At 56.8% G+C, this 131941-nt stretch overlaps 6 protein-coding genes across 8 annotated transcripts in view; 2 read left to right on the top strand and 4 right to left on the bottom strand.

The window, feature by feature from the left end:
- The window catches only part of UFC1 (ubiquitin-fold modifier conjugating enzyme 1), a 9419-nt gene extending 3333 nt beyond the window's left edge, over window positions 1-6086 (bottom strand). The window contains exons 1-2 of the mRNA XM_075907030.2: window positions 5927-6086; window positions 1839-1906 (exon numbers count right to left, since the gene is read on the bottom strand). Of these exons, the coding sequence (XP_075763145.1) occupies window positions 1839-1906; window positions 5927-6049 (191 nt within the window). The 5' untranslated portion in view covers window positions 6050-6086. The remainder of the gene's footprint in view (window positions 1-1838; window positions 1907-5926) is intronic.
- A 4340-nt stretch (window positions 6087-10426) lies between these two features.
- On the bottom strand, window positions 10427-13735 carry APOA2 (apolipoprotein A2). Its single transcript, XM_006115196.5, has 4 exons — window positions 13609-13735; window positions 11817-11893; window positions 11233-11374; window positions 10427-10699 (listed from the first exon to the last, which is right to left on the bottom strand). The coding sequence occupies exons 2-4, from the start codon at window positions 11866-11868 to the stop codon at window positions 10582-10584; spliced, it is 312 nt and encodes a 103-aa protein (XP_006115258.1). The 5' UTR covers window positions 11869-11893; window positions 13609-13735; the 3' UTR covers window positions 10427-10581.
- Window positions 13736-18887: 5152 nt separating this feature from the next.
- On the top strand, window positions 18888-27183 carry TOMM40L (translocase of outer mitochondrial membrane 40 like). Of its 2 annotated transcripts, XM_075906934.2 has the most exons (10): window positions 19668-19738; window positions 20509-20576; window positions 20789-20918; window positions 21168-21260; window positions 22695-22796; window positions 23805-23910; window positions 24339-24461; window positions 24844-24920; window positions 25007-25109; window positions 26508-27183. In XM_075906934.2, exons 3-10 carry the CDS (start codon window positions 20841-20843, stop codon window positions 26645-26647), a joined length of 822 nt encoding a protein of 273 aa, XP_075763049.2. In that variant the 5' UTR covers window positions 19668-19738; window positions 20509-20576; window positions 20789-20840; the 3' UTR covers window positions 26648-27183. The 2 variants fall into 2 exon arrangements, with proteins under 2 accessions (XP_006115255.3, XP_075763049.2); XM_006115193.4 differs by lacking the exon at window positions 20789-20918 and having other exon boundaries at window positions 18888-19738.
- Window positions 27184-36913: 9730 nt separating this feature from the next.
- On the bottom strand, window positions 36914-56131 carry NR1I3 (nuclear receptor subfamily 1 group I member 3). 2 transcript variants are annotated; one of them, XM_014569640.4, is made up of 9 exons: window positions 56004-56131; window positions 51713-51957; window positions 48319-48449; window positions 46769-46950; window positions 44266-44498; window positions 42871-43016; window positions 42311-42427; window positions 39712-39817; window positions 36914-37171 (listed from the first exon to the last, which is right to left on the bottom strand). In XM_014569640.4, exons 2-9 carry the CDS (start codon window positions 51889-51891, stop codon window positions 37042-37044), a joined length of 1224 nt encoding a protein of 407 aa, XP_014425126.2. In that variant the 5' UTR covers window positions 51892-51957; window positions 56004-56131; the 3' UTR covers window positions 36914-37041. The 2 variants fall into 2 exon arrangements, with proteins under 2 accessions (XP_014425126.2, XP_075763048.2); XM_075906933.2 differs by having other exon boundaries at window positions 51713-51928; window positions 56004-56115.
- A 5171-nt stretch (window positions 56132-61302) lies between these two features.
- Window positions 61303-79206, top strand: PCP4L1 (Purkinje cell protein 4 like 1). The gene is made up of 3 exons (XM_014569624.4): window positions 61303-61447; window positions 74287-74341; window positions 77352-79206. The coding sequence occupies exons 1-3, from the start codon at window positions 61439-61441 to the stop codon at window positions 77492-77494; spliced, it is 207 nt and encodes a 68-aa protein (XP_014425110.1). The 5' UTR covers window positions 61303-61438; the 3' UTR covers window positions 77495-79206.
- Window positions 79207-83332: 4126 nt separating this feature from the next.
- LOC142819525 (uncharacterized) lies at window positions 83333-121675 on the bottom strand. Its single transcript, XM_075907342.2, has 6 exons — window positions 121538-121675; window positions 107182-107272; window positions 106615-106803; window positions 93393-93584; window positions 92836-92937; window positions 83333-86665 (listed from the first exon to the last, which is right to left on the bottom strand). Exons 2-6 carry the CDS (start codon window positions 107207-107209, stop codon window positions 85089-85091), a joined length of 2088 nt encoding a protein of 695 aa, XP_075763457.2. The 5' UTR covers window positions 107210-107272; window positions 121538-121675; the 3' UTR covers window positions 83333-85088.
- Between the last annotated feature and the right edge of the window lie 10266 nt (window positions 121676-131941).

Below are 131941 nucleotides of genomic sequence, written 5' to 3' on the forward strand. Positions count from 1 at the left end.
ACAACACCCAGCTGGAGTCAGCACAGGAGGCATTTCGGTATCTGGAAGAACACTGGCACCTGCAGGGACTGTGAGAAGCTGATCAGATTGCTAGCTCACCCGCTGGATAGGGAAGAAAACAAGCAGCGTAAAGGCTGAGCTGGGGGCAGGAAAGCAGCTGCACGTAACTGTTGCTATGTTGGGGTGTACCCAGGGCACAAAGAACAGTCAAGTTACCTGACAGAGGCACCTGCTAGACCATAATTCCCAAAGAGGGCTCCCCGGCAGGGCTTCCAGGGGCTGATGGTTGGAGAGGAGGAACTGGCTAGCAGGACAGCAAGGGAACGCTCCACGTTGCTGCTGCAGCCTGGTCCCGTTCCTGATGGCACTCACTCGGTCCAGGCTCCATCCTGTCAAACTAAGGAGTCCCTTTGCATGTGGGGCATTGTAGCTGACGGAGCAACACTGCAAGCCAAGGCCTCGCTGATGATGACACAGCCTGGGAGAGGAGGCTCAGGGCTTAGTGGCTGGTAGCAAGAGCGCACAGGGGCAGGGTCTGCAGAATCACTAACAGCTGGGCACCTCTCAGAGCACGCCGGAGTGGCATACAAGGGCACTGATGCTAGGGATGTTAATTAACTATTGGCGGTGTGTGTGTGTGCGTGTGCGCTCTGATCCCGACTCTGACCGTGTTGCATGCTCCAGCCCTGGCCCCACCGCAGGCAGGGTCCAGCTGGTCAGGCCAGTTAACCAGTTACCTTGTAAACAGGCTGATAAGCCACCTGCTTACCAGGTAACCGGTTAACCTCTTACATCCCTAAGTGATGCCCAGCCTATCCCCCCTCCATGAAGCCATTAGCTCCCCAATACCAACTCCAGCAGAACCTAATCCAACTGCTTGACACCACTGGAGCACAATAGGTGCTCTCAACGCTATTCCAGTGGGAGCAGCCAAATGGAGACTACATCTCCCAGCATGCAGTGCTCCATCTTGGCCCATGCAGTCAAGCCACAATGCCCACAGGCCCCTAGCTTCCAAAGGCCCCATTTTCCTGCTATGGAGGAAGGCAGCTGCAGTCTGTTGCCTTTGTATACACATTGCAGGTCGCCCTTGAGCTGCACACAGCCCAGGGATGCATAGGGACTGGAACCAGGGGTGCTACCACACCCCCAGCGTGAAGTGGTTTCAATTCCACACAGGATTTACAGTTTGGGTCAATGTCTCTCAGCGCCTCTGCAGGGGTCGGTGACATTTCAGAGCCTTGTGCTAAAGGAAGCCCAGTGCTGATTGGACCACTCATCACCATGCATTCTCTGTAACTGGAACATGTCCCTTATGCAGAGATCAGAAATGGCCCCAGGGACCAAGAGGGCTGAGATTATTATACTTTATTCCACCCAACGGATAGAACAGGGCACAGCCGAGGGGACCGGCAAAGAGGGAAAAGGGGCTAGTGGCCTTCCCTGCTCCTTGAGAATGGAGGGAGAGTTGGGGGAAGGGCAGGGTTCTGCGTGCTTGGCACAGCAAACCTTCAGGTCTCCTCAACACCAGAGAGGTAGCGTGATTAGGACAAGAAGGATGTGATGGGAGGGGGGTAACTTGTGAAGAATTCCCTTTCTTGTTCACGCCTCTAACTCCAGCAGCTATCAGAAAGCAAGGCCTGTTCGCCAGAGACTCAGCCTCCTCCTCCTCTTTCAGTGACTGGTCACAACAGTGCCTGGTGCAGAACCAAGGGCCTGGGACTTGGTATGCTCACAATTTCTTGAAGCGCAGGGAGCGGGCTGTCGCAGAAGAAGCCCATCAGAGAGACAAGAGGGCCTGGAGTCACACAAACACCTTGCGACCTGCCCATGCCTACCTTGTCCCTTCCTTGTTGGACTCCAGCCTGAACCAGTCGTTGTCAGCGTTTTTGTTGTTTTCCACATACTGGGAATGGAAAGAAAAAGGCAGTGAATGGACCAAGCCAGCTACAACATACGAGACAGAGAACCACATGAAATCAGAACCTGTGTTCTAGGGTTATAAAAGTATATAAAAATAGTAATTCTTCAAAAGTCTATCAGGTACACAGTTAGCCATTTTACCTGGGGATGTATGGGAGGAGGGAGGACATGATAAAAGTGAAGTAATGCACATTGGAAAAAATAATCCCAACTATACATGCAATATGATGTAACTAAATTAGTCTCCAACTACTCATTGTGGATAGTTGTCTAAAAACATCCGCTCAGTGTGCAGCAGCAGGCAAAAAGAATGTTGGGAATCATTGAAAAAGGGAGAGAGAATAAGACAGAGAATATCTTATTGCCGCTATATGAAACCATGGTAACAACCACATTTTGAATACTGCATACAGATGTGGCCGCCTCAGCTGAAAAAAGATATACTGGCATTGGAAAAGGTTCAGAAAAGGGCAACCAAAATTATTAGGTGTTTGGAACGGATCACATATGAAGAGAGATTAAAAAGACTTGGACTTTTCTGCTTAGAAAAGAGGAGACCGGGGAGGGAGGAGAGGGGGCGGGATATGATAGAGGTTTATAAAATCATGACTGGTGTGGAAAAAGTAAATAAGGAAAAGTTATTTACTTATTCCTACAATATAAGGACTAGGGGTCACCAAATGAAATTAATAGGAAGCAGGTTTAAAACAAAAGGAAGTTTTTCTTCATGCAATGCACAGTCAACCTGTGGAACTCCTTGACACAGGATGAGGTGAAGGCTAGGACTTTAACAGGGTTCAAAAAAGAGCTAGATAGATTCACGGAGGATAGATCCATCAATGGCTATTAACCAGCATGGGTTGGAATGGTGTAGTAGCCTCTGTTTGTCTGTAAATGGGTGACAGGAGAGGGATCATGTGAGGATAACCTGTTGTGTTCCCTCTCTCTGGGGTTTCTGATATTGGCCACTGTTGGCAGACAGGATATTGAGCTAGATGGACCTTTGGTCTGACCCCAATATGGCCATTCTAATGTTCTTAAGGATGGTGGAGGAGTGCCCCCACAACCGCTCCTGGAATGCCCCTTGCCAGCCCCATTCCCAGGGTGCTGGCTGCCCCGTGCTGCAGCTCTGCAGCCAGCAGGCTCCTGGCGCATCCCGGCTCTCAGCTGCCGACTCCACCAGCAGCATCCCAGCCGCCAGTCACCCACCTCGGCTTTGCTGCAGTTCGCCTCCTAGATTGCCCTACGTCCTGGCTGCTGCTATGACCTGGGGCTCTGCTGTTACTGGGTGCCATTAATTTACGGTATGCTTGGGAGCCCAGCATTCTTAATGTGGGCCACTGGACCCTACTAGGACTTTACTGTCAGCACTTCCCTAGACTTCCTGCCAAAATATCACCCCCGACCCATACTTTGATACTGTCCTTCAAGGTCTCTTCTACCACGTCTTTGTTTTCCCATGCAAAGTACTTCTCCCTCCCTCATACTATGGTATCCTTCAAGCTACTATCACATGTCCTGGGTAAAATACAGGATTAATACTGTGTCCCACCTGCTTGTGACACTTTGGCAACGTTCTTCACAGTTCAAAAACCATTTTAGGTTTTTAAATTTTTTTTGGTGATTACTGCTTCATAGAGAAGATGAAGCAATCAAAAAAGAGCAGCCTCTTCCCACCCCCACATGTTGCTGCCTCTGATAGGGTATGTCTACGCTTAGCCTCCCTAGTTCGAACTAGGGAGGCTAATGTAGGCATTCGAAGTTGCAAATGAAGCCCGGGATTTAAATATCCCAGGCTTTAATTGCATCTTCCCGTCTGGGCGCCATTTTTAAATCCCCTTAGTCCGAACTAACTGCCCTCAATCCACGAGGGATTTAAAAATGGCGCCCGGACGGGAAGATGCAAATAAAGCCTGGGATATTTAAATCCCGGGCTTCATTTGCAACTTTGAACTAGGGAGGCTAATGTAGGCATTCGAAGTTGCAAATGAAGCCCGGGATTTAAATATCCCAGGCTTTATTTGCATCTTCCCGTCCGGGCGCCATTTTTAAATCCCTCGTGGATTGAGGGCAGTTCGGACTAAGGGGATTTAAAAATGGCGCCCGGACGGGAAGATGCAATTAAAGCCTGGGATATTTAAATCCCGGGCTTCATTTGCAACTTCGAATGCCTACATTAGCCTCCCTAGTTCAAACTAGGGGGCTAGTGTAGACATATCCATACAGAGGTAGCAGTACGGGGGGAGAAAGAGAAGAGGGAGCCAGTACGCATAGGGAGCTTGTGTGTAACTGCTGAAATTTTCAGCAATTACAAGGTTAAACAAACATTTAACATTTCTAGTGGGAACCCCGGGTGATATGCGCAGGGCCAAGCTGGAATGCCGGGTGCACTGGGACGGGATGCTGGGCAGAAACAGTGTCCTAGGCCAGGCAGCAGCAGAGACCCATGCACGGGATCCCCACCCAGACACATCAGGATGCCAAGTGGCAGCAGGGACCCAAGATACATGGCTGACAGCTGGATGGGGATACTGTGGAAAGGGATGTTGGGCAGCATAAAGCCCCAAGTGTAATGGCAGCAGATCTCCGGCCTTGGGGCCACCAGCCCAAAGGAAGAAGGAACCCGGCTGTACTAGGATGCCTTGTGGCAACAGAGCCCCAAATGCGAAAGCAGAGGAACCCCTGGCACAGGGCTGGCAGTGGTACTCAGAGAAAGAGGCTAGTAGCTGGGAGCCAATGTGTACCAGGAGCCCTCCAGCTGCTGAGCCCATACTGTGGGGCCAGTGGCTAGGAAGTGGGGCTGGCACAGCCTGCAGCATAGGGCAGCAGACGGCTCCCAGGAGTGGGACAGAAGCCGGTGTGGGAGCCTAGCCAGCACCTGGAAGAACCCCTGCGATACAGATTGGAGGGACTCTTTCATCAATACCCCAGACAATAGTGACAGCAGAGCCCTGGGCAGCGAGGAGGAGGCCTTGATATGGAGCTGGTAGGTGGGGCCCTAGCAGTGTTTAACTGGTAAAAGAAATTGAAGTGCCTGTTCTCCAGAACTATGCAGATAACGGAGCTCTCTCTGGACACGCTGGCTGTGTAGCCAAGTTCCTCGCGAGGAAGAAAGATCTGTTGGTGCTGTGGTGAATGCCAGGTGCAAAAGCCATGCCACCAGCCCCACAAAACTGACACAGGGCTAGCTCAGAGCCACCAAAAGTGGACGCCATCAAGCCCTGAGGTACTGGCTGTGGGCCAGGCGTAGGGTCCTCGGGTACAGCTGCTGCATATGGGATGCCCCTTAGTACACAAGCCTGGCTGGGCACCGTGTGTGTGTGTGGAGGGAGGGGCAGGTGTGTGTGTGTGTGTGTGTGTGTGTGTGTGTGTGGAGGGAGGGGCAGGTGTGTGTGGAGGGAGGGGCAGGTGTGTGTGTGTGTGTGTGTGGAGGGAGGGGCAGGTGTGTGTGTGGAGGGAGGGGCAGGTGTGTGTGTGTGTGTGTGGAGGGGGGGCTGGTGTGTGTGTGTGGAGGGAGGGGCAGGTGTGTGTGTGTGTGTGTGTGTGTGTGGAGGGAGGGGCAGGTGTGTGTGTGGCTGGTTTCCAGGTGACGTGTCCTTTGAGCGACACTAACTGGGGTGTCAGAGCAGGGCAAATGGCCGGGGCATCCCGATGCACCTCCAGGGGACATGCTTTGCCCTGGGAACCAGATATGGCCCCCACGTCCCTGCGCTGGGGCGGGGGGGGGGCAGTCCCGGGTCCCCTACAGAGGTGGGGAAGGAGGAAGCCCCGGGGGGCCCATTTGGGTGAGACACTCTCTGGCCACCGCCTGGGAACGGCGACGTCAGCCCGAAAGGAGCGCGTGCTCCCCCCGGGGGGGCCCCGCCAGGGTACCAGCTGGCCCAAAGGGGGCCGTTCCCCCCTCCCCCAGCAGAGACCCCAACAGCAGACCGCTAACAGGAAGCGGTTTCCGCCCGGCCCCGTGGCCGGTGTGACACCCTTTCCGGAAGCGGAAGAGCCTGACCTTGATGAGCGCCTGGTATTCCTCCTTCAACCGCTGCACCCACAGCTCCCGGTCCCGGGGCCCCGCGTTCGTCTTCAGCAGCGGCAGCTCCGCCACCACCCGCCGGGTGGCTTCGTCCGCCATCTTTACTGGGGCGGGGCGGGGGAGGGGAGACCGGAAGTGTTCTCACAACGAGGCTCGGTAGAGCCGCCACTGTTTCCTGATAGCACCGGAAGTAACCGCGTGCACAGGCTGGATGGACCTGCCATCTTTGTTGATGGCAAGGATGCGAGGGCGGGGCTAAGGAAATTCTAACCAATCATTGCTGAGCTTGCGGGTGTCCCCACGCTCCATGCGGCTCCTGTGACACGTGGTCACATGGGCCTTGGGAGAAGCTGTTGTGGCATCAAAGTAGCCCCTGTGTCACACACTACACACCAGTGCTATGTCTACACTGGCAGCTTCTTGTGCAAGGGTTCTCGTGCAAGAAAACATCCACACTACCATGGCAGTGTGGACGCTCTCTTGCGCAAGAAAGCTCTGGTGGCCATTTTAGCCATAAGGGTTTCTTGCACAAGAAACCCCTGCCAAGTGTCCACACTGCCTGCTTGCGCAAGAGCTCCTGCACAAGAGGGCTTACACCTGTTAAAAAAGAGCATAGCTCTTGCACAAGAAGCCCTCTCTTACCACGCCGTACTGTAAATTTCCTTGCACAAGAGCGGGCGGGCAGTGTGGACACTGCGGATTCTTGCGCGAGAACAGGCATACTTGCGCAAGAGGCTGTGAGTGTAGACATAGCCCAAGGGTGGGCAACTACAAACAGTGGGTGGCTACATGACTGGCCCTCCTTTACTTCAGTGGGCTGCAGCAACCCAGGGCCCACTGGGGCTCCACCTGTGCCCCCCCAGCTGCCCCCGTCCCCCATGTGCCTTTCACTGGGGCACCGGAGACCTGCACTTACCTGCTCCTCCCCCTCCTTCCCAGCACTAAATTTCCCAGTTAACATCACTCAAAGGACAGGTCACCTGGAAACCAGCAACTTCCCCCTCCCACCCACGGTGCCCAACCAGACCTGTGCACTAAGGGGTACCCCAAAGGCAGCAGCTGTACCTAGGGACCCAGCACCTGCCCCATGGCCAATACCTCAGCTGTTCATGGCCCCTTCTAGGCTCTGGGAGAGAGTGAGGAGCAGGGACAGAGTGTGAATTAGGTGATTTGGGGCTCCTCTGAAAGTGCTGGGAGGGAGGGGCAGGAATAGGAAGTATGGGGCTCCGGTGCCCCAGTCTGTGAGAGGCATGTGGAGGAGGGCAGCAGACACCGGGTCCATGGACCACAGGTTGCCCACCACTGCTACACACTATTGTAGTGATCTTTGTACTGAATGTGCCTTGTGAGGTGCCATTTGAAAACTAAACATCATCTTAGCCAAAAGGCTGAGAAGTGATTATCACACTGATCATCAATATTCTTTAGGGTTGCCTGGTGTCTGATAAAAAAAAAAAACTTTGGTCCCCTGTTTTTTTTCCTCACCATGTTTGATATTTTTTGTGCAACTATCTGGCAACCCTAATTTTCTTGTGTGATGTATGTACGCAGTGGGTAGTAAGAGTTATGGATATATGCTAGAATTATGGCTAAAATGTGTTTAAACCAGGAGAAGTTGGTAATCAGGGCTGCAGTAGACAGAGAAATGTATTGTGCCCACCTGGGAGTTTTTCCTAAGTACTTTCAAAGACAATGACAATGGATTAATGAATAACATAAACAGACCCATCAAGCTGGCAAGAGGGGGAGGGGGAGGAGACAGCATGGTATCTGCACCCAGCAGAAAAGAGACGCTTGTCTAGGTTTTATTTGTCAAAGGATCCATTACAAAAGTTTATGGGTCTATAAAGATGGGGGATGAAGGGAGAGGGTTGAATCTCAAATGATAAGCAATTGGATACGCAATGATACTGTGTTGTAGAAGCATATAGTGCATATAATGAAGTCTTTTCTGAAAGCCAATAACATGCTGGCAATTACTACCATTGTGAAATATCTGTAGTAAACGCCATAGGAGGAAAGACGGATACCTAATGATACTGTGTTTTCAAGTCTGGGGCCAAACCCTGGTTTGGAAGGCTTTGCTGGAAAAGAGGTAGAAATGTAGCCGTGTTAGTCTGGTGCAGCTGAAACAAAAAACAGGACTGTGTAGCACTTTAAAGACTAACAAGATGGTTTAATAGGTGATGAGCTTTCGTGGGTATATATGGTTGTGACAGTTTTCTTCCACTATTTGATCTGAGGAAGTGGGTCTGGCCCACGAAAGCTCATCACCTAATAAACCATCTTGTTAGTCTTTAAAGTGCTACACAGTCTTGTCTTGCTGGAAAAGAGACATTTTTAGGGTGAGTTTATAAAAAGTTTGTGCTGAGGATTTTAGTGTCAGAATTAGCTAAGCCTTTTTTGTTACTTTTAGTTGTAATCTACTTTGCTCTGCCTGTTCTCACTTATTACTACTTAAATCCCACTACTTGTACTTAATAAAATCACTTTTATTTTCTATCAAGCCCAGTGTAAATAATTGTTACCTGAGGTGGCAATCGGTGGGTACATTCCCCCTTTCATTGTTAAAGAGGGCTTATCCAAGTAATTCATTGCGGGTTTTGATCCCGTTTGGAGAGTGGTATCCTGGGAAGCTGGGCCCTAAATTGCCTTTTCCTTGTACAGTGAAAAGATTCAGTGTCTGTACAGCTTCTCAGGGTGGCATTGATCTCAGCTTGGTGTCTTGACTGGGGGAGACCAGGGAGCTGGCCCAGCAGGACAGGATGGTGAGGAGCATCAGAGAGTGGAAAGGCGAGTAGCAGTGGCCGTGTCAGCTCTCCAGGAAGCCCCCACAAGGGTGTTCTATGACCTCACTCTGTCACAGTGGCACGAGGAGACAGGAGGGAATGTCACAACTATTTACCCCTCTCCTATTTTAATTAAACATGGTGGACTCGAAGCAGTGGCACCTTGTTAACATACAGGGGGGCAGGAAGCCAGCATGAGGTCAGCCTGCATCTTGAAACAAGCTCATTGAACTTAGAAAGATGTAAGCAAGGGTGGAAGCCATCTTTGGCATTCATCATTAGATTAAGACAAACAAGGAACTCTTACAAGTGGAGAAAGAGGGGTTCTCCAAGGGGAGTGTTTAAAGTCTCTGGAATCTTAATATTGGTGAGAAACTACTGGGAACCAAGTCTATCTTGCTAGAATAAGTTTTAGACTTTTAGATACTTGTTCATTTTTATTTGCTTGTAACTCCTTATAACTTCACTCCTTTTATTTGGCATCATGTAACCGATGTCCTATTGTTCATATATTTGTTTTATTTTTACTACAAGTTATTGCAGTGCTGAAGATAAAGAGGAAGATGTAGTGACCAGTGTTCCCTGTGCATTGAACATTTGGGCTGCTGCCCAGGAGAAATTCAGATATGTTTCTAATAGTGGTGCACATCTGCACATGCCTCGGTGCACATAACATTTATTCCACACATAGATGAAAAAAATTAGAAGGAACATTGGTAATGAGCCCAGTTAAACTAACATGCAGGTGGGTTTTGTGTCTTTACTAGAACAACGGAGCCATATATTTCTCTGAATGGTCCAGGAGAGGGGAGGACATTACAGAGCACACAGGACTACGGGGGTGTTGGGGTCCCCTTGCTGGGTGTAGCTAGGCTGGCAGAAGCCAGAGTGGGGTTGTAGATAGGCTGCTGGGGTCAGAGGAGCTGATCCAGGGCTGCCTTGCTTACAGATGCTTGCGGGGTGGCCTGCACGCTGCTTGGCTGGCTGTGTGTCCTAGGTTGGGAGCTCCCGCAGCAAAGCAATATGCAGCATCCAGGCTCGCAGAACAAGTGACGACACTGCCCGTCACTGGTCTGAATTGCCCCCAAACTCCATCACAGGTGTTTAAGCAACAGGGTGTTGTATAAGGGGCCAGACCTGAGTGGACAGGGGCCATGTGGTTGCAGCTCTCAGGAGCTGATGGTAGACAGATTTGTGCCCCAGGGTGCGCTCACCCTTGAGGCAGGGGCAGTGCCTGGACTTTGTTCAGCCTGAGAGGTGGGGCTAAAACTTTAGGGACTCAGAGACTGGATCCCTTCACAGTAAACCAGTGAGTGGCCAAGAGGGGACACAGCAACAGCTGTGATGCAGGTGGGGAACCTCTCCATTGTTCTGTATGGGGGAGGGGAGGGGAAGAGAAACGGGGCCCTCCATTGTTCTCTGTGGAGGGGGAAGACTCTCCATTGTTCTCCCTGGGGCCGCTGAGCACTTTGGTCCTTTCCAAGGGTCCTGCCACTAGAAGGCAATATAGCCACACAGCTGAGGAGGCCAGCCCCCTCCAGCGGGAGGCAGTGTCGGACACACCTCTGCCCACACGCTTAGAGCTCCAAACACACCTGCATCGCACACACCTTGCACACCTGCCCAACCAGCCACCTGTTCACACTCACGTTCCGCTCTGGGCTTTGCATCACAGGTGACACCGTGAGAAGTCTCATCAGATTTATTGCTCCTGGGACCCTGGCCCAGCCCGCCAGGAGATTTCACCAGCTCGGTTGTGCCACAATCGGCCCACGCGTCTCCTCTTCTCACTGGTGTGGGGAGTGCCCAGCCCTGCTCGGCTGCTGGGAGCTGGCCACTCACTCACTGCTTTGCAGCCTTTTTCCCAGTCTCTATCAGCTGGTTGATGAGCTCCATGAATTCAGTGTGCATTCGCTTGGCAATAGGGGCAAGCTGCTCGTTGGCCTGATCCAGGTAAGTCCTAGGGGGAAAGACACCCAGTTCCTCAGAGACAAGCGGGACTTGGCTGGGGAAGGGAAGATACAGCAGCCAGAGCCCTCCCTGCCTACTGGGCTCGGCGACTGCACTCTACACCCTATGCGGCAGCTAAGGCCCAGAGCCGGCCTGTGTCCTGCCCAGGCTCATGCAAGACTCCGTGGCTCAGACCAGGCTGTGCATGGTGGATTGGGCTGGAAATGGTCCTCCCTGCAGCCTGGGACTCTGCTCCTGTGACTTTTCTCTCCTTCCAGCCCCACCTGCCCTGCCTTGCTACTAAGGGCTGGGGTCACACGTCAGACGCTCTGCAGCAGGGGCCGGGGCCATCTGATCTCTCATGCACCCGGCACCACAGCACCTACGTTCTGAGGCTCCTCAGCTATATGCGCCCGTGCACCCAGCGGACTCTCCGTTCAGCGCTCCCCACTGCCCTCTCTCCCTCCAGTTCACTCCCCACCCGTGGCAGTACCCTGTCCACATGCACTCCTCCCCCCACACACTCCAGACTGCAGCCCATACTTCGCCTGGTTCTTTATCTCCTCCATCTTCTCCTTCTCCGGCAGCTGCTTTCTCATATACTCAGTCACAGTCTGGTAATACTGGGAGAGGACTTCGGTAAGGGTGGGGCTGGCTTCTTGTGCTTCGCGCTTCACCACAGCACCTGGGGGACCCGGAGAGATGAGTTAGGGCGCTGTCTTGTGCAAAGGCAGAGGGGCTGGGGGGATCCATCAGCCCCATGGAGTCCAGGAGGTGAGCTATTACCCCCATGGGGAATGCGGGAGGGGGTACACCCTGAGCCCCAGGGGGAAGGGGTCCATAGAATGTGCTCATCATCCTGTGCTAGGCCACAGCTCCTCCCCCAACTGGGAACAGAACCCCAGGACTCCCCTGTCTACCCTCTAACCTAGCCCCTCCCTCACTAAAGAGGCTGGCACTGGGTGGCGAGGAGGCATGATCAGGAGTATGCAGGGAACAGCCTCTCCCACCAGCAAATCCGGCTCCTGCCAAGCACAGAATAGCGGGGGGGTACCCCACCATGAACCAGGGTCCAGCGTGGATGGATCATGTTGAGGGGGGCTGGTTGGCCCCAGCAAGACTCTTACCTTCCAGGTGGTACGCGCAGAGCAGCACTACAGCCAAGACTAACACCTTCATCGTGACAAGCACTGCACCCTGGGATCTGCAGGGCAGAGGGGGAATCAGCCACTGCCTCCACCCTTGTGTCCCGGGCTCACCAGCCAGGCCCCCCAGGGAGGTGGCTAGTGACTCCTTGGACAAGGAGATGGGCTAAGGGAGCCCTGGAGGGCTGTGCATGGGGGGAGGCGCATCCCTTCTGGGGAAGGGGCAGGAAGGCAGGCTGACAGCGCAGGTGCTGTGCCGTGCGAGGCGGAGGGGGATGGGGGACGCTGACAGCGGGGTGGTATCTGCAGGAGCAGGCCGTGCACAGGGGGACTCCGCTGCTAAGCGCTGTGGGGCTGGAGATCAAGCTGCTGTGCATGACGCTGCCCCCCCCCCCCCCGGTGGCACTCAGCTCGGCTGGACCTTGGGGGACCCCACACAGCCGATCCCTGCCCCCCCACTCGCCTAGGCTGAGTCCCTGGATCTCCACACAGGCTCAACAGGGAGATGGGGGAGAAAAGATGGGGCAGTCCCAGAGACAAGGGCCCATCCGCCTCCGGGGGCAGGAAATGGTTATGGGCATAGTAGGGGCTGCCTAATAGCCCAGCTCCCCATCTGTACCCAGGGGGGACAGCAGCCTGCCGGGGGGGGGAGCAGGCTGTGACATGGGGGTGCTGGGCCAGAGCCCTAGCCCCGCTGATGCCCCCAAGGGGGACTGGACACATTCCTGGATCCCCCCCCCCACCACGGGGTGCTTCCAGGCAATTGCTCTTTATAAAATAAATTACACCTCCCTCTCCTGCACTGCCATCCTGCCCAGCCATGGTGGGGGGGGGGGTCAGCATAGAGCTGGGGAGCCCCCACAACACGGGTGCTAGACCCAGGGTGCTAAGCAGCCTCCGGGAGAGGGAGGCAAAAGGCTACATGCCCTGAGGTCAGTGCCAGCAGCCCGGGCACAGCATGGAGCTGGTGGGGGGGGGCATGGTGGGGGGGAAATGATTTGGGGTTCAACAGATCAAAAGACACTAGGAAGAGGAAGGAAATAATCCAGGGGTCTGTGAGGTGGAGCGTAGGGCTCCTAGCCCCCTGCTTCCCTGCTCTGTTCTGCCCTGCTACATCCCCAGGCACCCCACCCCTGCACCCTCTGTCCTGCTCAGCCCTGCTGTGCCGTGTTTCTGGCATCCCACACTTGCACCCCATTTCTCAGCTCCCTGCTGTCCCCCTCTCATCCTCCACCAGCCTTTGGAACCCCCCACCCCGTGTTTCCATCTCCCCTTGGCTGCCAGAGGGCAGGGAGGGCTCCCACAGGGGATGTCTCTGACTCGTGGTCCCCTGGGTGCCACCGACAAGATGGGGGAGTTTCCCTGGCATACACCTGGGGAGCCCTTGGCAGCTGTAGCAGTGCGGCTGTGGGTGGCGGGGGCAGAGGATCGGAGTCACCTGGGAGGCCTAGAGAGGGGCACGGGCAGCTCTTGCTGTTGTGGGGCAGAAGTGGCACCGCGAGGCACCGTCCGCCCATCCAATGCAATTCGGGGGCAGGATCAGAGCCCGAGTCCTGGGGCAGACGCCCTCACGCCCATGAGCCAGCTCGGCTGTCCCCAGGAAGACAAGACGGGCGGGGGGGGGGGGAGGGGCAGCTCTTAAACTCCCCCGGGAGGGCAAATCTCAGTTTAAAAAAATCCAGTGTTAATTAGAAATCTCAATCGATCTCCTTGTCTCTGTGCACCACCCTTGCCCTCCCCCCCAGCCCGCAGATAGACCTGGCGGGCTGCTCACCTGAGGCCTGGCTGGAAGCTCGTAAGGAAGAGAGGGTGTCCTGCCCCTGGACTGGGGCTGCGGGTGCTTATATCTCCTGTCCTGTGGGGCCAGCCCGCACTACCCACCCATTGGTCCCATGGCTGGGGGCCTCGCTGCTGGGCTGGGGAGGGGAATGTGCTGATATGGGGCTGTACGATTGCTACCTGGCAAATCCCTGGTAAACAGGCCGAGGCTAAAGGTTGCATCGTGGGCTGAGCTGGCCAGAGCTGGGGTTCGCAGCAGTGCACCGTGCACAAGGCCATCGGGATAAACACCATTGTCACCAGGCAGTGGCTAGGGTCTGCAGGGTGGTCCTGCGATGGGCACTGCAGCAGCGTGCTCTGTCCCTTTAAAGGGCAGTGGCACCTGGGGCCAGTGGCCACTGTCCCACTTAATCCCCCATTTAGGGCAATGTGTGTTTGGGGGAGTGGCTGGGGAACGGGCCAAGGGGGTTAGAACCTGGCTGTGGAGTGACCCTAGGAGAAGGGAGCCTCCAGGAAGCATGGCTGCAGCCTTGGTGTGGGCAGAACTGGGGCAGCAGAGGGACTGTGGAAACCTGGCGCCCCGGAAGGGTTTATGCTGGGAGAGGGCGGGCAAAGGAGGTGGTATCTATAGACTTGAAAAATTGGGCTCCAGCAGGCCTGGGCGGTGGTGACACCATGGCTTGGGGAGGCAAGCCCCCCCCACCCCACTGCCCACCAGAGCCCATGCTGCTCCCGCCCATGTGGCTGTTGGCCCCTGCCCCTTCCCTGCCCCAGGGTAGCGCCCCCAACCACCCCCCGGCCCCAGAGCTCCAGAAAGCCGGTGGGCAGCAGCCCCAGGCACAGAGCTCCAAAGAGTTGGCGGGTGATGCGGCCCCAGTCTCCCCTGGCCCTGGAGCTCCAGAGAGCTGGCCAGCGGGCATAGCACAGGGCTGGGGCTGCATCACCCGCACCTCTGACCAGCCAGGCCCTCCCTGACCCAAGCCACCTGCCCTAGCCCTGAACGGCCAGAGTGGCCCTAGTGCTGGGAAGACAGGCAGCGCGCACCCCCCCAAACTGTCTGCTCCGGCCTCTGATATCACAACAGCAGGCTGGGGGAGTGGTTCTGGGGGACTCCGGTGGAGCACGGGCAGGGCCAAAGGAAGCAGTTTGGGAAGGCAATGCCTTCTCCTGCCTAGGATACCTACCACCTGTGCTGGCAGGGGAATATGCAGGGAAGGGAGCTGCGAAGGAGAGGCAGGGGAGGAGCAAGGCAGGGGCTTGCCAGGCTGTGCCACAAGGGGCGTGCCGTGGGGTGGCCCCCTCTCCCCTGGCCTTGTCCCTTCCCCCTGAGCTCCGACATGAGGAAAGGTTTCCGCTGCAGGGAGTCAGCGTTGAGCACAGCCCTGGACGTGTCTGACCAAGAGTGAGCTCTGACCTCACCGTAAAATGGAGCAAGTGTCAGGCTTCTGGGCAGGTCACTGCGGGAATCAGGAAGGAATCTCCAACCTGCCCCCGGGGGCAGCACTGTACACCTGGCCAGTGTGCGCAGTGCTGGGGGAGGAATTGGCCATCACGGGGAAGAGCCCCACACGCTGGAGCAGATGGGCTGTCCCAGGAAGCAGAAGGGACAGGCTAATGGGTCCCAGGGCTCTGGGCTGAACAGATGGGACTTGCCACTGTCTCCTGTTCCCCTGTGCCTGGTGGGCCTGGACTGGGCAAGTGACTCAGCCTTGCCTGCCATGCGCCCCACAGGTGTAGCATGAACCCCTGCCCGTGTGGGGGTGCACAGGCCAGACAGCCTGCTGGGGCCTCAATCCAGGAAGGAGCTCAGAACCAGCCTCTCTCCCTGCCCCCCACTAGCATCTCTCACCAGAGCCCATGGGGCCTGCCAGCTCCTAGGGCGACTGGCCACTTGCTATCAGAAAGGGTCCCAGTGCTTGGAGGGGGGGGATAGGGCTGGACCCCCCCAGGGAATGTCTGATTTATCGGGCTGTGGCTGCTGGAGGGTGGGGAGAGCTGGAGCTTTGTTAGCTGCCCTGGAGCCCTGCAGGGAAAAGCCAGGGTGTAGGCTGAGGACGGGGGGAAAACCCTCCTGGCTCCCTGCACCCTGCCAACCCCTGCTCTCCCCCAGAGCTGTCTTGTCTGGGCTAGTCCAGCCCACGCTCACCGCCTGTGAGCCCAGGGGCAGTTCTGAGCTGCAGGGTGAAGGCCAGTGTGGTCTAATCTTATCACTCACTGACCGTTAACCTCCAACGTCAGCATGAGTCAACGGTGGGGGGTGGCAAATGGCCCCATGGGACATTCCAGGTTAAGCTGAGCGGTGCGGGGGCCATGCTGTCCTCCGAGGAGCTCAAAGCCTTTCAGCAGCATTTTCTTATCAGTCCCCCTGGGGAAACTGAGGCACGAAGGTGCGGCACAATCTGCCCAAGAGAGCCAGGAGCAGCATTCCCCTTCCTGTGTCTGGCCACTGCACAGAGGCCCCTTTCCTCCCCGGTGCAGTCGGTAGCGAGGGAGAGCAGCTGTAAGGGTTGCCTCTCTCCAACAGAGCTCCTTGGGCAGCAGCAGCAGAAAGTGGTTCTCTGTCTCTCATGTGGCGGGTCCCTGGAGCCGGCCCAGAACTAGGGGCCCTATGGCTTCCCCAGCCTCGGGCCCATGGGGAGACGGGGCTTTGGGGCAGCCAGCAGCGGGGCTAGCAAATCGCTGAGCAGGGCAGCTCTCACTCTCCCATGTGCCAGGGCAGCCCCGAGGGGGAGTGAGCAACCCCCTAGCCAGGGTCGAGGGACTTGGGCTGGGGCAGGGCTCATTTGGTGTGGGGGCTGGGAGGGAATGGCCTAGTCTGTCAGCCCCTCCCTGTGTAGGGCTGGCTGTGCTTCTGCTGCTGGCCTGGCTTGGCGGGCAGCACTAGGGCGCAGGGAGAGCCCGCCATGCCACTGGCAGACAGCCGCACCGCCGCCAACCCAAAGGTGTTTGAACTTGTGATGATCATGTGTTTGAGTGTCTGCCTGGGTTGGCTCCAACGTTGCCAGGACGAGTGGGCACTTTGGGGGGGAGGTGCCCCCCACGCAGATCAGGCGACATCAGTGTGAAGCTGGAGTCACCCTGCTGGTGCTGACACAGCTCCTGGGGGTTCCCCCAGCTGTAACTGAGAGCAGAGGCAGGCCAGGCTCCCGGCCAGGCCCAGAGGACATGTGTAGACAGCCCCCTGGGAGACCCTCGCTGCAGTGTCTGGTGCTCCTCACAGGGCAGCCTGGGATCCTCTGTGGGGGGCCCCATCACGCTCCTCATCCCTCTGCTCCAGCCATTTGTCCAGACTGCTGGAGGGAACGTCCGCTGCGCTCTCGCCTCCATGATGCATCTTCCTTGCTCTGGTTTTAAGGCATTGCCAATGGAAATCATGGGTGGGGGGAAACCTGCAGCTCGCTCCTTGTGTACAGAGGAGTCCCAGTCAAAGAAAGAGAGTGCAGCCGGCCCAGCGAGAGTTCCCCAGATCGTGAGTGCCAGCAATCCCTGATTTAACCCCTGGCCTTTAACCCAAGCATTGCCATGGGGACGGGTTTGGCATCCCATACAGAATGTGGCCACAAACAGCTCTGTTCCATGCTCTGTGTTGGCACAGACCCTCTCCCAGGCCTTTGGGTCAGCGCCACCTTCCAACACAGCCGGGCCTAGCCCACCAAAACGTGGCCCAGACAGGCGTCCCCTAAAGCCCCGAGGTGTCTAGGGCTGAGTTCGGGTTCACCCCGTTTCCCACAGTCCAGCACAAACCAGCCTGATGAGATGCCCCCCCCCCGCCCCCCAAGGGCCGTGTGGGTGCTCCCCTATCTGGCTGCTACACCCCAAGGGCAGCCCCGGGGCAGCCCTTTGCTAGGCTCCTTCCCCACAGCTGGGAACACACCCAGGACACGAGGCCACAGGCACTAAGAGGGTGCAAGGGGGCAGACCCTGCTGGGCTCCTGGCCCCAAGCCAGTTAATGTGAGGGCAGCGCAGAGATCCTCTCCGGCTCCCTCCCCCTCGACTTAGTCGCTGTTTGTTTTACTCTGTTTCCAGGAAAGCCCTGTGTTGACAGCAGGGAGGCAGCTGACAGTGATGCTGGCCAAGGAGGGGGCCCCTCTCCACCTGGGTCACAGGGTGCAGAGGGCTCCTCCTCTTTCAGTGGGATGGGGGCTGGACTCCTCCCACTGGTGGCAGCCAGGCCTCTTTATGCAGGGTGGCAGAGGGAATCAGTAACATGCATGGCCAGGACCTGCAGTGGGAGCACCTAGGCCCTGGGATCGGTGGGTCACGGGAGGGGGTGACTAAAGAGTTGGTGCGGATAGAAAACAGGTCCCCCCCTTTCCCTTGCTGATGTATGTCACCCTACAACCTCCCCTGCACCCCAGTTCATCCACTCGTTCATTCAGCACCCAGCTCCCCAAAATACGGGGCAGGAACCTGCAGCTGCTCAGACCCATCGCTGGGAAGCCCTAACCCCATGGATTCTCTTCTTCCTTGACATCGTTAGCTCATGGTTGGAGGGTATCAGCGACTCCACCAGAGGTTAGAGGTCTAGGCCTGGAGGGGCGGGGTGAGGTTCTGTGGCCTGTAATGTGCAGCAGGCCAGACTAGATGGCCACGATGGACCCTTCTGAGCTATGAGACCACCCCAGTGAGTCCTGCAGAGGGTGACCAACTAGCAGAGGTGAAACATCAGGACAGGGGGCCGGGGGTGATCGGCCCCTATACAGAGCAAAGCCTCGACTATCGGGAGCGTCTCTATAAAATAAGGATTTCTGCTTGCCCTAGTCCTGCAGGCTGTCAATGGCACCTGGGCTGAGGGAGTGGGAGGTGGAAGGAGCCCAGAAAGGCTCCCGGACCCCAGGGCCAGGGCGAGAAAGCCAGGGATGTAGAGTGACCTGCAGCCACTTGGGGCAGGAGGACATTGGCTTGGGAGAGAGAATGTCCTACAGAAAGTGCAGGGGGACGGGGCTCCCTGGGCTGTGGTTTGCCCAGGCCTCCACCCCCCCTAAACTAAAAATGCTGGGGGCGGGTGAGTGATGTCAGACCCCAGCAGCAAGGAGGAGAGGAGAGGAGGGGCCGGTAGCACTGCCCCCCCCCTACAGATGGGGAAACTGAGGCACAGCAGGGCAAAGGGAACTATCCAGAGTCGCCCAGGCAGGATACCAGGGTGAGGGGCGCTTGTCAAGGGCTAATCAACCAGGACAGCAGCGGCTCCGCCCCCAGCAGCGCCCCCTGGACCCGCACGGCCCGACCCCTGCCCGGCAGCACGTGGGTGGGCGGCTGGGGGGGGGGGGGGCGTGCCCGCTTCCAATATGGCGGCCGGGGCGTTGCCCGCGGCCGTGAAGCCACTTCCTGCAGGGGCGGTGCCCGGGCGCAAGATGGCCGCGCCCAGCCAGCTCGGGGAGAGCGGAGCCCAGCGCAGGGGCTCGGCCGCGTGAGCGCGGGGCAGCAGCGCCCAGAGGCACCGTGCGGGGCGGCCGGGGAGCCCCCCCCCGCCGACCTTCCACTTCTGCCCGGGGACCCCCCCAAGTCCTGCCCAGGGACCCCCCCAATTCCTGCCCGGGGGACCCCCCAGCCCCTGCTCGGGGACCCCCCAGCCCGCACCCCTATGCGCCCTGCACCCAGGGAGGCTCCCAGCTAGACTCTGGCCAGGGAGCTGCCTGCAGCCCTTCTGCCCCAGCCTGTCTCCTGCCAGCTACCCCCCGGCCAGGTCCGGCCCCTTCCTCCAGCAACTAGTCTCCCCCCCCCCCCGCGTTCCCTCTGCCTCCCTGGGCACCCCAGTCCCTGTGGTCCGCCAGCCCCGGTCCTGGGCTCCAAGCTGGGCTGTGGGGCGCTGGCACAAAAGGCTGGGGAGCGTGAGACCCTGCTGTGTGTCATGTGCCTGGGGCCCCATCTTCAGCACCAGGCTCTGCTTGGGGAGCCTGAGGGCACCTGCTGATCCCAGACTCTCTGGGTGTTCCCTCCTCCGACAGGGGGTAGGGATTTGAAGGTGGGTGGGAGGGAGGTTGTACCCCTGCATCCCAGGGCCCGGCCTGAGGTGCCATGGGGAACATGCTGGCGCCCATGCCCGCCTTGCACAGACCTCTGCGCCGGGAGCAGCCGCTTACCAACCCGGGCAGCTTCGATGAGCTCCACCGGAAATGCAAAGGTGGGTCTCAGCCAGTATGCCCTCTAATATTTCATGCCCACGTGCAGAATGAATGTTGTTACACGCATCACTATCGCCTCTGTATTGGTGCACCTAATGAAACTCATTCTGCGCATGGATGATCTGTGGCGGGGGTAGGGTCACGGGGGCTAGAGTATGGGAGGAGGTGGGGGCTCTGGACTGGTGCTGGGCGCCTCACGCCAGCAGTGGCAGCTCCATGTGCTGGGTACCTGAGCCCCTGCGCTGGACTTATTAGGCAGCTGTGCAGTTTAGAGGGAACCTCCTGGGACAGAGACATGCTGAGGGGATTGGAGCGTGCTCTTCTACCAGCAGGGGGTGCTGCAAGGACGAGGGCAGGAGCGCTGGCTTTTCGGCAGCTCTGTGCTGCTTCAACCCTGTCCTTTCGTAGCAGGGTGTTGTGGTGCTCTGCTCTCCTGTGTTTCCGGGGTCCTGTTCTGCACTGTGATTGGCAGCGCTTCAAGTGATCAGTTTCTGAATGGGCACCTTTGAATTGTAACTCATGTTAAATGGCTGGGGAAGCCGTGGCCGAAGGGGAGGGAGGAGCGCTCCGGGCTATTTCAGCACAAAGAGCAGTAACGGGTGAGGGAGGATGCGGGGAAAGACTCCAAGGAGTTTTTCCTCCCAAGTTGTTGCCCTTGTTGAGCTCTGCTCCAGCTGTGGGGCCTGGAGCGCAGAGGAGCCGTCTGCCCTGGCTCTGTGGGCATTGTGCTGTGTGTCTAAGTCACTCTCTTTGCCCCGTCTCCTTGTAGAAGTCTTCCCTCAGCAGATGGAAGGGGTAAAGCTGATCATCAACAAAACCCTGAGCAACCACTTCCAGGTCAGTTGCAGCTCTCCTCTCCCACTGATATCCCTGCCGAGGAGCCTCCAAGTCTTAGCTCAGCACCTCTTCCCCTTGTGGGGCGGGCGGGCGCCTTCCAGGGCGTGTCTTGTCCCATCTGCAGGGGCTGGCAGGCAGGGGAGCCTGGGGGGATAGAGATGGCAGATGTGGGCGTGTTCTCTTTCCAAGCTGGGCTCTGTACCCACCAACAGGCTGGGAAACTCCTCCCACTGGCTGGATTGCATCTGGGGTGTCGAGGCGAAGATGCTGCTGGAATCTGGCCCGGGGGTTGGTGTGACGAACAGAGACTTTGTCACCTCCCCCACTCCACTTCTGAACAGTGTAAGAACGCGCCCCCTCTAATGCTTGCTCTGGAGGTGTGGCCTGTGGAGCCTACACATCCCAGGGTGCAGTGCAATCCCTGGATCCCCATGCAGGGCTGGACTTTCTGGGACCTGAAACCTCGGGGAGATAGAAGGGGAGCTGCAGCTGGATGTGGAGAGCACTGTCCACAGTGGCTGGGCTGGAAGGAGCCCTTACAGGTTGCACATAGCATCCCAGCACAGCCTGACTCCCTTGTGTCTGCTCCAGGTCTGTCACACCGTTCACATAAGCACCATCGGCCAGTCCTGCTACCACTTCAACACCACTTATGTGGGAGACCAGCAGTTCAGTCCCACTGAGGTGAGCTGGGACCCAAACATACAGAGGGCTGGGGCTGGCGAGGAGCCAGGCATCTGGGCTTATCTTGCAGCACCAGGATGAATCGGGTCTGAGAGGCCTAGATCTCAGCACCCCACACCTCCCCTTGTTCTCGGGGGGGGGGGGGGTGCAAGGGATCCTCCAGTGTTCTTTGTGGCAGCTGAGCATGCTAGGAAGTCTGCACATGAAATCAGGGGTCTGTGAGTAGAACTCCTTGGTTCTAGTCCCCATCTCTGCAGCAAGTTTGACCCTTCGCTGCCTGAGTGGGCAGAGGGCATATGAAATGTGTCTTTGAATGCTAGTGCCCTGCTCTGGTGCTAGGGAGGCACAGAGCTTGGAGAGGTGCTAGTGGGGCTAAAGGCCTGAGCCTCTTCACAGGGAGCTGAGTGGGTTCCTTGGTAGGCGAGTGAGTTAGCTCCAGGGGAAGATTCCCTCCGCCTGCTGGGTGGGCGTGTCATCTGCCACCAGCAGGCTCTGGGAGCCAGCCCTGCTGCTCACCTCTCATCTGGGTTAGAGTCCCTGGATCCTGCTCATGTGGGCATCTGGCTGGCGCCATCATGCCAGGTGCCTACAGGGAGAGCTGGGCAAACCATAGGAGGGTTTATGGCCAGCAGCAGTGTGCCCCTCCCCCCATTCCCTTCAGGGAGGTCCTCTGGCCACAAGCTGGCTCTGAGCACCCCTCCTTGCCAGAGGGATGTGGCGGAGGGGGAGCACATTACATATGGTGGTGGAGGAGGGCTGGGTGTTGCAGGCCTCCAGCCAAACTGCTTCCAGGGCCTAGTGCTGAATGGGTGTCCAGTCCCTCAGCCAGGGAGAGACCCAGAGGCCCCAGGACCATCAGGTGAGGGAAAGGACCCGGCGTGTCCCTCGTTCTGAACCCTCGCAGTGGGCTTTGGAGCCTGAGTCGGTATTTGAGCACTGAGGATTGGCAGCCACACCCGAGGGGACATGTGTGGGCTGAGGCTCTGGAGGTGGCCTGGGCCATATGAGTCTGCGTGTCGATCCATGGGGGTCATGTTCCTGAGGCTGCTGGAGGGAAGGTGGGAATGAGGGGTGAGGGTGCAGTTTTGGGACTTAGCCCACCTCAGCTCGCTTCTTTTGTAAGCGCTTAGCTTAGGAGTAGCCACCGGGGGGAGCCAGAGAGCCCAGTCTGTGGGCGCACAGGTGTGGTGAGGGAGGGGCACGCAAGGCATGGGATGGGCCAGCGGGTGGAGGGGTGTGGAGGCCCCCAGCACAGCTAGTGCTCCCAGAGGCCAGGCCGGGACCCGGCACTCTTGCTGCTCTCTGTCCCTGGACAGGAGGGAAGGGTCCTTGGCCTGCTGGGGCTGCTGACTGCACGATCCTTGGGGTGCCTGCAGCTGGCGTCGGGGCTCTCCTGAGGGAACCCATCCCAGTGCTGTGCCCCTTCCCCCGCAGGTTTTCCCCATGCTGGTCGGGGACATCGACACTGGCGGGAACCTCAATGCACAGGTGCTGCACCTGTTAGCGGAACGGATCCGCACCAAGGCGGTCTTCCAGGTGAGGCCTCGCCCTGGGCCTGCAGGGAGGTGGCGGAGGGTAGGCATGGGGCAGGGAATGTGGGGGGAATGGTGTATGGGTGTGGCATGGGGAAGCAGGACAGGGTGTGGGAAGAATGGAGGGCTGGGTGTGTGTGTGTGGGGAGTGGGTGGAAAGGGGGGAAGTGGGGGAGAGGTGGCATCCCTGGAGCGGCTGTATGTGTGTGAGGAAGTGGGAGAAATGGAGAGGCTGGGCATATGTGAGGAGAAGCAGGGGCAGGGTATGGGTGAGGAGGCAGGGTTAGAGTTAGAGGGGGCAGGGCGTGTGGGGAGGTGGGAGAGGCAGGGCATGTGCATGGAGGTGGGCGTGTGCGGGGAGGTGGGGTGGAAAGGGCGTGTGCGGGGAGGTGGGGTGGAAAGGGCGTGTGCGGGGAGGTGGGGTGGAAAGGGCGTGTGCGGGGAGGTGGGGTGGAAAGGGCGTGTGCGGGGAGGTGGGGTGGAAAGGGCGTGTGCGGGGAGGTGGGGTGGAAAGGGCGTGTGCGGGGAGGTGGGGTGGAAAGGGCGTGTGCGGGGAGGTGGGGTGGAAAGGGCGTGTGCGGGGAGGTGGGGTGGAAAGGGCGTGTGCGGGGAGGTGGGGTGGAAAGGGCGTGTGCGGGGAGGTGGGGTGGAAAGGGCGTGTGCGGGGAGGTGGGGTGGAAGGGGCGTGTGCGGGGAGGTGGGGTGGATGGGGCGTGTGCGGGGAGGTGCGGTGGATGGGGCGTGTGCGGGGAGGTGGGGTGGATGGGGCGTGTGCGGGGAGGTGGGGTGGATGGGGCGTGTGCGGGGAGGTGGGGTGGATAGGGCGTGTGCGAGGAGGTGGGGGTGGGAGGAAAGGGGGTTGGTGCTGGGCAGGGGACACAGGAGTGGGGTGTGCAGCAGGACTAGTGTGAGGCGCGGCTTTGACTCGGGAGCATGGGGCAGGGGATGCGACTGGAGGGGGGGTGGGCCTGGTGTGCCGGGCCCCCAGCCGAGCCCCTGTCTTTCCCTGCAGACGCAACAGTCCCGGTTCGTGACATGGCAGTTCGACGGGGAGCTCCGTGGTGACGACTTCACAGCCACACTGACACTGGGCAACCCTGACGTGCTCAGCCAATCAGGTGAGCCCGGCCCGTTGGCCCTGTTTTCCTGCCTCACTTCCTGTCCTCAACTTTCCAGCCACTGGCTTCTTCCACTCCCTTCCCACCAGAGCCCTGCGGCCCAGGGCTTGGCACCAAGCGGCCCCCCTGGGCATGGCCATCCTGGTGCCCAGCTCTGCAGCCCCAAGGCATCAGGCTCTGCTGTGTGCTGATGGGCCCACCCCACCCCAGCTACGTTAGAGGGGGAGGGCGGCATGGGCTAGTGTGCAGAGCTGGGGGAGGGCGGGAGTCTGGCACCAAGTTGCTGTGACCTGGGCCGGTGCCCCCTCCCCCCCCCCCACTTGGTGCTTCAGTTTCCCTTCGACTGGCTGCGGGAGGCGGGGCTGGTGCCCATGCGGTGCTGGCGGCTGTCGCGGGGTCCGTTGCTGACGGTCTCCCTCTCCCTGCAGTCATCGTGGTGGCGCATTTCCTGCAGAGTGTGACCTCGCGGCTGGTGCTGGGCGGGGAGATGGTGTATCACCGTCGCCCGGGCGAGGAGGGCGCCATCGTCACCCTGGCAGGGAAGTACACGGGTATGAGCCCAGCTGGGTCAGTGCTCCAGCCCTGCCTGCTGCCTGTGCTGGAACCGAGCCGTGGGGCCTGGGAAGAGCGGGAGGCTGGGGTTGGTGGGGCAGGCCGCTGCAGGCCCAGAGCACGGAAATGTTGTGGGATGGCCTGACTGGAACGCCTGCTTAAAGATCCGGGTGTGGGAGACATCGTGGGGGATGGGTGGGCTGCAGATTGGGGCGGGGGCAGGGCTGGGGGGAGGCACAGCCCTGGGATAGCAAGGGGCTGTGGGCCAGCCCAGAGGGGCATGCATCACAGGTGAAGCCTGTACTGTGCCTACCTGAGCTGTCCCCTCCTTGCCAGGTAGTTCTCAGCCCTTCCCCAGCCTCACTCCCTCTGTCTCTGCAGCTCTCAAGTGGGTGGCGACGCTGAATGTTGGTTATGGCGGGGCCCATGCCAGCTACTACCACAAGGCTAACGAGCAGGTGAGCCAGCCATCCCCCCTGGGGGCTGCCCCCAGCATCCAGGGCAGCCACAGGGTGTTTTTCACCCTTCGCTTCCTCCCCTGCAGGTGCAGGTCGGGGTAGAGTTTGAGGCCAACACCCGATTACAGGACACGAGCTTTGCCTTTGGCTACCAGCTCAGCCTGGCCCCCGCCAACATGGTCTTCCGAGGTGAGTGTGGAGCGGGGCCAGACCCTGCTGGGGCAGGGGGTTGCCCAGGGCTTTGCCAGTCTCACCCAGGGGGCAGGGTCTTCTCCCGGGCCATTGGACCCACAATCTCCCTGCCCTTGCAACACCAAATGATCCCCCAGCACGTCTGAGGATGTTTATATCTGGGATCTTCCCAGCTCTGCTCACGGCTTTAGGCCTCTGATCCCCCCTGCCCATTTGCGGAGAGCTGGCCTGGGCCTGGAGCCCTTCCCACACCTGCTCTCCCCTCGCTTCCCTGTGCTGTGCAGGAACACGCCAGTTTCTCTGTGCAGCTCCCACTGCTATCCGGGCGCTTTGCAGCAGGGAGCATGGAAGCAGCATCCACAGCTATCACAGCACCGACCTAGCTCCCTGAGCTACAGGGGAATCGCCTCATTCATGAGCAGTATAGGGCCTGTGGCACACAGCAATGGTGTTTGCATCCCATCCAGTAGGGGGCTGTTCAGCCCACCTGTTCGTTATGCTTATGGCTGTATTTTTAGTGGAAAGAGCTAGACCAGCCAGCCCCCGCCACTCTGGGCTAGACTGGAACCAGCATCCCTTGGAAGGGAAAGGCCCCATATCCTCCATGTCAGTCCCTTCACCTTTGGGCTGGCACCGCCTAGAGGAGAGAGGCTCCATTCCTGAGCCAGCATGGCTTTCTCCCGCAGGATGCCTGAGGCGGGGCTTGTTCCCCTTCTGCAAGGACGGGGCATCGTTCTGTGTGCAGATGCTGGTCTGACTGCGGGGGCAGGGATGGCAGCCAGCGTGTCCCTGTGACTTGGCCCTGGGATTGGCCTGGGGCAGCAGCTGGTTGGGGCTCAGCCGTGCCCTGGGAGAGCTCTCTGAGTGTGCTGGAGCTGCTCTTCTCACCCCCCCGCCATGCCCAGGTCCTTGCACCTGGGCTGCTGATTCCTGCTCCATCATCAGCTTCTCTAGCCTGGGGCCCCGGTCCTCAGCCCTCCTAGTTCAGCAGCAGGACTGGGGAGGAGCAGCTGGCAACCTGGTCCCCCAGGCTCAGGCAGACAGCATGCTGGGGGCCTGCTCTGGGCCCCAGGCTGAGAGCATGGCCCCAAGACACTTGCTGTGCTGTTGGGGCTCCCAGCAACCTCCCCTTGCCCCAGGGGGACATGCCAGGAGTGCTGGGTACCGAGGGGGACGACGCCCATCACAGAGGGCCACAGCCTCTGGGAGCGGGGCCAGGAGCAGCGCTGCCTTAGGGTGGGGAGGTGAAGCAGCAGGACCTGGAGCCTGGAACCTAATCGGGGCTTCTCCAGCTGGGAATGGGGTGGGAGGGAGGTCTTGAGGTTGGGAGGCTGGGCTGCAGGACATGGTCTCCGGGCTCCCCCGGCTCAATGGCTTCTGTCCCTTCCCCCGCAGGCTTCCTGGACAGCAACTGGTGTGTGGGGGGCATCCTAGAGAAGAAGCTGCCGCCCCTGCCCGTCACCCTGGCCCTGGGTGCCTTCCTCAACCACTGGAAGAACCGCTTCCACTGCGGCTTCAGCGTCATCGTGGGCTGAGGGATCAGTGCCCTTGGGGCTCCCTGCTCTCGCCCCGGTGGGTGGGGGCAGGGCAGAGCCTGGCGCCAGGTGCATTCTGACTGGTTTGTTTTGTGAGAGCAGGATCCCGGCCGTGGGCGTGAGACGGGGCCGCTCGCCACCACCTGCGGGGGCCTGCCCGCTGCCTTCCTGCCTCAGGGAGCCTTTGTGCCATGCAGCCAGCGCCCTGCTGGGACCGGCCTGCAGCCAGGGTGGCTGCTGTTGTGTCCAGGGGAGTGTCTGATACCCCTCCCCCCACAAGCTCCTTCTCTGCACGTGGCCGAGCTGGGGAGGGGATGTCTTGGTGCTCAGCCATGGGCATCTCCCTCTCCTCCCTGTGCAGCGGGACGTGGTGCTGGCCAAGTGCCCCCAGGCTTGGGGTGCAGGTGCTGTATCTGCACCTGCTTTGTGCCCTGGGCAGGGGGCCCTGTGTTGTGGGGGAGGGGGACTCGGGGCTGCCACTTTGTTTGATGCCACATGTTTGGGGGCTTGGAACCCGATTAAAGTGTTTGGATTGACAGGCAGCTCCAGTCAGTGGCTGGGGGGTTGGACTCGGATACTGGCTCTCCCCCCCTCCTCCGCTTCTGCCGGGTCAGAGGGTAGGACTTGCTCTGTCTATCCGGCCCCTGGTCCTGCATCCACTGGGTGTTGGCTGGGCTGGATGTTCCCTGAGATCTTGCCTCCTCGAGGGAGCTCCATAGGGCTGTTGAGAACCTGGGCTGGGAGCTCTCTGCTCCTATAGGATTGGGGAAGTTTCAGGGGGGAAAATACAGATGGGAGGGACTCTTGGGGGACCTTCTCCATGCCCTGGTCTGCCCCATTGCTGAGGATGTTGTTGCACAAAGACCCTTTCAAAGTACCAGGGACTCTCCCTGAGCGGTGAGCAGAGTGGGGTCTTGGACCCACAGCAGGCTGGGCTGAGCCCACCCCTAGAGGGCAGTAGCGCTACTGAGCTCCAGCCCATACAAGATATCTCTGAGCTGGGGCCACACAGTGCTCCTAGGCTGGCAGGGGCCTCTGCCCTCTCCCCCTGAACGTGGCTGCTGCACCCACCTTGATCATAGTGCCAGGAAAAGGGTCTTGAGTCCCTGCAGGGTCTGCCCTCAGCCCCCTTGCCAAGGGTAGGGCTGGGGGCACTGGGATGTGCCCTGCCCATAGGAGGGAACCTAAACAAGTGAGGTGACTTCCCAGAGAGCTGGCACAGCCAGGCAAGCGGGGGGGAGGATGGTGGTACCTGGGGATGGGGCCAACATGCTTGTGTGGAACTGGGCAGGGTGAAGGTGCTCATCTCACACAGGTTGCAGCTGGCATTTCTCTGGTGAGGGCCTAGAATACCCCCTCTGCCTACACATGCTGGCTGCAGCCCCCCTGGGAGGGGGCATGCGTGCAAGGAGGTGTCTTTCCCCAGCTCACTGGACGTGCCTGTTGATTTTGTCCAAAGCCCACCCTGGCTGTGGCTACCACGCTGCCCTCCTTTCCTGCTCACTCGATTTCTGTGCCTTCCAGCCTCCTCCATGCGGGCACCACCCAACCTATGGCCCCCAGTGAACAGCTGCACTGGAGCCCACCGTCGCTTAGGGCCTGTTGAACCCACTCGTAGTATGTTGGGGTTGTAAATCCGCCCCCCCCCCCCGGCCTGGGCCAGGTGGGATCTCTGCCCCTCCCCCCAACTCCCAAGCTGGGCACACCACTTGTGGGGCAGAGGGCCCAGGCCCAGGGCTAATCTTTGAGGGCCCTGGGCTGGATTGGAAAGCTCCTGTAAGACATCCTGGGTAAGAAGCCAGTTGTCCCCATGGGCGGTGGAGGGGTTCCCCAGGTGCAGCCCTTCCTGGCCTCCCAAATCCTGCACCACTGGTGTAACCCTCACACCTGCAGCTGGTCCCCAAAGTGCTGCCAGGTTGCTGGGCCAGGAGGGGGGAGCCTCCCTTCACTGATCCTGGTGGGGGAAGGTCGAGTGGGGAATGTTGCGACCTGTGACTCTTACAGGCTGTTGTTGATCTTCCCTGGCCTGCATGGTCCTGGCCCTTCCCCTGCAGCTGGCTTAAGTCCCCTTAATCTGGCTTGCTGCTCCCCCTCTGGCAGTCCTGGGGGCTCAGGGCTGCCTACTTTTGCCCGGTTCCCGCAGGGATGCTCAATGCAACTGTCTGGTGAGCTAATCTGCATGGTCACAAATAATTTGCATGGAATAAATTTCAGCTTGTCACGTGTGGGTGGCTACAGGGCTGGGGAGGGTTTGGAACCCTGCAGAATGGAGCCCTTGGTGGATCTGTGGGGCCAGCCCTGGTTAATACTCACATGGCTCCACTGGGATGGGGCAGCTCTCCATGGCCAGGGCAGCTGTTGGCTTCTCCGCGTAGTGTGGCTGTCTGCAAAGGAAAGGCGGGAGCTGAGACCCACCCAACTCATGGCATGCTGCAGCCACCAGCCAGCTCTGGGAGAGAAGCCGCTTCAGTCCCTGCTGCGCTGGGCTGGATTTGCACCCAGGACTGTTGGGACGGGCTCTGTGGTACATTAGCAACAGCCTCAGGCCATGTGAGTCCCAGCAGGGCGGTGGCTGGAAAGTAGCAATGGAAATTCCAGCCCATGGGGAGGCAGTAGGGTCCCCCCCCATCCCCTCCAATGACCTGCTCATGCACTGAATGTTCCTGTGTAGCTCCCAGGCCTGTCCCTGCCCTGTCACTGCCACTGTAAGTAGGTTGTTGTCCCCTATGTGGTGTGGCCTGTGGAGGGAAGTGCAGGGCAGGAGGCCCATGGCATACAGCTCAGCTGCAGACCTGGGGGCAGGACTCGGCTGTGGCGCTGTGCGCTTGGGGGAGGCTGCTGCTCTTTGGCCCTGACTGAGCAGAGCTAAACAGGGCAGCTGGACTGTGCCAAAGGGCGGGGTGGGGCGGGGGGCAAGCTGTGTATCTGCTCCTGGCCCTGTAGGGTTGGGAGGGATGATGTATGAACATGCCTGATGCTGGTGTTCATCTCAGGCCTTGGGGTTCTGGGCGGTAGGACACTTGGGTGGGAGTGAAGAGGAGGCTGCCCAGAGAGCAATCCTGGGGAGGCGAGTATGGGCAGAGTTAAGGGGATGTATGTTGTTGTACCTAATGGCTGCAGTGCAGAGGGGGAGAGCTTGGGACTGCCCCCAGGCTATGGCAGCCAGCCAGCGCCAGCACACGCTCCCAGCCAGCCCTACCCCTTCTCCCGTCCTCGCCAGCACTCACCTACCCCAGCAGCACCATTGCCACAGCTGCTGCTCTGTGCCCCATTCAGGGGTATCTGTGTTGACTTTCAGCTGCAGATAAGGGTCTCATGCCAATGATTGGCCAGTTAGCTGTTGTCATTAGCATATGGCCCTGCAGGGCCGTGGCAGACGGTTTCCTCCAAGGGCTGAGTTCTTTGCTAATAAGGGAAAATTCCCCGTGGACTTGACTGAAAGCGGGGATGTGAAACTAGGTCTCCCCTGCCCGAACCATCAGGCCGTAGCATCACCAGCGCCAGGGTTCTCACGTCTCTCTGGAGCCGTTCCACCGTGTATCAATCATTAACTCCTGGGGCAGAGAGAGCATGAGCTTGATGTCATGGCACTCGCCCTGGTTACTACTCGTGTGGCCCTGCCCCGTGGCTCTGCTGGGGGGGGGGGGGGCAGCTCTCTATGGCCTTGGCTGGCTTTGTGTCCCAGGGGCACCACCGGGGTTTGAGAGCAGCTGAGCAGGGGTTTGGAGACAGGCACATAAATTCCTTTATGGATCTGGCCCTCGGCACGCGGCTCGGCCCCATCCCTGCAGGAGGAGCAGGGTTGGGGATGTGCATAGGCAGCCGCAGGTGCAGTGTTGTTCATGGCCATGAGGCTCCCTGCAGAAGGCGGGTCTCCCCACGGTTCCCTGCTGCTCTGGTGCCCTGGAATGAACCCTGAGGAGGATTTGTTACCCGAGTCACTTAGCCAGCACCAGGATTCCAGGTGCTCTACAGCGACAGACCCCACCCCTTCCCCAGAAGCGGCTCTGCTGGCTCCCCTCCCCCGACCTGGGCTCGGCCCCCAGAATCTTGCCTTTCATCTTGTTTAGCCCTCCTTGCCCAGATGCCTTTGGAAAGGTGCCACAAGGGAAATGGCTAGAGAAATGGGCTGTCTGGGTCTGCAGGGAGCCTGAAAGCAGAGCGCTGGGGAAGGAGCAAGCTGCCCTGTTCATGGCAAAGTGGTGTTAACTCTGAAACCTAATGATGGCTACCCAAATACCAGCAGTGCTGTAAACGTTCTTTTTGCTCATTCTGGCAGTACTTCGCTCAGAATTCCAAAAATTCCCTCTCCAGGGACCAGCCTCCCTCCCCCCTTCTTTCTCCCAATACTAACCCCTCACCCCTGAGAGACAGGTTGGGGGGGGAGGAGGTTGTCTCCCATGTTTCCAGTCAAACACCCCCCTACTTTGTGTGACCTGTGGCTGCTACACTGGCATTGCCCCAGTGTGTGCCAGAGCCATCAGCCCTACAGCAGAGTGCTCTGGTCCTTGGATGTTTCCCTGCAAAGGAGCACTAGTGACCAGCAGGGGGCAGAGCTTTGCTGTGCTCCCATGCCTGTAGAGCAGGGCCTGGCTCCTGGGGACCCTGGGGTGTGGCAGATGCTAGGGCTGGGACCTCACTGATAGGCCTCTGTGGGGCTGGGAGAGACTCGGGCCCCAGCTGATTGGGACCCAGTTAAATTTCTTATGAGTTAGCTCATGGGACTGGACTAGCACCCTCCTGGTGATGAGTGAGTGGGGGTCAGGGGTGAACATGTTCCCTCAAGGCCTGCAGTGCATCTCCCAGCTCCACTCGCTGGAGAGGCCTGGAGACCTCAGACGAGGGTGCGGAAACCAACAGGGAAGCCCCAGCTTCCATCTGGGGCCAGTGCCTGCAGCCTAGCCTGGCAGCCTCACCCCAAGGCAGCCACCCATGGGGCGGGAAGGGGTGGGATGTGAGGCTCCAGCCTGGGGGAGAAGGTTCCAGGCCCCATATCCCAATGCCTGTGGGTTGGCAGGAAAATGGCTGAACCCATGTGAGGGGGCAGTGGCCAGGAAGGTTGGTGCCTCTGTGCTCAGGCTGACAAGGAGCCAGCTCTCTGCGGCCAGTACTCACTGGTGACATAGCAGGCACAACAAACAGCGCCACGAGTCAGCAGGCTTGCACACACTGCACGGGGACATGCACCACGCACAGACACCACACATGGTCATGTGACACACGGACACAGGCATCCAACACATCTGGCACAGAGGGACGCTGTATGCACCCAGATTTGCGACACAAACGGCGCGCACACACCGCTCGCTGCAGAGAGACCCAGACACAATCCCCGCAGCAGGCGCTGGCACATCAACACACAACACACGCGCCCAGGAGAGTCATCGGAACAGGGACATGAACTCTTCGCTCCACCTGTGCACCCAGCCCACCAGGCGCCGGCCTCACTGGTGCTCCCTGGCCCAACGACTCTCTAACAAATTATGCAGCGGCACAATGTGGAGAGGTGAGTTTGGGTGCGCACTGAGAGCCTTCGTTAACACCCTTCTCCCCACCAGGCTGGTCCATGCCCCAGGTGAGCCTTCGGCTTTAAGGGAGGTGCTGCCTCCCCCCGGTTGTCACTGACCCCCAGGGAGCAGTGTGACAGCCAACAGCCAGGCTGCCCCGGGATCTAGGTGGCTCCCGCAAGTGGAAGGTGAAATATGAGGAAGGGAGGAGTTTTGGAGGTTCAAGGGGGGGTGGGCATTGTAGATTGGATTAGCTGGACCTGGTTGGTGAGATCATGGCAAATTGCCAGATGGCTTCAGGTCGACTGACACAGCGCTTTTCCGGGAGTCAGCTAGTCAGCTGAAAAATTCACCCCTCTCTGACTAACACAAACAGATATTGACACACGAGCACATCCTGATATTGACAGCTGCATGCGCACATCCTGATACTCGCACACCCTGTCACAAGCACACCCAGCCACTAGCACCCCCTGACACTGACACACCCAGCCACTAGCACCCCCTGACACACCCAGCCACTAGCACACCCTGACACTGACACACCCAGCCACTAGCACACCTAAGAGACTAGTTGACTATCCGATAAGCAGAAGCTTATTGGATAGTTGACTAGTGATGCGACTAGTCACTGCCTCCCCCCTTGTTGCCTTTATCAGGGCTTCCACTTTTGAACCGCAGCAAGAGTTCAAGGGCGCCTCCGCCTTTATAGACCAATCAAATAGCCCATGGAAATCCCACTGACTATTTGATTAGTTAATGAATTTAAATTTAACATCCCTAAGCACACTCAGCCACACACACACACACCCTGCCACTGACACACCCAGCCCCACACCCACCCTGCCACTGACACATACACCCTGCCACACACACACCCTGCCACTGACACACCCAGCCCCACACACACCCTGCCACTGAAACACCCAGCCACACACACACTCTTCCACTGACACATACACCCTGCCACTGACACACCCAGTCACACACACACCCTGCCACTGCTACACAACCGCTAGTACACTCTGCCACTGACACACCCAACCACTAGCAGACACACAGATACCCCACACCTCCCCACTTTGTCATACATACACTTCCACCACCACACACCAACACACCCTACCATTACCACACCTTGCACTGAGGCCACTAGCACACACAGACACTTCCCCATTCTCACAGACACCCCCTGCCACTAACACCCCTCACACACACACTCTGCCACTAGCATATACCCCCTCCCTAACAGACACATGCCTGCTGACAAAGACACACACGCTGCCACACCTCACACCTGCTGTGCACATGAACAGACTCATGTGGACCCCTACTGTTGGTCACTCCCCGGCCATGTGCCCCATCACCCACCTGCACAGCCTCCTGCCTGCTCACAGGCGACCAGGCCAATGCCCTGTCCCCAGTCAATGCCCAGCCTGCATCAGGCCCCTGGCTGAGCTAGCAGGGCTGGCTCCATGTGTCAGGCAGCAGCACTGGCTCCCTCCAGCAAGGGCTACGCCCCAGTGGGAGGGTGTGGGGGTGGGGGTGTAAACACAGGTTTGACGGCCCCATGGCCAGGGACCCAGAGCTTGTCCCCACGGGCACCTGTTGGGCAAGCCACAGCTGTGCACACAGGTGGGGAGGGTGCATCCCAGGGTAGCAGAGGGAGTCAAACCAATGGCTGCTGCCAGCCCGCCCCCCCGGTGGGAGCTGGACTCCGCTCCAGGCAGCATGACTGTGCCCTGGGGAGACGCTGCCACGTGCAGCCGGCCCGTGCCCAGGACGGGAGGGAGCAGGGCATGGCAGGGGAGAGGCCCAGGGCCTGCAGCAGTGCCGGTCCCCGCAGCTACACACCGCCCCTCGCCCATGGCCCCCACTACCCCAGTTGGGCACTACTTAGGCTCCCTTCTTGCCCCTCCGGCTGGCTCAAGAGCTGCCCATGGGCAGCACACACCAGGCTGTGCCTCGGGCTCCCTTCCCATGTGGCCCAAGGTCTGGGACCAGCAACTGGCTGCACCTTAGCAGGGAGCAGTGACCAAGGCCAGAGCCAGTGGGGGCAGGAAGGCTGCTGGGGGGGAACCAAGTGGCACTAACAGATCAGCTGGGCCAGGGAGCCTCGACTCCTGGGTTTTCCTCCCAGTCTCTGCGGGTGCCCTTAGGGTTAGGCAGAGCCTGTCCCTGTGCCTCAGTTTCCTCTGTGTATAATGGGGAGAGCAGCCCTACCCTTGCACTGAGAGGGGGGTGAATGAAGTGTGTCGGGGCAGGTCAAATTTTCAATGTCTGGCCCACCTGTGGCAGGAGTGACACACACACACACACACGCACATGCACACACACACACCTCGCAAGAGTCACACACACACACACACACACCTCGCAGGAGTCACATACACACACCCCCGGCAGGCACCACGTTTGCACCCAGTCACTGCCCCAGAGAAGTGGCTGCCAGCTGTAGCTGGGCCCTGGGAGCAAGGGGAGAGGGTTGCCCCCTCCATTAGAGACACGAGGGAAGTGCATAAATAAATTAGGCTTTAATTTGGCCCCTCAAGTGTGCTAGTGCCAGACACGTCTCCACCCCAGCAGCCCAGGCCTTCAGGAGCCCCCAGGCACAGCTGAGGGGGCTATGAGGGGCGAGCTGGTGTGGGCATAGCCCAAAGCTGGGGGCTATGCTAAGGTGCGGGCCAGGCCCATGGCCAAGGGAGGGGAAAGTGCTTAGGGCAGGGGGGACACCTTCTCCATGCCTGGTGAAGGGGGGGTATGGAGCCCCCTCCCCCACTCTGCACTAGGGTTGTCCACGGCCGCACCAGGGCAGGGTGAGGGGGGGGTGGGCAGGCAGGACACTCGGGTGGGTTCTGTGCCCACTGGCTCTGGCACCGGCCTTCGCTGCCGGCCTCTCAATCCCAGCTCCAGCCCTCAAACTAACACCCTCCCTCTGCCCAGGGCCACTCCGCCACCACCGGGCAGGAGGGGCCCGGTCAGGAAGCCCCTGCCCACCCCGAAAAGGCAGCCGGGAGTCTCCTTGGCCCCTGGCCAGGTCTCTCTTGGCCACGGCGGCAGCACTTCTAGGCTCATGATAGAAAGAGCCATGGTCCTGGGAGCAGAACTCGGCTGAGGAACCAACAGCCAGAGGCCTACGTCTCAGCATTCCTGTGTCCCTATTTGGAAGGGCCAAGCCTGTGGCAGCCAGGAGTTGGGGGGGGCCCTGATCCTTTAGGCAGGACCATGTGGCAGGCCTCGAATTAAGGGCAGGGCTCACAGGGGCACACCCCTTGCTAGAGGGTACGTGGGTGCGTGGCAGGGCCAAGGAGCAAATCCCATTTGGGGGAAGCCCTGTCCCGGGTGGGGCAGAGCTGAGGGACAGGCCCCACACTGGGGTGGGGTCAGGGCTGAGTGGAGTATTCCTTGGGGGATGGGGCAGAGCTGAGGGTCGGGCCCTGCATGGGGGGAGAGGCCCTGTGTTGAACGGGTCGGTTCTGTAGGGCGTGGGACACAGTGCTGGTGTGGGGCAGGGCTAGAGTTGCCAACTGTCTAATCTCACACATCCAGATATCCTTATCCCCCTTCCCTCAGTCCCCACTCTCCCCCACGCTCACTGGGATGGGCAGGGGTTGGGGTGCGGGCTCTGGGCTGGGGCCCAAGGGTTCAGAGTGTGGGAGGAGGCTTTGAGCTGGGGCAGGGGTGGGGCTGCAGGAGGGGTCAGGCCCTGGGAGGGAGTTTGGGTGCAGGAGGGGGTTCGGGTGGGGGTGGGGCTGCAGGAGGGGTCAGGCTCTGGGAGGAGTTTGCATGCGGGAAGGGGCTCAGACTGGGGCAGGGGGCTGGGGTGGGTGCAGGATATGGGCTCCAGCCGGGCAGCGCTTACCTTGGGTGGCTCCTGGCTGGCGTTGCAGTGGGGCTAAGGCAGGCTCCCTGCCTGTCCTGGCTCCACCTTGTTCCCGGAAGCGGCAGCATGTCTGGCCCCTAGGCAGGAGCCAGGTGGCTTTGCTTTGCCCAGGTCCCAGGACCTGTCCCCGCAGCTCCCATTGGTGGCGCGTCCCCGTTCCCGGGCAATGGGAGCTGCCGAGGGGCTGCAGGGATGTGCTCTGCCCGCGTCTGGGAGCAGCGTGGAGCCTGCGCCAGCTGATTGCACTGGCCTAAAATCTCCCGGATTGGCTGCCAGGAGACCCCCAGTGAACCCAGGAGGGTTGGTAACCCCAGGCAGGGCCAAGGTCCAGGCACCCGTACTGTGGGCCCTGTTCTGTGGTGCGGCAGGGCTGAGGTTCAGGTGCTGCAACATGGGCCAAGCCCCACACAGAGACGGGGATCAGGGCTGGAGGGGCTCTGGGAGGGCCTAGGATGGAGAAAGGGTCAAGGGGCAGGGGACAGGGCTGTGGGATGCAGGCCTCATACTGGTGTCTCTTGCCAGACTGGCTCTGGGCACGGTCACATCGCAGGCTGCTGGGCTCTCCTCTCCCAGTGCTGGGCTCCAGTCAGACCCCCAGCCCAGCCGAACGGCCACATGCTCAGTCCCACCCCGCCCAGCTGCACCCTCTCGCATCTGGGTCTGGCTGGGCTTGAGTGCCAGGCTTAGTTTGGTCCAGACGCAGGCTGGTTCTGGCCCGTGTCCCTGGGCTGCTCAGCACAAGCGGTGCTGGCCAGGCAGGGACCCAGCTGTGCTGATGCGGCAATTTGCCTCGGCTGCAGCCGGCCCAGCCCCCTGGAGCTGAGAGCAGGTCGGAGGCGCTGAGCAGGGCCCAGGAGTCGGGAGCCACAAGTCTGGCAGTGGGGTCTGGCCGCAGGCTGAGCCGTGGAGCCCCTGAGCTCCCGGGCAGCCGGTGGGTCTGGAAAGAGGCAGGGTCCCAGCCCCAGCCAGGGGGGCCCCGGGCCAGTGTGTCTCGTCCCCAGGCTCTAGCTGATGATCTCTGAGAGCAGCGGGTTCATGATGGTGAGGTCCTGGATGTGCAGGATCTGCCGCGTGTTCTCCACCTTGAGCGTCCGCAGCTCCGTCAGCAACAAGAGCAGCTTTGCGTAGAGCAACCTAGGGCGGAGGGAGCGGCGCGTCAGCCCTGCCCGTGGCCCAGGCACCCGCCTGCCCCGGCGCTCCCTCGTTCAGCCACACTTCGGAGCTGAGGAGCCCCGCTCCCTGGCGTCAGGTGTCCATCCATCTGGCCAGGCAGCCCAGCGCCTCTCCCCGGGCAAGGCTCAGCTGGCACTGGCTCCCCGGAGGGCTGGGCAGATGCCTCGTGGGCTCTGTAGCCCCATCTGCTACTGGCTGGAAGCTGCACCAGGCACAGCTGCACCATGGCTTGGAGGAGCTTGACAGGCAAAGGGAGGGGGCAGCAAGGCCAGGCTAAGGCTGCAGCTCCCTGGCACTTGTTTGTGGGGCAGGCTCCAGTCAATGGCCCTGAGAGCGGGGCAGAGATGCACTGTGCTATGGCAGGAACTCCCTTCCCCACACCCGGGATGCCACTCCACACAGCTGGGGCAGGAGATGGGGGAAACTGAGGCACGTGAGGAGGACGGGACTTACCTGCAGACAGGGTCAGGGATACTGTTCCCTCTAATTTTTTCCATCCACGTGCAGAGTAAATTTTGTTCTGTGCACCACACATGCTGTGGGTGCCCTGATAATCCACTGGGTGGCAATTGAATCTCTCCTGGGTAGCCACCCAAGCGCTCAGCTTACAGGGAACACTGATCAGTGACTCCCAGCCCCTGTAACTCCACTAGACCCCACTCCCTTCCAGAACTCCCCTGGAACCAGAGCCCAGGAGTCCTGACACGACTCCCATTCTCCCCCCCCCCCCACCCTGGCCCCGTCCGGTTATCTCACAAGAGGTGCATGTGGGTGAAACAGGGCAGGGGCTAGACTGAAACCCTTTGTGCTAAGTGACTGGGTGGGAACTGGCAGGGCCCTGCTGGGGAGAGAGGCTTCAAGGCCGAGCCCCCCTCTTCCCTGGCTAGGGAGAACGACCCCAATGCTACACTGCTCCCCCCACCCCAGACCCCAGACATGGGCCCTTTGGTTTCCAGCCTGGCAAACCAGCCTCCATATCTGGGGCAGAGCTGGGAGACCGTTCCTTCCCTGTGTGCACAGGCATGTGCATGTGGCTGAGAGAGACCATCTAGGTTGTGCACGAGCGGGGTAGGGTGGGGCAGAGTGGAGGAGGGGGCCTCAGAGTAGTGAAATGGCCTTGTGAACTATCACACAGGTGTTTGCGTTGCAGGGTGCATCGTGTGTCATGGATAACCAGGGGACATCCCCTTGGATGGCTGGGTTTTCTCTGTGTGTGTGTGTGTTTGTGTATAGTTGCGCTAGCAGCTGTGCGAGTGCGAGTGTGTGTGTGTGTGTGCGCGCACCAGTGCCAAGCATGGACATGTGGGGGGCCATGGCAGTGTGCAGTGTCTGCAGATGTGGCCATGGGAGCCATCACAGAGCGGTCGAAGTTCTCTCTGTCCTGGGGTCCAGCTGAGAACCGACTCCCATGCTTTGAAGTGACTCAGAGCACAGAAATGGGAAGCCCCAGCTCCCCCAGACTCGGGGCGTGGGGGGGGGGGGCAAGCTGGGGTCTCTCCTGGGTCTGGGTGAGAATAAAGCCACCCTTTGAGTGACAGGCCAAGCACTTCAGAGATGGGCTAGGTACCTGCCTGGGGTCCAGAGAGGGCTCTCACTGGCCTTCCCCTCTGTGAGGCTGTGCAGGCTGGACTATAGGAGTGAGCACCCCCCCACACTCATCTGCTCCTGCAGGGTAGGGTGAAGAATGTGGGAATTTGGGGCAACTCCACTCCGTGCCTCAGTTTCCCTCCAGGTTTGATGTCACTCTGCCCTGCATGTAGAGAGCCGGAGCCAGGAGGTGTTGTGTTAGGAGGCTGGCTGGGACCCTGGAGAGCCAATAGAAACCCCTAGAACTGAGCACTAGAGCCCTGCCAATCCACACATGCGGCTGTCCACGGCTCATTTCCGCAGGTACGGTGGTGGGTCCCAGATTGTGTATCCACGCTGGGCTCTACTGAACGCTCCACACCTGCTTCTCCCAGCGCGGCCAGCGGAGGCCTGATCTCGCAGGAAGGCAGCCGGGAAGAACTGACCCTCGGATCACAGAGGCCCAGGGAGCCAAGCCTGGCGTTAGCCAGCCTGTCTTCCCCTGTGCACCGTGTGCCATGCTCCAGGGCACCAACATACCTGCCCTGGCTGGGAGAGGCTGCAGGTGTCAGCACGGTGCCCGGCAGGAGCAGATGAGAGTTTTGCGGGGCCCAAGGCACGGGGCCTATTGAAGCGCGGGGCCCGGGTCAGCCGCCCCGCTTGCCCTGCCCTGTATCTGCCACTGGTGCCTGGCTCCCCAAGGAAGAGGAAACACGTCTCTGCCCCAGAGCCTGGCTCAGCTGGACGGGCAGGGCAGAGCTCGCTGGGTGGAGCAGAAGGGCAAGGGGCCAGCGGCTCAGTCTCGCAGGCAGTGGGGCCACATGGCTGTGGAAAAGTGAGCCCCTAGGCTGGCACACTGACGGGCACCCCAAGGACTGGTCAAAGCTGGGATGTGGCACCAGCCTGTTACCTGGGACGGGGGGGCCCTTGCTCACCTGCCTTCAGGCAGCGGGTGCCGTTGGTCAATGTAGCTCTTCAGAGTGAGGGCCATCTTCTCCTGCAGCTGGTCGATGGTGTCGTGCTGGGTGATGCCAGGGTGGTCTAGGAAGAGAAGCAGCCCTGGCATAAGCATGCCAGCAGGGCAGGGGCCACACACCCCGGGGGGCTCAGTGCAGGATGCCCAGGGCGGGAGGTGTGCAGACAGAGCAAGCCCCGAGGGACTCAGTGCCCGTTGCTCAGTGTTCCCCTCCTGCTCAGAGGGCACCGCGGGTTCCATTGACGGGGCCATGGATATGCCCTCATGTGCCACCACACTGGTCTGACTGGTCAGTTTCCAGGTGCAGAGGGAAAGGACGTGGGGGGCTGGACAGGGGTCTCAAAGTCGGCATCCTTCCTTGTTAGTGCCCATAGGAGGGGCAGGATCAGAGGCTGAGCATGGGACTCAGGCTGGGTCTAGACTACAAAGATCTGTCAGAAAAAGATAAGCAGATTGTGAACTGCAATTTGTGTATCTTTTTCTGCTTTTCTTCCGGAAGAGGCTTTTCCAGCAATTGGCCCATCTACACGGGGCCAATTGTTGGGAAAAAAGCCACTTTTGGAACATCCCTTCTTCCTCGTAAAACGAGGTTTACAGGGTTGCCGAAAAAAACGCGTCTGCTTTTCTGAAATGTTTTTCGGAAAAGCAGACATGTTCCTTGGGTGCGGCAGAGCTTTTCCGGGATACGTCCAGTATCCTGGAAAAACTCTGTAGTTTAGATGTATCCCCAGTGCCTGCAGGAGAGCTCAATGCCTGGCATGCAAGTCGGGAGGGGAGCTCGGTGCCCGTGGTGGGGGTTGGGCCGGGGGTCAGTGCCTGTGATTGGAGCTGGGGGACCAGGCAGCAGGGGGGCTGAGTGCCCTCGGGGAGGAGGGCTCAGTGCTGTGGAGGGGGTTAGTGCTCAGTGGGGGGTTTGGGGCCCACAATGGGGGCTGGATGGGAGCACCTGTGCCTATTGGGGGGACTGCAAAGGAGGCTCGGTGCCTGCGGTCGGGGCTGGGCAGGGGGTTTGGTTCCCAGCCGGGGAGCTAGAAAGGAGGTTTGGTGCTGGGTGGGAGTTTTTGCGCTCAGCTGGGGAGCTTGGTGCCCATCATGGGGGTTGGGCAGGGGGCTCGGTGCCCATCGCGGGGGTTGGGCAGGGGGCTCGGTGCCCATCGCGGGGGTTGGGCGGGGGGCTCGGTGCCCATCGCGGGGGTTGGGCTGGGGACTCGGTGCCCATCGTGGGGGTTGGGCGGGGGGCTCGGTGCCCATCGCGGGGGTTGGGCTGGGGGCTCGGTGCCCATCGCGGGGGTTGGGCGGGGGGCTCGGTGCCCATCGCGGGGGTTGGGCGGGGGGCTCGGTGCCCATCGCGGGGGTTGGGCGGGGGGCTCGGTGCCATGGTGGGGGTTGGGCGGGGCTCAGTGCCACGGTGGGCCTGGGGGCTCGGTGCCATGGTGGGCCTGCGGGCTCGGTGCCACGGTGGGCCTGGGGGCTCGGTGCCATGGTGGGCCTGCGGGCTCGGTGCCACGGTGGGCCTGGGGGCTCAGTGCCATGGTGGGCCTGCGGGCTCGGTGCCACGGTGGGCCTGGGGGCTCGGTGCCATGGTGGGGGTTGGGTGGGGGGCTCGGTGCCACGGTGGGCCTGCGGGCTCGGTGCCACGGTGGGCCTGGGGGCTCGGTGCCACGGTGGGCCTGCGGGCTCAGTGCCATGGTGGGCCTGGGGGCGCGGTGCCACGGTGGGCCTGGGGGCTCAGTGCCATGGTGGGCCTGGGGGCTCGGTGCCACGGTGGGCCTGCGGGCTCAGTGCCATGGTGGGCCTGGGGGCGCGGTGCCACGGTGGGCCTGGGGGCTCAGTGCCATGGTGGGCCTGGGGGCGCGGTGCCACGGTGGGCCTGGGGGCTCAGTGCCATGGTGGGCCTGGGGGCGCGGTGCCATGGTGGGCCTGCGGGCTCGGTGCCACGGTGGGCCTGCGGGCTCAGTGCCATGGTGGGCCTGGGGGCGCGGTGCCACGGTGGGCCTGGGGGCTCAGTGCCATGGTGGGCCTGGGGGCGCGGTGCCATGGTGGGCCTGCGGGCTCGGTGCCACGGTGGGCCTGCGGGCTCAGTGCCATGGTGGGCCTGGGGGCTCGGTGCCACGGTGGGCCTGCGGGCTCAGTGCCACGGTGGGCCTGGGGGCTCGGTGCCACGGTGGGCCTGGGGGCGCGGTGCCATGGTGGGCCTGGGGGCTCGGTGCCATGGTGGGCCTGGGGGCTCGGTGCTATGGTGGGCCTGGGGGCGCGGTGCCACTGTGGGCCTGGGGGCGCGGTGCCACTGTGGGCCTGGGGGCGCGGTGCCACTGTGGGCCTGGGGGCGCGGTGCCACGGTGGGCCTGGGGGCGCGGTGCCATGGTGGGCCTGCGGGCTCAGTGCCATGGTGGGCCTGGGGGCTCGGTGCCATGGTGGGCCTGGGGGCTCGGTGCTATGGTGGGCCTGGGGGCGCGGTGCCACGGTGGGCCTGCGGGCTCAGTGCCATGGTGGGCCTGGGGGCGCGGTGCCATGGTGGGCCTGGGGGCGCGGTGCCACAGGAGCCCGGAGGCGCTTACCAGGCGAGAACAGGACAATGGCCAGCAGCAGCACGTACTCGGCCTCATGAAGTCTCAGCTTCCTCAGGCTGATGTGGAACTTGAGCAGCGGCTCCAGGTAGATTTGCTGGAACCCAGCTGGGGACAGAGAGGGGGTGACGGGGAAGCTGCACTGGCTGGGCTCAGGGCTCCCCACTCAGCCGCCAGTGTGCCAGGGCCCAGGGAAGTCAAGGTGGCGGAGCCAGTGCCTGTGCAGAGCTGGGGGCGCCCGCAGGCCTAGGAGAGGCAGACGTGTTCCTCATGCCCTGCAGGAAGGGCTGGGGCAGAGAGACGCAGGCATCTCTCCGCTCACCAAGGGGCGTAGAACACAAATCTCCTGCCTGGGAGATTTGCCCTGGTCGATGGTCCTTGTCGGGATTCGGGGCAGGAGGAGGCTATCGGGCCGCCAGCTCCCTTCCAGGGCTCCCCCAACCCAAGCCCTGGGGAGCCCCCATGGGGGATGCTGCGGACGACTGGCTGGGAAGTGGAGTCAGAACCCCGGGGAGTCAGGCCAGCCCAGCCCTGGCCCCGCAGGGACTCACCCAGGGCACCATCTTGGATGGTGTAGCAGTGCTGGCCGCACTCCCAGGCGTTGGTCTCCTCGTTGAAGACCGTGTTGAACTGGATCTGGCAGATCTCCAAAGTGGCGCCTTTGAGAAGCGAGATCTGGTCGTCGATGGGCAAACTCCTTCCCGGAGAGAGCGTGGGAGTGAGGCCAGGCCGGGAGCAGCCGCCCAAAGCAGCACAGAGCCATGGACAGTGTACAAAATGGGGACCCTACCATCTGCAGTAGGGGCTGGGCTGAGCAGGGTTTTGGGGGGGGGGCAGGAGCAGGGGGAGCAGGGAATGGGGGCCCCGGGCATGTGGAAATGCAGGGCTGAAGGGGAGAAGGTGGGAGGGAATCCAGGGACGAGGTCTGGGGGAATGAGGTGGGAGAGTGGGAGGCGGTGAGTGGGGGACCCAAGAATGGGTCAGGGCAGGGCTGAGTGGGGTGTGGGGAAATGGGGGAACATGGGCATGGGTCAGTGATGAAGCAGGGCTGAGGGAGTTGCAGGGGGTGGGGGAGCAGAGTCTCAGGGGACCCAGGGTTGTGGCAGGCAAGGGGCTGAGGGGAGTGCCCAGGGGAGTAGGAATATGACAGAGGACAGCTGAAAAGGGGCGCAGAGGGGGAGGGGGAGAGGGATATGGGGGGGAAGGGATTGAGTGGGCTGCAGAGGAGTGGGGGGAAAGGGATTGAGTGGGGCTGAGGCAGGTGCAGGGGGAGTAGGGATGGGCAGGGCGGGGCTGGAGGGGAGGGGTGGGGGTGGGGCTGGGGGGAGGGAGGGATGTGGCAGGGTGGGGCTGAGGCGAGGGGTGTGACAGGGTGGGACTGGGGGGAGGGGCAGGGATGCAGCAGGGTGGGGCTGGGGGCAGGGGTGTGGCAGGGTGGGGCTGGGGGGAGGGGCAGGGATGCGGCAGGGTGGGGCTGGGGGCAGGGGTGTGGCAGGACGGGGCTGGGGTTCAGGGGTGTGACAAGGTGGGACTGGGGGGAGGGGCAGGGATGCGGCAGGGTGGGGCTGGGGGCAGGGGTGTGGCAGGACGGGGCTGGGGTTCAGGGGTGTGGCAGGGTGGGGCTGGGGGGCAGGGGTGTGGCAGGGCAGGGGTGGGGGGTGGGGAAGGGATGTGGAAGGGTGGGGTTGAGGGGCAGGGATGTGGCAGGGATGTAGCAGGGTGGGGTTGGGGTTGCGGGGAGGTGGGTAGGGATGCAGTGGGTCTGGCCTGGGGGATGGAGGGCCAGGGCAAGGCAGGGCATGGGGGAGGAGTGGGATAATGCAGGTTACTAGTGTGATGAGCTGGGCCTGTCAGATGCTCAGGGTCTCAGCTCCCATTTCCCACTCCCCCCACCCAGGCAATTAGAGCTGCTGCCCCACAGCGGAGGGCAGCCCCACCCTGCTGACCTGAAGGCTGGGATCTCCTTGGCGAATTTGATCACTTGCTGGATGAGGATGGTGCTGAGATCGGCGAAGTGGGGCAGCATGGAGAAGACGTCGGGCAGCATGTCCTCCGGCAGGCTCTGCAAGGGAGCCAGGGGGCTGCCCTCAGGACGGGAGAGCCCCCGCAAGACTTGGGGGACACTGGTCTCCTGGGATCTGTGAGGGCTCAGGTTGTGGATGTACAGTCGCACTGGAGGCTGGGGAGACAGAGACCCCGGTCAGAGCTTTTAATGCCGCTGCTGTGGAGAGGTAGCTGGCTCTGGGGTGTGGCGACCCGGCCCGGTACATTGCCCTGCAATTCAGCTGAGCCTTGGACTGCTGGGTACACCCGCCCACAATCCCACGCCCCATCGGGTGCAGCCCTGCAGTCGCCAGGGTTACGACTCCAGTGTTGTCTCCGAGGCAAGGCTGGGGGATCCTCTGCCAAGGGTTCCCTTAGGGTTGAAGTGGGGTGAGAATCCACGCACAGGATCTGCAAATACAGATGTGGCAGCTGCAGTGAGGCCCGAGCGAGGAGGCTGCAGACACATGGCTGCTCCAACCAGCTTGTAGTAGAAAAAATCCTATTTCTTATTTTGAGTGATATTTTAAGCATTTAAGTTTTAATGTACCAAGTTGTAGTATGCTTTTACATTATTTTAAAGTAGAAATATACTTAGATTTTATAGTTATTTCTAGGGGGCTGGGCCCCTTGCTCACTGCTCCCCAACCCCCCTCTCTCAGGGCTTAGGCAGCCCCAGCGCTTCCCACGGCCACTGGGCAGGGCTGGGGCTGAGACTGCACCAGCCTTGGTTTCCCCCTCCCCGGTCGCTGGGGAGGGATGGGTTGTGTGCCAGCCCCACCAGGCAGCAGGGAGGGCTGGGGTAGAGGCTGCCCCAGCTTCAGCTCTCTGCCCCCCTGCCCCCAGCTGACCCTGGCAGCAGGTACTGGAGCCCCAGCAGGGCCAAGAACACAGGGGAGCTGGGGGCTGCTTCTCTTGACTCTGCAGAGGCTGGGGGAGGTGGGGCGATGCAGAGTAATGTGATGACCACACTGTCATCCTGCAGGAATTTTTTTTTAGGGAGAGAGATTATTATTATCATTTTATTATATAAATGATTTAGAATTATTTGATTAGAATTTTTATCATTGTTATTTTGGCTTTTGTTTCAAAGTAGATATTGTAATACAATCTAGTGAAAGAATGCAATGATCTGCTTTTCTTTAAATGTTATCCATAACCCTCGTTCTTCTTATGTGTGAGCGTAAGGAATGTGTGAGAGAGAAGGGTGAAAGCCATCACAGAACCAGGGATACTGCACGGGGGGATCCACCAGCGCACTCGAAGGCATAACAAAAGAGGGCAGATTGGGACACCGAGGGAAAGGGCGAGCATTTATCAATTGGGACAAGATATTCGTGATCCAAAGCTGCTGAGCGTGGCAGAACAAAGAAGATGGGGAGCAAGAAGAACAACGGGAGATAACAAACACCCCTCAGAAAAACAGCATGACCATGCAAAACCCACTGACCCCGACGGACAAGAACCATTCTAAAAGAGGACGGCTTTCCCGGAAGAGCCAGGTTCCTCCTGCCTTTATCAGACTGGAATGTTGGTCCAGACCAACAGACGTGGGTTCCTTAGCCTATTTAGCCACCAGACTAATGTGAGCAGCCGACCGGCAACTAGACCAGGAGTGGGCAAGAGGCAGCTAGCGGATCGGATCCGGCTCGCCACTGGGAACCTTCAGCACAGCAGCTGCGGATGCTTTAAATGTGGCTGCTCTATGCTGAGACACAGAAGAGAGACTTTGTGCTCTGTCCCGCGCCCCAGCAAAATCTCTCAGCTCCCGTTGGCCAGTTTCCGGCCAATAGGGGCTGAGAAATTTTACTGGGGGCAAGGGCAGCCAATGAAGCTCCCTCACGCCCTCCCTCCTACCACATGGAGCAGCTTGCAACTGCATCCTTCAGGTTCCTGCAGGACTGCTGGCTGGGAGCGCCTAGGTAAGGGCTTCCCAGCCAGAGCCTGCCTCTGACACCCACCCCCTCTCTCCCACAACTACTGGCCCCAGGCCACCACCCAAACCCTCTGTACCCCTTTCCTCCAGGTCACAGCTCCCTCCCAGACCCTGCACCCCCTCCCCAGGCCAGAATCCTCTCTGACTCCCACACCCCCTTCTGGACTTTGCACCCCAAGCCTCTGCCACAGCTGACAACCCCTCCACCTACACTCCCTCTCAGACTCCACCCCCCCCCCTGCACTCCAGTCCCCTACCCCAAGCTCCCTTCTGCACCCTGTCTCTGTCCCAGACCCCACAACCCTTTGGTAGAAATGCAGCCCTTGACCACTTGCCAAAATCTTAGAGTGCCCCCCCCATTAAAAACTATTGCCCAACCCGGGTGTAGAGCGACTGGGGCAAGTCAGGGTGTGGTTCTGGGGGCAGTAGCCCCCCCCCAATGCATGGGGGAGTGGGATTGTGGCTCTCACCCGGCAATGCACGAACTGGGAGAAGCCGGAGTCAAAGTGCCGCTTATGGGCCTCGATGAGGATGCCGATCATCTGCTCCTGCTCCTCCGTCAGCTGCTCCTGCTCCCCAGCCAGCTCCCGCTCCTGCTTCTTCTGCTTCCGCAGTACCCGGCGCATCTGCAGAGCCTCCTCTGACATGATCACTGCCGGGCCACGAGGCAGGGTGAGGGGCTGGGCCCTAGCAATGCAGCTCCCAGCTACCTCTCCCTATGCCCTGTCCAAGAGGCTGGGACGTTGGGCATGGCACTGCCCCGGCCGTGGGCAAGCTGCTGCTGCAGACCTGCAGCCAGTGCTTCACTGTCTGCCATTGAGCATGGCCCTCCTGGCCAACCAGCAGGCAGGAGCAGGGCCACATGCCAGACCAAGCACTGGGCACAGGGCTCCTGTGTTCTACTCCCGCCGCTGGTCCTGGGAGGGGTGGGCAAAGCTGGTGCCTGGCAGCTTTCAATGGGGCTTGCCACTGTCCTTGGGTGAGTCTCTGCCACACCACAGCTGCTTGTGGGCAGCGCCGTGAGTCTTGGAGGAAGGAGTGTGGCCTCGTGGCTCTACAAGGGTGAGTGCTCCTGGCGCTTGCCAGCCCGTGTGTTGAGCCGAGTGCCCAGCAGCGATGGGAGTAGAGACAGGAGAGCAGCTTCCACCACCCCCATCCTCCCGAACGGGGGGACAGGTCTCCAGGTCGCCAGCAGGGTCACTTTGGGGCAAACCTAGAGGAGAGGCCGGGGCACAGAACTGCTCCCCACCCAGCGGAGCCTGCACCTGCCTGTGAGCAGAAGCAGGGGCTGGGTGGGCTCAGGGTTGGGTGGGCAGGCCCTCCAGAGCCACACTGGACTGATAGAGCAGGTGCTCACTGCAAACCAGAGACCTTGGCCATGCCTGCTCCACAGAAGAAGCACAAAACAGCCCATCTAACCCCTCCCCGCCTGCAGTGAGCTGTCGGCCCTCCTCCCCAACAAGCTTCCGCCCAGCCACGCAAGGGCTACTCCTCTGAGACATACAGGGGCTCCACGGTTTCTGGGTGCCCCGGACAATGCTGAAATCTTGAGCCTTTTCCTCCCCTCCCTGCCACCTCTGTTCTCACCAGCAGGGGGTGCTGTTGGGGGAAAGTGAGGAGAGCACTAAGCACCAGTGACCTAAATTCTTTGCATGGCACCAGGCTAGCCCAGCACTTTGCTAACTGGGACCCCTGCTAGTCAGGACACCCCCCAGCCCAGCCCAGCACCCTGCTAGCTGGGACCCCCTGCCCAGCACCAGTCTAGCCCAGCATCCTACTAGCTGGGATCCTCTGCACAGAACCAGCCCAGTCCAGTGCCCCTCTCCTCTGGGATCCCCACACCAGGCATTCACCAATGGAAGGTGCTGAGTCAGCACAGAGTGCACCGTGGTGGCAAGGCTGCAGCCCGGGTATTCCCTTAGTCCCGACATCCTGGGAGAGCAGCCCAGGCACTTCCCTTCCAGCCTCCCCAGGGCCAGGCATGGGGTACGGGCAGGACGGGAGCTGAGCCGGGACTTACTGTCCTTCCTCATGCCGACGGCCAGGCACTTCTGCAGGCGGCAGGCTTGGCACTGCCGGCGCTTGGCTTTGGTGATGGTGCAGCTGCGGGTGAAGGGGCAGGTGAAGCAGATGCCCTTGCTGATGGACCGCCTGCAAAAGAGGGGCAGGGCTAGGGGGCCAGGAGAGAATCACCCGGCCCTAGTAGAAGGCCAGGGAGCCCCCCCCTTCCCCCACATTTGGCTTGGCACCACAAGGCACAAAGCAACTCAGACAGGTGGCCTCTTCCCTTCCCAGATCGGGTGTCCCAGTGACCGTCCACCCTCTCCCAGCCTCCTGCCAGCTTCATCCACACCCCTCGGGTACCACTATCCCTGCCAGGCACAGTGCGCCCGCTGCTCTTGCTCCCCTCCCAGTCAGGCACTGGGCTGCCCAACCGAAGCCCAGCTCCCTAGCTTCTGGCTTCCTTTCCACCGAGCTGCTGAACCTAGGGGCCTGGCACCGGACTCTGTCCCAGGGGGATGCAGGGTCTAGATGCCTGTGGGGGGAGGCACAAGCACTGAGCAACACAGACGTGTAACATGCCAGCACGTTGGGGTGTGCCAGCTCACTCCCCCGCCCCCCACAGGTCTGCCCCACACCCAGATGGGTATGCTCACACCTCCTATGCGCTCTCTCACACACAGATGGTTATTGCTACACAAACACACACAGACAGACAGCTATGCTAGCGCGTGTGTGCACACAGATGGTTATTGATACACAAACACAGACAGACAGACGGACATGCCCGCCCATGTGCACACACAGGGTGGTAATTGGTGCTACACGATGGCCCTTCCCCAAGAGTTCTCTCAGGCATTGGTTGCCCTGGTCAGTTGTCATGCCCCAGACAAACCCATCTGGCTGACCCAGGGTGTTTCTGTCCTTATGGAGGAGCAGCCACAAGCATTAAAACCTGGGTCTTCTCCAGTCAATTCCACAATACAATGCAAGTGCCCCAACACCCTGAAACCCCAATACACGTATCACCAGGAAACCCCAATGCACGTATCACGAGGAAACCCTAGCACACGTAAGTGTCACGAGGAGCCACCAGGGCAGGTGGCTGAGAGACCCAAAGGACCATGCAGCATGCTGCAGGGAAGGGTGTGAATGGCTCAGCCTGGTGCTAGGACAATGGTGCAGCTGGGAGTGGCGCGTGGGAGCAGGAGTCCTGCGCAGCCAGCATTGTCCTGAGTGCCCCGGGCTGGCAGTAGGGGGCACTGTGGAGCAGGGTGGGATGCAGTAGGAGGTGCTGGCAATACTGCAGTGGGTAGTTACTCTGGTGGCCCATGCAGGGCTGGCAGGTGTCTAGGGCTGGCATATATGACTAGAACCTGCCAAATGCACGATGCAGCCTGGCTGGAGCCAAAGCTGGCCTGGGGGAATCGGGGGGACGGAGCAAGCAGACAGCAGCCTGGGGTCCAAACTGACAAAGTGCCAGCTGAGCCCTGCAGGGAGGGGCAGACCTGGACCGTCATGTCCAAAGCGCTGGGATGGGAGCTGTGCCCGGCAGCATGTCCCAGCCTGTCACTGCCTTGGCTGTACTTGCTTGGGCGCAAGGGGTGCCGCTGAGATATACCTGGGGTCAGCAATGCCCCTGGAGACGAGCATGTGGCTGGCTCTGAGCCCCAGGGCAGCTACACCCACAGGGCAGTGGACACAACACACAGAGCCAGGCAGTTGCCTGTGTGCACACAACACACACCGCACCCTACCCACACATACATGCATCCCCTTGAGACACACATGTTATGCACGCATGCACACATCTGCGTTCACACACACGCACACATCTCAGTGTGCACTCCACACACCAGTGCACACACTGCGCACTCCAATCAACAGGCACCCCATGTCCCAATGCCTCTCCATGGTCCCCCCTGCAGACATACCCTAGAAACACCCAAAGCACACGTCATATGCACACCTTCACACCCCATCCACATATACACCTCAATTCACACTCCGTATAGGTACCTCACTCCCCACTCCCATACACATCCCCAGCCTGCACACACTTCCCTTATAGACACCCCAGGTTACACCTACATCTTTACACTAGGGATGTAGTAGGGTAGCTGATTAACCGATAAGCAAAAGCTTATATGTTAATGCTATAAACTACATGCATTCCCCCCCCCCACACACACACACACTTGCCATTTCGTTTTTTAGCAGGCTGGCCAGCAGTCTGGCTCAGACCTGGCTTGAAACGGGTCCAGGCCTTAATTTGCTGCGGCTCTGCATTTAAAGTGTATTAGTAGCCGAGCGGGCAGGCAGCCCAACTCAGTTCCAGCTTGCACTAGGTCTAGGAGCTCAGACCCCCCCCAGACAGGGGCTGCTGCCACCCTGCACTGCTGCCTCTTTATCAGAGGTTTTTAAACTGGCTCCCCTCATGGACCAGCTCCCTCCTGGCACCCTGCAGGGGGCTCCTCAGGAGAGAGGCCGGAGCGTACTGGCTGCTGGCCCCGCCCCAAGGACTATAGAATAGTCGACTAACCGATAAGAATTCATGAGGTTACTCAACTATCCAATTAACCGATATTTAACATCCCTACTTTACTCAATACCCTGGCACAGCCCCCCGGGGCCTCATCACCTCACGTGGGTGGAGTCTCACTTCTCAAGTGGCGCGCTCCAGCTGCAGAGCCCTGGCCTTACGCTGTGACATCCACAGCCAGGCCAGACGGCTAGCGGCCAGCACTGCCTTGTGCTTTGTCCACACGGGCAATACCTGGCCTGTTGCCAGCTCTTCCTCGGCTAGGCATGTTTCTTTGAAGGGGAAACACATCCCAGAGGAAAGGGAGGAAGAGCCATGCCTTGCCTGGCCGCCTTTTTGGGCAAGGTTCGGATCCCAGTCTGTTCAAACTCGGCCTTTGGAATGCAGGTTCGTCCTTTGACCCCTGAGCCTACCCTGGCCTCAACCAACCCCTGCCAATCATCTCTGAGGGGTACCGCTCCAGAGCTGTTTACCATTGGGGGGGGGGGGCTGTAGGAATCACCTCCCCACACACACACTGCAGATCTGTGCTAACCTTCTCCCCACACAGCTGCTACAATCCCTGGCCACATAGACACAACAGCCATTCATAAAGCTGATACAGCCCAGTCCCTGAAGATGCTGCATGTGGCCATAATATAGTCTCACACTCACCCCCCACATTGCACCCTCCCCACATACAAGCACATAAGAATACCATTGTGCACACGTGTACACACCACTGCACCCACACCCCAGTGCTCACCCCCACACCCTAACTCTCAACAGGCACTATCAATTCCCTGCACAGTGCCAGTAGAAGGCAGCAGCCCCGGGGGGTGGAAAGGCCCAGGCCGGGGGGTGGAGGTCGGCAGGGCCAGGGGGTTCTCACCTGAAGAAGCCCTTGCAGCCCTCGCAGGTCATGACGTGGAAGTGGTAGCCGGTGGCTCGGTCGCCGCACACGGCGCAGATCTTCTCCTCTCCCTCTGGCTCTGCGTCTTCCCTGCTGCTGGCCCCCAGGCTCAGCATGCCGGGGCTGCGGCTGCTCTCGGGGTCAGAGGGGCTGAGCATGGCAGCTCCTGGCCGCCAGGCACCCACGGACAGGATGCTGAGAGGAGAGGAGAGCCCGCCACAGGCCTGGGCCCAGCACAGGAACGGCCCAGATCAGACTGCACCCTGTTGCCCTTCCATAGGGGCCAGTCCTGGCCCTGCCCCCAGCTCCGGCTCCCCATCTGTGGGACCCCATTCTTCCCCCCACTCTCTTCCCCAGCCACAGCCCCCACCAAACTCCAGTGGAGCCTCCCACCCCCGCTGTTTGCGCTCCTGCAGGCAGATCACAAGGCAACTGAGCTGTTGCGTGAGCAGCACGTGGCAGGTGTCCAGGCCCCACAGTGATGGGCGGCAGGAGAACCCCCGACATAGGCAGACACACACACACAGGCTCTTGCTTTCCACACCTTGGCCCCTGGGCTTGGGGAGACCCTGTATCAAGCTCTATAGGATGGCCACATCCTGCCTTCACCACGGTATCTGGGAGCTTGACCACAGAGTCCATCTCCCACACCCTGCAGGGCCTTAGGGGGAAGCTTTTCTCTGCATTGCTCGGCTGGGAGTCCCCAGAACTGTGCCAGCACCAGCGAGGGAGGCAGCAGATGGCGGCGGTCAGATGGCTGCACCACCTGTCACCTACCCACAGGGCCACGTAGCACCACGAGGGTGGGGCCCCTGCCAGTAGGGGGCAGCATTCTCAGTTACAAAATGTCTAAGTGTGCTCCAGGTTCAGCAACAAACTCTGCCCCCGGTTACTCCTGGAGAGCTCCAGCACCGGCCCCACATGCTGCCCCCACCTCTGCAGCTCCAGCTGCAAGTGCCACTCAGTTCAGAATGCACTGCTGCTGCTGGTCTGCTCCTGCCAATGCATGAGCCTGGCCAGATGCCAGCTCCCCCTCCCACAGCTGAGCACGTGCTGCCGGGAATTCATCTTTTACCCCCTCCCAGTTACTCCCACCCACATCATCCAACCCCAGAGACCCCATCTACCCTACTATCAGTCCCCATAGACCCCTGTCTACCCCCTCTATCAATCCCTACACCCCCATCATCTATCCCTATATATCCCAGCTACCTTATCTATCCCCATCTACCCCATTCACCCCCATACACCCACTATCAATTCCCCAGACAACCCCAGTTAGCCCCAAACATCCCCTCTATCCCATAAACCCCATTTATCCCCATATACCCCATCTCACCACAGTCATCTATAGCCATACACCCTCAACTATCCACACTCATCTATACCATTACAACCTCTATCTAACCCCATACACTCCCTATCTAGCACCATATACCCCTTATCCATCCCAGTATATCCCATCTTCATATACCCCATCTATCCCCATAAACCCCAACTATCCACACCTATCTACGCACATACATGCCTATTTATCCACATATCTATTTAACCTCACACTCCCCATTTATCTTTATACACTCACTATCAAATCCCATACACACCCTATCTAATCCCATACACCCCTATTTATCCCTATCCACCCCCTGTCTATCCCCATAAATCCCTTTTTTATCCATCCCCATCTACCCCATCTCTCCCAAATCCCCCCCCTGCCCCAGCTAGCTAGCTGTCTAGCTCTCAGGCTACGTCTACACTGTGGCAGTTTTTCGGAAGAGGAGCCCTCATTTGCAAATCTCGCACTCTCGTTTGCATATTCTCTTCCAATACTTTTTGCAGAAGAGGTTTTTGCGATAAAAAGCCCTGTGTAGACGGGGCCATTTGTCGGAAAAATCGCGTTTTGCGCAAGGTCCCTTATTCCTCCAAAAATGAGGTTTACAGGATCTTGCGCAAAACGGGGTTTTTCCGACAAATGGCCCCGTCTACACAGGGCTTTTTAGCGCAAAAACCTCTTCCGTAAAAAGATCGGAAGAGAATATGCAAATGAGAGTGCGAGATTTGCAAATGAGCGCTCCGTTTGCATTTCCTCTTCTGAAAAACGGCCGCAGTGTAGACATAGCCTCTGTGTCTATGTGCCCCTGGCATGTCCAAGGCACCACACTGGTTTAGGGATTATCTCCTGCCAGCCCCTGGAAAGTAGGATCACTTGCTCCTCCCTTTGCAGAAGAGCAGGAAGACCAGAGAGCTCAGAGGCCTGGACTGGCTGCACACAGAGCCCGAGACGCTGGGACGCTGAGCCTGGCAGCACTAACTTTTAGGCACCTAGAAAATCACAGGAACAGCCCGTGACCCACACAGCTGGAGCTAGGGCCCTGGGCTCCCAGCACTGAATGTGCGGGAAGACACCTGACACTGTCACCCACACAGCCAGAGTGAGGGTCTGGGGCTCCCATACACTGAGGCTACGTCTACACTGGCATGATTTTCCGGAAATGCTTGTAATGGAAAAGTTTTCCGTTAAAAGCATTTTCAGAAAAGAGCATCTAGATTGGCACGGACGCTTTTCCACTTTTTGCGGAAAAGCGTCCGTGCCAATCTAGACGCGCTTTTGCGCAAAAAAGCCCCAATCGCCATTTTAGCCATCGGGGCTTTTTTGCACAAAACAGTACTGTGCTGTCTACACTGGCCCTCTTGTGCAAATGATTTGTGCAAGAGGGCTTTTGCCCGAACGGGAGCAGCGTAGTATTTCCGCAAGAACACTGATGATCTTACATGAGATCGTCAGTGTTCTTGCGGAAATTCAAGCGGCCAGTGTAGACAGCTGACAAGTTTTTCCGCAAAAGCAGATGATTTTGCGGAAAAACTTGCCGGTCTAGACACAGCCTGAGGGTGTCTACACTGCCGGGCTGAACCTGAAATAAGCTATGCAAATTGAGCGATGTCAATTGCGCATCTTATTTTGCAATAGCTTATTTCAAAATAGGGAGCGTCTACACAGCACTGATTTCGAAATAGAGCCCTCTTCCTCTGACTTCCCTTGTTCCTCGTACAATGAGGGTTGCAGGAGTCGGAGTGAGCAGTCCTCCAGCTTGTCCGGATGTGGACACTATATTGAAATAACTGCCTGCCGTGTAGACGCGGACTAAGTTATTTCAGAATAGCGCTTGTTATTTCGGAACAGTGTCGCAGTGTAGACATACCCTGAATGGGGGGGAGAGGTGCCTGACACTGTGACCCACACTCCAACAGCTGGTGGGAACCACCTAAGCCAGCGAATGGGAGATGCCAGGCAGAGGGGGTGTGCACTAAACCCTGCCCAATCACAGAGTAAGGCACCTAAGCTCTGGCTGCAAGGCAGTGCCCAGCTCTGTTAGGGAGTCACCTGGGAGCCCCTCACACCTTTCTGGGGCAAATGGGCGAGGCTGCCTCTCCCCACAGCAACCTGTCTCAGGAGGAGCAGCAGCTACAAGCCCAGGAGATAGAGCCCTTGCCAGGCCCCTGGGCAACGTGTTCGAGTCCCCCCCTCTAGCCCTAGCCTAGCATCACTGCAGCGTGCGGGTGCCCAGCAGCTCTGAGCTTGCCCCAGTCAGCAGGCGCCTTTTGCTGTCCTGTCACCCCACTGCCTGCTGTGCGTGGTGCCCCTGCCGGTCCCCCTTGCCAAGGTGAAGCAGGCAGCTCTGCGGGCCAAGGTGACCTGTCCGGCTGTAAGGAGCTGTCCACACAGTCCCCTCCCCGGCAGGGTCTGTCTGATTACCCAGCGTGGGGGGAGATTAGCCAGCCTGAAAAGGCAAAGTTCATTCGAAATGGGCAGCTGGCCAGGGCTGGGGGCACCAAGCAGTGACTGGCGGCAGAGGGAGGCGCAGGGGGCAGGCTGAAGGCCTGAGGCTCTGGCTGGGAGACTCCCCCAGTCGCGGTGGGGTGAGGGTGGAGCTTTCTAGACTCCCCTGAAATCGCTTGTTCAAAGCCCCCTCTCCCTGCCGGGAGACTCACGGTCTTATCAGTCTTGCCAGCTGCTCTCTCAGCTGGCCCCAGCCCCTCCTGCTCTCCCGAGCAGGGTGGAGCCCAGCCAAGGTCTCTGCCTCACCTAGGACACCCGTCAGCACCGAGAGACCCTGAGGGCCTCACCTGGCCAGCCCTGCATTAGGGGGAGCATTGGGTCCAGCTCCTGGCTCTGCCCCTGTGGAAACACAGGTGGGGGCCCTGCCGGGGCCCCGCCCCATCCCCGCCCCTCAGCCTAACTCCCTCCCTCCCTTCCCCTGTGCCTGCTCACCGACAGTGTGGGCTGGGGGTGTGAGGCTGGAGCAGGTGGGGGGCTGGCTCCCCACAAGCAGGGACTCTGCTCCCTCCCTCGCAGGCAGATCCAAACTGATTTACTTCACAGCCTGGGTGGAATTTGAACTTTGAACTTGAAGGGGGAGGCCAGGAGGAGCGGCGAGGGGGGGGGGAAGCAGCTGATACAAACACACACACACTCGGGTTGACACACACTGGGCCTGGCACATACACATGGGGGCTCACCCCTCCCTGTGTATTTGGGCAGTGAGCTCCAATTCTTTAAGCACAAGATCCTTTTTTGAATGTAAGCGCAATCCAGCATCTACCTCCAACCCAAATACCCCTGCCCCGCCTCTTTTGTGCCCCTTCGCCAAGGCCCCGCTCCTGCTCACTCCATCCTCCCTTCCTCCCCCATCCTTCCTCCCTTTCATCCGGCAGAGGGTTGGGGGGCTCTGGTCTTGGGTTAAGGGATTTGGAGTGTGAGAAGGGCTCTGAGCTGAGCCTGAGGCAGGGGTTGGGTGAAGGAGGAGGTTCAGGGTGCAGGCTCTGTATGGGAGTTTGGGTCTAGGGGGGCTTGGGGTGCAGAAGGGGGTTCATGATTGGGGCTAGGGGTTCAGGATGCAGGCTCCAGCTGGGCACTGCTGACCTCAGGTGTCTCCTGGGTGGTGGTGCAGGCTCACCCCTGCCCTGGCCCTGAACTACTCTCCAAAGCAAGCAGCAAACTCCCACATCCCAAGCCCTGTTGTGCCTCCCACCCCCATTCTGTGGAGCTAGAATACAGGGTGGGAGGGGGGCCACCCTGACATCAGTGCCCCCTCCCCTCCCTTCCTTGTCCTGCACAGCAAATGGGGGCGGGGGACAGTTCTAAGGCAAAGGGCAGAAGGTGCACAGCATTGTGGGGAGGGGCAGCTGAAGTGCTGGCATTTGACAGCTTCTTGCCCAAACCAGTCAAGATCACCAGTCAGATGCTCCAAGATCCCGATCTAATGATCGGTGACCACTGCATTAGGGCATACACATGGTCTCCGGGTGCACTCATGCATGAGCGTGCACACACACATACACACTCACACTCAGCCCAGCCTGCAGATTAATTGGCCCTAGGGCCATTACCTGATTGCCCTAGGGCTTAGAAGTTGGTCCTGCCTGGGCCCCTCCGGGCCCAGACGCTCTGGGAAGCTGGACTAGGGGCAATGCGAGGCCAAGGTTGTCAGTCCGAGAGGGAAGTGTTTGTCTGTCTCTCCTCATGGCCTTTCAGTACCCCCATCCCAGCAGGCTAAACCCAGCCTCCTGTCCCTGGCTGAGCCCAGCATCCACTGCCCCTCTACTCTCTGCTCAGAGTGTGAGACTCCGGGAACTCCCTCTGCAGCTCAGGAATGGGGCCAGACTGGTTCAGCTGCCCCTGAACAGGCTGGAGCTGGCATCAGGGCCTGCCCTGGGCAGAGTGAGTTCCCCAAACACAAGCTGTGACCCAGGCTACAGAGAATCTGTGTGGGGCTATAACACAAGAAGGGGTCAGTTCCAACTCCATCCAGTAGGGGGCAGCAATCTGTTTGTCTGGCACCCACCCTAGTCACTCCATTAGCCTCTGGACTCAGGGTGGGGTGGGGTGGGGCGGGGAGATTTCCAAAGGTGCTCAGCAAACTGGGTGTCCACTTGGATCTCCTGACAGCCCCCAAGGGTGCACCATGTTTTCCTTCTCATTTCCCCCTTTGAATCCTGCCCAGGGCAATGGTGATGAAAGCACCTGGCTGGGGCTCATTGGGAGCTTATATGGAATGATCTGGCTCCTGGTGCTTGCACCCGAGATGCGTCATTGCACGGACTGAGCTCTCCCTCCTCAGGCAGGGCTGGGGCAGGCAGGAGGATCGGTCAGGGGCAGCCCCTTCCAAGGGACAGATGCCCCCACAAGCCGTGTCCCAGCTGCAGTCTGCATCAAGCACCTCCAAGAAGGGCGCAGCTCCAGTCCCCTCCTGGTGGTCTACTGGCACTGGGGAGAGCGGCGCAGAGCTGCCCTGATTAATGCTCCAATCCCCAGGCGATCAAGACCGATTTCCTGCTAATGAAACTTTGAAAAGCTTCATTAATCTGTACTGAGCTGCTCAGGGCAGTTCTACCCTGCCGAGCTCTCTCCCCACGCGATGGCTCAGGCCAGGACCACAGGCACTGGAACAGGATGTCTTGATTTTCCCATGTCAGACCCAGTCTCTCCTGCCCCGCCCTCTTGCTCCACAGGCCCCTGGGACTCCGCTGGCACTGGGGAAAGGGCCAGGCCACAAAGCCTGGATCACTGCAGCAAAGGAACGGCTTTTAACGGCAGCAGCCAGTTCCCCTGGAATGGCTAAGGCCAGGCACGCAGGGGGCACTCCTTGTCTGGGTGGCAGTGGTGGGGCACCATGGTGCAGACACAGAGCTATATCAGAGCCAGCCCAGAGTCACAGAGACCCCTCCCCCAGCAGGCATGAGCCACTGGTATCTTCCATCTGGAGAACTCTGTGCCCGGGCAGCGATGATACTTTTCCAACTGTCGGGCAAGAAATCCACCACAGGAGGGAAACCGAGGCACTGAGCATGCCCACATCAAGTCAGGCACTTGCAGCTGGCTGCATTTGCCCACTGCTCTGAGATCCTCACGGGAGGAGCCAGCTGTGTAGGAGCAGCTGTCCTATGAGTGTGTCAGGGATATGGTGTGGTGTATGAACAAGTGCCTGTGTGTGTACATCGGGGGTGCAGGGAGGTGCAGCGTGTGTGTGTGCACTCATGTGCAGGCAGTCCCAGGAATGAGCATGCCTGGCCTGAGAGGGAGTAAGGAATTGCTGACTGGGTGGGCTGGACTGATCCCCCCCAGTTGTGGGGCTGGGCTGGGCATTCACCAGGCCAAACACCTCTGCCTTGCAGCTCCAGGCTAAAGCAGGGCAGAGAAGCCAAGCAGCAAGGAGACAGACCATGTGGCATTGGCACTAGTAGGGAGCCCACGGCTGGCTGCAGTCAGACCAGAGAGCAGTGGCCTATTTTTCCCCATGAGCCAGTGGGAACCTTGGCACCTTCCCTGACCTCAGTGCGGCTACATGAATTCTTTATCAGCTGCAGCTTTTGCCTTACATTAAACATGAGGCAAAAGCACCAGCCGAAGCCAGACACCACTTAGCCACAGCGCGTGCTACCCAGGAGCTGGAGCCAGCCCTGCCCACGAAGGGGCCATGGGAATACGTCTGCTGGGCAGCTCCACCAATTCAGCCTACAGCGCTTAGTGCCAGCCTCTCTCAGGTTCCTGGCTCCTCCTCCCGGGGGTTCACACCCACCACATGGTGAAGACCCTCGTTCCAGGAGGTCCAGGACAGGGGACGTCACAGCCCATAACATGGGCCATCAGGTTCCTGGGCTCCTTTGCTTCCCCCTCTTGCTGCCAGAGAGGCGATTCCCACCTCAGGACAGCAGCCTTTGGCAGGGCAGCATGAAGCTCTCACTGCTCCCTGGAAAAGGCCCCATGCTCCAGGGTGACACACTTTGCCACGCCAGCTCAGTAACTACATTAGTTACCTCCCAGAACACATATGAAACCTGGCCTGGCAGGAGCAGGGATCCAACCTGCAGCCCCAAGAGAGCTGGCCTGAGTGGAGGCTGTGGTCGATACTGCCCACTAGGGGGCGCCACACCCTCACACATTAAGCCTGGTGCATTAGAGTAATTGCTTAAGGCTGGAAGAGACCTCAGGCGTATCTAGTCCAGCCCCCTGCCCAAAGCAGGACCAACCCCAACTAAATCATCCCAGCCAACGCTTTGTCAAGCCAGGACTTAGAAACCTCTAGGGATGGAGATTCCACCACCTCCCTAGGAAACCCATCCCAGCGCTTGCCCGCCCTCCTAGTGAAATAGTTTTTCCTACTATCCAACCTAGACTTCCCCCACTGCATTAGGTACGCCTCTGGGTGGGGACTGGATTCTGTGCCAGGGACCGAGCTCCTGTTGGCGAGAAGTGCCTGAGGCTGATACGTGGTTACAACTGAGGTTCTTGCAGGCACCTGTGTGCAGTTAATTGCTCCGGAGTACGAGCCGTGGCTGCTGAGAGCTGGCATCGAAGCTGGCGACATGGGCTGGTCAGAGCCTCTGGATTTCACTAGGTTTCATCATGATCTTAAGGAAGCCCAGAGAGGCCTTGTGAGGTCCAGTCCCAGCACCTTGGGAGCCCTAGTCCCTGCACTGCGAACAGTTGGGAAGACAAGGAAGAGCCATTGGGCACCCACAGAGTCCCTGGCATCCTTTGTCCTCCTGGGTAGGTGCTATGGTCTAATGGTTAGAGCAGGAGTCTCCTGGGTTCCATGCCCAGCTGGGGAAGGGGGAGTGTGAGGTAGTGGTTACAGAGGAACTGGGGGCACCAGGAGTTCTGGTTCCATGCCCAGGTCTGGGGTGGGAGTGTGATGTAGTGGTTAGAGGGGACCTGGGGGCTAGGTTCTGTGCCCAGCTGTCACTGGCTGCCTGACCTTGAACATATCCGCTCCATGTCCGCGCTGCACCGGGGCCGGTGACCGGTTCGACGTAGCCCCATTGCTAGATGGGGACACTTGCCAGGGTCAGGAGCCTGCACATAGGGATCGGCCGGTTCCGGGCTGTGCCCAGGAGCAGGAAGGAAGCGGAGGCGCAGAGGGACCCTGCGTAGGTTGGAAAAGCCCCTGCGGGGATCTCCGTCTCCGCTCCACCGCCTCCTGCGGGGCCCTGCCGGGGCTGCGGGCGCCCTAGCCTAGCCACGGGTTATGTAACCGGCCGAGCCGCAAACCCAGAGCCGCAGCTGCCCCGCTCCGGAGCGCGCGCTGCGGGGAGCCCGAGGGCTGTGCTGTGCTGTGCTGGGGCAGCCCGGTGGAAGGAGGAATCCCGGGCTGGGGCAGCGGGTCCGGACCGATCTATGGAAGGGGGAGCTGGCCCTGCCAAGAGGCACCTGCCTGGGTGTAACACAGTCCCCCACCCTTCTAGTCCTCTCCCCCCAGCTGCCAGGGCGCAGCGCAGCGCCCTCCCAGGTCACAGCCTCCCTCCAAGCTGCATGAGCGCAGCGCAGCCCCCCCCTTCCCCGGTGCGCAGCCTGCTCCCTGCTGCATGGGCGCAGCGCAGCCCCCCTCCCCCCAGCTACCTGGGCGCCTCCCAGGTCACAGCTCCCCGCAAGTTGTCCGGGCGCAGCGCAACCCCCACCTGCCTGAGCGCAGCCCTCCCGCCCCAGTTTCCAGGCCCCCTCCCCTCCCCGCTTGTGTTTACTCTCGGCCCGCCTTAGCCTAGTTTGGAAATGCAGCAGAGCGCTGCGCGCCCCCATTGGCTGCCCGGGGCTGTCAGTCGGGCGCCGCGCGGGGTCCGGCCATATGCTATAAAGGCGGCGAGGGCGCAGCCGGCTCCAGACTCACGATCGCCGCGCAGCGTCCGGCCAGGTCCGCTCCGCGCAGCGCCATGAGCCAGGTGAGGCTCGGGGCCGGGCGATGGACGGAGGGGCCGCGGCTGAGTTCCGAGGGGAGCCCGGCTGGGGGGAGCCCGGGGACCACCGCGCTGCGCCCCCTGGCTGGTCCCACAGATGCTGGAGATGGGGGCGGGTGACCCTTTCACCCGTGGCCGGCTGAGGGTGCGGGGGGAGACGCCTCCAGGGGGCTGGAATCGCCTCTCACCGCTGCTCCACTGAGGGGAGACCCCGGCTCGGCCTTTGCCCCCATTTGTCTTGCTGTCAGAGTCCCCTGGCTCCACCATTGAAGACCGGCTTGTCCCCAGCTCCTGGACATGCCCCCTTGCAGGGACTGAGTGTGCCTGGGGGAGTCAGGGGGTGGTTGGCTGTGGGGGGTGCTCCCCTGTCCGGCAGGATGTGACAGCCAAGCCCCCGGGGGAAGGTTGCTAGCCCTAGGACTGCAGGTGAAGAGAGGCTGGGCAGCCCCTCTGAGACCCTGCGGCTCCCCTCTGTTCTGTGGCTGGAGGCTGGGGGAATCCAGCACTCAAAGCCTGATGTGTTCCCACTGCACTGCTTGGCTGGGCAGCGCTGCTGCACGTGGTGGTGATATGATGGGGGGGGGGGGGAACTACTCCCATCCCAGCTACACCACTTCCCTCCCTCGCACACACCCAGCCGCAAGTATGATTAGTGGCATCCTGGAGACCGGCTGCTTGGTGGACCTGGAATCAACTCTGGGTGTGTGGCGCTTGGTGTGGAAGTCCTGCTGGTCCCCGGCTTGGCTGCTCCGGCCAGTTCCAGGCCAGCTTGGTTAAGTTGAAGTTTAGCACCAGCCTGCAGCAGCTGGGGGTGGCCTGGTGCTCCAGCTGGGACCCATCTTCACTGGGCTCCCCCAGCTGCAGCTGGGCTGACACTGGTAGGGGGAGCATGTGGCTGACGTCACTCTGCAGGGCCCCCTTGAGGGCTCTAACTGCAGAGGCAGCCCTGGGCTGGCTGGTGTCCACCCTGCACGCTCTAGTGCCAGGAGAGGGCAGGTAACAATGTGGGGGATGGGAAGCCCCAGGGCCTCTCCTAGGGAGGGGAAGGCAGACTGGCTGGGCACAGACGGGCAGTGCACAGGATCCTGGGGGCTGGGATGACCATGCTGGGGGCAGGTGAGCTCATCCTGTCCTAGGGTCAGGGGAGGCTTCTGTCTTCCTCGCTCACTCAGCCTGGGACAGTAAATGCAGCCAGTTAGTGCCAGCCATGTTGGGAGCCGTCCTAACCCAGGCCCTGGCCGAGGGCTTGGCAAAGAGCATCCTGCAGCGACACGAAGTCTTCGGGGACCTGGATGGAAGTGAGTCTGGGACTGTCCCCAGCTCTGTTCTCAGAGTGTCTCCCTGAGAGGAGGAGACCACAGAACAGGAAGCGGGAATCCCAGGCTGTGCTGCATCTCTGCAGGGAGACGCGGGGAGGAGGGATGGAGAGACAGACACGTGCACCCACAGTGCAAGCCCCAGGGTTGGCCTTTCAGACCCAGTTTTTCCCTTTCACATGGAGCCCCCCACAGGGTCCTTGCAGAGAAGTGTATTAAAGTCTCCCGTAGGACGCTTACATAGGGTCCTGCTCCTGCTGAAGTCCAATCTCGACCCTGGCCCTGCAGGGTGATGCAGATGCCTTCAGGGAGTTGGAATGAAGTGTGGCTGCAGCCCGGACCCCTTCGGCCCCATGGCAGGTGGAGCCTGGCCATATGGCAACTGTGCTGATGGCAGCACTGACTTTCTCTCCTCCCTGGGCCCCATAACTTGTGGGGGGAGGGTAGCTGCTGTGCTGATTCCCGGGTGCCAAAGCCTGCCTGCCCCACTGCATGGCCTGACCCCAGTGCACCAGGCTGTCCTGCTCCAGCCCCACCGGCAGCTGACCCCTCAAGTGGCAGCAGGCTACTTCCCGGCTGTGTTCACCAAATCCCAGGCGCCTCTTGCTGCAGAGGAGGGAGCTGCACAACAGCGCCTCCCGGGGGACAGAGCACTCCTGCCTCTGGCAACCAGCTAAACAAACACAGCCCTTGGGTCCCTCCAGGCCTGTCCCTGTATCATGGCCCAGCAGGGAGGGGCTCACGCAATGGTGGTTGTCAGGATGCCCGGGCTCTCTGACCCCCCAGCACAGGGGGAGCCTGCCCCGCTGGGCTGCTCCTCTTCTGCAGGAGAGTGGGGGCAGGGTCTTCATGCACGATCTGAAGCTTTGCCCTAGAATCTCTGAGCCCCCCTTGGAGGGCACGTGCTGTGGATGGGAAGCAAGTCTATTCCCTTCCTCTGCATCTCAGGGGTTTTCTTTTGCACACTGGTCACGGTGACGTCCCAGCTGCCTGTATGTGAGCTGTGGGAGCGGTGTGGTACAGTGAGCGGGGAGAGGACACCCTGCTCCAAAAGCCCAGGCCCTGGTGCCTGAGGTGCAGGAGAATCCCCATCTATTAGCAGTGTGGAGCTGGTGACCTGGCTGGGCAGGGCTGCCCCCTGGTAATTAGTGGCAAGGTGTAGGAGCTGGCACTGCTTGAGGGAAGGCACAGCCTGGCCCCTGGGCTGCTCAGAGCATGGTCTCAGCAGCGTGATCGGTGAACCCTGGCGTGCCAAATGCCCCCTGGTCCCACTGGCTGTCTGGACCACTGCTGCTCCAATCACAGTTGTGACCCTGAAGGGAACGACTGGAGCCTCCTTCCTTCTGTCTGGGGCAGGGGCTTGGGCAAGTGGGGCAAGACTCTGCCTGTTGAAGGTTTAGGTGAGCCCCTGGCATTAGTCCCAGCCCTTCGGGGCTAAGCCAAGGGGGAGTTGGAGGGTGTCATGGGGTGCCTGAGGGCAGTGCCTCTCCTGTCTCCCTAGGCAGTATCCTCCTCCGAGCTCTGCTGGGCATGAGGCAGCACTAGGCAGTTGTTGAAGCAGATGGGTAGCGAGTTCTCCTCTGCAGGGAGAGGCAGGGGCTGCCTCCCTTATGTTGGAAGTGCCAGTGATGGGCAGCTGCAAACTCCTGGGGTGGGGTGGGGTGGGAGGAGGAGGTGGTGACCTGGATGGACTCTGCTCCCCCCAGCAAGTGGACGCCAGGGAGAGGGAAGCTGTGGGGGGGGGGGGGGGGGAGCAGAGCACTCTTCCCATGAGTTGGGGACAAAACAGCCCCTGCGGAGCATCCCAGGCCCTGGACAAGGAATTCCAGTGGGGGGATTCCTGAGCAGCATCACACCGAGCACCACAGGCCCTCCTCCATCCTCCCTCTCAGCTTGTGGCCTCTTCCTGGGCACCCTGACAGCCCACTCCTGCTTCTGTTCAGTAGCCCTTCCAGGCCACCTTTCCCCTGTGCCCCCTACGCTCAGCCTGGCCTGCACTAAGTTGATTGCAGGAAGAGCTCATGGCCTTTGGAGGTTCGGCGTGCACATACTTTGGGCTTGAGACCATTATGGGATGGATCATCGGGGGTTGTCTTAGCAACAAATGCAGAGCCAAGACCCCAAGTCAGAGTTGAGCAAAAAGTCAAGGGGCACCATTAGGTTTCAACAAAAATACCGGACACACTTGACATTACATCACCATCTACATTTTGTTTAGAAAACACCAGACACTTATATTTTGTCACTTATATTTTCTCAATTTGTTTCCCGAACAGAAAGCTCGAATACTGGATTGTCCGGTTCAAAACTGGACACCTGGCAACCCTAGGCACCCTAGAGAGCTGGGCAGGAGGGCTGGCCATGAAGGGAATTCCCAGCTAACCCTAACCCTAACCCTAACCCAGCCTCTCTCAACAGGGGGCGCTGTGGGGCACAGGGCAGGCCATGAGGGGAACTCCCCCCTACTCCCTTCTCAGCTTCTCCCAGCAGGAGGCTCTGTACAGGGAGGGGCAGGAGCGCTGGCTGTGGGGGGAGTTCCCAGCTACTCCAGACCCAGCAGGGCTCCCTGGGAGCCCAGTGCATTGGGCGTGCTGGGAAGTGCACAGGTGCCTTAAGCCACCTAGAACAAAGGCTCCAGACAATGGTTCTGTGACTATGCCGCATCTGAGATGGAAAATCCCAGGCAGGTAGCGCAGCACGTCCCCAGCGCAGGGGAAGCCGGCTGTGCTGCACGTGGGGGGGGGGGGGGGGGGGGGGGAGGGGGGGGGGGAGCTGGCAGCCTCTAATTGCAGCAATCCGTCTTGTGGAAAAATACATCAGAGCCGGGAGCGCCTGGGGGCAGCGCTGAGAGGCTGAGCCGGGCTGGGGGAGGTGAAACCCAGTCCAGTGAGTGACAGACAGGTGTGGGGGGGAGATGGCTGTGCAGTGTTGCAGGTGGGGAGGGCGTGGGGCAGTGCAGACCCTGCAGTGCGGAGCTGGGTGCAGGGTGGGGGGTTATCTGACAGCAGTTGGCAGCCTGGTGCGCTCTAGCTTTTAAGGGTAATTAGGAAGCCTGTTCTGGGAGGGGGGATTTGCTGATAGCGCTGAGCGGCTTATTGGCCGAGCTGGCTGCAGGGAGCAGTGGGCACAGTGCCCGGGGGAGAGGAGGGCTGGCACCCCTGCGTCTCCCAGGTCTGGGATCTCTGCTGCGCTTGTCAGCAGAGTAGACCTCTGCCCCATCCCTTTCCGGCCTCTCCACGTCCCTGGGACTGTTTATCTTGGACTCGGCATCCACCATGCCAAGGGACTGGCAGCTCACGGGCCCTTTTCCCATATAAGGGCAGCTTTAGTGTCTGGGTCCTGGGGCTGTCAGGGCATAGCCGGACAAAGGATTGTTGTCACTGCTCTCTCAGGAGCTCAGGGCTTTGCTGCTTCTGCCGGGATCGAGCCCCCTGGTGCTGGGGCAGCCCAGACATGCAGACGAGGAACAGCCTGCCCACCTTGGCTTCCCTCTTCCAGGGCTGGCTCTGCCTTGGAGGTGCTTTCTTACACACAGAGCTCCTGCCCTTACCCTATGGGCTGCAGAGGCAAGTCCCCTAGGAACAAGGCTGAGCATGGGGTCTGCTTGGGGCCCACTGGGCTGGGTTACAGGGTGAGCTAGAGCGCTCCTGGACATGGGGAAAATTCTGTACTGGACCCATCTGTGCCATGGGGGCTGGGGCTGCAGGGACAGCCGGTGGTCAGGCAGGGCTTCCCGGAAGGATAACTGCCCAGCTAGGCCCTGTGGCACATGGCACCATCCCTGAGGGCACTGGGGTGGAACCTCTGGCTAGCAGTGTCCTCCAGTGGTTAGTGTCACACTGACATGGGGGAGACCTAGTCCCCTTTCCTTGCTTCAGGCCCCAGCTCTGTTTGGTTTGAGCACTTTGGGGCAGCGGCTGGCTCTCATTGGGCGTTTATGAAGGGTCCAGCTTTTGGTTGGGGGTCAGTCTGGCACCATGGGGGGCAGCAGGGCCCCTGATCTCAATTGAGGGGGATCCTGGCTGGTACCAAGGGGGGCACTGCTCTGTTGGGGGTGGGGGTGGGGTTTGTGTAACACAGTAATCCCTGTGAGCTCAGGCCCCTCTGGAGTGGAAGTAGCTGCAGGTAGCACTAAAAGGCACGGTCCCTTAGCCCAGGTAGCAGCAGAGCTTGGCTGGAATCTCCGCAGCTGCCCAGCTGTCACTGCCAACGGGGGCCCATCGGGCTGCACTCCAGGAGCCCCTGGCCAGAGGTGGGAGTCCTTCCCCCCTGCTCCTCCCCCACTGAACCCACCCTACTGCTCAGCAGATCCAGGAGCAGCTGGTGCACTGCAGCCCAGCCTGCAGTTAGGGGCTCTGATGCTAAGTGGTGGGGTGTAGCTGCCCCTCGCCCAGGTTGTGGGGCAGGGCAAGGGGGCTGCAGGCAGGCCAACAGGGCAGTGCAGAGGCTGGCAGCTATCTCAGCAAGGGGCTGCAGGGGCCCGTTCCAGGCAACAGAGCCCCAGCAGACTCAGAATGGAGTGGATCTGAACTCCCCAAGCTCTTTCCAGTGTGGAGCTGGGAGAGATGCCCCAAAACAAAGGGGAGCCAATTGCTGCCTCAGCCCATGGGACAGGGCAGCAGCACCCATGCCTGCTTGTGGGGAGCGGTGTAGACATTGAGGTTCAGCAAAGGTCATGTAGGGACCCTCATGCTGCTCTGGGGGGCATAGGGGGAGGGGCAGACTCTCAGGGGCATGCCGGGTAGGGTTAAGCACCCTTAGAAATTAGTCAGTGCCCCCAAGAGCAAGGCTGTGGGGGGAAGGAGGACAGACAGACTGACGGATCTCCAGCCACGTGGCCCTGTGCCCAAAGCCGCGTGGGCTGGCGGTGGCAGGCGTGAGCCGGGTGTCTAACGAGATCAAAGCCGATAGCGAGATCACTAAGCAGATTAGAAATGAGCCGGGGTGGGGGAGGGGGAGCACTGGGCTCCAGTCAGAGGCACTGCAGAGGGGGAGAGGGTACCCCTCCTGCCAGCCTCACCAGAGCCCCCTGGCTCCCTCTGGCTAATCCCTAACCTCGGTTCACTGCCTGCTGGTTCTCCAGCCCGGGGCCTGCCAGCCGTTCTGCCCTGGCAAGGGGAGGGAATCCCTGTCCAGCCGAGGGGAGGGGCAGGGTGGGAGGGAGAGGCCCTGTTCTGCCCCAAGCCTGCAGGCTATGCTCCTCCATCCCCTTCCCTGCCCCAGAGGTGGCTCCCCTCACCCGGAGCCTGCAGGCTGCTCTGGGGGCTGCGTTCTCTCTCCACCGCGCTACTGGCATTTGTACAGTGGGAGTTAACAGCTTCATTTACCGGAACCAGAGCCATCAACAACCAGCTGCTACAGCCAGGCCGCATCCTGGCCAGATGTGGGGGGAGAGACCCAGGCTGCAGTATCTTGTTCTGGGGAGGAGGCTGAGCTGTGGCAGGACCGGGGCGGGGGCTGCAGCATCCTGCCCTGGAAGGAGGGCAGCGACCGGTCTGGTTCTCACAGAGCAAGCAGCTTGGGGTCCCCCTCTGGAGAAGCCTGGGACCTGGGCTCCCCCCTTGCTCTACCTCAGACACAGCCAGGGTGGGAGGAGTCCCCAGGGCATGGGAGGGCACGGCCCTAAGCTCCTCCTGCCCCCTGCTCTTGAACATGGCTGTGGCTCATGACCTCACTGGTTTGGTCTCCTTGGCTGGCACTAGCTGCTCGCAGCCTACCCATCTCTGTCCCTCAGCTGCAGGCACTCTGGGTCCCTGAGGGCGCAGCTCCATGGGCCTGTTCCACACTGGTGTAGACAGTGGGGCTATGTCTGCATAGTAGCATTTTTGCGGAAGAAGAAATGCAAATGAAGCACTCATTAGTATTTTTCACGCTTTCATTTGTATAGTCTCTTCCGATCCATTTTACAGAAGAGGTCTTTGGGGGGGGGGGGGGAAACGCAGTGTAGAGGGGGGCAAAAACCCCTTTTGCGCAAGATCCTGCATACCTCCTTTTTTTTGAGGGATAAGGGATCTTGAGCAAAAGGGTTTTTTTCCCGCAAGTCTACACTGCGTTTTTCCCGCGAAAAACTCTCCCGTAAAATGGATCGGAAGAGACTATGCAAATGAGTGAGAAATGCTAATGAGCGCTTCATTTGCATTTCCTCTTCCGCAAAAAATGCTACATTGTACACGTAGCCTGGGTGGATGGTGTCAGCGGCAGGGGCTGCTGTATGCGCCCACACTTACATCCCCAAGGGCAGCAATAGGGCTGCCCTGCTCCCAGGGGTGGTAGCTAGGGTGTCTGTCTGGGGTGTCTGCTTCTGCTTCTGGCCTCACCCAGAGCCCCCTGTGGGGGTGGGGAGGTACAGGAGGCCGTGCACTGTTTCTAGTTCTTTGGTTTTATGTACCCCTCGGGAGTGTGTGGTCATGAATGACAATGAGTGGGGGAGCTCTCAGCAGTGGGGCCAGCCCCCCAGAGCTTTCCATATAGGGCAGATGGGAGAATATGGTGGGCATAACATACCTGTGCTTCAGCAAGGCTTGTGACATGCTCCCATGGGCCGATCTCATAAGTAAGCAGAGACACATGGGCTCCTTAGAACTAGCATTACATGGATACGTAATTGGTTAACGAATCTCAGACGATGAGCAGCTATTAATAGAACTGCATGTGGTTGGGAGGGGCATGTGGGGGGGGGGGTTCCACAGAGGTCTGCTTAACATCTGTATTAGTGACCTGGCTGCAGGACTCCAGCACCTATGGCTCAATCTTGCAGGTGACCCAAAATGTGCACATGTGAGTGAAACACTTTGGGGCCAAGCGCTGAAATTCAAAGGGCTCGTGGGGAGCTGTCAAGCTGGGTTCTGAACAACAACATGAAATTCTTCAAAGACGAATGTAAGGTGTCACTCTTAGGGAAGAAAAACCAAACGCTCAAATACAGCCTGGGGGGAGAACTGGCTTGGCAGCAGCACCGCAGAGGAGCTGGGAGCTGTGGTTGATCAAAAACCTCAACATGAGTCAGCCAGGGGATGCTGCTGTTGCACAAAAAGCGAACGCAGTGACTTGCAGGTTGCACTCGTAGGGGCATGGCCTGCGAGGCAGGGAGGTGAGAGCTTTTGCTCGAGTCAGCGCTGGCTTGGCCTCAGCGAGGGTGCTGTCTAGTTTCAGTCCCCGCCGTATAGAAAGGATGTGAAGAAACTGGAAAGGACCCAGAGGCGAGCGACAAGGCTGATCAAAGGGCTGGAGCGCAGCCATCTGAGCAAAGGCCGGAGGAACGGGGTATGCGTAGTTTGGAAAGGAGGGCCCAGGCTCCCTGCAGACGGGGAACAGAGTCTGCTGGATCTGGTGCAAGATGGGACTGAGCAAGCCCAGCTCAGTCCTGGCTCCTGCCAGTCCAGGACCTACCCTTGCTGTGGCGCTGCAGTCTAAATGTAGTAGGAGCCAGGCTGCCTGCCCGCCCTGCTCTTACTACATTTAAACTGCAGAGCTGCAGCCAAGCCTGGCCAAAGTTTGTGGGGCCCAAGGCGACCTGTTGTGGTTGGCTGCACCAGGTGGCCAGGCGGCTCCCAGCCAGGGCAGCGAGCGAGCAGCTGGGTGGCGGGCGCCTGGCAGCGTGGGGGACCAAGGCAACTGCCTTGCTCACCTTCCCCTAAGGCTAGGTGGCTCCCAGAGGCGTCCTCCTTTATCAACGACATGATTAGCTATTTACTCCCTCCTTAACCTCCCCAAGTCGGGCAGTGGTTTTCAACCTTTGTTCATTGGGGGGACCCCCTTAAAGTTTTTGATTGGACATGCAGGCCCCTTTGGAAGTCTCAGGTCTGGTCTGCAGCACCTCCCTCCCCCCTGCCAGTGGTCCGTGGACTCGCAGCTTGAAAACAGCTGGCCTTAACCATCCAAGATGTGTGGCTCAACAGCTGCCTTTCCAGTAACTGTGCTTCCCTGCCCTCCCCAGGCAACACCCCCGCCCTTGTCTAGAGCTGTGGTTTTCAACCTGTGGCCTGTGTCGGGAGGGTGGCCCCCTGTAGGCCTCCCCATTTGAAAACTACTGATTTATCTCCTTGCATAGTCTGAGGAGAGCTCTGTCACGGGCCTGGGTTCCCAGGCAAAGCCTGGGGAGACTGGATCCCTTCCTAGCAGGGTGAGGGGAAAGGCTGATCAGCTGCCTGGGGACAGCAGGGCGCCCAGCTCCAGTGCTGCAGGAAGGAGGGGTCATGGATCAAGACTTGCAGCCCCCCACCCTGCCCCATCTGAGTTCCCGTGGGATCTGGGCCTATTGTCTCCTGCTGCCGCCCAGGCTGCATGATGGATTGTGTCCCCCTGACCGGGGCTTATGGTGGAAGGGTTCCCAGCTCCAGATCCCTCCCCTACATTTTGCTGCTGGGGCTCTGTCATGGGAGCCAGGAGCTGTGGGCTGGTGGGATCCAGGTGTGGCCGCTGGCATGGACTAGGTGCTGGACTGGGCAGTGCAGCACTTGGGTAGAGGCAGGCCAGCGGCAGGTCACTGGGCTGTTCTGGGCCCCATGTTGGCTTCAGTGGGGCCCAAGATTCAGCAGAAGCCCGGGGAGGGAGAAAAGACCCGCTCTCCGTTAGATCCACAGAGTGCAGGTCAGACCTATCTCTGGCTCCGGCAGGGCTGTAAAACTGGCCGATTGCAAGGGTCATTGTGTGGGGCGCACAGAAGGGCAGAGCTGGGGCTGATCCCTCCAGGCCAGGCCCTAGGGAGCTGCTGTGTGGTGACACAGGCTGGGAGCCAGAGGAGCACAGGCTGTGCTTAATTTGTAACGAAAGAGGTGCCGGGCCTCAGACAATTGGCTGCATTCATAGCTGACACAGCAAATCCAGGGGGGCCAGGGCTGAGAAGTGCCAAGCCCAGAGTTGCCAGGTCTCATCTCTGGGGGTCTGCCTGAGTTCAGTAGCCTCTTGGCACAGGTCACATCCCTGCCCGTCCGTAGCCCAGAGCAAGGCCTGGACATCAGCCATGGAAGTTCATTTTCAGTCTGCAGGCCTGATGACTTGCATCCAAGAGTTATCAAAGAGCTGGCTGAGGAGCTCGCTGGCCCATTAACACTGATTTTCAGTAAATCTTGGAGCACTGAGCAAATTCCAGACAACATGAAGAAAGCTAATGTTGTGCTTCTTTTTTTAGAAAGAGGTTGACCCAAGTAACTATAGGCCTGTCAACGTGACATGGAGCCTGAGCAACATGATGGAGTGGCTGACACGCAAACTCAATTAATAAAGAACTGAAGGAATGTAATAGGAGTGCAAATCAGCATGGAAATATGGAGTTATGAAAAATAGACCCCCCTTAAATTAACTTAATGAAACTGAGTTTGACTGATAAAGGTAACAGTGGTGATGTCACAGACATCGGAAAGGATTTTGTCTAAAAAATGAGGTGGCTATGCTAGTAACTGGGCACACAGTAAATGGATTAAAAATTCACTAATAGGTCTCCAAGTGCAACTGTAAATGGGGAATTGTTGTGAGGCAGGGGCACTTCCAAGAAGTCCCACGGGGATCGGTGGTTGGCCAGGGACTATTTAACAGCTGGAACAAAACATAAAATCACCATGGATACAATTTGCAAAGGATACACAAATACCTGATATTAGTCCCTGATATGAGTTTGTTGGTAAACTGGGCACAAGCAAACAGTGAGTGTTTTAATGTGGTCACGTGCACAGGGAGGAGCAGGAATGTTGCCGTACTTACAGAATGGGGGGGATCCTGGGAAGCAGGGACCCCTCAATTGTGGGGGTCATGGTGGATAACCAGTGGAGTATGTGCTCCCTGCGGGACACTGTTTCTAAAAGAGCTCAAGCAATTCTGGGGTGAATAATGGGAGCCTTGAGGAGGAGACAAGCAGGAGCCTCAACTGGGCACTGGTGCAATCGCTGTGGGAACCCCGCATCCAGCTCTGGTGACCCTAATTCAAGAAGGACATTGGAGAGGGGTCAGAGACACAGGAGTGATGAAGGGAATAGGACACCTGCCAGTTAAGGAGTCTCTAGGAGCTCTATCTAGTGAGCTTGACAAAGAGGCGGGGAAGGGCTGACTTGGTCGCACTCTGTTAGTACCTGCCAGAGGAACAAATATTTGACATCAGGGTCTTTAGTCTAGCAGAGGAAGGTAAAACATGATCCCATGGCTGGAAGTGAGACGAGTTCAGACCAGAAGTAACGGTGACAGAAATGAACCATTGGAACAAGTGCCTGAGGGTTGCAGTTGATTCTCCGTCACTGGCTCGTTTCAAATAAAGGGAGCTGGGCTGTTCCTCTCGTGGCTCCGGGCTAGGAATTATCTGGGGCAGGTCTCTGGGCTGGGGTATCCAGGGCTGAGACAAGATGAGCACCACGGTCCCTTCTGGAATACGTGACAGGTGTCTGCAGGATTCCCAGGGGTTGCTGTTGGAGCTGCCTCCCTGGCTGAGTCCCTGTGATCCCAACTCTGTGCCAGAGGGAGCACTTTTGGGTGGGGGGGACCATATTTGTCACTCACCAGTAGAGGAGTGCATGGTATAATAGAGCTTCACGCTGCCTTAGTGTGTCCCTACCAGCATGCAGCTTGGATGAGTTTTGTGCCCCCTGCTGGCACAGCCAGGGATGTGCCTGGCTGGACTGGCTCAGCGTGCCCCTAGCTGGCACCGCCAGGGGGCGCCCCCTGTGGGACCGGCTCTGCATGCCCCCTGCTGGCACAGTCAGGGATGTGCCTGGCTGGACTGGCTCAGCGTGCCCCTAGCTGGCACAGCCAGGGGGCGCCCCCTGTGGGACCGGCTCTGCATGCCCCCTGCTGGCACAGTCAGGGATGTGCCTGGCTGGACTGGCTCAGCGTGCCCCTAGCTGGCACAACCAGGGGGCGCCCCCTGTGGGACCGGCTCTGCATGCCCCCTGCTGGCACAGTCAGGGATGTGCCTGGCTGGACTGGCTCAGCGTGCCCCTAGCTGGCACAACCAGGGGGCGCCCCCTGCGAGACAGACTCTGCATGCCCCCTGCTGGCACGGCCAGGGGCTGCTCCCTTTTAGGACCATCTCCCCGCATGGCCTGGAGGCTGGTGCTTTTCGGGCCTGTGATTCGAGCTGCTGCGTAGGGAGAGCTGATGGCGCAGGGCTCAGCTGCAGGACTGTGCACAGCACGTGTGGGTGTCCAGCCCCAGCCAGCTTGGGCAAGCAGCAGACTCCTCCAGGCCTGCTTGTGCTGAGGTCCTCGTTGACCAGGCCGCTGGGCTGCTCGATGGTCCCAGCAGAGGCAGGCAGTTCTCGGGTTCTGGTTAGAGAACACAAACAGGGGTAATCCCCATAGGCTGTGATCCATGGGCCCCCTCTCTGCCTGTGCCAGTCTCTCTCTATTGGCTGTGTAATCCATGTCCCCCCGCCAGCAGCTGTTCTTCCCCCCCCCCCAAATCCCCTGGGGTGCCGCTGGCAGGCAGCCACAGCAGCTGTGCGCAGTGGTGGGTAGCACCAGGGTGCTGGAAAGCTCCGCTGCGCACAGCATGGGCTAACAGACCCTTTCTCTCCTCTTGCAGCTCAGCTCCAGTGAGTCCCCGGCCCCCAGCCAGGCTCCCGGCAGTCAGGAGAAAGGTGAGTGAAGAGGCTGGCACTGCTGTGGCTCACAGAGGGCTGGCATTGTGCTGGTGGCTGTGCCCAGCGCCCGGGCGGGAGGGAGGATGATGTAGGAAGAACTCCCATCTGTTGCTGGTTATGAGCCCTCACCTGTTCCTGAGTCCATGTTGGTGGCATCCTGGCTGGGCATCATCTTGGCTGCTCTATGCCAGCGTGTCCATGGGAGGGGATTTTCCCAGCATACCCAGATGGGGACGCAACTGGCTTTGTTACAGGGGAGCAGCTGTCCAAGGTCAGGCCTCTAAACCTCCTCAGCCCTGTAGTTTTCTGGGGGCTGGGAAGCGCTGGGCAGCAGATTACCTTTGGGATGAGGTGATCCCTTCCTTGCAAAGTGCAGGGCTTCCTGGTAGGATGCTGCCATGGCACAGAGCCCCATAATTGGATGTCACAAGCTGGTGGCTTCCCCCAGCGCAAGGCTCTGTCAAACACTGTCTCCAAGACTCTGGCAATTCCCAGAATGGCAACTTGGGAGCTGTGCTTGGACCTGTCCTCGTGGGAGTTGCCCTGCCCTGCGTCCCTTGGCACAACTCAGTGCTACAGCATGGCCAGAGGATGTGAAGTGTCCACCCCATGACACGTGCAACCAACTGCACCAGACCCCAGAGGGGCTTTTGGCTCCTCTGGCTGCTCCTGTCTCTCAAGCCCTGCACTGTGCGGTGTTTCCAGGGACAGGGCTCATGAGATCCAATACACCAGAAAGAGGGACTCACCCCCCCCCCCAAAAAAAACACCCCAGGACTCTCCTCCAATGGGTTGGGGGTACAGCTGGCTTGAAAGAGGAAGCTAATTCCCACTGTAGTTCTGCACGGACTCTGGCTCCCTTGGAGGAGACAGAGCTGCCTCTGGCTTCCCCAGCCTGTGGCCAGGGGCCGAGAGAGAACAGCTCCCCAGGATGCAGCAGTGGGATAGGGATCAGTCAGTCTTTCCGCTGTTATGTCTAAGCCAGCCAGGCTGCTGCCACCTGTGCACTGGCTCCCAGTGCAGCATTACCAATGCAGAGGGAGCTGCAGTGCCGGGGGAGCCCAAGGCAGGGCAAGCATAGTAAATGACTAAGTGTTAAAAGCCATGGATTAAAATAGACTCAGGGATTCTCCCTGGGCTGTAATCCTTAGTTACAAAAGAGAAAAACAATTAAGTAGCTCAGACATGATTTCCAAATCCCCAAACAAGGAAAACAATAGCCCATCAGGTTTCATTTAAACTTTGACTCACACATTTTAATGAATTAAGGAGTCTGTTCCTGGGAGAGTTCATCTCTCTTGCTCCCTACTTACCAGGAAAACCCTTCTACTTGACTCCAAAACAAAGGGGAAAAAATCCCTCTCGTTTGAAATTCCTTATCTGCACTTCATTGGCTGAATGTCCAAAGCCCCCTCCCTCAGGTGCAAAGCCTCGAATCATAGAATCCTTGGCTGTGTCTACACTGGGCCACTTATTCCGGAAAATCAGCCGCTTTTCCGGATTAAGCTGCGAGCTGTCTACACTGGCCCTTGAATTTCCGGAAAAGCAACGACGCTCTACTGTACAAAATCAGCTGCTATTCCGGAAAAGCTTCGCTGCTCCCGCTCGGGCATAAGTCCTTATTCTGGAACACTGTTCCGGAAAAGGGCCAGTGTAGACAGCCAAGTAGTCTTTTCCGGAAAAAAGCCCCGATCGCGAAAATGATGATCGGGGCTCTTTTCCAGAAAAGCGCATCTACATTGGCCACAGATGCTTTTCCGGAAAAAGGGCTTTTCCGGAAAAGCAGCCTGCCAATGTAGACGCTTTTTCCGGAAATACTTATAACGAAAACTATTCTGTTTTAAGCATTTCCGGAAATTCATGCTAGTGTAGACACAGAAGAGACCTCAGGAGATCAACATGTCCAGCCCCTGCCCAAAGCAGGACCAACCCTTTCCTTGCCCTCCAGGTAAGTCAATCTCCCTTGCAGCCCCTATTCATGACAATGGAATGAGGCAATTGAGTGAGCAACACCATCTTCCCCTTCTGGCACTCAAGGGTTTGGTTGCCCCTACCACAGGGCTACATCCCTTCCTGTCTTGGTTTATAGCCACTGATGGACCCATCCTCCAAGAACTTACCTAGTTCTTTTTAAAGTCCAGCTGCACTTTTGACCATATCAACAGCCCCCAGCAAGGAGTTCCACAGGCTAGTTATGCGTTGTTCCTCTTCCCTGTAGTCAGTCTTCTGCCTCTTCATTTCATCAGGTGGCCTCTGGTTTTTCTACTGTGTGAGGAGGTGTAAAATAACACTTCCTTAGACACCGGTCATGCTTTTACAGGCCTCTGTCTGGTCCCCCGTTAGCCTTTTCTTCACTAAGATGAGCAGCCCTAGTCTTTGTAGTCTCTCCTTGGATGCAAGCCATTCTAGACCCTTGGGCACCTTTGCTGCCCTTCTCTGAACTTTTCCCAGTTCCCCTTACTGAGATGGGGTGACTGGAACTGGATTCAGTGCTCAGGGGGAGGGGGCAACCTGGATTTCTGCATGAGGATATTTTCTGGGCCAAGAGAAGTGGGTGCAAGAAAAAATATCCCCTTGTCCTGCTGACTCTCTACTAGGCTGGGAGCAGCCTGCCTGTGGTAGCTCCTAGCAGACCATTACTGCCGGAGTGGTGCTGTATGTGGAGTGAGTGTTTTCAAGGACCTGGGCACTCTGAGACCTCTGTGGTGGGTGGAAACAGCTATGGTAGCCCCCACCAGTGTGTGGCTACCTGGGGATATTTTTCCAATTGTGCCTAACTTGGCACTCATCAGCATTGATTTAGCAAGTGCAAGGACTCAGAGAGGAGGCAAGGCCTGTGGGTATTCAGGTGGGGGATGGCCTATTGCAGCCAGAGATTTGGGGGGGACCCTGAGGGTGGGCAGCAGGATGCTGGCAGGAGTTGCAGGACAGCGCCCCCTTGCTGCCCTGAGTTGAATGCCCCCCATAGTGGGGAGCAGCGGGGGTGACCAGGCAGTTCTCCCTGCAGCCAAAGCCGGGAACACCAAGAAGGTGGAGGAGGAGGAGGAGATCGACATTGATCTGAACGCGCCTGAGACCGAGAAGGCTGCGCTCGCCATCCAGGGCAAGTTCCGCCGCTTCCAGAAACGGAAAAAGGACCCCAGCCCCTGAGCGGCTCCCCTGCCCCCTTCCCACAGCCCCCTCCCCCGTGCTCCCCTCTTCCAGCACAGCCCGGATTACCCTCTGTTTGCTCGCTCCTGCCCCAGCCCAGTTGGGCTGCTGGTATTTTGCACGTTCTATGTACCTGGTTTCGGGGGATGTGGGGCGCCCCGGCCGCAGCTGCATCTACATGCCGAGCTCCTGCCTGGGAAAGCGGAGCCTCCTCTGCATATAGCCATGGTGATGGCACGGCAGGGTCCTGGTGCCACCCTCACAAAGCCATGAAGGGGCCAGGGGCCCCAGGATGCACAGTGCCCCCTGGGGCCTCATGCAGGCGGCCAGGGTGGAGGCAGCCCAGGGAGAGGTCTTCTCCAAGGCCGCCTACCCTGTTTGCAGGAATTCAGAGCCAGCCAGATGTAGCTGCCCATCGATGTGGGCCAAGTGGACTCCAGCCACAAAAGGTTTGCTGCTGAGCAGCCCCATGCTGAGTGGACACCTCTGAGCCACCCTCACCCTGTCCTAAGGGGGCCCTGCTCCTGCACGCCTCACACTCCATCCTGGGCATCGCCCCAGCTGCACCCCAGAGGGGGCGAGTAGAGCCTATGGCTAGGCTGGGTGTGGTGGGTGCTACAGGATAGCTGCAGTGCCTGGTCAGTACCCATAGGACCAGGCCTGCATTGCAGCTAACCAAGGCAGGACCCACCAAATCTCCAGGCTTCCTGGGGCCCAGGACTGGAGGGAGGGGCAAGGCCACCTCCCCCCCCCCCAGCTTTTCTTAGGCAACATGGGGGCTAGGGGCAGCTGGTGACCCCCGGTGCTATGGCTAGTGGTGGGGCGGGGCAGGAGAGGGGAGAATGTCCAGGTTTTGATCTACTCGGGGCCAGGCACAGAGCTACTGCCCTGGGCCCCACATAGTGAGCACAGGGTGTGTCAGCACCCTGAAGACCCCTGCTGCCTCGTGTGGAACAAGGGAGACCCTGCCCCTCCCATACTGAGAATGGAGGTTCTGTTCCTCCACTGGGAACTGGGGATTCCCTTTCCCTTCCTCCTCTGGGAACAGTGGTGACCTCCTTCCCCCCCCCCCCCCCCCCCCGGCTGGAAACAAAGGGGTGTGGCTGGGTGCTACGGTGTGGAGGTGGGGCCAGGCCCTGGGGGTGCTAGGGATTGAGAGCCCACCAGCACGGCACTTCAAGCAGGAGGAAGGTGCAGAAGGTAGCTAGGGTAGGGCAAGGATCAGAAACTAGGAAACAAGGGTTCAGAGCCAAAGGGGTTTGGGAGCCCATGGGGCTCTCTCCCCCAAGTGGGACAGACAGGAAGCCCCACTCAGCTGAGGAAGGAACCCCAGGGGCTCCCCCTCCCCCTTTGCACCCCCCTCAGCTGCCTGCCCACACCCACCCATGCCCTGCTTAAGCCCTGGGCTGATACCGCCGTCCCGCCGCTGGCACAGGGCTGCCCTTCATGCCGTCCAGCCCCCCCTGTGCCCAGCACCATCAGGCTTTGGCGTTCCCCAGCCTTGGAGACAACCAGCCTCCCACCTCCACTCCAGCCCACCAGGAGCTGCAGCACCAGGGACCACCGTGCAGCTGTGAGCAATCTGAGGGGCCAAGCCGCAGCAGGGCCTGGGCACGGGCCCCAGGAGACGATGCCGCCTGCTCTGCGGACACAGCTGCTGCGAGGACTGGCTCTTTTAGCATGTTTACGTAATAAAACATCTGGGAACAGTGGCCAGCCTGGTGTGTGTTGGTGCTGAGGGCGGCTCTGCCGGGCCAGGGAAGGGACCTAGGACCAGAGGAGGCAGATACATTGCAAAACCCCTGTGGCAGTGGATCAGAGCCCTGCCTTGGGCTCATGCTATGCTGCTGGCACTAGTTTAGCTGTTCCTGTTCCGGCTAGAGCCTGAACCCTCTACTTCGGGGAGGAGAGCCCAAGCACAATGGCACTGCCTTGAGTCCCACGCCAGAGCCAGGTGCTCAGACCGCTCACTGCAGTTTGTTGGTGCAGATGTTCCTCTACCACCCAAGGACACCGTGTCCTCACAACCATCCAGCCTTGGAAGACTAGAAATGCCACACACCCCAGGGCTGAGCAGAACCCCTTGGTGCTACCTTGGCCAATTCCAGATCTATAGCCAGTGAGTGGCCCCAGACCCTTCATGGTCTGGGGAGGCTGCACACGATGAGGTTTTCTCCGGTCTGTGGGCCTAAGAACTCCACAGCCCCTTGGCACTGGAGGAGGTGGCTGCCCACAAGGCAGGGAATGGGGAGGCAGGCTCTGGAACAGGGTCTATCATCCCTATGGATAGCAGCTATGGGCACTCTGGGCTGGGACAAGCAGCCATGCTGTTGTGACAGGTGCAGTCACCACACCACAACTGATGTGCCTCATAGCACAAGGATGACACCAAGCCTGGGGCGGAAGGGGGGGGGGGGGAGATCAGGTGTCCCGCTAGGGAAACACCTCTGGCGGCCAAGTGGTTTGAACCAGTTGTGCTAGGGGCCACAGCCACCCTCTCTGCACCAAAGGGGAAACTGAGGTATGGACAGGGCCAGTCACAGAGGCTTTCCTGGGCCATGCCCCTGCCCCTTCCAGGATTAACATCCAGTCTCCTACTTCCTTACACCCTAAAACGTGCTGTGGGAGCTGCCTGCCAGAAATGGGGTTATATAAAATCACAAGACGCAGCAGCTGGGGCTCTAGGCCTGACTGCGAGTGATGCGCTGTGTGACACAATGGGGGCCTGTGTAACAGAGGAGCAAACATCAGTGATCAGGCCCTGATAAGCGCGGCTTAGAACCCAGCTGCTGAGTCGCGTGATGTGAATTTTGAGCCAGCGTAGGAGGCACTCTGCATTTCTGATCGCCCTTGGCTCTGTAGTGGCCTGCAGTCCTTGCCCAGAGCAGATGGAGAGGTGAGACTATCCTGGATCAGGAGAGGAGGGCTGGACATGCCTATCTGGCTAGCAGCAGCCGGAGAGATTTGGGTCTGGGCTATAATTGGGACTCATAGGTGTGACAAATACAAATAAGCAATTCAGCGCTCAGGTAGATGATCAGTGGAAATCGGAGACAAAAAATGATTCAAGGTCTATGACCTATGAGGGAAGACTGAAAGAACTGGGCTTGTTTAGTTTAGAAAAAAGAAGACAGAGGGGACATGATAGTTTTCAGGTATCTAAAAGGCTGTTACAAGGAGGAGGGAGAAAAATTGTTTTCCTTGGCCTCTGAGGATAGGACAAGGAGCAATGGGCTTAAACTGCAGCACCACAGGTTTAGGCTGGACATGAGGAAGAAGCTTCTTAACTGTTGGGGGTGCTTAAGCACTGGAATAATGCTCTTAGGGAAGTTGTGGAATCTCCATCATTGGAGATATTAAGAGCAGGTTGGGTAGACACCTGTCAGGGATGGACGGGGGCTGATTCTGCCATGAGTCCAAGGAACTGGACTCAATCTCTCAAGGTCCCCTCCAGTTCTAGTACTTGATGATTCTGTAAAATAGCCCAACCCTCAGCTCTGCCCTTCCGCACCTCACGCGCAGTGGTAGCTGAAGGGCCACATGCTGCATCACATTAAGGCTACATCTAGACTGGCATGATTTTCCGCAAATGCTTTTCACAGAAAAGTTTTTCCGTGAAAAGCATTTGTGGAAAAGAGCGTCTAGATTGGCACGGACGCTTTTGCGCAAAAGCACTTTTTGCGGAAAAGCGTCCGTGCCAATCTAGATGCGGTTTTGCGCAAGAAAGCCCCGATCGCCATTTTCGCCATCGGGGCTTTTTTGCACAGAACAGTTTTTAGCTATCTACGCTGTCCCTCTTGAGCAAATACATTTGTGCAAGAGGACTTTTTCCCCCAAATGGGAGCAGCATAGTATTTGCGGAAGAACACTGACAATCTTACATGAGATCGTCAGTGTTCTTGTGCAAATTCAAGCAGCCAGTGTAGACAGCTGGCAAGTTTTTCCACAAAAGCAGCCGCTTTTGCGGAAAAACTTGCCAGTCTAGACGCAGCCTAAGCGTCCAACCATTACACCTTCAAGTGGTAGAACCACCAGGGAATCACAATGGGTTTAAATCTCTCTCACTCACGGAGGAAGGCACCATCTTGACAAATGCAGGCTGGGAGCAGCAGAACCGACAGGAGGCGGCGCTTGGCCACATTCCAACACACATCAACAACAGAGTTCACACATCAACAACATGCAATATTGTGACGGCGCGTTGGGGTTCCCCCGTCTCCTGCACCCCCGTAATGGCACAGACTCCACCAGCCAGTAGAATAGAGGGAGTTTGCCTCTCCAGGATACAGCACAGCACAGATGTTATCTGGTTACAGGGCAGGCCTAAGATGCCTCAGCCCCCCTTGATATGGGGGGGGGTCTGGGCTCCTAAACCCCCAGCCTGTTGCGTAGGCTGCTTCCTCCATGATACCAGACAGAGACTAACCCTCTTCCAGCCCTGCCCCCCAGTCAGGACAGCATTCCACCTTCTTTTCTCTCCTTGGGGGGTAGCTGGTCAGACAGGTTGAGAGACCCTCTTTGCATAATGACTCATCCCCTGTCCTGCTGGGCCATGGTACAGACAGCAGCCAGGGGGGGGTTACCACAGTCCCAGCATAGAAACCAGCAAGTTACCCCCCACATCACAAATATCAAGCAGGGAGGTCCCTGCATTTCCATGCCTTCCCACAGCAGCACGTTCCAGCCAACAGCCCCGTGGCTGGGGTCCTCCCTGGGATATGGGAGCCACAAAAGTCCCTGCTTTAAATTGGGTACATCTCAGTAGGGGGCTTTGCCACCCAGCTATTCTGGGGGGAGGAGGAGGGACAGCTCTTGTTTTGACCACTGACCTACCAGGTGTTTGTGATGTTACAGACACCTTCCGCCTCAGTCCTGTGGCATTAAACAAGCCCCCACCAGCCTCCCACAGACACATTATGGACAATCCCCAAGCAGCTCTGCCGTCGACCTGCGTGACCAGACATTTCACTTTGCCTCTGTCAGCACCAGTGTCCTCGTCCTTGTTTTTAGAGACAAGATGGGAGGTGGGAGTCCTGGGGCACCTTAAAAAAACCCCAACAGACTGATTTGGGGATAAGCTTTCATGGGCAGAGATCCACTTCACCAGAGGCCATCAACTTTCATGGGGTTTTGCCCACACAAGCTGGTGCCTAAATAAATCTGTTAGTCATTAAGGTGCCACAGGAATCCTCGTTTTTGCAGATACAGACTCACATAGCTCCCGTTACCTGTCTTGTCCTCCTAGACCCGCGGTGTCTAACCCGTTCTGAAGCAGTAGCTGCTATAGTGGCTACCGCTATGGCGAACTAGCCACACTCAACCAGCCAAATAGTCACATGTGGCTAGTGTGTTGGACACAAGAGCTTTGAGGCAGGAGCTGGTTTCTCACTCAGAGCAAGGTCCCCAAAATTCACACTAGGATGGGGCTCTGTTTGCCAGCCCAGCCTGGGAGCTTGGGCAGCTCTCGCTGCATCCAGCAGCCACCCTTTGACGTCTTGACATAGAGAGCTGACCCCCTCAAACAACTGCCCTTGCAAGCTAGCAGAGAACCCAGCAGAACAATTTCTGCTCATCCAGTGGCAGGGGCTTTGCATGGTGGACAGCAGGAACCAGGAGCCCGTGCACAAGGCTCAATTCACACATGCAGCCACTGGTTGGGGGAGCCCAGCTGGGACCTTGTGCTGTCTGCAGCAGGGGCTTAGCCACCTCTGCCAGGCTCCCCAAAGCCAGGGCACCTGCCTCCAACAGCCAGAAGAAAGGCAGGTTGTAAGCATCCGTGGAGAGCAGCAGGCCCTGGTGTGCCGAGTGGGGCAAGGGAAGGCTTACACATAAAACAACTCACTTGAAAACACTTTTAATAATCAAAAAATCAAACATTGTGTGAATCTCTAGCGCCACCTGACCCCTTAAGCCAAGTTCTGCCAGACAGGGGGAAATGAAACAAGGCACTGGTCTCAGCCCAGGTCCTGAAGGGGGGACTCTGAGCCAAAAAGCCAGAGACCCAAGGGGCCAGAGGGTCTGATGCCAGCCCTGCACCCAAGCACTAATGCACAAAGGACATGCAGCCCCCAGCCCCAGGACAGCTTTTTCCGCAGCGGAGTCATCGAGGCAGCAATGTTCCAGGTGACGAGAGGTCCCACCTACAGTGGTACACGATGCCATTGGAAAATAGCCCCAGGCCCTGGCAGAATGGCACATGGAAGGCTAGGCCAGAACCGTCCAGAGGTAGGATCTCCCAGGATGGAGTAACAGGTCAGTCCAAATAGCCTGAGGGAGCTGCTTCTCCACATGGGGGTTGGGGCCCAGGGGCAGACCAAGGGGGTGTTTGCACTGATGGCCCAGGGGAAGGGGCTGGGCACCATAGTGCCAGGCAGGACATGAGGGGTCCCTCTGAGAGCTCCTCTCGCACGCTTACACTGTGGCCTCCCCACTGTGGTCCAGCATATGGCACCTCAGCTTGCGGACATCGCTGAAGGGGGCCTGGCCTGGTGCCTGCACAGCTGCACGTGCTGCTTCAGCGACCTCTGGTGCACAAAGCACTTGGCACAGACATAGCGGCCCAGAGGGGGCTGGCGGCAGCCTCACTTCTTGGGGAGTCCGCCCTGCTGCCACGTCTTCTTCACCTGGGGGACAGGCTGCGGCTCCTCGTCCTCTTCGGCCCCGCTCTCCCCAGCCTAGTCCCCCCCAGAGCTGCCCTCCGGGGTGCTGCCTTCCCCTTCGCCCTCCTCAGCATCTCTCACTTGAGACAGGGCCTGCTGGAAGCTGTAGGGTTTGTGCCGCCCTCCCTGCCCAGCCCTGAGCTCCTCTGAGGGGGCTGGGGCTAGCAGTGCTGGGCCTGAGGGAGGCGAGGGCTGCAGGGGGGCTAATGGTGGCAAGGGCTGAGGGGCTGGCAGGCTATTGCCCTTCTCTGCTGGAGCCCTGCTGCTGTTGCGCTCACCCTGCTGCCTCCCTACTGGCTGCTGAGCTTTAGCAGCAGAGAGGAGACAGGTCAGGGAGGTGGTAGAGGGGGACCCCTCATGGCCCAAATAGCCCTTTGGAGTAGACGGGGAGGCCCCGGCCCTCAAGCAGGGGGCATGTTCTGCCAGGGGAGAGGAGTTAGAGGATTTAGTCTGTGCACACCCTGTAACGCACTCCTGAGGTGACACACGCTGCCCTCCCCTCAACTGTGCTACCGTGAGGGCTCCAGTGCTAGAATGACCCAAGCAGGGGGTCACAAGCACGTACTGATCCCCCACATTTCCTGTGCTTCTCCTGGGTCCAGGACCCCAAATGACAAAACCCCAGCCCCCTCCCCCACCAGCCAGGGAGACAAACCACTCATTTTGTGTCCATGCCCAGCAGTGTGTGGCCTAGCCCTAGTCTGGAGGCAGGGCAACCATCTTGCCCCGGCAGCCATCTTGTCGGCAGAAGCCACACTGAGATTTTATAACAAATGGAGCCCCAGGGGAGATGCTCGAGGCCCAGCTACTGCAGGGAGGCTGTGAGCAGAGGTTAGGAAGCAGGAGCCAACCGGCCCGGCTAAGCATGGGACCCCAGTGTCAGGAGATGTACCTGGGACTGGGTGCGGTGCTGGCATCCTTCCGAGCACTGGTCCTTACAGAGTAGGCGGATTGGTACTCCCGGCTCTCCTGTCTGTGTCCCTAAAGGGCACAACCACCCGGGGTGGGATCTGGAGGATGATCTTGGTACCCTGGGGCAAGGTTGCCGGGTTCAGTAGGATCAGGCTGTTATTGATCACTCCTGTCACTTGGCCTGAAGGAGGGATGGACAAGGGGACTGAGACAGGGGCTCCGATAGTCAGTGGAGCCAGGGCCATGGATGGGATTAAACCATAGGGCCTCACTGCTACTTGGGCTGAGGGTCCAGCCACTACTGAGGCCAGGGCTGCAGGCCAGGCTGGAGCGGAGTCTGCTAGTGGGGCTGGGGCTCTGGATCCAGCTAGGGTGGGGCCTGGGGGCCCAGCTACTTGTGGAGCTTGAGCTAAGGGCCTGGCCGGGGCTGGAGCTGGGGGCCTGACTGGGGTCAGAGCTGCTTGTGGGGCTGGGGGCCTGACCAGGTCTGGAGCTGCCAGTGGGGCTGGGGGCCCGGCCGGGGCCGGAGTTGGGGGCCTGACCAGGTCTGGAACGGCTAGTGGGGCGGGAGGCCTGGCCAGGGCAGGAGTTGGGGGCCTGACAGGGGCTGCAGCTGCCAGTGGGGCTGGGGGTCCAGCTGGGGTAGAGCCTGCTGCTGGCGCAGAGTCAGGGACTCTAGCCACGAGTGACGTTGGCACCGGAGCCCTGGCACTGCTCTGTCCTGTCCGGGAGGTCTGGGTCTGGGCCCGGCAGAAGTGCCCCCCCGTGTACTGCACCCCACAGCGCACGCAGGTCTGCAGCCCCTTGTGCAGGCTCTTGTGGAAGAGCAACTTGAAGTAGAGGGTGAAGACGGCGCCGCACTCGTCGCACACGAAGGCCTTGTGGCGGCGCTGGTGCAGGCGCAGCAGCGAGGGGCCGGCGAAGCTCTTGTCGCAGTCCTCGCAGCGCACCGGCTTGGGGGCGGGGGCCGGGCGCTGCCCCACGTGTCTGCGGATGTGCGCCACCAGCTCCGTCTGCGACACAAAGCTGCGCTTGCAGTCCATGCAGGGGAAGGGCCGGATGCCCTCGTGGCGCCGCAGGTGGCCTTGCAGCTCCGAGGCGGAGGCGAAGACCTTGGGGCACCTGGAGCAGCGAAAGTGGCGTTCCCGGCCCCCGCTGTGGGTGCGCTGGTGCTTGGTGAGGTTGGAGGAGTCGGTGAAGGACTTGCCGCAGGCGTGGCACGAGTACAGTGCCTCCCCCGTGTGGATCCGCAGGTGCTTCCGCATGTTGCTGCTGTTGGCGAACTTCTGGCCGCAGGTGGGGCATGGGTAGACACGTGGGGCCACCCCTGCCTGGGACCGCCGCTTCCTCGGCCGCTGGGGAGAGGGCTCGTCCTCGATGTCTTCCTCGTCATCTTCCTCTTCCTCTTCAGCTGAGCTCTCCTCTGTGGAGCCACCAGGGGCATCTTCCTCCTCCTCTTCCTCGCACTTCTCAGCAGGGGCCCTGGGTCTCAGGGAATATCCCCCCTGGCTCTCCAGGGCACCCTCCAAGCAGGATTGGGAAGGGGAGGAGGGCAATGAAGGTGGCATTTCTGGGCTGCTGGGCTGGCCCTCTGCATCATCTGCAAGGAGAGCGACGTGGTGAAACACCCATCTGGGTTGGGTTGTATGTGGTGGAGCAGCTGAGCTGGCACCTCTACCCTCTCCCACCCCTTACGCTCTTCAGCCCTGCGCCCGTACCCCCCGGCTGCTCTCAGTGCCTCGGAGGGGAGCTCACACGGGCACCAGCACCCAGCTCTGAGCTTGGCTATCCCTAAAGTGGAGGAGTTAAACACAGACCTTGAGCCTGACAAACCTTGGACATCCGGGGAGAGAATTAGACTTTCCCCTTCCACCCCGCTCCTGGGCAGGGTGCTCAGGTGCACAGTGGTGATGAGGACAGCACCTGGAGCTAGACACTGTTGCTGCCCAAGATGACCTGGAGCATGGAGACTGCTCGTGGGTCACAGAGGCGCCACTGCCGAGGCCCCGTCCAAGTCCCCATCCTGCTGCAGCACTGAGGGTCTCAGCTGGGGGCCCCTGGAGCCAAGCCCCCGCCCCTGGTGGTCTCAGGACAGTCTCAGCCACAGGCTTAAAAAAAATCAGGCCGAACACATGGGGTTTGAATCCCTCCAGACAGAAAGGGACCTACAAACTCTCCCCGCACTTTGTGAACAGAACCTACCTGATCTCCCTGTGCAGAGAGCACGTTTCTCCCCTGCCCCTCGCCACAGCTGTGGCTGCATATGCCCAGCCTCACTCAAGGAGATGGAGCGTGGGGGGGGGTGGAGGAGTCCTCAAAACCAGCCCACATTGGTCGGGAAGGGAGCCTAATACCCCAGCTCTGCAGTAAGGCCTGTCCTGGCTCTGCCGGGGCTGCCCCAGCTCAGAATCCTGGCTCTGTGCCAGCGCTAAGCCGAAGTCCCGGCTCTATGCCCAAGTCCACAAGGGAACGCGAAATCAGCCTAAGTCAGGTGTGAATTTAAAGCAACAGATGCACTGCATACAACATGGGCCCTCCCCCACACCCCATCCCTCTGCACCAGCATGTCAGACGCACCCGCCCCTGCACCATACAAGCTGCCCCCCTCCCCATGAATGACAGTGGGCCACGTGCTCCCCCAAACCCCTCATCCTGGAATAAGGGGGGAGGTCTTCCACTTGCATTGCTTGGGAAGGCGCTTAGCTAGCCTCCCTCCTGCTGTGGTTCCCTTTTCACTGGAAAGGGCCCGCAAGGGGGGTTTGTACCAATCTAACCGTTTTCGTTTAACCACAGCAGGGAAGCTCTGTGGTGGGCTCCAGGGGAGCTCAGACTAGACTCAAGTCCCGCTCAGTCCCACGGCAGCGTGGGAGCTCCCTGTCAAGGCTGGGAAGGCAACAGACTCAGGCAACTAAACACCAGCTCCTGCCTCCTTAAGCCTTGGGAGTAGATTCCTTCAGCCCAGGCCCAGCTTTGAGCCCAGAGGAGTCCTGACGACCTCCGAGACAGTCACGTCCTTAGCTGCCTTGCAGAACTAGGGGCTTAGCTGGCCGGGCTTTTCCGACAGGGTCACAGCCAGGAAGCAGGAACGCCTGTACCGGCTGTGGAAAGAAACTGACTCCTGTGCTTGTGGCCTCAGCATTCGCCGGTTCCTGCATGTGCACTGAGTGGGCAGCACAGTGTCCGGCAGTGGAAAGATCGCCCCTTTGGGATCTGCCCTCCACTATGGGTAACAGGAGGCCCCGGGCACTGGGAGAGACAGGAAAGGGGGCTCAGCAAGGAAGGGCACCGTGGACATACGGATGCAGCACGTGATTTCTGTGCTCCAGCGACTAGGCCAGAGCTACCCCAGGGATCGTCACTCGCAGCAGTGCAAAGCGGGCAAAACACGAGCCGCTCCAAACAGCCGCATTTTACAGCGCAACGGAACGAGAGAGTCCCTAGGCTTGGTACACATGTCTCACGCATTCGTGATGGGACCTTCGCTGAGCCGACTAGCGCTGGGGGGAGGCTGGGACAGACTTTAAAACAAAAAGAAGCTACACTCGCTTCCCGTAACATCAGCACACTTTGGTGGGGAGCAAAGCAGACCCACACAGGCCCGGAGTGTCACGGCACTGCCACTGGAGCCCACGCGGGAACTTTCCCCGCCACGCTATTAACAGGCAGAGCAGGTCACACCACGCAGGTTTCGGTTTTGCTGCAGGGAGCAACGCCAACGGGCTGCTCCTTTGCTGGAGTCTGGGACGGATGAGGTGACAACTCCTCACACACTGGGCCTGACTCTATGGGCGGTGAGTAATATAGGCAAGGGAAGGCATTGCCTTCCCAAACTCTACACTGTCCAGCCACTGTTGCTCCCCAGCAGCTGGGGAAGCACCAAGTGGCAGCCGTGGCCCTCAGCTGGGGATGGGTGGGGCTTGGTTGAGGGGGCAGAGATTGCTGAAAGGACATGATCTTAGGGGAAGGGGCGTGGCTTCGGGAAAGGGGGCGCGGCTTCGGGAAAGGGGGCGTGGCTTCGGGAAAGGGGGCGTGGCTTCAACTGCTTTCCCCAGCTGGACCTTCACCAGCCGCCCATGCCTGACCCTGAGAAGAGCCAACTTGAAAGCAGATTTGCAAAGAGCTCCGGTGCCTGGCTGCTCACCTGCTGAGCAGGGTTGCAGCAGCCAGACACCTTCCAGCTGGATGGAGCTCAGACGGGAGCTCTCTTGACAGAGCTATTTCCTTCAACACGGGTCTCACGCAAGCAGAGCAACATGCAATCGGCCCGGGCAGGGGCCCAGGAGAGAGATGTCACTGAACCGTATGTGGAAACGCAGTGAGAAGGGAGAACCACACCAGGAGAGCCAGCAGCTGATGGTACCGAGTGTGACAGAGAAGTTTGCCACCTGACTGAACTGGCATTCGGGGGCTGTCAAAGCTCTCACCAGTTCATCCCAGGAGGCGGGAAGTTAAGCGGTGTCACGGCACAGTTATTCACAAATCCAGGTTTAGAACAAGGTCCCCTCACACTGTGATAAGGGTCCCCCCCCCAGGTCTCCCCGCAAGTTCCAGCCGAGAAAGGGCATGCGCACTCAGGCTCATGCCAGGTGGGGTTGGCAGGAGTGCTCAGTGCTCATATGACTCTACTGCTGGAAGCCGGGGGTGCTGGGAAATGCCAGCCTGGAAGTGCAATGCATGCTGGGCAGTCACCCCAGCTGCATGTCTGGCAGAGGCATAACTGGCACGACGGTGGCAACAGACGGCCTAATTCTGGCATTTGCATGCACTGTGCAGACTAGGGATATAATAGTGTAACTGCTTATAGGTTAATGCTATAGACTGCACACATCCCCCCCCCCCAACCCCGGAGTAAATTTTTTAGCAGGCTGGCCAGCAGCCCGGTTCAGTCCCAGCTTGTGCCGGGTACAAGACCTACCCCTGCTGCGGCTCTGCATTTAAAGTGTATTAGGAGCCAAGCGGGCAGGCAGTCTGGCTCAGTTCCAGCTCACACTGGGTCTGGGAGCTCAGACTCCCCCTGGACAGGGGCTGCTGCCACTCCACACTGCTGCCTCTGTATCAGAGGTAGCAGTATGGGGTGACAGGCAGTCGGTCCGCAAAGGGAGCTGGTTTTTAAACTGGCTCCCCTCGTGGACCAGTTCCCGCCTGGCACGCCACGCTGCTGCCTCTGATACAGAGGCAGCAGCATGGGAGTGGCAGGGGGCTTCTCGAGAGTGGGGCTGGAGTGCACTGGCTGCCGGCTGCACCCCAAGGACTATAGAATAGATAAGTAACCGAGAAGAATTCATGAGGTTAATCGACTATTCAATGAACCGATATTTAACATCCCTAGTGCAGACGTGCGTTTCCAGGCGGACACTGCTGGAAATCGGGCCTTCTTGCTACATTCCATTCAGCGACTCTCCAGGGAGCTGACACTGGGGCCAGCACGGCCTCCTGTTATGGGGAGGGGACTTTTCCTTTAACACTTACTGTCTATTAAAAAAAAAAAAAGAAAAGAAAAGAAAAAGGATCCTACCAACCTACAACAGCTTCCTTTCCCCCCCATCCCGCCCCCTAGCCCAACTCAGCTCCACAGCTGCTTCAGTGGTGGAAGCTTTTTCTTGTTCAAAGAATTTCATTCCAAGCCGCTTCCCCGACACACTCAGCAGGGCTCCGAAATAATGGGCTCTTCTGTCACCGAGAACCAGCAGTGCCAGCTAGCTCCAAAGACTCCCGAAATCAGGAGAGCGAGAAACAACAAAGCCATGAGGACTCTGGAGAGACGCTCAGTTCTCCACCGGGGACATGCGCAAACCCCAGCACGGCCTCCTGCTGTTGCTCCAATTACCCAAAAAGCCCAGGGCATTTTTGGGTCTGGATCATTCAGGGACCTTTGGCTTCCTCATCCCCTTTTAATGCCCAGTTTGTGCTGGCTCCGTGACTGCGTGTCCAACCACACACGAGAAAGCACCACTACACCTCGCTCCATGGCGGACAGGCTCTGACAGAAGCCAAACGACCCGCTGTCCGAGTGCCAGGCGCTGGGGGGAGGATCAGCAGGGGGAAGACGTCCCAGTGCGCCCGTTCAGAGCCGGTAGGGGCTGCAATTCATTCAACTAGACACTAACAATATGACGCTGGGGAACCCCCAAAAGATCTGGTCAAACACTGCACTGGCCAGGCACCCGTCAGGCCGGCACCCAGCGAACAAGCCAGCAGAGCCAGAGTCCTCACCAAACGAGTGCCAGGACAGCCCTGCTCTCAGGATACTGGCTGACGTGGGCCTGAGTTGGGAAACAAGCTGGTTGTTCTGCCTCCCATGAGGCTGATCCTGGTGCAAGCCGGGACTGGGGCCCTGTCTTGAGCTCCGCGCTGAGGCTGAGCTGGTGGGCCTGGAACTTCTTGGGCTGGGCAAAGGAGGCATCGCACTAGCTAGAGCATAGGGGACATGCTGGGAACACTGGCAGAACAAGGACTCAGTGACACAGGCTACGCCCCAGCAAAGGGCTCCTGTGTGCTGGATGGGACCAGCTCCTGCAGCTGCTATGCAGAGGAGACTGCACTTTTACCCTCAGCAGCCAATTGCCTGGGTAAGCCACAGGAAGCCAGTGTTAGATGGGCAGGGGGCTGCTTTGCTCCTGGGGGGGAGGCACACAGGCAGGCGAGGGCTGAGGGGGAGGTGTGCAGCAGGTCCCACATGAGGGGCAAAGGCTGGAGCAGGATTTCAGCAGAGGAGAGTGGAGGCTGCAGACAGAAGGGTGTGCAGAGACCATGACAGGCTGGGGAGGAGCGTTTGGGGTCCAGGCAGAGGTCATGCTGAGGGAGAGGGCAGGCAGGAATGAGGCACAGATGGGAGAGGACAGGATGCCAGGGCCAGATGCAGCTCCCACCCAACACCAGGGAGGAATTCCCTGTGGCGAGATCTATGGGGCAGACAGCTCCCCCCAGGAGCCCTGTCACCTGGCTCACGGAGCAGCCACTGGCTCCAGGGCAGCCTGCCCAGACGGACAAAGAGGCCTTGCCCACGGACAGCCGTGGCCAGCACCATTCGTGCTGAGCTCCCAGTACCTCTGACCCCAGCCCAGGAGCCAATCAGACAAGTGCCTCCACCCTCCAGGAGACGCTGCGCCTTGAGCCCCTCAGGGCAGAGCTGCGGGCCCTGACAGGCAGCAGCGGGAGCGCCCCGGTTCCTGCCTAGTGGGCAGCGAGCTCCATACCTACCCAGCAGCGCCGGGGCCGAAAGCAGCGACTAAACGCTGCGTCTGGCATGGGACACCGAGCTCGGTCGCTCCGACACTCATGAGGTCTGTGGTCAGGGAAACGGCAGCGTCCCCTGTGAGCAGGGCTGAGCAAGTGCTCCCTGAGACGCAGGGCCAAGCTGCTGGGTACGAACCCACACGCTGCTGTGCCCAACGCCCCGACCTCAGGTCCAGGCCCGAGGGGGTGCAGAGCACGAAGAGCACCAGGAGGAGTCCCTTAGCCCCCAGGTCGCTCTCTGTCCCACCTGGGCCTCCCATGCTGAGCCCCCAGCCCACATTGCTTCCAGGCCCAAGCATGGCAGGCCACTGCCCCACCCCTGCAGGATGGTGCCGCCTCAGGGTCTGACAGGAGCCCAGTGAGCATGTGTCTGCTGCAGAGCGCCAGCAGGGAGCCAGCCATGCTCTGTAATTCCCCGAGCCTTCGCTCAGCCACCACCCTCTTCGAGAGACCCCCCAGTGCCCAGCCACACTCAGGGCCCTTCTCAGAGAGTTGGGCAGGACTGAAGGCAGAGACAGCCCTCTCCCCACTCACCTGCTTCCAGAGCCTCCCTCTCCACCTGGGCCACGTCGTAGGCTGGGTCCTCCCGGATGAGCTCGTCGTCCAGGTCACTGGGGTCACCCCAGCACCGCTGCCCTGCACGGAGAGCACACGCCTGGTCAAGGCAGGAGCTCAGAGTGACGCCTGGTCCCAGGGCAAGGGGCAACTCACCCTGCCAGAGCCACAGAGCAGGTAGAGGCAGGGGAGAGAACAAACCGCAGCCCTGGCGGGTCTCTGGGAAAAGGGCCCATTGCCAGAGCTTTCAATGCCTGGTTCCTCTCTTCAGTCCCGGCCTGGGTTCCACCTTTGCTCTGCCAGGCTCTGTGCGAGCAGGCAAGGCTGGGAGAGGGCCTAGAGCTGGGCAAAGAGCCATGGGGGTGTCTGCATAAAGCAGAGCTGTTCCCTGTGGTGCTAGAAACCGGCTCCTGGGAAGCAACTGCTTCAGGCACCATGGAAATCCAAACAGCACAGAGCCAGGATGGTCTGTCGGGAGCCAGCCTGCTGCAGCCGCAGGGGGTCGGTCAGGGCTCTTCCGGCCCACGGGCACCTACTCTCCAGCTGCACGGCAGAGGCCACGTCCTCCGACTCCTCGTCCTCGAGCCAGAGCTCCCACTGGCGGATCAGCGCGTTGATCTCTGCATCCAGCTGCCGGGCCTGCTCCTCTAAGCTGCTCGCGCCGCCCCGGAGCTCCAGAGCTGCGTGGGGAGATGAACCCTGGGCTGCGCGGGAGGCCTGGTGCAGAGCTGCAGGAAGGAGGGGGTTAGATGGAGATGGGCAGGGGTTGCTTTACTCAGCCTTATGGGGGTCTGCCTGCCTTTTACCTCCCCACTCCAGCCCCAGGCTCTGGGAGGAAGCGGACGTCAGGGATGCTGCTCCCCTCTGACCACTGGATTATTGGCTCTCCCCATGTAGTAAGGGGGGGTAGGGAGTGTCAGTGGGGGAGGGGGGTTTCCTCATGCATAGCCTGGGCCCACCTCAACTCCACTGAAAGGGTGAGAGGTGCACAAGGCCTTGTCCAGCCACCCGTGCTGGGGAGGACAAATCCCAGCTAGGAGAGCGGGGAGAGGAGGCTTGTTGGGAGCTTCATGACTGTCTCTCTCGGGAGCAGCTATTTCAAGGCCGCTGCCCCATGCCCCAGAGCGTGAGGCCACGTCTGATGACGCAGAGGAAAAGCAAAGGCTGAGCTGCCATGACAAGGCCCGGCAAAGCAGCAGCTTTCAGGGTAGAGAGCTGGGAAAATTCCCTTCCTTAAGGAAACACAACTAGCGCGTTTAGACGGGGCACGCCGGGGTTTGCAGCGGCCCTGCTCACTCATCCCATCCCGTCCCGTCCCCCACGCCCGCCAGCACCGCGTCACATAGGGCCACTCAGGAAGTCTCCGTTCCCAGGTCTGGCAAGGTAAGGTGGTTCTTACAGCCTGCCTCTGCCCAGGGCTAGCAAGAGAACAGCTCCCTGCCTGCATGACTTGCGGTAGCACAAGGGAGGTGCACCGCCCCTTAGTGCCCCAGCCACCATTTCATTTGCTAACTGGGGTGCCTCCTTATGCCCCCTCCCTACGCAGGCACCAGGCACCTGTGGCTCCCCGCTGTTTGTTACATTGCAACTGGTTTCCCTCTGGCATTCAACTGGATGGTTTAACAAAACCCTCCACGTCTCCTTAATCCATCAGCGCTGAGAGCTCTTCCCCCTCCAGGGCCACCCCAGAGGTGGTCAGCCTCCCTGGAGCGGGAGGCCGGAAAGTCACTCGAAGAACAGCAAAAGCAGTGTGGTCGGATGGGTCAGGGACCCACAGACTGCTCAGCCCTCTGTCCTGTCCAGTCAGGTGGGAGGAACACCAGGGCCAGTCTGACTACAGGGACGCGGAGTCCTAAGCACAGCTTGCAGAGTCAAAGGCCAGGAGGGTACATGAGATTCACCTAGTCTGATGTCCTGCATCACCCCCCCCTCCCCCCAAGTCAACTGTTCCAGTGATTAGCCATCTGCCCCTTACTTCTAGTCCGGATTTAGCGAGCTGCAGCTTATTTGGCCTTTGGCTGCTACGTTAAAGAACCTCCCCTCCTCCCCCCGAGCAGCACTCTGTTCCCCACTTCCAGTTCTGGGGAGCCACGATCCAGCCTCCTCTTGGCTTTCTCTTTGATAAATTAAATGGATCCAGTTTCTTTTGTCTCCCAGGCAGGTTGTAGCACTTTCCTGAACCCCCTTTCATCTCTTCGCAATCTTGTGACACCCGAACTAAACTAGAGATGCAAAATCCCATTTAATTGGTTACCTGGTTAAACTTTGTTTAACCAGTTAACTGACTTGGGGGAGAGGGGGCTGCAGCCCCCACCCTGCCCCCCACTGGCAGGGAGCCCGGCAGGGAGCAGCCCCTGTCCATGGTGGGCCCCGCAGGGCTAGAGGCGAGTGGGGAGCTGCTCCAGCCCCGACAAGTTAACTAGCAATGGTTAGCCGATAAGGGTGAGGCTTACCGGTTAACCATTCACGTCCCTAAACTAAACCCAGCAACCAGTAATGGCCTTGCTAACGTACAGAGACAATAGCATCTCCCACACATCCCCGAGGGCTGTTTTCCCTCTGATCTAGAGCATGGGCCTGGGAGCACCTGTTCGGTTGGATCTTACGACCCCTCAGTTTTTCCTAGCATCCATCTTTCAGCACACAGCTCCCCATTTCATACATGGGACCCACACTCTGCCGGGCCTTGCTTGTGGCCGTGTCAAAACACAAGCCCCTTGCCCCCTCACCAATGGGCCCAGATTGCTCTGTGTAACTGACTCGTCATTAGCCTGGTGGCATTCACACATTCTGCAGCTAAGATGTTAGGCTTTCTTGCAGATGCTTGTTCAAGATACTGAACAGCTTTGGCCCCAGGCCAATCCCTCTGTTTAAAATGCATGACATTGTCACGCGGTTCAAAAATCAACAGAGCCTTGATCTTGGCTGAGGCCTCTGGGCCCAGTGGAATACCCTGAATAAACTTCCAAGTTCCCAGGCCATTTCTCTTCCAGCACCACTCGAAAGACGGATTTTGCTCCCTGACTTCAATGAAATCAGGATCGAGCCCTTAAATCCCTAACTGCAAGACAGTTTAATCCCCTTTGAGCCAAAAGTGCCTGACCTTTCACAGCCGAAGGGCTCTGGGTGGATAAAGGTTTATGAGAATTAACTAGATGCACGTCCCTACGGTGATGAAACTTGGCCGGGAGCTGACACTGAACATGTGAAACAGCCTGCCCCACGACACCGATCCTGGGATGCAGAAGGCTGGCTGTGCGGATACCAATCTCAGGCTGACAAGACCTTCCCCTGAACGGAACCAGGAAAAATTCTGCTCTGCTACCGCCCAGAGGCACAGACAATGACGTTACTTGAGGGCCGTTATTTTCAGAAGTGGCGCAGAAGGAAGGTGGGCATGGCATGGGATTGCCACTCTTACTTTCTGAGCTGCTGCTGCCGCCAGGGTGCTGCCCTCAGAGCTGGGCTCCTGGCCAGCAGCTGCTGCTGTCTGGCTCTGAAGGAAACACAGAAGTAGGGGTGGCAAGGCTGTGACCCCACCCCATGCAGTTCCTTTTGGATCAGGACCCCCAATTTGAGAAAGGCTGGTCTCCCCCATGAAACCTGTACAGGAGAGGGTAAAAAGCACACCAACCCCACCCCCAACCACACACAGATTGCACACAATTTTCATGTCTGCAAATCTGATAGGGCCGGAGTCACATGCAAGCCAAGGCCTAAGAAATGGGACTGAGGACCCCTCTGTATGCCAGAAAAAAGCAGAGCCTTCCCAACCCCTCTCCCCCACCCCCACACAGAACAGTGGGGTAAGGGGTAGCATCTACACAGGGGTAGCATCTACCCCCACACAGAACAGTGGGGTAAGGGGTAGCTGGGTGCTAGATGGGACTTGGCCCTACACATCCAGTAGCCTAGATCCCAGCACTGAGGCTCAGCCCCATCTCTATTTGGGCTCAGATGGTGATGGGGTGGAGGCCTGGTCCCCTCTGCCAGCCCATGTCTAGATTATTCCCTCCATGGCTCCTTATGCAGAGACGAGGTCTCCCCCCCTCCCCCAACACCGCAGACCCTCTGGATGGCCAGCACAAAGGGTGGATGGGGCTGGACTGAGCAAGCCCCACTGACGTATCTTCCCAGGGCCGGAGCTGCCATGTGAGGGCCACGGCTGGGGACCTGTCCCCTGCTGGAGGAGCCCAGCAAGCAACGTCCCTGGCTGAGCCAGAGACAAGTCCGGTTCTGTGTGAGACACAAGACACGTTGGGGGCAGGGCCCAGCGTGGGGGAGAAGGAGAAAGGGCGTCTCCCCTCCCCAGCACCTTTCATCTCAGGCCTTGTCACGATGAGGACACAGCAGGAGTGAGCTAATACGTCACCAAACACCTTCCACATCGTGGTCTGGCCACGACCACTGATCCAGCCTCAGCCCCAGGAAGGCAGGGGGAGGTCACCACCTGTCCCTCATCCTTGGACACGCCTGACAAACTGAGGCACCGAGAGGGGCAGCGACTCACCCATGGCCACCCAGAGAGCCAGTGGCCAAGCTACAAATAGAACCCAGGAGTCCTGGCTCCCACATGCCTGCCCCAATCACAGCCCTGTAGGTGCAAACTGCCCCCACTTCAGGTCCGAGCCTATTTTCCCAGCAACCCTTCCTCACTCTGCCCCCTTCAGGGTGTTTACACAGGTGTATCCATCTCTCCAGCTCCACTCAGGGAGTTCACAGGTCTTTGGCATGGGTGCCACACGCCCGCTGCAGAACCAAATTTTTTAATGCTGCAGCAAATAGCAAGGATGCCTCTGCCCGGCTCCAGGGAGCTCTCTCTCTAGAGCAGGGCTACTCAACTTCGGAAGCCCGGGGGCCACAATGATACTCACAGCACATGCCGAGGGCTGCAACTTAAATGTGGTTGCATATACATGCAAATATATGCAAATAGTTTCTTCCACACTGACAGGCATGAATACAAAGACAACACGCAGGCCCCATTTAAGTCAGTTCTGCTGATGTTAATAAAACGCAGTATTTACCCCATTTCCACCCACATGACGGCACTTTTAATGAGCAATAGCAGTCCAGGAATTTAACTACTGAAACACATCTCAACCAAACCGCACAGTAAACCCCAACTGCACCGTGGGCCACAAACATACAGGCTGCGGGACGCATAGGGCCCATGGGCCACGTGTTGAGTACCCTGCTCTAAAGCACCTTCCCCAGGACGTTCCCCCCAAAGCATCTTTTCTCCACGCACGGTCCCAAACACCCCCTCACCCAACCCGATTCCCCGGCTGCCAGGCCAGCTGCCCCCTCCCAGGCCTTTCAAATCCTCCCATACCCCTGGGGAAGATCATAAACCTGGGGCAGAGGGGAAGGAGGCAGTCTGCACAGAAGCCACCAGAGATTCCACTCAGGAAGAGAAGCGTGACTAAGGTCTGAACTCCCCCCTGGACCGCCACCTCTCTCCCAACAGGATCTGCATTTCTGGCCAACAGCTGCTGAAAGACATGGGACCTGCTTAGCCGTGCTTACTAGCATCTCTCTGCCCACCCCTTCCCTCCCCAGACCAGAGCCTTGGTGGTAGGGCTGCGATTCAGTGTCCGTATGCTGCCCTGCTCCCCAATAGCCTGCAGGGATCTCATCCGCTCCTGTTACGCAGGGTCAAGCCAGTTTGGGGCTTAGACAAGCAAGTGAGGCCCGCCCTGTGCTTCACATGGGCAAGGGCCCCACCTAAAGCATGGTGCGGAGGGGAGACCTTGGCACGTCCTCTTAAGTTGGAATGCCGGACTGAGGGCAGCACCCACTGTGACCTGCAATAAGGATGAGGGGTGCAGTCCCAGCATGGTTATGGCTCCTCTATGGACCAGGCCTTCATAGGGCTTCTGGCACCCATGTGCAGGCACAACAGCTGGAGGAGGTGCGGTGTTTCTGGAGGTGCTGTCCAGACATCAGAGCTACTTCCTAGGCACTTGCGCGCATTGAAGAGCTGGGGGTACTTTTCACAAGAGTCAGGGTTCCATGAAGGCAACAGGGATGCACTATGCTAGGACTCCCATGGAATCATAGAGCACTAGAACTGGAAGGGACCTCGAGAAGTCAGCAGGTCCAGTCCCCTACCTCATGGCAGGGCCAAATACCATCTAGATCATCCCTGACAGATGCCTGTCTAACCTGATCTTAAATATTTCAAATAATGGAGATTCCACAACCCCCTTGGGCAATTTATACCAGCGCTGAACCACCCAAGGTGCTAAATCAATGGGGACAGAATCCAAAAATTCTCAGGGAAAGCCCAGTTCTTACACCAGAATCTACAAAGCCACAGGAAAAAGCAGAGCAAACGTAGCAGACAGCATGGGGAGGCAGAGTCAACAGCTCAGCCTCCTGGAGCTATTAAGCTCCTACAGCCCAGCAGCTAGCCCTGTACTAAACTCGCTGGCTCAGATTCTTGGGCCACACTCACACAGTTGTGTTGTTTGGATTTCAACTCTCCTCCCCTTCCTGCGCAGGGTTTGCAGCCAAACGTAGATAAGGACTTGGGTTCTATTCCCAGATGTGCCACAGACGGTCACGAGCCCCCAAGCATTCCCCCTCCTCCCCGCCCCATCTGCTCCGCTCCACCTGAGTCTCGCCTTCAAGTGTGAGCAACTCGGGGTAGGGGCTGCTCTCGTGTGCTAAGTACACACAGCACCAGCAGAATGCGGCCGGATCTCCGGTGGGGTCTCTGAGCTCTCCCATTCTACAAATAAGCCATAAACACTGAGCCTTTGGACTGCTGCATGGGAGCCAGCAAGCAGACACTAACTGCTGACACAGAGAAAAGTGCAACAAAGCACTTGAACAGCAGGATCAGCAATGGGTCAGTCCTGCAATACCCCCACCTCTTTGGGCAGCCTTAGGGTTCACTGGTATACAAAGAAGGGTTTTTAGGGGAGCCCATCCCCATGCACTGGGGCTCCTGCAGGAGGGGAAGAGGTTAAGGGTCACTTCTAACAGGAGGGATTCTCCTACCAGCGGGAGCAGGCAGCTGTCCTGCTTTGCCCAGCAGAGGGGAAGGTAGCCTGAGCGCTGGGTTTGGTGACAGGCTCTTGCCGCATGCTCACAGGCAGTGGCGGGATTGGGGGCGGGGAGTCCTGTGGGAAACAAACGGCAGCAGCTTGACCCCCCACACCAGCTCGTGGGGCACAACAGAGAATTTCACAACCACTGGCACAGACTGAAAATGGATCAGGAGCAGAGTCCCTATGGAACAGAGACAGCATTCCATCCTCCTGGCCACTGCAGGCCTCAGCCCCCACTGCACCCAGGGCTGTGACAGCTGCCACCACAAACCAGGGGGCGTGACCCTCCTCGGGTCACCACCTCAGCCAAGATAGAGCAGCCCAGTGTGAAAGCCGTCACCAGTGCAAGAAACAGATGGATTCCTCATTGCCCTTGGGGCCAGGCTGGCCTTGGGATCTGCAAATTACCCTCTCGTGAGTGCACGGCTGTTAATACAATCAAGCTGCTTCCCAGCACAAGTCACCATTTGCTCAGGGTGGGACCAGCAATGAATTAACGAGCTCTTAGGAGAGAGGGCTCTCTCTGGCCTGTTTGCGCGCAGTGCCTGGGACAAGGCGGTGCTGGCCCCCAGCTGGGTTCTTAGGCACAAAGCAAAGGGCAGCAGCTGCTGGCCACAATTCCTGAGTGTCTCCTTTCGGACTGCTCTGTGCCAAGCTAGTTCAGACCCACCATACCGAGCCCTCACTACTAGACGCAAATGTGTATCCACAGCGAGTCTGCCTTCGGCAACAATTATCAGCAGATACCTGGGGCTGGGCTGAGGCTTCAAAGCATTCTCCCCGCAGGAGCTCGGCTGGGGAGAGCCATGTGTGCAGCCTGTGTGGAGTCACAGACCCTCCACCTGCCCTTGGCCGGAAGGGGAGCCCAGCACGGAGGGTCACAGCTGGAGGCTGCTTTCAGCCTCTCTCCTCCATAGAGGCTTCACTGAAGCTCCCTGGCTGGGCTCCATCCCCTCCCCTCCCAGCCTATCCACAGCTGCCAATGCAGCTCTCCTAGACCCAGAGCTGCACCCCAGCATGATAGAGGGTCTTCCACAGCTCACAATTGCCCTGAGTAGGGAGCCTGAGCAGCCCTCTGCCTGTGTCCCTGCTGCCCCAACACAGATCACAGAGATCTGCCATGTTGGTCTTCCCTGGGCAGCCACAAACAAGACTGAAAGAAAACCCGCCAGGTTTCCTCGCTGGCCGTAGTGCAATCGCCGAGATTCAGTGCAGAAGGAACGAGGGCCCAGGCAACAAACCAGTCTTGTATAAAACAGCATCCTGACTTTGCTCACTACATCTGTGAGCACCAGAGCAAAGACTGAAGTCCAACCAGAAGTGAATACACCAACCACCACAAACGTCTTACGCAGTGCCAGAGAGCTCTGCATTATTAGCATGCAAATATGCACAGAAAGCCATCAACCAAATGGTCATAAGGACACGGATGGAATAAAGAGGCAAAACTGTTGAGCAGGCTGGCAAGTCACAAAATACATTTCCTATCAGGGAATTCTAAAGTATCAGGGAAACCGAGATAAGCCAACAGTCTGGTAAGATAACCCTGAACTTTATTTGCCTCACAAGGCTTCCTTTTTAAACACAGTCAAATGTCTCTCCATTGCCACCGAACTAAAAGTGGAAGCTCCTCGGGCCACAAGCCCACAGCCTTTCCTAATACACAATCTGGTTTAAGACAGTCCCAGAGTTTTCCTTCCAGACATAAGAATGTTACTTAGTAAACTGTTCCCATTAGCAGGTCACAGAGAGTTAGGCTGCCAACCACAACGGACTTACACTTGCGAAATCTGGTACTTTGCCAGAGGGCAACCAACACTATTCAGATCTTGGGGACATGAAATATTTGTTAAGTTGCCTTTTCTCCTAGAAATAAGTTTTCCTGTGTAATTATAATGTAGCACTATCAAAGAGCCAACCTCTTCCTCTCCTTGAGGGCTGAAATTGGGCACTTCCATCTTTAATCGATATGTCTGAATGGCTCATCCGCTTTCCTGCAATAGTTGGTTAGCCAATAGCACAAGAGTGCATTGGCCTCCTGCCCCACATAAGAGCGATTTCTGGCTGCATCATGGCAGGAGCGGGGAGGCAGTTGTTATTAAAAGGGAAGTAGGTTGCCACTTAAGGTTTGTGTATCTCACATTTGTTTGTTTGGCTACTCTCTCTCAGAAAGAGGTGTATGTGCAATCTGTTTCTCTGACAGAGGCCCCGTATGCTAGAGTACAGGGAGTAGGGCACCTGGGCTGCCACACAGCTCTGATCCACTCATCTCCCCCTTTCTTATGTACTTCCTCAAATTATAACCTCTCCCTTTAAAGCTGTGCCTTTTCCTTTCTCCCCAGAAAATTCTGCAGGGGGCTTTCAGTCACGCAAACACCCCTGTTTTAAGTAACTGCCCAGGCTCTCACCTCCTGTCTTGTATTATTTGACTCTGTAAAGCATCTACGGCTAAGGTAGGTATGGTATAAAAAAAATGAAAAATAATTCTTTAGGGCCCTTAAATGCTACACAAAAACAGGCATTGCTAGTGTGTTATTTAAGGCAGCAATTTTTCAACCCACAGCCTAATCAGCACACAGCTGTGGACCCTGTGGCAACCTCTGGGTCAGTGTTTTTCAATCTTTTTTTATACAGTACCCCTTTACAAAAAAATTTAAGTACCCCCAGTACCTACAGTTTTCAGACACACAAAATTTTTTTCTACCATTGCAACATATTTGTCTAAGCAACTTAATCATAGCTGGGCAGGCAATGAAATTTTTGGGTGTAAAAAGTACAAAAATAATAAGGTGCTGTAAAACATAAAACAAAAATTCAGTTTTCTCCAAATTTCAATTATGTTGACATACCCCCCAGACTTCTCGAGTACCCTGAGGGTACTCATACCACTGGTTGAGAAACACTGCTCTGGGCCATACAGATACCACATATATGGGCTGCACCCACATAATATAATATACAGGTTACGGCTACGCTGCTGGGTTTTTTTCGAAAGAAGATATGCAAATCGTGCTGACATTTGCATATCTTCTTCTAATTCTTTTTGTGGATGAGGTTTTTCCAATATTTGGCCCTGTTTAGATGGGGCCAAATGTCGGAAAAAAAACCCTCTTTCACAAGACCCGATTTGCATATCTTCTTCCAAAAACTCCCCGGCTGTGTAGCCGTAGCCACAGAGAGCTGCACAAGCAACCCTCAATGGTAAATAGGATAAGGTGTTTTAAGGTGTGTTATAGGCACATCTTTCTGCTGGAAAATAATTATTTAGTTTACTTAATTTACTGTTCTTGGCATCTCTTTAAGCTGTAATGGATAGATCCAAACTAAAAATATGCGTACCTGGTTTTATTTGTGGCAGCACAGCTTTTAAACATTTTCTTTCAATTCTCATTTTATTTCATTTTAATCCTGCGATTAAAAATTATTTTGCTGCAAAGGGAAGTTGTTTTAATGAAGAGGGTGGGTTATGCTCCTTTAGACAGCAACCATCTTTATCTGCCTCCTTCACGTAATCATGAAACTATAGATCATCTTTTTTTATGCTTTTATTTTATCTGTAAAAGCTGGGGAGATTATACTGCCCCCCCAAAAAATATTCATTTCACAAATATATTATATGGGGTTTTTAAATGTTAATCCTGTGATTAACAATTCTTTTGTTGCAAACATTGTTATTTTAGAAGAGATAGTGGCTTGAGGGGTAGGTTTCTTCAGATATGCTGTGTCGCTCCTTCACTGAAGTTGCTCAGTTATTAAGGGCTTGTCTACACTGGCAAGTTACTGCATCTTAACTTTCTGGCTCAGGGGTGTGGAAAAAACACACACATCCCACCCCGAGCAGCAATTTTCAGCGCTGTAAGCACTGCAAGCTGCCATTGGTGACTGCCTTGTGGAGGTGGTTTAGCTAGTGCCTGGGAGAGCTTTAAACTTGGACGTGTAAACAAAGCCCTAAATAGAAGGAAAAACGTGGCTGAATAAAGGCTTTGCTTCTCCACACTGTACAAACGCTATGTCCGTATAAACTGTCACTCTCACTTCAACAGACTGCCACAAAATACCACTAAGGTAAGGCTTTTAGTTATTTTACTTTTATAAGTTTGAGAGAGAGCATTACAAAGCTGCTTCACTTACATTTGTCAACTAGCAGAGATGTACCTGGCATCGCTCGGATCCTTATCACCCCCTTGTTTTGGGGGGAGGGGAGAAGATACAAGAGTCAGGGCATAGTATGGAAGGTGCAGAAGTCAGGACGGGGTGGGGGAGACGGGGCATGCAGGGCAGGAAGTGGGGGTGCAGGAATCAGAGTAGAGGTTAGAATCATAGAACCATAGAGCTGGAAGAGACCTCAGAAGGTCATCAAGTCCAGCCCCCTGCCCTAGGCAGGACCAATCCCAACTAAATCAACCCAACCAGGGCTTTGTCAAGCTGAGACTTAAAAAGCTCTGTGGAGATGGAGGCTGCACTACCTGCCCCCTTGCCCGGTGTTAGAGAAGAAGGTGGGCAGTACCTGTGGCTCTCCCTGTGGCAGAGCCCGGGGGGGGGGCGAGAGGAAACAGTGGCGTGGCCACCCCCTGTGGTCACTCTGCAGTATAACTATCCCTTCTAACAGCCCCCTCTTTTTCCGTGTCATGGGAAAAACATCTGATTCCAGGCACATCCCATTTTCCTGTCAAAACCAAACCCTGACCTTGGTTTATTTTAGGAGAAGAGGAAGCTGCATCCCAAATTTGATGGTCCTAGTTCTTACTGTTTAGGAGGAATTCTTGAACAAACAGACTCACAGATGGACGGACAGACGCACATTTCGTGTGTGTGTGTGTGTGTGTGTGTGTGTGTGTGTGTTCTGTTTTCTCACACTACCTTTAAAAGTGCATGTGACCGCTACAAAGCACATCTGCAGTTGCTTTCAAACACTGAGCAGTTCATTTAGGAAAAACTTTAAGAGCAAGCTACAGCTATTTTGGTTTTTTTAAACCAAGATGGAGGATTTCTACAAAATATCCCTAAGACAAAAACTTGAAACACAGAGAGAGGGGGCTACAAAGCTTTATACCAAGGCTCTGTTTTTTCACGTTAATTTAAAAGATTATTTGTTAAAATGTTACTTGGCGTGATTACGTTTAAGGAAGTTTAAGCTTTTTAGAAAGTTAGGAAGAAATCGCAATCATCATCTTGGGCGAAAAGCACGCTCAGTTATTTTACATTAGCTCTGAGAATGCACCAGGATTCCTGAACTGGCTCAAGCTGTCTGGCAGGACTTTCTGCTGCTGGCTGTAAAAATCACCCCAAACCCGCGTGTTAAGTTTGAAGACAAGGAGCTAAAAGGGTAAAGGGCAAGAAGAGAGCCAGGACCGTTCTCTGACTGCCACAGGCTCCATCCCACTGCTTAAGAAACCATCCCCAGTAACCCCTGCAGCAGAATCCTCGCTTGGAGGGCTTTGATCCGCTGATGAGTGGTAGAGGGGGAAGTCCTGGTTTGCATTTCCTCTCCTGGCCATGCCCTGCTTTATCTTTATGGCTAAGGGCTCGCCTGCTGGGAGGAAGAGATAAGAAATCAGGACCAGTTAAGAGACTGATGAAGCCCGGAAGTCTGTCAAAACAGATGAGAGGGGAAGGAAACAGAATGGGGAGAGGAGAATGCCTTGTCTACACAGGCAAGTTTTGTTGCACAAAAACCCTTTAGGGCGTCAAAACCCGGAGAGCATTCACACTGCGATGCAACAAAAAAATCGGGTCCCGTAACTGCTCCTCCTTCACCTGGAAAACTCCCTCACGAAACTCCCTGTTCGTATCTCAGCCTCCCTCGCCTGTCCCGCCGGAGGGAGCGCTGAGCTGTGGGACAGAGAGGGTGGCCCCAGTGAGGGGGAGGGGGAGCTCTCCAGGGCTCAGTGCTGCCCACAGCCATGCACACCACATGTTCTGAACCATGCATACCTGGCTGCCCTGCTGTCTGCTCAGGTTGGGTCCCATATCCCCCCTAGTGATAGAAGGGCTGAGTGAGCACGTCAGCCAGGGGGTGGCAACTCCTGCTCCTCCTCGCCATGCCATGGGGCCACTCCTGTACCCGGAGTGTACCACGTGTCCCCATGCAGCAGGGCAAAGCGTGCAGGAAGCGCAGGGACAGGGCTGACACTGAGCCAGCCAGGCTGGGAGGTGGCAGCTGAGCATGGCACAGGCACAGCGGGGCACGGCCGCAGCACAGGGATGGCTCTGCAGGGATTGACAGTGCACACCGCGAGAAAATTCTCGGGGGGGCGAGGGAGCCTCTACCAGGGCTCATTCCAGCAGCTCTGCAATGAGGCCTGGGACCCACTCTGCATGATCCCGCAGGCACCGGTGACGCGTGGGTGGTGCACCCCCAAGGCAGGATGGCCGGCAGCAGGAGTCCACGCTATGTGGCCCTACCACTACCCACCAGCCGTGGGGAAGCGCAGGCCAGGGGGCTCCAGACTGCATGGCGCTGCTCCCTGGCTGCACTGCTCCGGGGAGTGCTGGGAAGAGGTGCGGAAGTGTGAAGGGGTGGGGCAATGGGCGGAGCAAGGGATGTCACCAGTCGCTGCTGCCCACATGCTGGGCAGCTGTTTCCCCTGCGGCAAAGGTGGCTCAGACCCCTTGTCACCCACTCCTGGGCTGGGAGTCCCACACTGGACGGTGCGAGCTCAACGGTCACCATGCACCAGGTGAGGTTTTTTTATCTTACCATTGGAGTGAGCTGGTGGGGGGGGTCCGGCCCTCGGCACCTCGCCTGGGGGAGAGGCTGGTTGTGGCAGACACGCCCGTCTCTTGCCAAAGGCTTTGCGCGGGGCCTGCCTGAGGTCAGGACTGGGGAAGCCAATTCCTTTCACCAGGGAGTTCAGCTTTGCCAGGAAGGAGCCGGGGGCAAACTGGCCTGTGGGCAGAGAGGCAAGGTGGATCATGGTGCTGTGAGAGGTCACGCCCCCGCTGGCTTCTCTTCCGATAGTGGCACAGAGGACTGTCCCCTCCACTCCCCCCCCCCGCCCCTGCAACTGCAACTCCTCCCTCAGTCGCTCCAGAATCCAATCCAACAGATTGCTGGAGAAGGCAGCATGGCCCGGACTTGAGGGGGACCCGCTGCCCCAGTTGGAAAACAGCGTAGGAGAAACTGAGGCAGGGAGCGGGGAATGACTTGTCACGCAGAAGGTCTGGGCAGAGTCAGTCCTAGAACTCACATGCCCACCTCCCCTGCTCCCTCAGGCAAGACGCGCTGCTCTTCCCTGCGCTGTGCTCAAAGGACAAAGGGCATTACCGTTCTCTGGCAGGCTGGCAGCCTCCATGGTCTTGTCTCAGCCCCTCCGCGGGTGAGTGAAAGGTTGATTTCTGAGCACGGACCTCAAAAGCTGTAAGAACAAAATGTTACTCTGAGGGGGGGGGCTGCATCCAGCAATGGGCAATACCAGAACCGTCCTTAAGAGGGGTATGGCGCAGCTCCCCCTACCCCAGGCCCCCCCCAGACCCATCTCTTCCCACCCTCCTTCACCCCCATTGCACACCCCAACTCCACAGCCCTCTCCCCCAAGCTGTGTAAGCCAGGGGATTACATGCAGGGGCCTAGTGAAGCAGAGCAGAGCAAACTGGGATATGGGCATGGAGCCGAACAGGCTCCCACCTCTGTGTTGAACGCGGGGGGCTGACCCATGGCATTACTCAGGCAATGCTGCCAGTTAGCTGGGGCCAGGAGCGACTGTTGCAATGTCCTTGCGCGTCTCTGACTCCATCGATGATGACCAGATGGCTGCTTGCGTGTGTGCTCAGTGCTGTGTGCTAGTGCATTTAGTCTCCACAGCAGACTCCAAGAGATCCCCCAAAGACCACAAACCAGATAAGGATGGAAGGTGCCAGGCTAGGTTTATTGTTAAGTGAAGTACATTAATAATTGTCAATAGACTCTACTGAACCACTATGCTTTTGTACCCCGTAACAATGGAAAGGCTCAACACAATGAAACACTTCCATTGCCCTCAATGGCCATTCAAAGACTGTACCCCAAGATACCACCTTATATGCAGGTACAAACACATCACTATTGATGTGTGAGGTTGCCATCCTCTGATGTTGCCAGGTTACCACCAATCACCTTGTGCCTTGTGATCTGATTAGACCATCTTCATCCATCAACCTCAACCAAAGTTAGTATCCGTGGGGAGGAAATGTCCATCAAGCTCTTTATCTTAGACCCTTTTCCTGACCATGAGTTGGTATCCATGGGGGGTGGGTACCACTGTCTTTTTCAATGAGCTGTGTGTTTACAATTCATGATCAGTCTCAATTATCAGTTAGTCTCAGCCCTGGACCTATTATCAATTCGTTTTAGACCTGTTCATGCCAAGGTCTGTGAGCAAGGGTCTGCTTTGCTTTACGTTCGCCATGTTTTGTTCATTGCCAGCTAGGCCTCAGATTTCAGACCTGTGCTGCATGGGCTTATGTTTTAGGCCTTCATCTTACTACAACCCACACCTGGCCCCCAGGTAATCCCCCAGGCCGCCCTGGGACCCGTCCACAGGATAGTTGAAGAGGCTGCTGCAGGGCCCCCAAAGCGCAAGGACTTGGGCAGCTGCCCCAAATGCTCCTATGCAGGGGATGGCTCTGGGCCATGCACCCAGCTCCAGAACGCAGAGCTACTATGGAGCGCGGCTGAGGCTTCCAATGGGCGCAAGAGCCCTTTGCCTCCAGGTACTATTGTATTCTCAAGGCTGCTGCAGTTTTTCTTCCGTTAGCCCCTGTGCCATGCAGCCAGCCCCCCCCCCCCCCAGGCCTGTGCATTGTCCGGGCCCCGCCCTGGAGGTCTCTCCTGGGGGTAGATGGAGGCAGTGGGGTGCCAGGGAGCTCCCTGTAGGGCAGACTGAGCTCACACCGCACTGTTCTCAGATGTGAAGGCCAGACGGGACCCATCAGCATGTAGGCTGGTCTCCTGTACAAGGCAGGCCAGAGCTCCACTAGGGATTCCTGCCTGTGGCCCGCAGCCCCAGGCTGGGCTATACCAAGAGACATCCAGTCAGGTTTTAAAGGCTCCATCACGTCACACCCCTCAGCCAGCTGATCCCAGGGTTAGAGTTTGGGTTTAGATCCTGATGCACTTTGCAAAGCTGAGTGAGGATCATTAGTCCCCATTTTGCAGGCCGGGAAGCGAAGGTAGCCAGCGGTGACTTGCCTCTGTGAGGAGCAGCTTCAACCCAGGGCACCCACAGGAGAGGAGGGAAAGCTACTGCTGCCTGCTCCATGGCACCAGCCACAGCTGCCCCACACAGTCTGGCTCCAGCTTCCCATCTCCCACCTGCCCGGGAAGGGAGGAAGGGGGCAGTGTGTGTTTGGGAGGGGTAGAGCTGCCCAAGCAAACTGTGCTCTTGTGCTGCAGTATGAGGTGCGTGTGTGTGTGTGCACATGTCATACAATGCGCTCCATCTCCTCAACTCTGCCCATGGGCTCAGGGTTTCTGCCCCACATGGAGCATCAGGGATTGCGGCTTCAGTCCTGCTGAGAGGGTGCAGGGGCTGCTGGGAAAATCAGGGCTTCAGCCCCATGTTGGGGTACGTGCCAGGATCAGGCTCTGGGTTTCTGCTGCCGCGACCTGCAGATCCATTGAAAGGGCTTGTGGGCCCCCCCCAGTTGAGAACTGCCACTTTAGGCCACCTTTGTGCTTCCTTGCTCTGGGATGAATCAGTGGCCCACCCTACTCCTAGCAGTGGCGAGAATAATTGCTGCATCCGGGTACGCGCCAGCCATGCCCTGATCCACCTGCTCACACAGCTGGGTCAGCACGTTCACCCTGTGAGCAGCACGCAAAAGTTCATGGAATGATCCAAGAACCTACAACAGGGGTGGGCAATAATTTTTAAAAGGGGGCCACTTAGGTCATGGCTTAAACAGAGATGAATAACCTTTGGCGTTACTTACCATGGGGAATAGGGGATTCTGCAAGTCTGGCAATTTTTCAATCGAGACTGGATGTTTTTCTAGAAAATCTGCTCGATGTCAAACTGGAATGAATTTCTGAGAAGACCTACAGCCTGTATTATACAGGAAGCCAGACTAGACAATCTTCACACAACACAGAGTCAACCCGTGGAACTCTTTGCCAGAGGATGTTGTGAAGACCAAGATTATAAGAGAAATAGGTAAATTCATGGAGGACCAGTCCGTCAATGTCTATTAGTCAGGATGGTGCCCATTGTCTTTGCCAGAAACTGGGCATGGGCGATAGGGGATGGATCACTTGATTGCCTGTTCTGTTCATTCTGGGACACCTGGTATGGCCACTGTTGGAAAACAGGACACTGGGCTAGATGGACCCTGTCAGCTCTTAATCCATTTAAAAGGCTAAAGTGCAGCAGGAGGGATCTAGCATGAGCCAGGAATTAGTTGTCCTGGCTTATGCTGGGTCCGCCGTTGCGCTTTAGCCTTTTAAATGGATTAAGAGCCTGTCAGCTCTTAATACATTTAAAAAGCACAGGCGCATCTGGGACTACGTGTGAGCCAGGAATCAGTTGATTTCTGGCTCGTGCCCGGTCCCCGCTACTGCCCTGCCTCCGCTGCCATCCATCAGAGATGATGCTGGGGGGAACCAGCTTTTAAGCCGGCTCCTTCCCCCCAACCCTTGCTACCTCTCATAGAGGCAGCAAGGCAAGGGTGAGCGACTAGTCCCTTGACTATCCAATAAGCTTTTGCTTATCGGCTAGGCGCTTACATCCCTATTCCATACTCAAATCTTTGTTGCCCTTTTCTGTACCTTTTCCATTTCTAATATAGCTTTGAGATGGAGCAACCAGATGTACCCACAAGATGTTTGCAGATGATACCAAACTGGGTGGGGTTGCGACTTCTTTGGAGGATAGGGACATAATTCAAAATGACCTTAGCAAGTTAGAGAAATGGTCAGAGGTAAACAGGATGAGGTTTAATAAAGAGAAATGCAAAGTGCTCCACTTAGGAAGGAACAATCAGTTCCATACATACAAGATGGGAAGCGACTCTCTAGGAAGGAGCATGGCGGAAAGGGATCTAGGGGTCATAGTGGACCACAAGTTGAATATGAGTCAACAGTGTGACGCTGTTGCAAAAAAAGCAAATATGATTCTAGGTTGTATCAACAGGTGTGTTGTAAGCAAAACTCGTGAAGTCATTCTGCCGCTCTACTCTGCACTAGTTAGGCCTCAGCTGGAGTACTGTGTCCAGTTCTGGGCGCCACATTTCAAGAAAGATGTGGAGAAATTGGAAAGGGCACAGAGAAGAGCGACAAAAATGATTAAAGGTTTAGAGAACATGACCTATGAAGCCAGGCTTCATGAACTGGGCTTGTTTAGTTTGGAAAAAAGAAGATTAAGAGGGGACATGATAGCGGTTTTCAAATATCTAAAAGGGTGTCACAAGGAGGAAGGAGAAAATTTGTTCCTCTTGGTTTCTGAGGACAGGACAAGGAGTAATGGGCTTAAAGTGCAGCAGGGGAGGTTTAGATTGGACATTAGGAAAAAATTCCTAACTGTCAGGGTGGTCAAATATTAGAATAAATTGCCAAGGGAGGTGGTGGAATCTCCCTCTCTGGGGATATTTAAGAACAGGTTAGATAGACATCTGTCAGGGATGGTGTAGGTGGAGCTTGGTCCTGCCTTGAGGGCGGGGGGCTGGACTCGATGACCTCTCGAGGTCCCTTCCAGTCCTATTATTCTATGATTCTATGTGGGTGTAACACAGATTTATAAAGAGGCATATACTATGTATTCTGTTGTATCATCTATCCTTTCCTAAAGGTTCCAAGCATTCTGTTTGCTTTTTTGACTGCCGCTGAACATTGAGCAGTAGTTTTCAGAAAACTATCCACAATAACACCAAGAGCTCTCTCTTCAGTGGTAACAGCTAATTTAGTCCCCATCATTTTATATGTTTAGTTGTGATTATTTTTTTCCAACGTCCATTACTTTGCATTTACTTTCCTTCGTCAGTCTTGGAGCCTTAATGCTGGTAAATAAAATTCATGCTGAATATTTGCTAAATATCATTGACCTATCACCCTCAAACACTCACACACTTTTAAATTTTAATTTCTATTGCTTTTTGGGAAATGATCATACAAATTAAGTTATATTTGCATATCATTTATCACTAAAAAGTTCTGATGGGTTAAAGTTGAGTTTCCCTTCAAACATTTGAGAGTGAGGGTTCCCCCCCCTCCCCTTTATGGAGTTTGTGCTGTGATTGGCAGGTGGAAACTGTTGGCTGCTAATTAAAGTTTGAATCCTAGAAGCCTCTGCTGATTGGCTGAGCCTTGGTAGGGGGAGGGGCTTTATAAGGCAGTGGACAAGCGACCAAGGAGCTTGCGAACAGGTGAGTGCTAACAGGGAGTTTTGAGAGGGAGTTGGGAAGGGCGGGAGGTTCTCTTGCCTTTCTTTTTAAATCCCTTTTCCAGGACAGCAGCGATGGTTGGTGATGGGTCTGCTGTTGTTACCTGCACAGTGTGTGCCATGTTTGTTTTCCTCCCGGAAGAAAGAACAGATTTCATCTGCACCAAGTGCAAGCTGGTCGACATTTTGGAAGAAAAAATTAGAGGACTGGAGGCCCAAGTGTCGACCCTACGCTCGATCAGAGAGGATGAAGACTTCCTCGATAGAAGGCAGCATTTAATCCTTCAAGCACGGCAGGCAGAAGAGCCAAAGAGGGCAGTACGTGACCAAGAAGAGAACTGGCAGCATGTAACTTCTAGATGGGGAAAAAGGCCAGCACGGGAATCCCCCGATGCTATAGAGGTAAGCACAAGCTCTCTCCACAGGCTCTGCAGTGCTGAAAGCTCTGGAAGGGACCTCACAAGGAAGAAACCAGAAGGGAACACCATCTACTGGAAGGCATGGGATGCGTAGTCCTACGGATGGGGGGTTCCACGGCCACCGCCCCCAAAAGGAAACGATGGGTGGTGGTGGTTGGGGACTCCCTCCTAAGAGGGACTGAGCCATCCCTCTGCCGTCCGGACCTGGAATCTCGAGAGGTGTGCTGCTTACCGGGAGCTTGCATTCAGGATGTCACTGAGAGGCTTACCAAGCTGATCAAACCTTTGGATCGCTACCCCTTCCTGCTTTTCCACGTGGGAACAAATGATACGGCCAAGAATGATCTTGAGCGTGTTACTGCGGATTATGTAGCGCTAGGAAGAAGCGCTCCAAATTCTTGGATCCAAGTGGTATTCTCCTCCATCCTCCCTGTTGAAGGGAAAGGACTGGGCAGGGATCGTCGAATTGAGGACATAAATGCGTGATTGCGCAGATGGTGTCGCAGAGAGGGCTTTGGTTTCTTCGACCATGGGACTCTGTTCCGGGCACAAGGATTGTTAGGAAGAGATGGGATCCACCTAACGAAGAGAGGAAGGAGCATCTTCGCGGGCAGGCTTGCAAACCTAGTGAGGAGGGCTTTAAACTAGGTTCGTCGGGGGACGGTGACCAAAATCCTGAGGGAAGTGGGAAAGTCGGATACCGGGAAGAAATGCAGAGGAAGGGGCAAGAAAGGAGGACCCATGTTTCGAATGGAGAAGATAGGACGATCAACTGGTTACCTGAAGTGTTTGTACACTAATGCAAGAAGCCTGGGCAACAAACAGGAAGAACTGGAGGCCCTGGCCCAGACCAAGAAATATGATTTAATTGGGATAACAGAGACTTGGTGGGATGACTCGCATGACTGGAGCGCTGTCATGGAAGGGTATAGACTGTTCAGGAACAACAAGCAGGGGAGAAAAGGAGGAGGAGTTGCACTATATGTAAGAGAGCACTACGATTGCTCTGAACTCCAGTATAAAGAGGGAGAAAAACCTGTTGAGAGTCTATGGGTTAAGTTTAAAGGAGCAAACAACAGCATTGATGTTGTGGTTGGTGTTTGCTACAGGCCACCGAATCAGGTGGATGAGGTAGATGAGGCTTTCTTCGGACAACTGAGCAAAGCTTCCAGATCGCAGGCCCTGGTTCTCGTGGGGGACTTTAATCACCCTGACATCTGCTGGGAAACCTATACGGCAGTACACAGGCAATCCAGGAAGTTTTTGGAGAATGTTGGGGATAACTTCTTGACACAGGTGCTGAAGGATCCGACCAGGGGCCGTGCGCAGCTTGACCTTCTGCTCACAACAGGGAGGAACTAATAGGGGAAGTGGAGGTGGGTCACAACCTGGGAAGCAGTGATCATGAGATGGTAGATTTCAGGATCCTGACCAAAGGAAGAAAAGGGAGTAGTAAAATACACACCTTGGACTTCAAAAAAGCAGATTTTGACTCCCTCTGAGATCTGATGGGCAGAATCCCCTGGGATGTTAACATGAAGGGGAAAGGAGTCCAGGACAGCTGGCAGTATTTTAAAGAAGCCTTATTGAAGGCACAGAAAGAAACCATCCCGACGCGTAGCAAGAGAGGCAAACCTGGTAGGAGACCGGACTGGCTTACAGGGGAAATCCTTGGTGAACTTAAGCACAAAAAGGAAACTTACAAAGAGTGGAAACTTGGACAAATGACCAGGGAGGGGTTTAGATGTATAGCTCGAGAATGCCGGGGGGGGGGGGGGGGGGGGGGGGTTATCAGGAAGGCAAAAGCACAAATGGAATTGCGACTGGCTAAGGATGTGAAGGATAACAAAGGTTTCTACAGGCATGTTAACAAGAAGAAGGTGATCAGAGAGGGTGTGCGGCCCCTAATGGATGAAGGAGGTAAACTAGTGACAGATGATGTGGGGAAAGCTGAAGTACTCAATGCTTTCTTTGCCTCTGTATTCACGGACAAGGTCGGCTCCTGGACTTCAGCGCCAAGTGACGCAAGATGGGATGAAGATGGACAGCCCGTGGTGGGTAAAGAACAGGTTAGGAACTATTTAGAAAAGCTAAACATACATAAATCCATGGGTCCGGACTTAGTGCATCCGAGGGTACTGAGGGAGTTGGCAAATGTCATTGTGGAGCCTTTGGCTATTATCTTTGAAAAGTCGTGGAGATCGGGAGAAATCCCGGATGACTGGAAAAAGGCAAATGTAGTGCCCATCTTCAAAAAAGGGAAGAAGGATGATCCAGGGAACTATAGGCCGGTCAGTCTTACCTCGGTTCCTGGAAAAATCATGGAAGGGATCCTTAAGGAATCCATATTGAGGCACTTGGATGAGAGGAAAGTGATTAGGAATAGTCAGCATGGATTCACGAAGGGCAAGTCGTGCCTGACCAATCTGATTAGCTTCTATGATGAGGTAACTGGCTCGGTGGACATGGGGAAGTCAATGGATGTTATATACCTTGACTTTAGCAAGGCTTTTGATACGGTCTCCCACAATATTCTTGCCAGCAAGTTAAGGGATTGTGGATTGGATAAATGGACAGTAAGATGGCTAGAAAGATGGCTAGAAGGCCGGGCCCAGCGGGTAGCGATCAATGGCTCGATGTCAGGATGGCGGTCGGTTTCTAGCAGAGTGCCCCAAGGTTCGGTTCTAGGACCGGTTTTGTTCAATATCTTTATTAATGATCTGGATGAGGGGATGGATTGCACCCTCAGCAAGTTTGCGGATGACACTAAGCTGGGGGGAGAGGTAGATACGCTTAAGGGCAGAGATAGGGTACAGAATGACTTAGACAAATTGGAGGATTGGGCCACAAGAAATCTGATGAGGTTCAACAAGGACAAGTGTAGAGTCCTGCACTTGGGACAGAAGAATCCCAAGCATAGTTACAGGCTGGGGACCAACCGGTTAAGTAGTAGTTCTGCAGAAAAGGACCTGGGGGTTACAGTGGATGAGAAGCTAGATATGAGTCAACGGTGTGCCCTTGTAGCCAGGAAGGCTAATGGCATGGCTGCATTAAGAGGAGCATTGCCAGCAGATCCAGAGATGTCATCATTCCCCTTTATTCGGCTTTGGTGAGGCCGCATCTGGAGTATTGTGTCCAGTTCTGGGCCCACCACTACAAAAAGGATGTGGACGCATTGGAGAGGGTCCAGCGGAGAGCAACCAAAATGATTAGGGGGCTGGAGCATATGACTTATGAGGAGAGGCTGAGGGACTTGGGTCTGTTTAGTCTGCAGAAGCGAAGAGTGAGGGGGGATTTGATAGCAGCCTTCAACTTCCTGAAGGGAGGTTCCAAAGAGGATGGAGAGAGGCTGTTCTCAGTGGTGACAGATGGCAGAACAAGGAGCAATGGTCTCAAGTTGTGGTGGGAGAGGTCCAGGTTGGATATTAGGAAAAACTATTTCACTAGGAGGGTGGTGAAGCACTGGAATGGGTTACCTAGGGAAGTAGTGGAGTCTCCATCCCTAGAGGTGTTTAAGTCTCGGCTTGACAAAGCCCTGGCCGGGTTGATTTAGTTGGGATTGGTCCTGCCTAGAGCAGGGGGCTGGACTTGACCTTCTGAGGTCTCTTCCGGTTCTATGATTCTATTCTATGATTCTTCTAAAATGAGGAATAACTAACAAATTAGAGTTGAAACTTGTTTTGGCACTATCTTTAAAAAAGGAAAGACAAAAAGCTTTTAAAGTTACAACTGGAAAGAAAATATTACTATAGACAAGAAACCCATGTTGGCCAATCAGTAGCCCTGTTCCCGAATGGGATCACTTCAAATCCTCTTGTTACCACACAAAGTTGTATTTCCAGTAGATAAAAACGTTATCACCTTTTCCCAATAGCAATGTATTTTCTTTTCCTATTAAGTTACTCACTAGCTAGAAACAGTCTTAAAATGTAATCTATTTATACAATGCATGTGATATTTCTCCAGCATACTCCAGTTCAAGGTACTAACAATGGAAAGATGCAAATAAACATAAAAATCAATTTCAAAATTGAACTTTTGCATTTACAAGTGACCGATCTAAAAGCCTACTTTAGTCTCTGGAAACTGGTTTTGTAATGTCACATAGCAATCCTAAGCATGTACCTACAGTGAACCAACTGGATGATTCTTAACTGTTTCTAAACTGTTTAAGATAGAAAAGACAGAAGTAGACTGTGAAAAACTTCAAAAAGATCTCACCAAACTAAGTGATTGGGCAACAAAATGGCAAATGAAATTTAATGTGGATAAGCGTAAAGTAATGCACATTGGAAAAAAATAACCCCAATAATACGTACAGTATAATGGGGGCTAATATGGCTACGACAAAACAGGAAAGAGATTTTGGAGTTATCGTGGATAGTTCTCTGAAAACTTCCACATAGTGTGCAGCGGCGGTCAAAAAGGCAAATAGGATGTTAGGAATTATTAAGAAAGGGGTGGAAAATAAGACACAGAATATCTTCCTGCCCCTGTATAAAACTATGGTACGCCCACATCTTGAATACTGTGTACAGATGTGGTCTCTGTTGTAAAGCAGGCTTTTTCTGTCCATGGCCTTTGCGTATAGCCCATCCAGCCGCACAAAGCAGCTCACAGAAAATGTAGGCCTCTGTCACACTTTGAGAAAGCATAACTTGTAAGCGCATAATGCAGGTTTTGTGAATGGAATTAGACCTTACAGGCATCCTGAGACTCACAGGCACCAGAAAACAGGGAGGTGAGCATGACTAGATAGCACCTAGCTGCACTTACAGATAAGCCTCATTTGACCGTAGCTTGACTGGTCTTAGGGGCAAGAGAAAAAGAAAACATAGGGTAATAAAACACTTCTGTCTCACACTAACCATGCCCCATCTGGTCCTGTCCATGAGGGGATCACACATACATCACAAAAACTCCTATAGGGCAGTATTGTCCTAATACCTCATCAGTAGCCTATCAGGCCCTGCCAAATGCAGACCCTAGCATGGCATTAGACACCACATTTTTGTATAAAAGACCCTCTACACCTTTGTTCGACGGAGGTTCCGTATACTGAGGGCACGTATCGTTTTTTTTGCCCGGCTAAAGGATTGATCACCCTGAGGCTGCTTCCCCACCCTTTGAATCAAATATAGGGGTGCACGAGTCCTGAGCATGCTCCGAGTTCTAGTGTGTCTTTGTGTTGTTATCGTTGCTGGATTTGTAAGTATTGCTTAAATGTATAGGTTATTGGTTTAATTAATAGTTAAATTGTGTTAATTTCACTGTGTAATTCTATAAAGTGTATCTAAGTTCTGTTAACCACACTGTGTAAATTGTATAATCTTATGTTGTATAGTAGTGTTGTGTTTAGGCTAAGTGTAAGTGTTAGAAATAGAAGCCCAGGAGTTGTTAAGTTGTAAAAGTAGATTTATGACCAACTCCACCAGCTGCCCTAAAATAACAATAGAGGGGCTGGCTTTGGACAGAGTTTTTATTATCATTATATTGGCTTTGTTTTTGTATTTTTCGTTAAGCAAATTAGAGACAGTGATTTGGAATAGTTGAATTGTAATCAAAGAAGTTTGTAATTAGTTAAGTACAGCTAAGTTTAGGGTTTTCTACCCTATAAAAGCATTAGGCAAGTGCTAGTTTAAAAAAACCATTTGCTAATTGTTAGTTTTGATAAAAAAAAAATCATTCCACTTAATAAAAATCATTTGTTTCACCATCATCCAGTAGTTATCACTGGGTAGAGTCGGCTTTAACCCTTGAGGCTCCCATCACATCACCGAACCGAAGTGTGACAGTCTCCTCACCTCAAAAAAGATATTTTGGCCTTGGAAAGGGTTCAGAAAAGGGCAACTAGAATGATTAGGGGTTTGGAATGGGTCCCATATGAAGAGAGGCTAAAGCGACTGAGACTTTTCAGTTTAGAAAAGAGGAGACTGAGGGGGGATATGATAGAGGTATATAAAATCATGACAGGTATGGAGACAATGAATAAGGAAAAGTTATTTATTAGTTCCCATAATAGAAGAACTAGAGGACACCAAATGAAATTAATGGGTAGCAGGTTTAAAACTAATAAAAGAAAGTTCTTCACACAGCGCATAGTCAACTTGTGGAACTCCTTGTCAGAGGGGGCTGTGAAGGCTAGGACAGTAACAGAGTTTAAAGAGAAGCTAGATAATTTCATGGAGGTTAGGTCCATAAAAGGCTATTAACCAGGGGATAGAAATGGTGTCCCTGGCCTCTGTCTGTCAGAGGCTGGAGATGGATGGCACGAGACAAATCATTTGATCATTGTCTTTGGTCCACCCCCTCTGGGGCATCTGGTGCTGGCCACTGTCGGCAGACAGGCTACTGGGCTAGATGGACCTTTGGTCTGACCCAGTACGGCCATTCTTATGTTCTTAATTGTGCCTTAATGAAAATATAAGATGACACTATAAGTCTTAAATATTATTAAGAAAATTTGTCCTCCAAACAATGTTACTGTCAAGGTTCTACTCAATTAAGGAAATTAGTAAAGAGACCTAGTCTGATTAAGTGCACTCCAGGAATTGTTAACAAAAAAGTCCCAGGGGTTCTCAAACTAATTCAAGCATAAGAACATTTATATTTTCTGACTGAGAAGCTTTGTATGTACAATAGCTTCCTCTGATTTCCTGCAGGAGCAATTGAAAGTCTAAAGGCAGCACTGACTTTACACTGTAAACAGCTATGTGGAGAGAGACTTGAGATTAGCACTCAACAGGATTTGCCTTCCTCCTCCTCCTCCCCCCAGGCTCCCTGGAAACTGCTCTCTCCTGGGTAATAAGGAGTATTTACCACTGCTAGAGCTGCTGCTGCTGCTGGCAAGGGGTGCTAATGGACTCCCCACTGCAGTGGGCATTTGGGAACCTCCAGTCTGACTCTGCACAAGGGTGGGCCATGCAAACAGCTCTCCTGCTCCAGGATGGGCAGCTCCAGTTTCCCCCTGGGAGAGTGCAGAGCAATAGGTCACATTCCTGCTTGCACTCCATTGTGGTAGGAAACAGAGGGGGAGAAGCCCCGTCTCCCTTAATGGTGCTCCCAGCTGTTCCAATTTACAGGGGCTTGGAAGACAAGACAACATACTGGCACGGGAGCATTCAAGCAACAGGAAAAGCTGCCCTGTTCCCTCAGGGGATCGTTTCACACCCACTGCTTACCAGAGCTGCTGGTCTTAGGGGGGCTGCTGCACCCCTGGCTTGAAGGGGTCTCCCATCTGCTGCAGGTTTTTCAGTTCTCAAAGCTCTCAGTGCACCCATTGTAAAAACTGTGCCAGCCCTGCTGCTTAGTACCATTTAGAAGCTAATGAGGACATGAAGCCCCATCTACACAGGGGCAGGGAAGTGAAGGCAAGTCAACTTCAGATGTAAAGTCAAAGTGGGTAAGTTAAAGCTGATTCACATCCACATGGTGGTGCGAGGGAAGTTGTGTGGCTCCTCCTGGAATTAAGTGGCCCTGGAGAACTACATTACACTGACCTTTCATCATTTGTGTTGATCTTCTCTGGACTTTCTCCAGTTTCTCCACATTTCCTGAAATGTGATGCCCAGAACTGGATATGATACTCCAGCTGGAGCCTAATGTAGATGGCTCATTCCCTGCCTAGGGGATGTGAGACTGGATGGGTTAATTTCCAATCCTCCTATTTATTCTTTTCCTAAGTTAGGAGGGCACAGTAGTTCTAATGGGGGTTGGAGAGGGGATGGAAGCCAGATCCAAGATCAACAAGCCCTGGGAAGTGGGCCCATTAAAAGGAGACTGGGCCTGTGGATGCCTTGGGGGTCTGCAGCAAGGGCCTGCTTTGGGAAACCCCCTCTTTGGAGGTGAATGTGGCAGCATTGAGACACCACCCAAAAGCAGGCGCCACAGACACTAACTGCAGATTCATGGGATGGCTCTCACAGATCTTGCACGTGCATAAAATGATAGATCTGCAGGAGAGGGGAAGGGGGGCAGTGGCGTAGTGAGGGGGCTGGAGGGGTCAGTTGCCCTTGGGAGAAAAATATAAAATGTAGTTTAAAATAGATGTTACACGTTTTAAAAAGGAATACCATATCTCCTGCCTTTTATTTATTTTTGTCTCTTTAGGCCCCCAGTTAAAATTTTCAAAAGCACTTGAGTGACTAAAGTCATTTTTGAAAATTGGACTTGGAAATCTAAGCTCAGCTTTTCAAAGGTAATTAAGCTCCTAAAGAGACAGTTGCCAACTCAGATCTTCAAAGATATCTATCTGATCTTTACACACCTTTGAAAATCTGGTCATAAGTATCCTAGTCAGTTCTGACCCTGAGATGTAGGAGCCCAGTCCTAATTCCTTCAGGCTTTTTTTTTTTTTAATTTGAACATTTATCTACACTAATTCCCCTCCTTTCTCTTTCACTATCCAATAAATGCCTGGATCAAAACGGTTCAAATTGGGCCCCCGCACTTCCTAAAGCCGGCCCTGCTCACGCCAGCCTGCTCCGGCACGTTGTCAAGGGTCAAAACTGACTTCCCAGACTAAACACAGCAGCTGGGGCAAATCGTGCCGCCCCCAACACGTGGGCAGGCGTAGGGCTGTCTCCCCTCCGGTCCATGGCGGTCTACGTTAGGGGGCTCCTTGTTCTCTCTCCAGCGGGGGCCCAGATGTGCTCCGCACCCTTGCACATCTGGAGGACCCATGTCTACACTGGGAAGAGAAGTGGAGCAAAGTACGGGGGAGGCGCGAGCGGGGGGGTAAAGGCCGCAGTGGCTCCGGACCCTGCAGGCGGCGTTGCACGCTTGCCCCCCCCAGCAGTGGGGGGCTCTGACCGCGCCCCTCTCCCCGGAGCTGCACGGGCCCGACACTCACCCCACGCGGCCGCAGCTCCCGGGGCAGGCTCGCTGAAGATCGCGCGCCGCTCGCGATCCGAATGTGCCGCTGCCGGGCAGAGCAGGCGCAGTAACAGCTGCTGGAGCAGCCCCCGCCCTCTCCACGCTGGCGGCCAGCTGGGGCGGGGCCTCTAGGGTGCCCGCGGGTGGGGAAACAGCACGGAGCGAGGGGAGAGTTTGGGGGTACGGAGGAGGGGGGCACAGCACGGAGAGTTTGAGGTACAGAGGAGTAGAGTGAGGGTACAGCACAGAGTTTGGGGGTACAGAGATGGAGAATGGGGCGCAGCACAGAGTTTGGGGTATGGAGGACAGGGCACAGCACAGAGTTTGGGGTACAGAGATGCAGGGTGGGGGCACAGCCCGGAGAGTTTGGGGGTACAGAGGTGGAGAATGGGACACAGCACAGAGAGTTTGGGATACAGAGGAGCAGAGTGGGGGCACAGCATGGAGAGTTTGGGGTACAGAGGTGGAGAATGGGGCACAGCACGGAGAGTTTGGGGTATGAAGGAGGGGGGCATTGCCCAGGGCTGAAGCCCATAGGGTTTGGCTCTGGGTCGCAGCCAGTCTAACACCATCCCTGGTGACCTCATTCAATAGGACCACAACAATCCACTTTGGGATCTGACCCCTAGTTGGAGAGCCATTGAGCTAGAAAGAAAGAATCCAGTTGTGATTAAAAGACTGAAGGTGATAGAGACTCTCCCAGGTCCCTAAAATAGCTTAACTATTTGCACCTTATTTGCAGCTTGAACTTTGCTGGCTTCAGCTCCTCCCTGGTGCATTTTGTTAGTGTAGGTGCTAATTGTAGGTTGGGCTAAAAAGCTGTCTCCACTCAGAGCATGAGAGAACCACAATAGGCCAAAGAAGCAGAGAGAAGTCACAAAGAAGTATCCCACACAGGAACGCTGGATGAGCGCTTCAATAGAGCCATAGAACATAGCACCTGAGAACTGGAAGGGACGTCAGAGACCATCAAGTGCAGTCCCTTTCCCTCACAGCAGGACCAAGCACCATCTAGCCATCTCTGATAGATGTCTGTCCAACCTGCTCATAAATATCTCCAGTGATGGAGATTCCACAAGTTCCCTAGGCAATTTATTCAAGTGTTTAACCACGCTGACAGGAAGCTTTTTCCTTATGTCCAACCTAAACCTCCCCTGCTGTAATTTAAGCCCATTGCTTCTTGTCCTATCCTCAGAGGTCAAGGCAAACAGTTTTTCTCCCTCCTCCTTGTAACACCCTTTTAGGTACTTGAAGACTACTATCATATCCCCTCTCGGTCTTCTTTTTTCTAAAATAAAGAAACCCAATTCTTTCAGTTTTCCCTCACAGGTCATATTTTCTGACCTTTAATCATTTTTGTTGCTCTTCTCTGGATTTTCTCCAAATCTTTCTTGAAATGTGGTGCCCAGAACTGGACACAATACTCCAACTGAGGCCTAATCAATGCAGAGTAGAGCAGAAGAATTACTTCTCATGTCTTGCTCACAACACTCTTGTTAATACATCCCAGAATCATGTTTGCTTTTTTTGCAGCAGTGTCACATTGTTGGCTCTTATTTAGCTTGTGGTCCACTATGACTCCTAGATCCTTTGCTGCAATACTCCCACCTAAACAGTTGCTTCCCATTCTGTATGTGTGAAACTGATTGGGCTTTGGGGCTGTTGTTGGCTAGAAAGGGATTTGGACTTTGAAGAAAGACAGCAGCAGCTAGGACCTCAAGTGGCAGCAGGACCCCAGGCATGGGCTGGCAGCCAGGTTGCTAGATGCAAAGTCTGAGGGTGTTGCAGCACCCTCTGCTTCCCTACTTCTCATGCCTGAGGAGGAAGCAGATACTGCACTATATAGACACCAGCACCAGACATAACACCCAGGAATGTGCAGAAAACAGCAGTTCTGAGCTGCCCCTTCTCTTATCAGCTGCCCAGCAAGGGAGAGTCCATGGCTAGAAAGTCAAGCAGGCATGGAAGGGAAGAAAGGAAGCAAATGCAGGCATCATCACTTGGACCTGCAGGGTTTTCCCTGTGCGTATGTCAGGGATGTAAAATCCCCTTTAAAATATTAACCTGTTAAACATAGGTTAACTGGTTAACTGGCCTACTGCATTGTGCTGTGGGTGGGGGCTGCTGGAGCTGCCTGTGTTCAGTGAGCCTGGCTGGACAGGGCCTGCCACACTGTGCTGTGGTGGGGGCAGGCTACCTCTTTATATGCCTACTATCTGTACAGTAAACAGGAGTTCCACTCAGTGTGCAGTGGCAATGAAAAAAGCAAATAGAATGTTAGGAGTCATTAAAAAAGGGATAGAGAAAATATCTTATTGCCTCTATATAAAACCATGGTATTGCCCACATCTTGAATACTGCGTACAGATGTGGTCGCCTGCTCTCAAAAAAGATATATAGACATTGGAAAAGGTTCAGAAAAGGGCAACAAAAATGATGAGGGGTTTGGAATGGGTCCCATCTGAAGAGAGATTAAAAAGACTGGGACTTTTCAGTTTAGAAAAGAGGAGACTAAAGGTATGTCCCTTTTGAAAGGAGATATGCAAATTTGGCGCTAATTTGCCTATCTTCCGATTGCTTTTTCAAAAGCGGGTTTTTTGAAAGTGAAAGTAGTCTGGGCACGGTTGTTTTGGGAAAAAACCCCTTTTTTAAAAACTGCATAAACCTCCTTTTTTTAGACCTGCCCCCAGCTGCCGCCCCAGCCTCCTTATTCCTGTCTGTGCCCCCTTCTCCCAGGAGCTGTGGTCCTTGCTCCCGATGCCAGCTCCAAACCTAACATGTTTGGAGAACTGCTATAGAGGCTTCCTCCTGGAGCAGTCAGTGATGGGGTGTACCTGCTCTGCACTGAACAGCAGGGAGTTGTCCTGGCCCAGCTGGCCAAAAGGGCCCCACCTCCACACGGGCCTTGGGGGGCATGCTCCCAGGGAAGCCAGGAAATAAAAGCCCAGGGAGCCACTCAGTCAGGGCTGACCGCTGGTGGGGAAGGCTCCAGAACAGTCCCATCAGGGGGCTCTGGAGGCCGGCCAGCCGGGACTGACCCACCGAGCAGCACCCTGAGAACGAAGCACTGGGAGCAGTAGGAAGTAGCCCAGGGTGGAGGAATGTCCTCCGGGAACTCAGTGTGTTCCGGCCGCATCCCTGCCGAGCAGGCAGCGGAATCTGCCACTGCCAACAGGGCCCTGGGCTGGGACCTGGTGGAGCGAGAGGGCCTGGGTCCCCCTACCTCACTACCCCACGGCAACCCAACTCCCTAGCTTGCCCTTTGGGAGGCTTACTTTTGAACTGGGCCAGTGAGGCCATATATACTTGGATAGGGGAAAATGTGTTTTGAACACAGCCCTTGAGCTGTATATTCCCTAATAGAGGGGCTTGTGACTTTGAACTAGGCCTTTGGGCCTTATGTGCACGGGAAAAGGGGACAATAACCTGATTCTGTGGACTTCTCGACCGTCAAGGGGGCGTCTCCCTTGACACGGTCCAAGTCCCTTCCTCTCATTCAACAAATGACAGATCATAGCTTGCCACTCCCAGCAGGAAGGGGAAACTGTTATTCCTGTTCCATAGATAGGGAAACTGAGGCACAGAGCAGGGAAGTGACTTGCCCAAGGTTGCACGGTGAGTTGCTTGCAGACCTGGGAATAGAGCCCAGGAATCCTGCTTGCCCATCCTGCCCATGAAACGAACATTTCCCTTCCAGAAGCACCACAGAGAAAAGTAGCCCTGCAAAGGGCTATTGTAAACTGTGGAAAGAAAAAGAAGAGGCCTAGACCCACAGGCTGAGGGGGGATTGGTGTCTGGGAGCTGATAAGAGATCCTGTGGCTTGGCTGGATATCCCAGCTGTTTCTAGCGGCTGGTAAACGGCTGAGTGGAGTTAACAAACTTCTGTTGGCAGGCAGGCATGCGTATGTGTGTTTGTGTGTAAGTTGCAGCTCTGGCAGATCTAGTCAACATCAGCCATTTGTGTCAGTGGTATTGTCCTCTGTGTGTGTGTGTGTGTGTCTGTGTGTGTGTGAGGAAAAAGGTGGGGGGGCTCTTTCTGCTGCCCCAGTCTCACTGTGCAGATCATCTGTGTAAACTTTTATTCTTTTAGGGATATAGCTCTGGTTTTGCACAAACAAGAGTCCTTTGCGGTCTTCCTGATTCAGCCCCAGTCACAGGGGAGAACGAGGGGTAGGGGTGCAAGGGAGGCTCCAGCCGTGGGAGGAGGGGTCCGTGTGCTAAAGCAGATTTTGGTTCCCAACACACAGGTGTGTATGCAGAGACCTAGAGAGACACGTGTACACACAGATACAAACTAGTGGCTGCGTCTAGACTGGCTAGTTTTTCCACAAAAGCAGCTACTTTTGTGGAAAAACTTGCCAGCTGTCTATACCGGCCACTTGAATTTCCGCAAGAACACTGACGATCTCATGTAAGATTGTCAGTGTTCTTGCGGAAATACTATGCTGCTCCCATTCGGGCAAAAGCCCTCTTGCACAAATGCTTTTGCACGAGAGAGCCAGGGTAGGCAACGCGGTATTGTTTTACGCAAAAAGCCCCGATCGCACAAATGGCTATTGGGGCTTTCTTTTGCAAAACTGCGTCTAGATTGGCACGGACGCTTTTCCGCAAAAAGTGCTTTTGTGCAAAAACATCTGAGCCAATCTAGATGCTCTTTTCCGCAAATGCTTTTAACGGAAAAACTTTTCCGTTAAAAGCATTTGCGGAAAATCATGCCAGTCTAGACACAGCCACTGAGTCTGTATTCAGGGCCCAGTTAACTCGAGCACCCAGTGCGCCGGGTCTCTCTTGCGTCAGCCCAGCTTGCGGGAGAGCAGCCCCACTTTGCCTGGGCAGTCACTCTCCAGCTGCTGAGTCTGTGCTGGCGTTGCACCCGCTGGTATGAGGCACTCTGGCTCCTGGGGACATGTCCCTGGTTCTTAGTGCTGCAGTGAGTTGAGCTGCTCTGCACGTTCTGTCCCAGTGAATGAGCTTGTCTGTCCTTGTTGGGCCCACGGGGGATTGTGGGAAGGTGCTGGAGGACGAGCAGCACTCGAGGGACCCAGCCTGTGTCCTTGTGCTTGTGTGAGTTGTCACCCGTAGCCCCAACTGCCCATCCAGCTTGACTAAAAGCACCACTCTCACGTGTGGAGTTTGTGGGTGTGGACAAGCCTCAGGTTACGTGGAACACCCATGGGAGAACTCGAGTTAACTCTGAAGCGAAGACAAGTGATTTCAGAGGGATGCCTCACTTATTCATGCACAATTAAGCTGAATGTGTTTGCAGGATTAGAGTCTGTGTCTCACACACATGCATGCTCAGGTCATAGACCTTACCTGGTCCGCTTCAGGAAAGGGGTGAGTTTTTACACCCTACCTCCAAACCCCACCCTCACCCTGCAGCAGGCAGGATGGCTGGAAGTTAGCACTACGCTGCTCTGGAGAGTAAAAGGCTTTTTCTCTGTACAGTAGACTTCCGATAATCTGGCACCCTTGGGATCTAGGTGGTGCCGGATTATCGGATATGCCAGTGTACCAGGAGGTACTATAAGGGAGCATACTCCCAACCCAATCTCCCTCCCTTTCCCTCCCCCAGAGCCAAACACCACCCCTCCCTGCTGTAACCCAGTCTTTCTTCTCCCCCAACCTTATTTCTGGGTCCGGAAGCAGCTGCCTGTGCTCAGCGGCTGGCTGCTAGCACATGCAGGCTGGACACTGTGTGCTCTGGGGAATGTGAGCGGAATGGCGTGTGCGTGCATCAGCTCATAATAGCCTGGCTGTGAGAGTGGCTGACTGGAGCACTTCTGGGTTCCAGTTGGTGCCGGACTATTGGGAGTGCCAGACCGCGGGATCCTGGACAATTGGAGTTTTACTGTATTTTCCTTGGGATATTTTTATATTTCTCAGTAATGAACAGTGTTCCCTCTCATTTTTCCACCCATGTGTGGAATAAATTTTGTTGTATGCACTGTGGCATATGAGGATGTGCACCACCAATAGAAACTCATGCTGCTGGCTGTGGGCACTCTGGGCTCTCTACTATTCAGCTGGGCAGCATTTGAATCTCTCCAGGGTGGCCGCCCAATTTCCCAGCTTACAAGGAACGCTGGCAACGAGTCCCACACAGTTCTGAAATGAATCCTCTGTATCCTCTGCCGAACCTGCCCTCTGAGAAGGGGAGGCAAATGCACAAGCCCTTCCCACTTTGAGCTTGCACAGAGCCTTGTGCAGCTGCAGAAGATGTGAAGCCAGTGCTGCCTACCTCAGGTCAGGCCTGTGTTTGCACTGAGATAACAGCTGGAGGATCACAATTACACTCAACAGCACCCGGCAGGCCTGTAGGGTTAAAATTCACAGGCGCCATTTTGAGAGTCCTAACAACAATCTGGACTCCATATTGGCTGCCCTTCTTCTCCCTCCTTTTCCTGTCTTTCCCACGCTTTTGGCGGGAAACCCAGTGTCAAGGGACCCGAGTCTGCTCAGTGACAGCAGACACATGATCTTAGTTTGCCCTGCAACAGCAGGTTACTTAAGGGTTGCCTCTGGCTTTGCCCGGGGCTGCCCATCTGAGTGGCAGAGTGCAGGAATCATTCAGACGGGTACGCCAGGTCCACACACAGTGGCTACGTCTACACTGGCATGATTTTCCGAAAATGCTTTTATCGGAAAAGTTTTCCGTTAAAAGCATTTTCGGAAAAGCACGTCTAGATTGGCAGGATGCTTTCCTGAAAAAGCACTTTTTGCGGCAAAGCGTCCGTGGCCAATCTAGACGCGGTTTTCCACAAAAAAGCCCCGATCGCCATTTTCGCTGGCCCCTTTTGTGCAAAAGTCTTTCGGAAAAAGACTTTTGCCGGAACAGGAGCAGCATAGTTTTTCTGGAAAAGCACTGATGATTTTACATGAGATTGTCAGTGCTTTTCTGGAAATTCAAGCAGCCAGTGTAGACAGCTGGCAAGTTTTTCCGCAAAATCCCATGATTTTGCGGAAAAACTTGCCAGTCTAGACACAGCCAGTAGGTTTAGGGTTGTGGGAGGTACACTTGCATGTACCTCCTCTCTGGTCAGGATAACACTTGCACCAACAATGGCAAGGGAGAAGGGGTTTGTTAGGCCGAACAGATCCAGCTGAAGAAGGATCCAGCTGTCTACACTGGCCGCTTGAATTTGTGCAAGAGCACTGACTTTGTAATGTACAAAATCAGTGCTTCTTGCACAAATACTTTCACGCTCCCTCTCGGAAAAAAGCCCTCTTATGCAAGAATACTTGCGCAACAGGGCCAGTGTTTACAGGGAAGATCTGTTTTGTGCAAAAAAGCCTCGATGGCTAAAATGGCGATCGGGGCCTTCTTGTGCAAAATCGTGTCTAGACTGGCCACAGATGCTTTTGCGCAAAAGCATCCATGCCAAACTAGACGCGCTTTTGCGTAAATACTTTTAACGGAAAAACTTTTCTGTTAAAAGTATTTCCGCAAAATCATGCCAGTCTAGACACAGCCAGAGTGTGGTCTGCAGAGCACTAGATGTCCATGACTGTCTTGCAGGTGTGTCCCAGGCTCAGGACTCAGCCCTGGCCCCCGCATCAGAGAGCCTGCACTGGCGCTCCAGTCTTGTGCCCCTCCCATGAAGTTGGAGCACCAGCACTGGCTTCCCACTGGGGAAAGGGCAGCCTAGGAAACCTCTTGTCTGGAGGATTTCCCTGCTGTTCCCATTGGCCAGAATCTTGGCCAATGGGAGCAGTGGGGGCGGTGCCTGGGAGCAGGCAGGGAGTGTGGAGCCAGGTAAGTGCCCCCCATCCGCCGCATGCCCAGACCCCTACCCCCAGCCTCCACACACACCCCCATGCTGCTCTTGCACCCTCCCTTCTGGCCAGACCCCACTCTGCCCAGCCCACTCCTGCTCCCTACTCCCTAGCCAGACCCTCACCCTTACACCCTTCTGCACCCATTTTTTTATCATGGGTGGTTGGCTGGTGGTCCGTGGAAAGGTCCGCGTTGAGCGGGTTGGGCTGTGGGCCAAAAAATGTGAGAACCGCTGCTTTATAGGGAGATGGAGGCTGCCAGACTGGCTCAGACCATCGGCCCCAGCGTTTAGGATCCAGTCTCTGGACAGCGAGCAGCCACTCCACAGAGGCCATTATTGAGTGAACCACCACAGGGCGGATTATCCCATATCCTAGAATCCAAGTTTGGCTGAGGCTGTGTCCCAGCAGTGACTGTTACTGTTGTGTCATTGGCTGTTCTTGTTACCTAGATACGTGCACGTACAAAAGCTTTGTTTTAGGGGTTCTCATTGTTTAACTGTGATCCCACTAACATACACCTTAAGGACAAGGAAATGCCAGGTTATGGGTCAACTCCTGCTCTTAGCCAAGCCCCGTTGCCCCCCACAGCACATTCCCATTGACAGCAACTGTCCGCATACCTCCAGTGGTACCTTCTTTCTGCCTTGCTAAATAACGGAACACCCCCCAGACTCGCCGTGATCTCCCTTGGATTTAGAGCTAGCTGACATTTTCCAGGCAAATAATTTACTTGCCAACAATGCAGTGTCAGGGTGGCTGAGACTGTTTGCAAATTTGGACAAATCCCAATAATTAATATATTGGGGAAATAAATTAATTAAAAACCTAGTTTGCCCAAGTCCAAAATGTAGCTAGATTAATATTTTAGAAATGCATAAAAACGCATGTGAAAACTCAGTGACCCCCTCTGCAAAGTTGTTAGGGGAACAGAATGTTTTGTTCAACCTGAAACAATTACTTTTTTATATTTTCTTTTTTTCTTTTAATTTCAGGGAGCAAAACCAAAAGGGTTCAGTTTTGGAATGACTTGAAACAATTTTTGTATTTCTTTTTTTCGTATTGGCCACCACACCAAAAAAAAAAATTCGACGCTTTGCTCAGCAATCCCCACGGTGCAAGACAAAGCACAAATCACCACCTCAGCAACATGTGCAGCTGTTCGGTGCTACTGCTTGAGCAGGGAGCTGGGTGTCTGATGCTGTAATTAAATCTTTTGGGGAAAAGCAGCTGTTCTGAATGAGGGAAAACTGGGAATATAATAAAAAAGATGGGGTGGGGGTGGAATTATCAATAATGTTGCTTAATTACAATCTAATTTTGTCCATGTACATTCATGGCTAGTTTGCCATAGGTTTTAACTACATGCAAGTACAACGGGCACAGAGCATTCTTGGACTACTAGAAGAGGTACAATAAAGTAAGATCCTGCAGACATTATTTTTTCTTGACACTCTCATCTTCTATATAGTTGAGAGAGTTTATCTGTCTGTTTGTTCAAGAACCTCATATACGGTAAGAGCTAGGACCACCATATTTGGGCTCTAGCTTCCTCTTATAATTTAAACCAAGGTCAGGGTTTGGTTGTGCCAGCAAAATGGGATGTGCCTGGAATGGGATTGCTTCTCAGAAAACCATGTAGAAAGAGAAAGAATCCCCAGGCAGGTGAAAGGAGCTGGCTGGGGATCCACACCCCCTCCATCTGGGACCAGTGTGGTGGACAGCCACTGTGGGCCCCAGGGCAAGGTGCGGGGATGCCTGACTCTGCATCGCCAGAATGGGTGGGGCCCCAGGTGGAAGGGGTAGAAGGAGTGGAGCCTTGGGCGGAAGGGCCCAGCCCCCAATAGGTGCTCTTTACTGAATGAGGAGGGGGCTGAAGCTCCCCCCCCCAGATTCATATGGGGATATTGCTGGTTGTTCCCCTTCTTCAGGGAGGGAGAGGAAAGTGGAGTTTGCTGCATTACTCACTCTGGCTGGATTGTGCGCGCGCACACACACACACACACACACACACACACGGGCTCTCTGCTCTGAGCCCCTCTTTAAGGTAAATGCACTAGTTTAAAATAACATTTAGCTCATAAACTGAGTAAGTCTTTTAGACAAAGAGTCCCAGGAAATTCAGTCTTTGCCCACACACTTAAGTGCTGTAAGTTTGGGAAAGACACGCTTGTATTCTTCATAGGAAGACAAAAGGATGAATCTATGCTGAAAATGAAAAAAAACCTCAAGCCTGCTGCTGCATATAAGCTGATCCTTTACCCATACAGGCGCCTATCTTTAGATCCAGAGGCCATGGATTTAGTCTTGGAAGATCTCCCCAAGGGAGCTGTTATAATAACATCCAATTCTTTCTTGAGGATTGCTAATCTTTTGGCCTCAAGGATAACCTTTGGCACTCTCTGCCACAAGCTAACTTGTTTTAAATCTCATATCCCTGAACTCTGGACAAGGTGAAGCCAAGGTACTTTGGATAAGCACAGTGGGTAGGACCTGTGTTTAGGACTGACCTCTGGAACAAAGGGTTCCTGGCATTGCTTCCTGCTACCTTAAGCCAGCCCCTAACCAGCCCCGGCCTGCTGAGTTCTGAAGCTGAGACACTAT

Source organism: Pelodiscus sinensis, chromosome 22 (genome assembly GCF_052426305.1).
Source record: "Pelodiscus sinensis isolate ZL-2025 chromosome 22, ASM5242630v1, whole genome shotgun sequence".
Classification (NCBI taxonomy): domain Eukaryota; kingdom Metazoa; phylum Chordata; order Testudines; family Trionychidae; genus Pelodiscus; species Pelodiscus sinensis.

Coding starts and splice junctions, on each gene's coding strand:
- APOA2 (XM_006115196.5), bottom strand. CDS start 11,868: ATGAAGGTGTTAGTCTTGGCTGTAGTGCTGCTCTGCGCGTACCACCTG. Junction 11,375..11,816: donor CTGCGCGTACCACCTGGAAG/GTAAGAGTCTTG, acceptor CGGGTCCCCCAG/GTGCTGTGGTGAAGCGCGAA. Junction 10,700..11,232: donor GAGATAAAGAACCAGGCGAA/GTATGGGCTGCA, acceptor CTTTCCCCCTAG/GACTTACCTGGATCAGGCCA.
- TOMM40L (XM_006115193.4), top strand. CDS start 19,633: ATGGGGAACATGCTGGCGCCCATGCCCGCCTTGCACAGACCTCTGCGC. Junction 19,739..20,508: donor GCTCCACCGGAAATGCAAAG/GTGGGTCTCAGC, acceptor GTCTCCTTGTAG/AAGTCTTCCCTCAGCAGATG. Junction 20,577..21,167: donor CCCTGAGCAACCACTTCCAG/GTCAGTTGCAGC, acceptor TGTCTGCTCCAG/GTCTGTCACACCGTTCACAT.
- NR1I3 (XM_014569640.4), bottom strand. CDS start 51,891: ATGCTCAGCCCCTCTGACCCCGAGAGCAGCCGCAGCCCCGGCATGCTG. Junction 46,951..48,318: donor CGTCGGCATGAGGAAGGACA/GTAAGTCCCGGC, acceptor GTGGCCCGGCAG/TGATCATGTCAGAGGAGGCT. Junction 44,499..46,768: donor CCCAGTTCGTGCATTGCCGG/GTGAGAGCCACA, acceptor CTGTCTCCCCAG/CCTCCAGTGCGACTGTACAT.
- PCP4L1 (XM_014569624.4), top strand. Junction 74,342..77,351: donor TCCCGGCAGTCAGGAGAAAG/GTGAGTGAAGAG, acceptor TTCTCCCTGCAG/CCAAAGCCGGGAACACCAAG.
- LOC142819525 (XM_075907342.2), bottom strand. CDS start 107,209: ATGGAGGCTGCCAGCCTGCCAGAGAACG. Junction 106,804..107,181: donor TGCCAGCCTGCCAGAGAACG/GTAATGCCCTTT, acceptor CTCTGCCCACAG/GCCAGTTTGCCCCCGGCTCC. Junction 93,585..106,614: donor CCCACCAGCTCACTCCAATG/GTAAGATAAAAA, acceptor TCCTTCCTGCAG/CTCTGCACCAGGCCTCCCGC.